This window comes from Cavia porcellus, unplaced genomic scaffold (genome assembly GCF_034190915.1).
Source record: "Cavia porcellus strain 051 isolate PalLab524CR breed Dunkin Hartley unplaced genomic scaffold, mCavPor4.1 scaffold_8, whole genome shotgun sequence".
NCBI lineage: Eukaryota > Metazoa > Chordata > Mammalia > Rodentia > Caviidae > Cavia > Cavia porcellus.
Window position 1 is genome coordinate 47,553,247 of NW_026947491.1, and position 144,179 is coordinate 47,697,425.

At 34.1% G+C, this 144,179-nt stretch overlaps 6 protein-coding genes and 2 pseudogenes across 6 annotated transcripts; 4 read left to right on the plus strand and 4 right to left on the minus strand.

Annotated features, from left to right (window-relative positions):
* Positions 1–6,458: 6,458 nt before the first annotated feature.
* Positions 6,459–7,397, plus strand: LOC134477164 (olfactory receptor 6C65). The gene has a single exon (XM_063254212.1). The coding sequence runs from the start codon at positions 6,459–6,461 to the stop codon at positions 7,395–7,397; it is 939 nt and encodes a 312-aa protein (XP_063110282.1).
* A 15,387-nt stretch (positions 7,398–22,784) lies between these two features.
* LOC134477466 (olfactory receptor 6C2-like) lies at positions 22,785–23,306 on the plus strand (annotated as a pseudogene).
* A 17,246-nt stretch (positions 23,307–40,552) lies between these two features.
* On the minus strand, positions 40,553–41,509 carry LOC100732967 (olfactory receptor 6C2). The gene has a single exon (XM_013159093.3). The coding sequence runs from the start codon at positions 41,507–41,509 to the stop codon at positions 40,553–40,555; it is 957 nt and encodes a 318-aa protein (XP_013014547.3).
* A 12,164-nt stretch (positions 41,510–53,673) lies between these two features.
* Positions 53,674–54,612, minus strand: LOC100721919 (olfactory receptor 6C65). The gene has a single exon (XM_003476225.2). The coding sequence runs from the start codon at positions 54,610–54,612 to the stop codon at positions 53,674–53,676; it is 939 nt and encodes a 312-aa protein (XP_003476273.2).
* A 10,945-nt stretch (positions 54,613–65,557) lies between these two features.
* On the minus strand, positions 65,558–116,007 carry LOC134477467 (olfactory receptor 6C75-like). Its single transcript, XM_063255579.1, is given in 6 exon segments — positions 65,558–66,216; positions 67,708–67,793; positions 115,177–115,612; positions 115,615–115,696; positions 115,698–115,746; positions 115,748–116,007. Coding segments are annotated over 6 exon segments (1,572 nt in total).
* Positions 97,357–98,292, plus strand: LOC100721638 (olfactory receptor 6C2-like). The gene has a single exon (XM_003476224.3). It carries the CDS (start codon positions 97,357–97,359, stop codon positions 98,290–98,292), a length of 936 nt encoding a protein of 311 aa, XP_003476272.1.
* Positions 102,767–103,354, plus strand: LOC134477195 (olfactory receptor 6C2-like; annotated as a pseudogene).
* Positions 116,008–140,727: 24,720 nt separating the features above from the next.
* On the minus strand, positions 140,728–141,675 carry LOC101788631 (olfactory receptor 6C3-like). The gene has a single exon (XM_013159091.3). It carries the CDS (start codon positions 141,664–141,666, stop codon positions 140,728–140,730), a length of 939 nt encoding a protein of 312 aa, XP_013014545.3. The 5' UTR covers positions 141,667–141,675.
* Between the last annotated feature and the right edge of the window lie 2,504 nt (positions 141,676–144,179).

Below are 144,179 nucleotides of genomic sequence, written 5' to 3' on the forward strand. Positions count from 1 at the left end.
TAGTCACAACGGTTATCAAAAAAAAAAAAAAAAAAAAAAAAAAAAAGATAACAAAATATAATTGCCTGAAAAGATGAGGAAAAATGAGAACTTTTTGCATCCTTTTTTGGTAGGAATGCACATTAGAACAGCCAATGTGGAAAATGGTATGGACTGCCACTTTTAAATAATGAACATACAACTAACTTACTTTCCAGCAAGCCCAGTGCTGCATGTATTGCTCAGGGAGAGAACAACTCTATTCCAGAAAGACAGCTTTCATTACAGAATTCTTCATGGAAGCTGAAACACGGACTCAACAGAGATATTTTACAGGGAATGGTCGGTAAAGAAATCAAACAGTCATATTCAGCCATCAAAAATGAAATTCTATCATTTGCAACATCATGATCAAAATGAAAAACATTACATTAAATGAAACAAGGTAGGCACAAGAAATCAAAAACATGTTCTCATTCATTTATGAATACCAATAAACCAATACTTTAGAAAGACATTAGGCATTAGCGGTCACTGGAACTTAAGGAAGTATGAAGGGAAGAGAAAAGAAGAAAAAAATTACAAGAGATTTTAGACACTGAGAAGGGTGCTGGGAGAGTGAGAGGGAAGCGAGCCTAGAAGAAAGAAGATGCACTTAATGTGTGATGCATGCATGATAGAAACATAAAAATACATGTCAATATTCAGCACTGCTACTGGCTATGGGATCATAGAATTGTCCTTAACTGTAAAATAGGCAATAATAAATAAAACCATTTTAGAAGTAACTAGTAGGCACTAGTCTAAGGGCTTTACATATGTGCTTGATTAATATTCACCACAGGTATGAGGAAGAGCATTTATTACAGTGAGAATTGAAACACAGGGAACTTCAGCAGCTTCAAAGATTACTTAGTATAGAACTTTGGATTTAAATCCTGGTAGATTGTGGGCAGAAGCTGGTGCTCTTAGGTGCTACACTATGTTGCCTTTTGTAGGTTCATAAGATAGCAGTGAAGTGGCACACAGAATTCCTAAAACAAAAAGGTCTATGGCTACTCAGTGTTTGCTGATTAAAGCTTGGTGATGGGATAGTTGACACTGTTCTAGGAATGCTTTTAAAAATATTTAATAATCAGTTAGTTTAAGGGTGTGTGTTAGCTTAGTTGTATGTGAAGTTGACTTCCACTTAATGTTATTGTGAAGGAGACTGAGTCAGGGATAGATGGAATGATAATCTTGAAGAAATTTGAAAGAAGGAAATTTTCTGAATGGTGAGAAAGGGAAGAGGGAAAAATTTGTTTGAGGTAATAACTGGAGTTAGCAAAGATCAGGAGCAGATGAAAGAAAGCTGACAGAGCTAGTATCCTGGGGATCAGAAAGAAAAAATAACCACAGAAGAAACAGGTCTGCTGCAGCACAGCAGGTGGATTTGGTAAAGTCTTCCCACAGAAAGATAATAAACAGGAAGGTGTGCTCATCGCAGTCAAAAACACAGTTAGAGGTCTTGAAGGCCATTTGGGGAGCTGGATATAGCTATCTTAGCTCAACAGTGTCAACATCTTATGTCACTATCACTCAGGAATAAGTAGATACTTTTTTTTAAGGAACACTTGTATGCGGTAGAGGATATTTTTCAGCCCTACAAATATTTGAATATGGACATTCCTTCACATATTTATTCAATGCTCTTATACATCCTGATAGAAAAGAAGTATAGCAGAGAATCTGCATATTTGGAGGGACAGAACTAAATTGAGTCAAAGCACTCTGGTTTGGGGCTGTGCATAAATATGGCTTAATTGCGTAAAATTGAAAATGTTCAAGAAGTGAGCCAATCTGAAGCACTTAAATGATTCCAGCATCTCAACTAGCCATGATCAGTGCTTAGTAGTTACTCTCTTTGTGTTGTCACCTTTTTCATTTACACCTATCAATCTTACATTATTTTCCTTTGCAACATCTTGCAACTGTTACATTGTTATTTCCTGATTCCTTGTTATTTTTTAACAGATCTTTCCTTTCTTGTTCACTAGCTACAATCTTGTCTTCTAGGTTTGAAAGTGTATCTTCACCTTCATTCAGACACTTTTGCCAGATTTCAATGGAATTTGAGATTGCCTGGATAATTTCTTGAATCTGTTTCATGCATTCTATTGTTTTCTTATGTTGTTTATGCATTGTTTCCAGCTTTTTGTAGTGTTCCTCAATTTTTTAAACTATGTCTTCTTTAGATGTGTTCAGCAATTCTTTTGTTATGTTTATCATTTCTTCTTTTACCTCGGAGATTATTTCTGTTCTGAGTTCCTTTATAGGTTCATGGAGTTGCTTCTTTACCTCAGTTGCTATCATTTCAGAAGTTTTAGCTGTATGGCTTACATTTTCTTCTATGTCCATGTCTCCTAGGCTAGTTTGGGATGAGCTACAGGTTTGAGATTACATTTTGGTCTTTTGTTTTGTGATTTTCCTGTATTCCCCAGTTCACTAGTGGTACTTAAAGGCTCCCTAGATAGAGGGTGCATACTGAGTGGACCTTGAGCACTTCCTATGTGGCTCACTGAAGCTCTTTAGCTGCTGGAGGTCACTGGGCAGGGCTCTACCAGGTTCTGAGTGGTGTAGTAAGGCTGAATGGCATGTAGAGTACATGCGACAGCTCCCAGCTACCTGGAAGTCACTGGGTGGAGCTTAGCCAGGACACCAGTGATGACCTAGAGGTCCCACAGTGTTCGGAGACCCTGCACAGGGGCCAATCAGTTACTAGGCAGAGTCCTGTGGCTGAACAGCTAGGTAAGGATCACTGTGGTAGTCTTTAGAACACACACAGCAGCTCCCTGCTACCTGGAAGTTGCTGGGCAGGGACCAGCCAGGACTCTAATGATGACCCAGAGATGACCCAGGGATGACCCACAGTGTTTGGAGATGCTGGGCAGCAGGACTATCAGGTTCCAGGCAGAGTCCCATGACTATAAATGTTTTCTGTAAGAGATTAATTGTAGCTCAAAACTTAACAGGAGCAAAACCTTGCTTAATATTCACTCAATTTTTTTTACTAGTTTCTTCCACGAGAACTGAATACATGAAATTACTTAATTTACTCTCAGAATGTTTTCTTTAATATTCATTCTACCATAACTTTCATGTACTGCTTTCAAAGCTCTGCCAGAGGCACAAATCTAAGATAATACTAGAATTTTCTAGTAAGTGTCTGGCCCTTAGTATATGCATTTCATTCTTACTTCCATGGTTTGTGAGGTGGCCTTTCTGAGTATTTTTACCCTAAGGAAATTGGTCCTCAGGCTCCTCTTTCAGTCTTTTGGGGATGTTCTCTGCTTACTCTGTTCTCTTTTCTTCAACACAGACATCTACAGGAGGCATATCTTTAAGTCATTTAATGGCCACCACTGCTCCTTATAAAGTCACTCCAAATCTTGACATCCATTATGCTAATAGCATACCTTAACTTAAACCACAACGTACCCAATTTCTGTTCACACTTTTCATACAGCCCCTCTAAATCTTTAGATGCCATGTATTTAAGAATTTGAAAAACTTTGCTAATTAACTCAACAAAAATACATGGTTTTCCCTAAGGAACTACAATTCTTCTTGGAGAAGTATTTTTCCATTCTTGTTTGTGCTAGAGAATCTCTACCTTCATTTTAGGCTGTGATTACTTCCAACTTTTTAATTTACATTAAAAAGTCTCATTGAAACTTATTAGAGTGTCAAGATGAGTCTCACTTCATTCAAAATAATAATTGGAAGGATAATTTGAAAAGCTTATTCAGCAAACTCTGTATATTGTCAGTCTTTCCCTTTGCTGCCTGCAAAGTCTCACTGTATAGGTGAAATCTCAACTTCCACCAGTACCTAAAGTTTCCCGAGAGAGTCTGATTAAAATGTTACTAAAATTAATTGTGTTGTAGATGCACTAGTTTGCCTGTCTCTTGGGATACATCCATTATATTTCATCCAAAATAAAATCCTTTAAGAGAATACTGCAAAACACATGCAATGTATCTGTTTATTTTGGAGAAAAGATTTATTTGAAAGCTTGTATCACTGAACAATATAAGAGAAATTATGCAACATAAAACATTTAACTTCTAAAAATAATATTTGTTGGAAGTGTGCTGATTAATTTTTCTCTTTTTGCATTGATAGGTAGATGGCTTACGAAGAAGAAAAACATGAACAAAATTTTAAATTTTAAAAATTAAATGACTTGACATAAATGAATGAGTCTGATAGAAGTTGTACTAAAATATGTGTTTCTTTTCTTACATTCAGAAAGTAAAACTATGATCAGGTCAACATAAAAGTAAGTATATTTATTCTAGCTCTACATTGCTTCTAAATTCTAGAACTATAAACAGACTCTTTGAGATGTATAGTGAAAACATTTTGTCAATTCTTCTACTATTTTTCCTGCTTAGCTCTTCAGAGGTTAGCTTTTACAGCTAAAGCAAAACCATTAAATTTTGAAGTCAGTGCTAATCAGTATTTTTCAAATATTATCTCATTTTCTGATCTATCAAGTAAAATTGATATTTAGTCAGTGATAAACATTAGAAATGATACAAGATAATCCAAATACAGATGCTATAATAACTGCATATGCTAATCATGAAACTGTAATAAGATACCTAACCCTTTTTTATTTCAACTTTCGTACCTGAAAAATGAGGCTTCTATTAGAACTTACTGGGCCTTTTGATGAGCATATAGAAAATATTATATAGATCTTAATCAGGAGGAGAAGGACATAGATTAATAATTAAAATTCATTATATTCTATGCTATATTATATTATTGTTACTGCCTTCACTCTATTTGTTTCCTTATCACATATTCCAAAATCAATAGCATCATCAGATTGTTCTTCTTCCAAAGTAGAACTTAATAAATTTCAACAACTTATAAATAATATATTTACTCTTAATTGAATTAATGGGATTTATTTTCTTATTCATATGATTGACTTTTTGAGAATTTGATTACAACTTTCTACTGTGACCATCATTAATAAGAGTTGAAGTATATGTGTGAATTTCATTAGATAAGAACTAGCAAGATCACTTTTGCATAATGCAAGTGGCAATAGATTTCATTAAATTTCTTATGTTCAACATTATCTTTTGATTTTTTTCTATAAACATAAATCAAGAATTACTTATATAAAAGGTTAAACTAGGACTCAGAAATTAGCTTTCTAAAGACAAAATTATAATTTTATTTATTGTAATAAAATTTCAAATTATTGTGTATTCTCATAATATGGTTAATTTTTTTCAAGCATTAGGAAGCTAACTATATATCAATATTTGTAATTATTTAAACTGTTGAAAAATTCTTTGTTTTAACTGAGTAATGAAAAATACATGACAGAGAATAAGTAAAATTGAGATTAGAATAAATGCTTAGAAGTAAACAGATTAATACTTTTCCTAACAAATGCAGATGAATATTTTTGTTGTAAGTCAGAGGTTGTACAGAGAACAATTAGAATCAGGAAACAGAATTTATAATATTGTTTTATGATGGTCACCCAGAAATTAGCACAAGAAAATGCAGGAAATCTATCCACAGCACTAAAGACTTGAAATATTCAGCCAAGAGAGTGGATCCCACAGAAATGACCTACATGAGTCTGAATGAAAAACTAGAGCCCATGACAATGTCTCCCACAAGTCCAGCTGGAGGTCTAAAGCCTACAAGAAGGACTCACAGCAGTCCATTTTACAGATCTGTGCTGGGAAGGCTTGAATGTCAGCAGTGGAAGTTAGAAAGTCTACGCCAGCAGGATGAAGGAGCTGTGAAGCTTGAGGGTTTTACACGGAGCTGAGAAGTTACACTCAGAATATGGACCAGGGTTGCCCTGTAAAACACCACAGTCATCCTCAGCGGCACGGAGGCCCCAAGCTCCTCTGATGATAAGTCGAGTACATGCTAGAAAGCCAGCATGACAAGTTTGTTCTAAAGATTAAGTGGCATACATCTTCCCCTCCAGATTCAGGAAGTGATGTTCGATGTAAGGACTAGGGCTGCCCCAAAGTGAACCACAGCCACTCTCAGCAACAAGTCTGAAACACCTCTGAGGACAATGTCAAACTCACACTGTGGAAGCTAGTTGTGACAAGGTCCTCCAGGAGAACCAAATGCTAAACAACACATAGGAGAACCCACAATGCCTAACTCATCTTCTCCAGGTCTCTGTTATGTTGACAACTTTCCTCAGGTAGAATATCTATGCTTAGCACTATGCTGGATTTAATTTAGCTGGTGTTAGTGGACCACCACTTTTTAATCCATAACAACTTTTAATTATGATAGATACTTAGTTTGTCACTTTTTGTTAAATTCATCTAGTAAAATTTTTGTGCAGAATAAGATCTCGAAGATTACATTTGAAATCATATGAAAAGGTTGTATTATCTCTTCTTCTTTACCCACAGACTATCAGAACTCAGCATTTAGCTATGCCAAATAAGACAACAGTTACTGAATTCATTCTGCTGGGACTTACAGATGACCCAGAGTTACAAGTTGTGATATTCGTCTTTATGTTGATCACATATTTACTGAGTGTAAGTGGAAACATGACCATCATTATGCTAACACTGTCAAATCCTTATTTGAAAACTCCCATGTACTTCTTTCTCAGAAATTTCTCTTTCTTAGAGATTTCATTTACAACAGTCTGCATTCCTAGATTTCTGATTAGCATTGTAACAGGGGACTCAAGCATTTCCTATAATGCTTGCATGGCACAAGTATTTTTTTTAATTCTCTTGGGATCAACTGAGTTTTTTCTTTTGTCTGTCATGTCCTATGATCGTTATGTAGCCATCTGTAAGCCTCTACATTATACAACTATCATGAATAATAAAGTCTGCAACCGTCTTGTAATCAGCTCCTGGTTTTCTGGTTTCCTAATAATTTTCCCTCCAGTGATTATGGGCCTCCAACTGGATTTCTGTGACTCCAACATTATTGACCACTTCACCTGTGACTCTTCTCCTATGCTGCTGATTGCTTGCACGAACACAGAGTTGCTAGAGCTTATGGCATTTTTCTTGGCACTATTCACCCTCATGGTGACTTTGGTCTTGGTGATTCTTTCCTATACACTCATTCTTAGAACCATTCTGAAGATCCCCTCAACCCAGCAGAGGAAAAAGGCCTTTTCCACCTGTTCCTCCCATATGATTGTGGTTTCTATTTCTTATGGAAGCTGCATTTTTATGTATGTGAAAACATCTGCGAAAGATGGTGTAGCTCTAAGCAAAGGTGTAGCGGTCCTTAATACTTGTGTTGCTCCCATGCTGAATCCTTTTATTTACACTCTAAGGAACCAGCAAGTGAAACAGGCCCTGAAGGATTTCACCAAAGCACTGTTATCATCAAACAAGCATTAATCATAATAACATCTGTAGCTGAAACCACAAGTAAATGCAAAGCATCATTCTAGGTAATAGATATATACAAATGAATAAATTACGCATTCTTAATATTGAAGCACTTATTTTTATTTAATTGATACAAATTAACCAGCCAACAGAAGAGAAATATAAACTTCTTAGTTAAAAAGTGGAAATAAGTATGGTAAAGGGATGTTTATGTAGAAATCAAATTAGATCAGATGGTCAAAGAGTTTAGTCACTTTAAAGATCCATTTAAAATTTCTTTCTACATTTAAACATTTCTTGTATTCTCAACATTGTTATTTTTTATGTATTTTTTCACCTTGTTTTCTTCCATAACACACATGTCAAGCATTTTGAAACTGTGAGGTATGTCGATAAAGTAAATATTGATATTTTCTTTTGGAAGATGCATAGTAAGCTTTACGTGGTCTATTTTATACCTACCTGAGAATAAGTGATCCAAAGGAAAATTCATAGCAGACTGGATCAAATGAGCAAAATGAGATCAAAGTTCAGTTTAGAAGAAAGTGCTCTCTGGTAACTTTGAAGAAAGTGTTGTTCCTCTGCCTTTCTTTTTTTCTCTTATTCTATGGAATGGGACATTCAGAATCTGTATAGGCAAAACTCAGTAAAAACTATGAATTTCTGTTAAAGTAGATTCCTTTATGCTGTCCAAGTTATTGCTTGAACAATTGTGCTCCATCAGAAATATTTGTCTATAACTCCATTGATTACATTCTTTGGCATTAGAAAAAAGACATTTTGGAACTGCTTGGGTGATTAGGGCAGATGATCTCCAGTGAAGTGCTTCAAGCAGAGTAACTAGAAATGCCTGCTGTATAGTAAATGTAGTGATGTCATATTTTGACAAATTATGTTATCTTAAAAATCTACTCTGAAAACATTGAGATAGAAGATCACAAGATAAATTCAATGAAATTCTACTCCAAAATAAGATTTATACACACTTTTTTAATATGTACATAATGATCTAGTAATACAGTCACTGGTGCCCAAATAAGTAAGAGAAGTACTAATACACATCGTACATTTTGCAGTTTTCAAAGACTCATTATTAGAAGTGCACACCATTTAATTAGCAGGTATAGAAATAAATATGAATTTCAGAACCTAAAAATTAAAAACATTAATTTGTGGATGTAAAAAATGATATATAAAAACTAATTTGATATAGAATAGAAAAGAGGATAAGCTAATTGCAAGATTGCAATTTTTAAATTAGAAATTGCTCAATTCTAGCAAAAAAATGACACGAGGGCATAAAGCTTATACACCTGATACTCCTGAAACATAACAAAATTATTTAATTATGCAATATTAAATTAATGATGGTATTGTGTAATTATATAATTTTTTCAGTGTTTGAGGAAAATGTGTGAATCTATAAATATTCATTAATCAGTAGATTAAATAATATGATACCAGTTACTAAAAATACCAAGTTCTAGCATCTATGACTTAAAAAATAATCCCTAATTTGTGTAACAGTTTTTTTAAATTCAGCTGCATAAAAATTCATTTAAAGTACATAGTTTTTAAGTGTTTGGACAGTGCTTGAAAATGAATGGTTAATTGTGTAATATATCAAGTGATCCATAAGTTATATTCATACATACTACAAAAATCCTTCTATAATTAGTTAATACTATCTTTAAATACTACAACATGATGAGGAACACAAAGATACATGGTTATTAGAAAACTCTGAGGTGTAATCTATCATATTTTTATATAGGGCTCAAAATACATTAATGTGACTAAATCATCAAAAACTCCTACTTAATTCACATATCAAAGTGACCATATCAAATCTATAAAAGCAAATACATATTAAATGAGAAATTAAAACTTTACGCACTATTACTATTATTATTAATAAAATAACCGACTACTAGAGGTGGGGAGATGGTTGGCCAATTCTCCTTTTGGCTGCTGAGGTCCACAGTGTGAGCAAGGGGTGGCAAATGCTCCTGCCACCTGCTCTAGATTTCCTATGGTAGTAAGTTTTATCTGTAATATCAAAACTATGTGTATTTCTATTGAGGATATGTGTGTCAAGGAAATGTGTGTTCCTCAGAGACGACTTTCAGGTGTTAGTGGTTCTTGGTTTTTGTGTCTATTCCAAGAAACTATTTCTCAATTTATTAAGGATGAGGATTTTCTATTTATTTGTCTCTGCATCTCTTCCTTGCATACTAATGATGGTGATGGTTATGACTCCAGACAATCATAGTGTTGTGATATGAGGGAGAAAAATTTGTTACAACATGAATGACATTCTGGCTAACAGTGCAGTTACAAATAACATTAGCATCAAGCACAGCCTTGTGACTCACAAATTGTGGTAACTATTAATTTGATATGTTTAACCATAGAAGCAAGCTCTGCAGTTATACATAACAAAATCCAATACATAACAGGATCTTGTATGCAAGTTCTATCTTGGTTTTGCCCCGTTTGGGTGGTATTTAAGAGGATTAGCGGACATAATAGAGAGATGAATGAGGAGAAATATAGTAGAAGAAAGGCTTAAGTTTCTTGAAATTGTACGCTTATTTTCTTCCTCATATTTGATATATTTTCATCAGTTATTTTTTCCAATAGCTTCCCTGATTCTTCATTTCTCTTTTCTGAACAACTCACAGGCATATATTGGTTCACTTCATGGTATCTAATGAGTATTAAATTGTATTTGCTTTCCTTCATTTTTTTTCTGTTTGGTTCTTGACTCAATTTAAAATGATCTATTTATGAGTTTACTTATTGTATCTTTTGCTTGAGCATCTGCTCTTGGACATCTATAGAAATTTTTCAGTTCAGTTACAGTATTCTTCAGACCTAGAATTTTTGTTTGGTTTTTTTTTATTCACTTTTTAAATAACTCTATCTCGTTTCATTCAGGCATCCTTTTCCTAGTTTTCTGTAGTTATTTATTTTTTTTTAGCTTAGTTATCTTCAAAGCGATTGTTCAGAATTCATTTCCATGTAATCATGTATTTTTATTCTTAAAGCATGACTTTCTGGAAAATTTCTTTACAAATTTTGTTCTATATTTCTTTTTTTCTTTTTATTCCTTCTGATATATTATTAAAGCTTGGACATTTGAATAGAATACCAGTTAGCTTTCTCAGTTTATCTGGGTTGTTTTGTCCAGGGGAAGATCTTCATTAATACCTTAGAATCTTCTGGGGGAATTTCAAACTTTTTTGGAAATATCTTCTCTGGTTTTGTGGATGTAATTTCTCATTAAAAGAGATTTGCCTGAGTACAGGAGCCTATGATATTTTTCTCTCTCTTTGACCATAAGTGGTATTGCAATCCCTCTATTGTTGTACCTGTGTCTGTTTTAGGAGTCCCACATCTTGCATCCAAAGCTTAAAAGAGTGCTTATCAACATTCCAAGTCAGGTAATAAATAGAATGAAGCCTCAGACCATCCCCTCAGAAGCCAAAGACATCGGGCACACTTTCCAATTCTATCTTCACCCCAAATAGAGAAGGTGGGATATGGGAACTTTCCTATGCCCTGCTGAGGTTCAGTCCAATGCCCCAATAATTAATTACTCCTTTTCTAATACTTCAAACATCCTTCAATGTCTATTTCTAATGCTTGTTATAGCTTCTCTGTGTTTTTTATCTTTAGTATGTGCATTTTTGTTTGTTAACTGGACATGATCTCCTGGGTAAAAGGATCTGCTGTTTATTGGCCTTCAGCAATACAATGGCAGGAAATTAGGGGAGGTGAAACACTCTAGCATCCTGTGATTGGTTGTTAGTCTTTTAGTGAGACCATGTTTCTGCACTGACCTCAAATGTCTCTCCATTTCTATCTAGGTTGGATAGGCTGGTTACAGTAACTAATTTTTAACTTTTAGTTTTACTGAAATTAAGTCTCTAAAGTTTACTAACCACATATCAGGGTTTCCTCCATAGTACTGATTCTTGTAAATATGTCTTTTCCTGAGTTTCATTTGGTATGCTGTGATTGTCTTTGATGTCTTGTGTTCTCACTAATTTCAGGAACTGGTTTCCCATGTAATTTTGTTTCTTTTAAATATCTAAAAACTGTTGTTGACCTTTAAGTTTCTTTCTGTTTTTATTTTGGAGGATGTGATGGTGACTTCAAGGCATTTTACCTGTAAAACTGAAAATTGAATCTAGCGTGATACATCTAATTTTATTTCAAGTATTCTTCACACTACTGTTCTTTTTTATTATTTCCTCCACATTTAATCAATTATGTTATTGGTTTTAAAGAAACAACTTTTGGTTTTAGTGGTTTTTAATAAACAAAATTGTCTCTATGTATTTTAATTCCTGCCTTAGTGTTTATTGTACACTCTCAGCCAGATATTTTATTTGTAGTTTCATATTATTTACAAGAATGCTCCTATCAATGATTTTTTTATTTCAACTTTTAAGATATAAACAGTTTAAACTATATCTTCTGAACAATTTTTCCACATAGATTTGGCATACAGTTTTGATATTATCATTAAATACAAAATACTTTCTAACATCCATTGAAAGTTTCTTTTTGACCCATATGCTAATCTAATTCACACTATGTAAGTTTTGAACATACTGTATTACTTTTTCCAGCATATTTTTCATAATGTCTCCTTATAAGTTCAGTTTTATAAACAAAAATTGACATTAAATTGTTTATTTTTAAATTGCTGTTTGCATCTTGTATACTGTTGATTAGGCATAGTTTGTGAAATTAGTTTTCCAAACCTTCTATATTGCTATTAAATTTTGACTATTTTTCCTATGCAATTTTGAAAACATATTAAAAATATCCTATATCATTTGGATTTTTCTGTCTCCTTTGCTTAGGTTTAGTTTTCCTGTTTTGAGGTTATATAATAAAGTCCACAAATTTACCAATTTTTAACCTTTTATTTAACAAAAAATTTATAATATATTTTTGTTAGCATCACTGATGCTGTTTGCAAATTCATTAGAAATATCAAGTTTGGAAAAAAAGTCTGTCTTCATATGAAGAGAATTTTTCTTCTTTTAAAATAATATATTTGAAGTATATTTGCTTCTATTGTAAAATTTGCAATGATGTGTCTCTATGTGCTTAAATCTTGTTGCATAAGCACCATTTTTGGATTAGGTACATAAATTGCTTTCCTGTGGTTATAAATTAAAGAATATTCTACTACTAGTGTTAACAATTTTTCTTAATTAAAATGATTATATTTCTTTTTTCCCTAGGTGACTTTATGACATTCTTCTGTGCCAAAATTATCAGTCTGCCTTTTTCTAAGCATGATCAGTTATATGAAAATATATAGTACCCTTTAAAAATAAACAATACTTTTTTCTGTGCACTTTCAATGGAATGATGAATCTTAGAGAAACAGAGTAAAATAATTAAAGCTAAGCATTTTATTCTTTGAAATACTTTTTTCACACTTTGTGTATTGTTAATATAGTCTTCTGTTAAATTCTGCAATAATTTGCACAGCATAATTGTTATATTCCTTTGCATTGAGAGAATCAGATAAATTTACAAAGATAATTCCAGTCAAAAATTTTATCCTCAGATTTTGAAAATTTTGCATGGAACAAGTATAATTTATTTTTCTCATTCATTTACAGTCAATACTTTATTTTAAAAGCCTCAAATAAGTGATTTTATCTAAATATCATGGAAATCTTATGTATTCTAATCTGAGTATTTTTGATCGACAAAATTTCTTACTGATGCTATACAGCTTATTATTCAGTTTCTTGCTGTTTATACAGTAAATAAATTATTTTGGAACTACTAATAAAAGAAATAGTAGTCAAGTACAATATATGGAAATATGGTGTTATTATTTATTTCAGGTCTGGATTATAAAAATCAAAAAGAGTTAATATTAATCGAAGAAGGAAAAATTAAATATCAAATTTAAATACTATAAAAATTTGCCTGGTTTTAAGACACTGTATATAATTTTGAATTTTGTTTTAATTAAAAATTTGTAATATGTATTTTAAATGTCAACAGAAAACAGTTTTTAGACATTGGAGGCTTAATATAAATATTGTAATACACTACTTAATAAAACAAATTTTCCAGTAGAATTTTTAAGAGTTTTTTTTTTTTTTTTGCATGTGCTGAGGATTGGACCCAGGTTTTTGTGTTTTCTTTTCTTTATAACTATATTCTTTATATTTTCTATTTTAAGACAGGTCTATCTAAGTTGATAAATTGCTAAGATGCCCATGGTGGGCTCAAACTTAATCCTCATTCAAGCTTTCCAGAGTGCTGTGATTCAAAATGATTTAAACAGAATAAGTTTCAAATATGTTTTGTGTTGGTGGAAACCTTCAACATAAGGATTCTTTCTCCAAAAATGAATTTATTATAGTAAGCAAGTTCAGACCAGTTATATTTAGATTTTTTTAGCTGAGCAGGATTTCAAGGCAAGATCCAAACTCCAGGCAAAATGTCTTACATTTGTGGTATATGAAAGAGTGTAGTCAAATGATGGGAGGATCATGCAGATAGATATACTAATATTGTGACCAAATGAATTGTGGGGCTTGGTTCTGAATTTATGCATACAGCACTGTCTAAAATTTTCATGGAAGCTGAGATGAGATTCAAGACTTGGAACGGGCCCTGGGACCATAGTGCACTGAAATTGGAAATTAATGGTAAAATAAATTTGCAAAACCTGCATAAATACATGGAAATTAAATAATAACCTTTTGAACAACTAGTGGGCTACAGAGGAAATGCAAGAAGACATAAAGCAACATTTACAATTCAGTGAAAGTGCAGAAACAACATCTTGTAGTCTGTGGAATGCAATGAAATCAGTCTTAAGAGGGAAACATATAGCAATAAATTGTCATTTCAAGAAAACAGAATGAGCACAAATAATCCAGTGCTTAATCTCAAGCTTCTAGAAAAAGAACAGCAAGTTAAACCCAAAGCTCATGGAAGAGAGGAAATTGTAAAGATTAGAGCTGAAAGCAATGTAATTGAAACTAAAAACAATACAAAGAATTAATGAATGAAAAAGCTGCTTTTTTGGAAGAATAAACAAAATTGACAAGCCTTTAGCCAACCTTATCAATAAAAAGAAAGAAAAAACTCAAATTCATGCAATAAAGACTGAAAAGGGGGAAATTACTACAGATCCCATGGAAATTCAAAAGATCATGAACACCAATTTGAAAATCTCTACTCACAGAGAGTGGAAAACACAGAGGAAATTCACAGGTTTCTAGAAACATATGAACTACCAAAGCTCTACCAAAAAGACGTAGCAAATTTGAATAACTCAATATCAGCTATTGAAATTGAAAACATAATTAAAAACTTACTATCAAAGAAAAGCCCAGGTCCTAATGAATTCATGGCTGAATTCTACAAGAAATTTAGAGGAGATTTGATGTCAATACTCCTACACTCTTCAATGAAGTTGAAAAGGAAGCAATCCTCCCTAATCATTTCTGGAGGCAAGCTTTACTCTGATACCAAAACCATAAACCCAATCTAAAAAGTGAACTATAGGCCAATCTCACTAATGAACATTGATGCAAAGATTCTCAATAAAATACTGCCAAATAGAAAGCAACAAATCATCAAAAAGATTATACATCATGACAAAGTGGGACTCATTACAGAAATGTAGGGATGGTTTAACATAAACAAATCAATAAATGTAATATGCCACATCAATAGAGCCAAAAACAAAAACCACATGTTATTCTCAATAGATACAGAAAAAGCTTTCAATAAAGTCCAACATATATTCCTGATAAAAACTCTTCAGAAACTCAGAATACATGATGTCTATCTCAATATAATAAAGGCCATCTATGACAAAACAACAGCCAATATTATACTAAATACACAAAAACCGAAAGCTTTCACACTAAAATCAGGAACAAGACAAGGATGTGCAATATCACCACTCCTATTCAATACAGTTCTGGAAACACTAGCCAGAGCAATCAAACAAGAGAGAAAAATAAAAGGAATCAAGATAGGAGAGGAAGAAGTTAAATTATCACTATTTGCAGATGACATGATACTCTATATAGAAGACCCAAAAAATTCCATTAAAAGACTACTAGCAGTAGTTAAACAAGTTCAGCAGTGTGACTGGATGCAAAGTCAACGCTCAAAAATCAATAGCACTCCTGTACACAAACAAAAACTCACCAAGAGAGAAATCATGGAAATATCGCCCTTCACAATAGCATTTAAAAAAATGAAATACTTAGGAATCAACCTAGCTAAGAATGTAAAAGACCTATGTGCACCTATGTTCATAGCAACACAAGATCTTGGAAACAAACAAAGTGCCTATCAGCCACAGAGTGGATAAAAAAGATGTGGTATTTTTACACAATGGAACATTACTACTCAACTATTAAAAAGGATGGCCTTGAGTCCTTCATAGGTGAATGGAGACAACTTGAGACTATCCTCATTAGTGAAATAAATAATAATCATATTTATGTATATCACACTGTGTCTCTAGTGTAAAAAATAATTGGAAATTTAAGAGCAACAAAACCCAAAATGTGTAATTGCTATTGTAAAAAAAGAGGAAAAGAAAGTTCTCTAAAGGATATAACTGCATGTATGTTTAAGTGTGTATGATTGCTAACCATACTACTGAATTTTTGTTGGATCATTGAACAGAAGTATTTGCACTCTCGATGTTTGTATGTCCACTTTTTATGCTTTACTTTTGTAACTTGAACATCTATTTCTAAGAGAATAATATAATTTATCAACTAGTGATTTCTTACTGTATGTATATATTTTAATTTGCGTATTATTTCTATCCTTTTTTCTGTATTGGTTTTTTCTCTTCGAATAAAATTTATAAAAAAAAGACTTGGAAGAGTGGGTTAAATATGGTCTTCTTTTTGATAGCAAAGCAGGTGAGTTTCCTATGTGTTACAAAGCACTGATGTGGTTTTAGGTTTCATTGTCAGTGTAAAATCTAGGTGAACAGAACAGATGGTATTCCCAAAATTCTCATTTTTTTCAAAATCTGTTTTGAAGAACATCTAGAGACAAGGAGAATGCAAAAAAGGTCAACCGAATTCACTAGCTTACCAGCAAGCTTAAGAATGGCTCTTTAAAAATGTCTGGGTTGATATGGAGACATAGAACCCTACTTCTTCTAATTTCTCTCTCTAGGATACATATTTGTTTTTTAAAGTACATCCTATAGCAAAAATGATTAAGGTTTTTCTGTAAAATGCCAGGTAGTAAACATTTTTGTTTTTTTGGTCCATGAGGTCCCTGCTTAACTACTGAATACTGTCATTAAAAAAGAGGCAGAGGCACTATGCAGTGAATGAATATGGGAATGTCCAATAAAACTGTATTTGCATGAACATCAGTTAAATGATTTTTGCCTCACAATCTACTAACTCTTGCTGTAGGATGTTGCCCTTATTGTTAAGATATTCTTACGTGTTTGTAGCACTCAATTAGGTGCCTGTAGTTTCAAGGTCTCTTAATTCTACATGGACCAAAATGCCAAGGTCACAGATTATTTGAAGCCTGCAATCTTCATCAGCACTCAGAATTATGTCTGGTTATTCTGGAATACTCTTGCACTATATGTGTGCTCTTATTTCCCTAATCAAGCACACTTCGGATTGTCACACAGAGAACTCTTTTATCCAGATCCGTCTTCTATCGAGCCATGACATGCAGATGTAAACAATTTTAGCTGCCTTAATCTTAGTCAGGTCAGCTCAGAGGTACTATCATGCTGAGTTTAGTTTTCAGTCATAGTGTGGATCAAGGTAGTATGAATAGTGACCTCATTAAGGCTTGTAATCAAAAGTTTCCTCATAAAACTGAAACAGTTTTATTGTCATTTTTGAAAGAGAACATGAAGACATATCTTTAAATTTGACAGATCTGATGGAAACCTTCATATTTTTTTTATTTTTTATTTTTTGCTTTTATATGCACATATACAAGTATATACATGCTATTGTTAAATAGTTATATTAGTGCTTTCTCCAGTTTGTTGAAGTACATCTGAATGTTTTGGCTTGCTTATATTTTTTGTATGTTATATTTGTTTCTATATTGTTGGCATTCATTTTTTCCTCTTAAGACAGGTTTTAATTTTACTTGATTTTCCTATTTTGACCTTATATATTGAATGTTGTCTTGTTGATATATTCATGCAAAATGAAATTTATATTTTAAGTGTTTCATCATATTTTCATGTGTATATAACTATTACTGAGTGTAATTATTGTTTGTGATGTTGGGTATCAGATCCAGGACTTTATGCATGATTGGTAAGTCCTCTACCTTTGAGCTGTGATTCCAGTTTACATGTGTTTAAACTGACAGGGTTTTGTAAAAACATTTCCTCTAATGTTTTCCCAATAGTTGTAAGTACCATTTTGTCAAGTTATCCAATTTCTTTTTGAATAATGTTACAACAGTCAAATTCAAAGTGAAGGAAGATTCTTTTCATGGAAATTAGTTTTCTTGCTTCTTTAATGATAAAAACAACTGCAACTGCAATGGAAGAGAAATAATTTTACTAAAATACACTCACAAATCAAGTTTTAAAGGACCATGAGAAAGTTAACCTTGCTGAACCAGGTTGGACTTCTAGAAAGATTTTTCTATCATCACAGCTGAAATGAACAATGGCATTTGGAATCACAGAATTCAAGCTGCAGGCCCAGGCTAGGAAGTGGGACTATAATCATTAAGCCAAATACCCAACAAGAGAAAGCTAATAATGTGCACACTCTGTTCATGATGGTCATATAGTGGAGAGGTTTACCGATGGCCATATAGCGATCATAGGACATGGCTGCCAAGAGAAAAAATTCAGTTGCTCTGAAGAGAATAACAAAGAATATTTGACATGTGCAGGCATTGTATGTGATGGTTTTATCGCCAGTTGATAAACTGTACAGGAATCTGAGAATACAGACAGAAGTAAATAAAATTTCTAATATCGAAAATTTTCTGAGGAAAAAATACATAGGAATTTTAAGTTGAGGATCTATAATAGTGAGAATGATAATGGATTTCCAGTTACACTCAACACATAGGTGAGAAACAGAAAAATAAAAAGCAGAACTTATAGTTGTGGGTCATTAGACAGTCCCAGCAAGATGAATGTTGTTAACGCTGTGTGATTTCTCATAATTACTTTTGATGTTTTAGGTGACCTGTATTTAAAACATTAAGGTATTAAGCAGAAGAAATGAAACAAAAAATAAAAAATGTAACATATAAACTTTAACCTCAAGGAACTATAATCAAAGAGTGAATAAACCTTAAACATGAAAGAACCAGAAATTAATAAAATTAAGAATGGAAAAATGGAAATGGGGAAAAATTAATAAAATAAGAAACTTTAAATAAAGAATCAATAACACTATTATACCTTTAGATAGGCTGACAAAAAAAGTAAAATGAAACATATCACCAAGAGAAACAAAACATATATAATAGCAAGATCAGGAATGAAAAGAAATTATCACAAATCTCCCATCAGAGAAACGGAATTGGGAACTGCAGCTCGATATTATAAATAAAACAAACAAATATGTTAATGAGGAGGTCAGGGGTTTAGCTCAGCAGTTATAAGTGCCTGCTCCACAAATGCGAGGTCAGCAGTTCAATCCCCAGTACTCTCCTCCAAAAACAGTTAATGAGGAGGTGGGGATAAATGAATTTTTCTCTTTACCTTGCCTTCCTTTTCTTTATTATTATATATTTTCATTATATTAAAGAAATGCTTGTTTTGGGCAATTTTTTTGCATATTTTTGATGCATTTATACCCCTTTCTATATTCTCGGTGAGAATGCAAATTAGCACAGCCATCCTGGAATGTTTTCATTTTCCACTGCTATGTATTTCACTAGGAATGCATTACAATTTTTCATTTTCCTTTTCTGTGTTCTTTACTTCTGATCAGTTAGGTCTCAGACTCAGAAGGAAAATATTTGAACTGTAACTGGATTTCATTTTTCTGTTTTGAATCATTTCAGTCCTTCTGTTTTGAATCATTTCTTCACTGCATCCAGATTAATTTTAAAGATCTTAATTCCTTTAAGATTGGCTAGTTACACCTTATTGCATTTTAGAGCCATGATTTTGCAATCACACATTACAAACATATCTTTAAGTTTTGATAGTATATCTTTAGTTTCTTTCAAGCAATTTTGCCAGCTTTCAATGGAGTTTTAAATTTCCCAGTAATTTCTTTGAATCTTTCATGAATTCTAGAATTTTTTTTATGTTCATCAAAGATTTCTCTCCTGTTTCTGTGTTCCTCCATTCTTCCATCTCTGCCTTCTTTTGAAAGTTGCTTAACATTTCTTTTAATTAATTTCTTATATCTTCCTTTACTTGTATTAGTATTTCTGTTTCGAGTTCTTCTATAGTATCATGAAGATATTTCTTTATGTGAGCTGATGCCTTTTCTGATATTGCATGCTTGCTGCCCTTGATCTCTTCTGTATTTACCTCTTCTGGACCCATATTCACTGGGTTGGTGGCTGGAGACTTTTTCTTGTTTCTTTCTCTTGTAATATTTCTGGTTTCTTCCAGACAGGGTGTTATAGTAGAGGTCCCAGGCCCTTTCTTATTGGTTATGGTTACTCTGGAGCCTGCTGGCTAGGGATTGCTGCCCTCTCCATTTTTCTGTTGATCATTGAGGTACAAGCAGGGGCAGTGCAGGCTGGCCTCTCCCCTCCAAGCCAGTTAATTACTGGGGCTGTTCACCATGTTACTGTGTGCCATGCCAACGGAATCAATTTGAGACACTTTCACGGCAACTTCATCCCTGGCTATTGGGTCCTTCCTAGGGGCATGACCCAGCCCAAACAGTTCCCACCAATCTTCCCTGTGCCAGGAGAGGCCAACTGAAGCCACTATGGTCTGGATTCAGGCCTGCCCTGCCCAATTCCAATATGTCATCCACCAGTCACCCCCTCCCATCCAGCCAGGACCAAATTCTGAGCACTCACTGATAGGATTATTTCCAGAAGATGAGAAGTATAAAACAAAAGAGGCCTTTATTCTGAGAACACGGAGAGAGAGAACCAACACCCCTGACCGCTGGAGTCTGGCTCTCTCTCCGGTGGACAGGTGGCGTGGTGGGGGGGGGAGTATGTAAGTAGCCTCGGTTTGGGGTGGGACCTAAGGGAGCATCAGGGATGCCGGGTAGCCCATTGGTCCTAGGTTTGGCACCATAGTTCCCAAGGGCGGGGAAGATGACATCACAGATAAATTCCTGGGGGTGGGGGAGATAGGAGCTTCCTGGTTTCGGCTGAGGCTTTTCTGGCTACAGAGTCCTGTCTGGGCCAAAACCCTTTCACTCACCACTGGCTAGTGCTGCCACGCTGACTCCATGCTCTGTTGAGATGTGTTTTCCAGATGAGGGCCCTGGAATTGCCAACCCCTGACTTCAGCAGAACCACGAATCATCTGACTCCAGGGCACCTACCACAGCATGCGACAGGCTCCAGTGAGAGCACGTCTGGCTCCAGTCCTCCATCCATGATTTTCTTTTCTCATTTTTCCTGTAGCTTCTTGTTGGGTCATGAGAATCCCTTTCCTTTCATCTGGTCTTCTCCACGGTGTTAAATTCTAGCATCTGAGCCGTTTCTCTCAGAGAGAATCTTTACGTTGCTACTTATCGATCTGACATCTTCTCAGGAAAACGTGAGGCTTCTTTTTAAAGAAAATTTTTATAATAATGTTGCAGTTTGAAAATTTTTATAATAATTTTATAATATAAAATTTTTATAATAAAGAAAATTTTCATAATAATGTTGCAGTTTCATATGTGCAGTTGCACATATGAAAATAAGAGTTTTGAACCAAATGACCAGACTATCCATTAGTATAATTCAGTTTACATAGAGAGCTTTGTTTGCTTCTTCTCTAAATGTACTAAGCAACACTATATGTCAGATATAAGGAAATTTAAAAGTGTATTTTGACAGTTAATTTTACTTATCAACTTGACAGAATTAAGATATTGCTGAAGAGGTTATGGGGAATGACAATGTTACTTTTATTAGTTGGTTAATCTACCAATGTTCAGTTGAATGTGCTGTGATTCCTCTTCACAACTGCCAAGTCTTTTTCTATTACTCTTTTTTATTTTTGCTTTGGAGCCAGCTGACAATCAAATGAATCCTTTGAAACCTCTCTCCCTTCAAGTTGTGGGTGTCAAATAATTTTCCTCCCAAGGATAACAAAACATATATATATATATATATATATATATATATATATACTCTATTTTGGAGAAGTTTATGAAAACATACAGAAGAAATATAATTACATTGCACAGCACAATACAATTGATATATTTCAGGATATGATAAGCAACAGATATTTGGTAAAATCACAAAAACATAATTTCACATTTTCAGGGTAGATAAATGAAGATTTCTTTAAAGAATTGACAGATAAGCTGGGTGTGGTGGCTCAAGCCTGTAATCCCAGCACTGGGGAGGCTGAGGCATGAGGATCGTTGAGTTTGAGACCAGCCTGAGCTACAAAGTGAGCCCAAGACTAGCCTGAACTGCACAGCAAGACACTATCTCAAAAAGACAAAAAAAAAAAAAAAAAATTGACAGGTAAAGAGAACCCTGAAGAACGAACAGACATGATTCAATCTAATGCTTAGCTTTTGAAGAGGCAAAAGCCACATGTTGAACTATAATGTAATAAATTTGTAAATCCTGGAGGGCAGCAAATTGCTCAAGGAAAAGTTGGAATCTTTTACAGTTATGTGAAGCTTAAAGAACTCTCCATTGCTTGTGCATGTTAAAGTCAGAATGACAATTAGAACAGTGGCAATAATGACTAAGATGTAAAGAGATAAAATAAATGCAAGCTAGTGTGCTCAATTTTGATTTGCAAAGCTTTCTTTTCTATGATTTTGCTATTTACTTCTTCACAGAAATCTTGTTTTACAGGAATATTCAATAATAATGATCAGTGATAAGAAATCACACAGCAATAAAACTTTCATATTGCTGGGACTGACAGATGAATCACAATTGACAGATGAATCACAACTGACAGATTAACCATAAATTCTGCTTCTTACCTTCTATTTCGCACCTATATGTTCAGTGTAACTGGGAATCTATTATCACATTCACGCTGATGGATCCCCATCTTAAAACTCCTATGTACTTTTTTCTCAGGAAGTTTTCTATATTAGAAGTTTCATTTGCCACTGTTTATATTCCTAGATACCTATACATTTTATCAACTAGAGACAATATCATCACCTATGATGCTTGTATATATCAAGTATTCTTTGTTATACTCTTAGGAGCAACAAATTTTTTCTCTTAGCATCAATGTCCTATGGTCACTATATGGCTATGTATAAACCTCTTCACTGTATGACTATCATGAACAACAGAGTGTGTACATAATTAGTCCTCTCTGCTTGGGAATGTGCTTGATGAGCATTTTCCTACTTCTTAGCTTGGGCCTTTAGCATGAATTCAGTGACTCCAATGCCACTGACCATTTTAGCTGTGAAGTTAGTCCCCTCCTAATTATCTCATGCTCAGACAATGGTTACTGGAACAGAGGATCATAGTTGTGGCCATGTCCATACTCATTATTACCATAATATGTGTGATTCTTTCCTATGCATGCATCATCAGGACAGTTCTGAGATTCTCTTCTGCACAACAAAGAAAAAAGGCCTTTTCCACTTATTCATCCTATATGATGTGGTTTCTACAGCCTAGGGAAGCTGCATCTTTATCTACATCAAACCATCTGCAAAGGAAAAGGTGACCATAAATAAAGGAGTTTCATTTTTCAATACTTCTGTTGCACCCTTGTTAAATTCCCTCATTCACATTTGAGGACCAAGCAAATGAAACCACGTTTGAATGACTTTACAAAAAGGGTTGAGTTTGTCTCAAAGAAACAGAAATTTTGATGAATAAAAGAAAAATGTTTCACTTTAATTTTGCTATAGCTTCTAATTTGCATCATTTCCTTTGTACAATTCTGTCAAGTTAATTGTATTCTACAACTTCATTGAGATTAATCTTACTGAAATTTAGTGTTTTATAGTGTTCTCAATGTAATCAAACCTCTTTTTTTTTTTTTTTTTTTTGTCTTTTTATCGGTACTGGGGAATGAACTCACGACTGCCTGCTTGCAAGGCAGGCGCTTATGCTCGTGAGCTAAATCCCCAGCCCTAATCAAACCTCTTTTATCAAACCAAATACATATTGTCTTTTATTAAAAAAAGTATAATTCCAGGAAATTAATATTTCTTAAAATTTCTGAATCAATTGTTTTCATTGTTGCTCTAAGTAAAAAGAAACTAATACTATTTTACAGTGTGTAAAATTATATATGACTTAAATTATGTGATACTGACTCCAATTACTTCCTCTAAAACAAATTATCACAATTAATATCATGAACCCAAGAATCAGAATAAAAAATAGAAAGCTACCAAGCAGAGATATATTAAAAATATCTTAAACCAAACAAGGCATTCCAAGCCAATTAAATAATTGGAAATGGAAATATCAATAGGATTATATAGTATGAATCATAATTGAACAAATAAGGAAAATGGAGGTGTCTTCATGACAACTAAAATGTATTGTCTTTTTTAAATCATAAGAAAAGAACATCACTAAATTGATATATGTAATTTTTAAAAATTAAAGATAATATTACTTCCTAAAAGCAACAAGATTAGAACAGATGCAGAAGAGCAAACTGAAACTCCATATTATAAGTACTGATTAAGTAGGACAACTAGTTAAATCAATAGGAAGATATTTGAAAGATTTTAAAGATTCAAGGATATCTAATGACTGTAAATAGGAAAAAAGAACCTCAAACTCCATTGAAAGATGGCAAAACTCTGAAAGAAACTAGACATAGAATACCAAAACTTGATGACAGGTTTGCAATGTGTGATTGTGAAAGGAAAGATCTCTTAAAAATAACAAGGAACCAGAAATTAACAGCACAAAGGCTAGAAGATGACAAGAGGATCTATATCTTAAGAATAAAAAATGTGAATGAAAAAGCAGGGGTAAAAACCAATAAATTAAAAGGGCTATTCGCAAAAATAATTAAGGAAAACTCCCTAAGCATAGGAAAAGAAAGTGATATTCAGATGTATGAGATATACAGAACTGCAGCCAGCTGCAACTGAAACAGATCTACACCCAGACACATAATAGTCAAGATCCCAGAAATTCATTACAAGAATAGAATATTAAAAGCTGTCAGAGAAAAGAAACAGATCACCTATAAAGAAAAACCCATCAAAATCACCTCATCCTTCTTTACACAAACCATCAAATCAAGAAGAGCTTGGAGTGAAGTATTTCAAGCCCTGAAAGAAAATAACTTCCTACCCAGATTGATGTACCTTGAAAAACTATCTCTCAAAATTAAGGGAGAAACAAGAGACTTCTCATAACCACCAATCCAACCCTACAAAAATACTGAAGGAGATTCTAGAGAGAGAGAGAAAAACACTAGGGTTTCAGGAACAGTGGCAGAGAGGCACTGTTCCTGAATGGGGCACACTGTGCAATGAAAGAGTAAAGTAGACAATCAATGGCAGAAAAATAGTATAGCAGAAATGAGGCAGAAAAGGTTGGCTATAAACTCTAACATAGATGGCCTTGACACACTAACACAAAGAAACACAGGAAGAGTAGATCAGGAGATAGGGTCCATCGAGATGCTCCATATAGGAAATATAATTAATTTGAAATAGGGTTTATGGACTGAAAGCCAAGATGACAAAATAATGTTCTATGCAACAGACAACCAGAGAGACATAGGGGCAGTTCATCCAGCACCTACAGATAGCTTGGAAAGACATGACACTTTTGTGCAGTGGAGAAATACTCAACTATAAAGAAGGAAAGCCTTGAGACTTTTGTGGGTAAAGGAATATGACTTGAGATCAAGCTCAGGTGTAAAAAGGTTCAGAACCACTTAGATAAAGAGCGGGTTGCCCACAATCTAAAAACCAAAGGAGTTAGTGGACCCAAAATGTACAATACACCTTGTGAAAGTGAAATGGGAGGAATTTTCCAGAAAAGGAAGACAGTTAATGTGTATCAAGATTTTAAACCCACATTATTCTCATTGCTCTGTTTAATTTGAATATATTCTGTTCCAGTCTGTCTACTTGTACTAGATTTGAGGGCAAAGACAGCTATTCCAAAAATAGCAGGACACACTATGGTAATCATCTTTAATTTCCTCTTAACTTAATCTAAGCCCTGTATTACTTACACTGTCTTATTATGACTGATTTTATTTGAACCTGGTTTATTAGATCATTGTCTTCCCTTGACTTGACTGAATTTATTCGAATTTGTTATGTTTGATAGTATTAAGTCTGAGAGTATAGGCAACTACTCTGAAGATGACAAGATTCACTATGGTATCTATTCTGGTTTGACTACTAACCTGTTTTGAAGTCCTATAATGTCTCTAATGTTTTGTTTTTATTAATATTGTTATGTACTGTGCCTGATGATATAGACAATTCTATTGAAGGTATATAGAGCATTATAAGTAACCATTGTAGATCACCTTGTATTGTGGTTTTAATCTTGTGCAATGTCCATCCATTTGTTTGAACGACCCCATTCTCTTTTCTTTCTCATTTGGTTTTATTCTTTTCAAAATAAAAGAAAGAAACCTCAATATTACAATTCTAAATTTCATAAATCCTCAATTTCAACATTTTTAATTAGCCTGAACCACTTCTCACTTTATACTTAATTATACATTAGCTGTTATTCTTTCTGGTTTCTGATAAATTTTTGTCGACTTTTTCCTGGTTATGTGTTTAATATTCTTTCCTCTTTTTGAGCATTTTCTTCTTATATACTACTTTCTTGAGACTAAAATCATTTCACATTCTGCTCTCCTTTCTTTTTCTAGGATGATGCTACTTAAATCTTTAGATGCATATCTAAAGATTTATTCTCCTAAAAGACTTTGGCTTTCTTAACTTTATTAAAATCAGTAATGATTCATACAGGTAATATAGCTGGGTTCATTCAAGAAAATCCTAATGGTCTAAAGAGTATTAGTTCTTTAGAGTCACTAGAAAATAAAAGTATGAAAACAGGATTTTTTCTTTCTTTTTTTTTATTTCTAAGAATTATACAGCACATGTTCAACAAAATTTAAAGGAACTATTTAATATACATTTTATGTAATTTTAATTTATCTCCCATTTCAATGTTTTAAAAGTGAGAGAAAATGTTAGACAATACTTAGAGCTGAAAAGCTCACTCTAACTGGAGGCTTGAACGTGATGCTAAATTTTATCACTAAAACCAACACTGATATTTCCTAGTTTTAAAATATAGTTTGGTTTTCCAATTGTTTCCTAAAGTCTGCTTTTATCATACCAACATTACCAGGACATTTGCTAACAAAGCCTGAAATTAACAAGTGAAACAGCCTTTTCATATTCACAATATTAATTCTCCTCCTCTCCATTGACCATATTATAAGAGTCATTTAGCTGTCCAGTTCTCTGTGCTACTCACAATCAACTGTAGTGAATAATGTTTCTAGAAGAACATAAATTTACAAAGATAAAGTTTAAAAAATATACAGACAAAAGTACCTTTTAGAATACATATACTATTCTGTAGCCTGAAATAGTAACAGAACCTGATCAACAGTGTTATTCAATTTCTCATTATCTAATTATGTCTCCTCCTTTTTATCTCATCTTCTTGTTCATCAATCCACTAAAATATTTCATTCTAAAATTTTTATGATCCAACATATTTATGCAACAAACTCAATTCTGTAGTAGCAGTGAATGTTTCCCCGTTTTCAAGAATGAGAATGAAATACAGGGTGAAAACGAATAGTTTGGTAGAAAAAATTCATTTAATTTTTTTTAAAAATTACTTTTTTCTAGTGTTTTTGTCCTCTTCTGGGAAGTGTAACTATCAAAAACTACTTCTTCCCATTAACCTTTTAACAAGTAATGTTGTAAAAATGATTCTGATCTTTTTATTAAGGGTTAAATTTAAGAAATCATCATGAAGTAATAATTTTACAGTTGAACAATGTACAACAAAACCTATAGACTATATGTCTGACAATAGGTTAATCAATAGCCAAAACATTAACTAACCTAATTTTATAAAGATAAAAGTACTTGACTAGACATTTCTCTCTCTAAGATATAAAATACCGTATCTATACCAAGGTGGTAATGTAACTAGTCTCCAGGAAAAAGTCAGACAAGGACTATGATGAGATATCACCTCATAACTGTTAGAATGACTAATAATGCCAACAAACAATATGAGTTTTGGTGGAAAGAAATATAAACTGGCACATCTACTTTAGAAGACAGTATAAAATTTCTCTTCAAAATTAATAGCACAGCAATATGTGGATCTAACAATCTACTCCTGGTTATATATAAACAAGAATAGAATTATGTATGTTAAAAAAAAAAAAAAAAAAAAAAAAAAAAAAACTGCAGTCCCAGTTGGGTGTGGTGTCACATACCCATTAGCACAGTGCTGGGAAGGCTGAGACAGGAAGATTGCTTTGAATCTGAGGCAGCATAAGCGACATAGTGAATTCAAGGCCATATTGAATTATGCAGTGAGTCCCTGTTTCAAAAACAAAAACAAAACTACATTTGCAAGTTTTAGCAGTATAATTCACAATAACCAAGACACAGAAACAACCTAAACATGCATCAACAGATTAATGGATCAAATGAAATGGTGACATATACATATAATGACATATTATTTAGTTTTAAAGCTAAAGCAAAGTTTACTATTCAGCTTTAAAAATAAAGCAAAAATTTATTTTTAAAGCAAACTTTGCTTTATTTTTAAAACTGAATAATATGGCATGTATTTATTTCTATTTTTCTTCTCTTTAAAATAAACTAAAGAATCAATCTCGCAATACACAACATGGATGAACAAGGAACTTTATGCAAACTGACACTATAGAAATACAAGGACTGCAATATTTTACTTACATGAAGTCTTCAAAGTGCTCATAGAGAAGGGAGTTAAGACAGTGACTGACAGAAGCTGAAGGAATGAAAAAATGAGGATGTTTCAATAATCATGAAATTTTAGTAGAAATCTATAGAGATCAGCTATATAACATATGGCTTATAGTTAATGATGTTGTTTTACGTGCTGAAATACTTTATGATATGTTGTGTTTTCTCTAAAATAAGCAAAAGAAAAAACAACTTAAAAATAAAGAATATAAAAGGATAAAAGATGTAGAAAGAGATTTTGTGTTGTTATAGATGTCACGATTGTCATGATGTTTACATTGGTGTGTGCACATGTCCAAGATTTTAAAACTGAATAAAGGAAAATGTGCATACTGTTAAAACTACAAGTACTTTCATAAATTTTCAAATAAGAATGAATATATCTTTTCCTTTTTCAGTAAACAAGAATTGAATTTTCCTAATTTATCAGAGAACTGATGAATTATCATCCCCTGAGACCTATTTGTAAAAATTCAAGAGATTTAAATTTGTGACTATGACAGTATTGGCTTTGTAATCTTTATTATCTGTAACCATCTTTCTAAATTCTCAAGTTCTTTTTCTCTGATTCACTGAGGTCAACTGACTTTGAGGTCAATTTATTGCACAGAGTGCTCAAGAAATTAAGCTGCCAAATCCTTCAACTTCTCCCTCCTATTAGAGGACATTCAGTTAATTGTTTGCCAGAAATTATTTACAAGTGGCTGTTAAAAATTAAGAAGAATGCTATTTGAGATAAAAGTATTTAATGTCTGCTATTTTCCAGGCACCAGAAAGGCTTCCTAACATGCAACTCAGTTTATTCCAGAACTCCCAGTTAAATCTAATGCTTTAAGTTAATCTTTTTGAAGTACTTGCATTTGATTGAGTTATTTATTGTGTGTAGTGTTCCAGGTTAGAATATCAAAGATAATTTCATAAATTAGATTCATGGTATCATCAGTTAATTCATTTTCACCAGGAAGCCAGGGACTGTGGTCAGATGCTAGTGAAAAAACTGGAAAGTAAAATCAGAGAAAAATCAGTGTGGATCAGAGTTTCACATGCATATTAGTATTTGAGAATCACCACTGTAGTTAAGCAAGTTTATTGCTCAACATTAACATCATCTTCTACGTACATCAGGGTGATTTCTTATGCCACAAGCAATCACTGAATTCTACATTATGCATTACACATAATTTAGACAAAGATTAAATATGGCTAAAATACCAATAGATTTCCTTTACTGGCCTTATAGATCTTACTTGACTGCTGTCATCCCTGAGCATTGTGTGTGTCCTTTACCATATTTCTGCTTATAGAGCAATAACTGTCACTAGTCCTTATTTATAATTATAGCAATGAACATAAGGGTCTTCTGAAAACACAGTCTCTAGAAATCTTGCTCTTTCCATTATTGAATGAAATGATGTTCCCCCACCTCATGAGACCACAATTAGCTTGTCACAGAAATAATTATTTACTTAGTTTGCTTTGTTAAAATTCCAATAAATAATATGAGTCTTCTGGGCCTGGAAAAATAAATTGTTCTTTCCAATGCATGTTGGTCTCATAAAATTCTATGAGACGAACATGATAAAGTTCAGCTTGCTCTCAAGGGACCATCACTTGGGCAGCAAACTAAAGGGAATGGTGCAGACCTAGCTTAAGAAGGATGAAGTCATTCACAAAGCTAATGGTCAAAGTTGTTGAGGGACAATCTGCTACATGCATTTACTTCCTAGTGAGACTCTCAAAGTTTTCCAGGAAATCTACACAACAGAAAATATGAACTCCTTTTTCTCCATGTGAGGAAAGACTACTCTTTTCCCAAGCCTGCCAGGCTGATCAACAGTTTATTCAGGGAAAGAAAAAGAGCCATTTGTTTTCAAATTTTCCCAAGTTTCCAAAATAGCCTTAGTGCTCTTTCTTTTATGTACATCTTATAGTTTACTTTGTTAATTAAAACCAATGCATTCATAATTCTTTTTAATATCGATAAAATAGTTTGCTAATTATTGCTTTTTACCTTGCTTATTTTGGTTTACACTGAATAAGTTCTTGCTCAAATGTTTCAGGCCATATAAAGTACAAGGAATTGAACAAACTACAAAGTAGCTAAGAATCAACATCTTTTCTTTCATTTCACTCTTTCCTATTTCCATCTCTAAATAAATACCAGTCAGAAGCTTTCTTGGTGAAAGTTTTCTCAGTTTTGTGCAGCTTATTGTGAAAACAATAAAGAATCCTCTGAGTGGCCAGTAATTTATCTCACTTAGACAACAAGGGAAAAGTTTCCCTGAAATTGATAGAAGAGATTGAGTTATTTCTACTTAATCTTTCACCATAAATTAATGACCATGCCTTATAAAATATTGACATTATAAACAATTGTATTGCTTTTTGGGTATGTATTATAAGTGTTTGAAGAGTATATTTGTACATGACATTTAACTTATACTGTATGAATAACTATAAATTACTGTACATATTTATGCATAAATGTGTACCACATATGGTGTAAATCCAGTCAAAAAGCTGCTGAATATTTTAAAAATATGTTCACTATAAATTTTGTATTAAAATCTTATAAAATCTTAACATTGGAGAACACACGAACAAATATTTCTTTTCCTTATTTCTTAAAACAGGAAGTAATTGTCATATCTTCTTTACAGCGGTTATTCTTTGGTAATTGTTCCTGGTTTTCCTTGGCAACTCCTTATTAGGTTGAACTGTGTTGTGTTAAGGATTTTGTGACTTTTAACAGTCTAATACTATCAGCTAACATAATCTGCAAACATAGTTAGAATTATAGTTTCCCGAGATAATATAAGAATTTAGAAACTCTTATTTTAAGCTTTGGAAACATTTTGTTTGATCTCTATCATAATGACAAGAGAATCTGATGTAAGAGACAAAGCAAAACAATTTTCTGTGGGTTAAGAAGAGCAGATGTTCTGATCTTTCTGAGCAGTAGATTTATATTTCTTTTCCAAAAATAATGTTACTTATGTTTCTTGCCTTATCTCCTGAAGGTGCCTTGGGATTACCTAAATGAGTAAAGTATCTTTAGTGATAAGGTATATATATCACTATATGTAATTAGCTTTAGCAAAGCAACTAAAATAGGAAACAGGAGAGATTGCTTTCTTTGAGACAGGGATTGAACAAAAAATTAGACTAGAGTCCAATTGTACAAACTAATGGGAAAAAATGCCAGTCTTAGTTCCCTCCTATAATTTTGATGAACATAAGTGTATCTGCTTTTTCTTAAAGTATTTCATTTAACTGAATGCCCCAATTATGTAAGATTTGGTAAAATATCTATTATATTTGAAAATTCACACTAACAAGTATTCACCCTGAGTATACTGGGATATTACAAAATCATTTCATAATTATTTACAGGAGAATTTATAAGTAACTGAAAAACAGACAAACATTATTTATTATGTCTGCAGGCAAATGCATAACTAATATGCAGCTATATTAAAAAATAATTCACATGATTAAAAAGCATTTGGATTCTTTTTGCCATGAAATCATTTCCTCTGAGATTCAAAAACTGACTGAGCATTTAGAAATACATAAAATCAGGGTTTGGAAGGTGGTTAGAAACACTGTTTTAGGGTAGTAAAAGGGAAATGAATCACATGTCTCATGTAAATTGTGTCAGTGGTAGTTCATTGTTTTTCAGTTGGATGCAATGCTTATTTTATTAGATCTTTACTGTAAAGTATTGGAATAGTTTTATTCTTCTTTCAAGTACATATAACTCATATGATTGCATGATATTTAAAAACTAATTATATATATCATATTTTGATATTTGTACTTAAAAGTTATTTGGAAACCTTGAAACAGTGAGGTAACTTGAAACATATATATATATATATATATATATATATAGAGAGAGAGAGAGAGAGAGAGAGAGAGGCAGAGAGTGATCATATCATGATAGTTGAGATTTCCATTTCCTTAAACATTTTCTTGTTTAACATGCATATATTTGTATATTTATCTGACATACTGAATTTCAACCCATGCATATGCTATGTATGTTGTTTAAACCATGATGTTTAATGTTTTATTTATTTATCATTACATTGTGTTTGGACCCTTCATGCTGCTCTTTTCTAATTATTCATAAAATATATGTTATTATGAGATATATTCCCCCACTTATCTTTAGAACACTAGAAATAATGTCCATCTAACTGATTGGTACCAATTGTCTAACCACTCACTATACCTGCTTTTGTAGCTTCTAGTAATCACTATTACACAGTTTGACCAATGTAATTTTTTAGCATCCAAAAGATATACAGCATATGGTAAATCACCTTTCTGTATCTTATTTATTTTGCTTAACATAATATCCTTTTGTTCTAACCTCTTTGTCTCACATGGAATCTCTCTTTGTGACTGAATATTGTTCAATTTTGTATATATATCACATTCATTTATCCATCCATTCCTTGATAGTATATGTCTCTAGGATGATTCATATCTTAGCTATTTTGAATAATGTTTCAATAAACATGGAAGTACAGGTATCTCTTTGGTATTCTGACTTACTTTTCTTTAGATATCTACCCAGAAATGGGAAAGTTGGATTATATGGTGAATCTATTTTCAGTTTCCCAGGCAATCTCTATATTGTTCTCCATACAAGAATTACTCATTTACATTTTCAAGTATAGTATATAACAGTTTCCTTATATACTATGAGAGTTTCCACATCCTCATCAACATTTTTCATTTTTGTCTTTTTGATGATTGCCATTTATAAATGGACGATTGCTCTGCCTTACATTCCTCCTCCTGCTTTCTTGTATTCCATTACTCTTGTCTAATAGAAAGTCTTTCTTCTCCTGTTACATCATCTTTCTTAGAATTACACATTAAAGAAAGCATGTTCTTTATGTCTAAATAATACCTCATTGTGTATTTGTACCATGTTTTATTTATCCAATCATAAGTATATGGGATCCTAGGCAGGTTTTATATCATAACTATTGTGAATTGTGCCACAATTAACATGAGTTTGCTTGTATCCCTTTGGATACTGACTTTAATTACTTTTGGGTCTATACCAACGAATTGTATAGCTGGGTCATATGCTTACTCTATTTTTAGTTTCAGAGGATGCCCATAATGATTTCTATAGTATATATATAGTAATTTATATTATTATCTAAGTGCAAAAGAATTTTGACTTCAAGTCCATAACCATACCTATTTCAATATTTATACTTATTTTTGTCAATACATTTATTTAGCATTACAAATACAGTCTTTGATTTACTGTGGATTGATTAATAATGTTTTAAATTTAATGGTATAAAAGAAATAAGCTCTCAAGAGAAATTATACTTCACATCTTGAATTTTGATCTTTCCCTAGGCTAGTGTTCTGTGGTAGGATACTCTTGCAGTACTGGAAAACAGCAGTATGTAGTTTTCATACATTATAGTACCATGGGGTAAACTATTTGTACACAGTACTCCTCATCTTACTATACTGCTAAACTGTGATGTTCAGTAAGGTAAAGTTAATTAATACATTTCTGACATGCAATATTTTCAAGGACATCTATAATTTTTAAATAATAGTGCTTCTGCTTGTAATCATTATGTTGTAAATGTGGCCTTAACGAGTGTCCTGAGCCATTCTGAAATTTCTTCATTGTATTTCTTTGTGTGTGTGTGTGTGTGTGTGTGTGTGTGTGCATGCTGATGACATAGAAAGGCTTCACAGGATGTTTAAATGAAGAGACTATGGTAAAGTTCATTAATAATTCATTGCAGAGATTTCTGGGAAGATGGCAGAGTGGTGAGCACAAACAAGTCAAACTTTCTGAGGTTTGGAGTCCAGATGGGGGAAGATAACAACTTGGGGAAGAGAGGAAGGTGGAACGTAGATCTCTAGGACTCAGCAATGACCTAAAAGAAAAATTGGAGCTTGCACAGAAAAGATGGTGGCAGACCACAGCACAGAAAGAGGACCAAACTGTACCTATCCCCCTACAACAGCTCTTACCTTTAGCTATGAGACAGGAATATCAAATCTACAGAGACAGTGTGAGTGAGGATGAGCCCAGAAGCCTCCAGTAGAAGCATGCCAGTGGAGAGAGGAGCGGCAGATAATGTGCACTGCAGCAATTGATAAATGACTTGCATCTGGACAACTACTGTGTTCCCTGGAGAGATTTCTTTTGAAGGATGCCAGTTGAACCCAGAACTCATAGTGGCTGTACAATGATTTTGGGTCAAGTCTCCCAAGGTTGGGTCCCATGGTGGCTGGGTAGGGGATAGCCATGGGAAAGTTCAGGGTCACAGAGATATAGGTGACTGTCAAGGAACATATTACATGTTGCTGACTGAGGAGTTGGGCTCTACCCTCACAGAAGGAGGCTGAGGTCAACCCAAACTTCTGTGGAGTTGAGAGTGCTAGAGTCAGTGCCCTGCTTCAACCCATTACCAGAATTATTGGGGTTACCCAACCGTGGGTCTGGCCTCTGACTTGGACACTACTGCAAAACTATAGATATGGAGGATAACCACAGACTTGAGATACAAATAGTGAAATTATTTTTTCTTTCTTTTTGTTTTTTATTTTTCTGCTTTTATCTATGAACCTTAAAAAATTTTTTGTTGTATTTTGCTTTGCTCTCATTTTTGTTTTTTCCTTCTTTTTTTCTCATGTCTTCATCAGCCTCCCAAAACTTGAAAAGTCTTCCTTTCCTTTCAGGTTTGCTTTTAAAATTTTCTCTTCTTCTATTTCTCTACATTTTCTTCATATCCTTTTGAAATTCTCTCCTCTGAAAGTAAAATTGCTGTATTAAATGGATTTTGACTATATATAATTTTATTATTTGTTTTAGATTCTCTTAAACAACTATAAAGTTTGTACCTATGGTTATAGGTGGTAAATTAAATGTTACGCAGTCTGCCATTTTGTAGATTGAACTTGATGCTATTGTTTTGCCTGTCATGCTACTTTAGGCAAGGTGACATGGTTGTGATTAGTAGTTATTCCTTCTATCCCAATACAGAGATTTTCTGGGGGTCATAAAAAATACCATACTCCAGTACCAAAAAAAATGGGTGGTAGGCCAAACAAACACCAACATTTAATCCCTAATAAGTTGAAGAGGCCAGACGTTGGAACAGAATCACAAGCCAAAAGCAGCTATATGTAGAAGATATCTCTGAAAAGTAACCATTTTCTGAAGAGATTTTGGTAATGACAAATCCACCCAACCACCACAGGCAATTTATAAACATCAATACAGAAAATAAATAAACATGAGAAAATACAGAATCAAGAAAGCAAGAAACAACCTCAGACTTCTGGCTTACCCAAGGCAAATACAGAGGGGACAGAGGTGGAGGAAATCAAAAGCCACTTTCTGAAATGATAGAAACAAATGTAGCAAAATATATAAATGAAGCTCTAGGAAAAAAAATCAGAAATAATTGCTCAATTTACTAAAGAGATGATGACCATAATGAAGGGCATGGTTAGTTTATCTAAAGTAGACACAGATAAAAAGAAATTGAGGAAGCTAAGAGAAAAGATAGAAATCATGAATGTTCAGCATAGGAAACAACTGGACTCCATAAAATAGATTCAAATAAATATCCAGGAGATTGAAATTTCTTTCAAAATTATATGCAGCCAAACAGCTGATAGATGACATAAAGAATAAAAATAAAAGATTAAACAGGATCAATGAAAAATCAGAAGAAAACACAAATGATGTTAAAAGGAATTTTTTCAGAAATAACAGCAGAAAACTTTTGAAGCATGGAAAAAAATTAACCCCAGTTAGCCATGACTGGAAAGATAAAAACCTACAGCAAAGTATATAAGGCAAAATCCCAGAAATTAACACAAGAAAGAAATAGTGAAAACTCTTTGAGAAAATAAATGAATCATCTATAAGAGAAAGCAAAACCAGAGTCACAGAAGGCTTTTCAACACTTAACCTGAAGTGAAAGAGATTTCAAACCTTAAAAGAAAATAACTTCCCACACAGATTGATGTATCTTGCACAAATATCTTTGAAAATTCATGATGAAGAAATGAGATACTCCAAGATAAAGAACACCTGAAGATACTATGACCATTGAACCAGTACTCCAAAAAGTTCTGAAGAGCATTGTATAAAGAGACAATGAAGACACTAATTCCAAGAATTTCACTAGAATTAATTCACTATGCAAAGAAAGAAATTAAACAAAAAGGAAAGAAGGGAACGAATAATTGGAAATCAACATGACAAGAACGAGTCAATAAATATTCATAACAATGATCAATGTAAATTGTCTCAATTCACTAATCAAATGAAACAGATGGCAGAATGAATCAAGAAGCATATTACAACCATCTGCTACATACAAGAAACACATTTAACTCAAAAAAGAAATTTTTGGACTGAAAGTCAAAGGATGAAAAATGATGATCCATCTAATAACAACCTAGAAAAAAGCAGGGGTAGCTCTCTATTTGCAAACAGCATGAAGATCAAGCCAAGACTGATTAGAAGAGAAAAAAAATTAATGTACATGAAAAACCATATAAGCATCAATACTGTTGTAATGGGAAACTTTAATATGCCACTGTCACAAATAGACTGGTCAACCAGACAAACTATCAACAAAGAAATATCAGAAGTGAACCAAATCTTTGAGCAAATAGACTCAGTACATAGTGTTCCACTCCATAACAAGAGCAGAAGCATTCTCCTCAGAAGCACATGGGATTTTCTCCAAAAGAGACCACGTATTATCTCATACAATATGCTTTAATAAATGCAAAGACATTGAAGTTATCCCATGTATATTATCATAACATAGTGCAAAAAATTGGAAATCAATGACAAAAGAAACCACAAGAACTTCATAAGCACAGAAACTAACACCTCTTTGTATCACTGGGTGACAGATTAAAGCAGAACTTAGACATTTTCTACAACTAAATGCTAATGCCATACTGGAAATTATGGCAAGCAATGAAGGCAACATTATGAGGAAAATTCATAGCAGTGATTTTCCACATCAGAAATACAGCTAGCTCAAATAAGTATCCTAATGTTAAACTTCAAGTTTCTAGAAAAAGAAGAGCAAGTCAAGTTCAAAGTCCATATGAGGAAGGAAATAATGAAGTCAGAGCTGAAATTATGCAACTGAAACTAAGGAAACAATATAAAGTAATCAGTGAATCAAAGGTTTGATTGTTTAAAACAAAATTGAGAAACTCTTAGCCAACCTGATTAAATAAATAAATAAATAAATAAATAAATAAATAAAAGACTCAAATACCTGCAATTAGGAATGAAAAGAGAGATACCCCAAGGAATCCTGCAGGAATACAGAAAACTATCAATACATATTTTGAGAAACATCATATTAAATGGTCAAAAACCAAAAGCTTTCAATCTAAAATCAGGAAGAAGACAAGGATGCTCACTGTCACCACTCCTGTTTAACATAACTCTGAAAATCTTAGCCAGAGCAATTACACAAGAGAAAGAAATAAAAGGCATAAATAGGGAAGGAGGAAGTTTTATCATTACTTTCAGAAGACATGATACTTTACATGAATGACTCCAAATTCTCCACTAAAAGATTCCTCCAAATGCAGCAGCATAGAAAGATCAAAAGTCGCCTGGGCATGATGGCATATGCCTATTATCCTATAGTACCGAGTAGGCTGAGGCAGGAGGATTGTTGCAAGTTTGAGACCAGCCTGGGATACAAAGTGAATTCAAGGTCAACCTGAGTTGCGTAGTCTTAAATAGACCCTGTCTTAAATAGACAAGAGCTGGGGATATAGCTCAGTAGTACAATGCTTGCCAGGCAAGCATGAGGTCATTAATTCAATCCCTGGTAAAGAAAAAAAGTCAACAATCAAAACTCAATACATTCCTGTACACAAATAAAATCTCACTGAAAGAGAAATTATGGAAACCACACCTTTCCCAATAGTATAAAAAAATGAAATTTGAACCAGTGTAAAAAGTCAGTGAAAGACCTACAAAAAATCATTTTATTTTCAAAGTCTACTAGTAGTCTAGCAATGATCAAAATATAGCAAAAGACACTTCAGAAATCCTGTAAAGTGGTGACATTGTTTCATTGTGTACTCAGAATTCACATTACTCTTGGATTATGTGAATATTATAACTGAAGCAAAGTTAGTAAGTTGCAAAATATGATATTTGTAACTTTTCTGCATTTTGAGTCATAGCAGTGGATTATCTACAAATCTGTTCTTTTTCTAGTTAGCCATGAGGGAAAAATGCAATGTTTTAACTCAAACATCTATCACAATGAACATAGTGCCTCATTACAAAATATAAATTACTAGTCACATGGATCTGAAAGCTTCTTTTATATCCTGTGAGCCACAGTCTTGCTTGACCTTTCACAAATGTCATCAGTACAGAAACATTTATTAAGAAACCTGGATAAAATTCTGTGTGTCTCTAAGTCTCAGGTAATTATGCTAATACGTGTTTATTTTAACACATTGAAAAACCATGTTTCTAATATGAAAACATATGTAGGTTTGCAATAAATTTATAAGTATATCCAGAGGCCTGATTATAACTTATATTCTTGTAACAGGGTAGAGATGTCTGTTTTCAAGCCATCAGTTTTAAATTCACAGTTAGGGTTAGGGTTAGCAAAAGGGAATCTCAAATTCAATACCTCTGGCCCAGAGTTCTGCTGTCTTCATGCAAACATTTGCCTTTCTCTGTACATAATATCCTACTATCTTCTTAGACATTTTATGGCAAGCAGAGAACTGCAGTGGTGATCTTGTTACACTAAAGCTCGGAGCAGACTTGATCTATGAGTGATGATTCTCTATTTGTGGAGACTTGCTAAGATCATCTCACCAGGAGCACCCATATATTAAGAAGATCAAGCAGGGATTTGAAGCAAAGTCATGGTCACATATTTCTGAGATTATATTGAAAATGCATTAGAATAGCAAAGGTTAATAGGATGACGATAAACAGAATATCTACCCAATTTTAAGACTAGTATACAAATTTTAGGAGCATAATGCAAGAGTACACAGTCAGAACAAAGGCATGGGAACTATTTCCACATGGCTTTGTTACAAGATGATCTACAGGGTGAGAGGAATTTGTTCTCTCAAGTAGCTGCTCGGCTAGGTGCTTTTGTTTTATTTCAAACTATTGTACTCGTAGGTTTACACCTCCAGGTTAAAAAATATTATTTTTCATTCAGAAAGAAAACTTTAAATTTAATTTCCAATAATCACTGATTTTTTTCTTTATTTGTGAATAGATTACTTAAAATTCACATGAAAAAATTGGAGTAGTACAATCTTAATTCTTTTGCTATTACTATATCTGCTTCAGTCTTATTTTGAGGTGCCAAATTTTTATGTTTTTAGCTTTTCATTGAAATTAAATATTTAGCTGAAAAATATTTCATTCTTTAAAAAATATATTTTGTATAGTAAGTGCACTTACTGAATAGTCTTTGTGCAGATTTTCCATTACAGATTTTTTTCAGTACATGAGAGGTCAATGGTGAAAGGTATTAAGATCGTTTTGAAAATAACTATCTTTCAAAATTTGTAAAGATATAAAAACTTTCTATAAAAAAGTGTGGGAGGGCTAGTTTAATGCTTATGATGTATAGCTACTTTTGTTGCTTTATATTTTTGTTATTTTGATTCTTGAGTCTATAAAATTAGTTTTGATAACTTTTAGAAAAATATATTAGTACTATTTCCAAATAATTGCAAATATCTATAATTTATCATTTTTTTAGTATTGATGGTTTTCTTTTTTCTCAAGAGCAATAAGGAAAATATTGGCTCAGAAATAAAGAACTTCTTATAAATACTTTTAGGCGGGGAAATACGGAGTTTGGTTTGGTAGAACAAGAAGTTTACAAAAGCGAGATCATTAAGAAATATTGTCATTGAGAAGTTTAATGTTATAGTTGTGTAACAGAAAAAGTCATAAATTAGAAGCTTTAGTTAATTAGATGTATAAATTTTCTTTGATCAAAACTTCCTCCTCTTTGAAAGAAATGTAACCTTTTTGATAGAGTCACTGAAAGCCTGTTTCACTTGCTTGTTCCTCAATGTGTAAATGAAGGGATTTAACAAGGGTGCAACAGAAGTGGTGAGAAATGAAACTCCTTTATTTATGGCCACCTGTTCCTTTGCTGATGGCTTGATGTAAATGAAAATGCAGCTGCCGTAGGTCATGGAAACCACAATCATGTGGGAGGAGCAGGTAGAAAAGGCCTTTTTCCTTTGATGTGCAGAAGGAAATTTCACTATTGTACTGATGATGTATGTGTAGGACAGAATCACACAGAATAATGTAATGATTAGTGGAAATACTGCTACAAGAATAATCATCTGTTCAATTATCCATGTGTCTGAACATGAGATCTTTAAGAGAGGACTTGCATCACAGCCGAAATGATCAATGGCATTGGAATCACAGAATTCAAGCTGAAGGCCCAGGCTAAGAGGTGGGACTATAATCATCAAGCCAAATACCCAACAAGAGAAAACTAATAATGTGCACACTCTGTTGTTCATGATGGTCATATAGTGGAGAGGTTTATAGATGGCCACATAGCGATCATAGGACATGGCTGCCAAGAGAAAAAATTCGGTTGCTCCAAAGAGAATAACAAAAAATACTTGACATGCACAAGCATTGTATGTGATGGTTTTATCTCCAGTTGATAAACTGTACAGGAACCTAGGAATACAGACAGAAGTAAATAAAACTTCTAATATGGAAAAATTTCTGAGGAAAAAGTACATAGGAATTTTAAGTTGAGGATCTATCATTGTGAGAATGATAATAGTCAGATTTCCAGTTACACTCGACACATAGGTGAGAAACAGAAAAATAAAAAGCAGAACTTGTAGTTGTGGGTCATTGGTCAGTCCCAGCAAGATGAATGTTGTTATTGCCGTGTGATTTCTCATTGCTGACATTTGATGTTTAAAAATATCCTCTTGTAAAATTCAAGATTCTTATGAAGAGTTAGATATTCAAATTCTATAGAAAAAAAAAGTTGCCAAAGAAAAGTCAAAGTTTACATTTTTTTGCCTTTTTCATCAGGATCAATATATCCATTATTTCAGTGACCTTCTTAAATTTTATGAGAAGTGGAGAATTCCCCAATACTTCACATTACAATAAAACAATCTAATATTTGGGATAGGTATTTAGTTCAGTGGCACAAGTGACTGCCTGTCAAGCACAAGTTTGTAAGTTTGATCCTCATTACAAACAAAACGAAACAAAACAAAACCCAAGTGTTTTTAAAAAATAATATTTTAGTCTCTGAATTTACAAATGTAGTTTGTTGTTATGCACTTTCTGAATTAACAAGCATTTTAGAGAAAGATCGTGCTATTTTATAGGTAGTTACATGTTCTTTGTACAAGACAAACTTTATTTAACACAAAGGCAGATAATTAAGAACATGAGTTGTCTCCATTATTTTATCTGATTATTGCAGTTAAAGTTAGATACATTTCTGTTGGAAAACAAAGAACAACAATAATGCTCCTTGTTTGAAAAAACCATCGCATTTATGTGTGGTTTAATGCACAAATATTTTTACTGTAGCTTGAGAAAATGTAATGTTTAAGATATTTGCAAAAGGAAGGTTTTCATACACTGTCATTTATGTTCATTTATTTTATTTTAATAAATTTTTCTCAAAGCCTCAGAAGGTAAGCTATGTTTAATATTCCTAAATGATAACTTTCTAGGTTATATTTCTACATGAGATTCTATTTGTCATATTTGTACATACGGAGTACTTTGATCATTTTCACGACCGCATAACATTTTCCTTTTCCTATCTCCTTCTGCTTTACCCCATCTTCACACCCTAATTATTGTCCTTCTACATTTTTACTGTCTCTGAATTTTTTTAGATTCTACAAGATTTTCATCCTAGTATTGAGTTATATTATTTAATATCTGGCGTTTGTGGTTTCCATTAATATGTTAAAAAAAGAGTGTTCTCCAATTTTTAAACTTCACACTTGTTGTTTTCTCTTTGTTATTCTCTGTAGTCCTGTTTTAGTTACTTTTCTTATGGCTGAAGCAAAATATCTGACACCCAAAGTTAAGCAGGGAAAGTTTATTTGGCTAACAGTTCATAGAAGTTTTAGTCCATAACTGGCTGGCTCTAAGGCAAGGTGGCACATGGCAGAGAGGCAAAAGTTCATGATGTGTGGCAGGCAGGTAGCAAAAGCAACTAGAGAAAAAGCCAAGACTGTCTCTTAACCTTATATTGTATGCAGGATACTCATCCTAGGGGTAGTATAGCACTCACACACTTACTCTTAGCCAGAACTGTGCCAGACCATTCAGTGGATGGATTTACTAATCCTACATCCTTAATCCCAGCATCACACACTCTAGATTCAGCCATCTCTGAAAAGGTTGTTCTGCATGACTGCATGAATCTTTTGAGGAAGGTCTAGACACAACTCATAATAAATTCATATTCTCTGTGGGTGATTATACTTAGGTCAATTATTTTTAACTTATAAAACGTGCCTCGAAGGCTAGCTCCTTATAACCTTATAACCATAGAGGTCTCTTCTTGGTATCTGCAGAGTTTGTTTGAGGGCCTTGGGTAGAAGCTAAAATCCAGAATAGTCCGAGGATTAAAAGTTGTGTCCCATGAATACCTCATTAACAACTTTCTCTATGTGAAGATTTCTCTGCCTGCAATATTTATCTGTTCTTGTGTTGTTTCTAGATATAGATTATCTCTTTTGAGTGACCTAAAACACGCTTTACAGAAAGTACCTCATTCAGTTTTTCCATTTTAGCCAAGCCCTTTACTTCCCTTTCTCCTTGAGAGCCTGGAGGTCCACTGGCATTAACCACTCACAATTCATATTTCTACCTTCTTTTTACACTTCACAAGCTAATATTTTGACTAATGCCTATTAAGCCTTCAAGATTCCACTTACCTGTCAATTGTTCAACAAAATCTTCCTTTATCCACCAGAAAATGTGAAATAAACTTGTTATCGTCTTCAAAATATCTGCTACTTACCTCAACTTAGAATATATCACATTGTATTAAGCTATGCAATGCAATTCTATTTCTTTTCCGTGTTTTTATAAACTTTCCTATGTAGAGACATCATTTTATGTATGTGTTAGTACTCTTGTCACTGGTAATAGTACATGACACCCACAGTACTGAGCAGAGAGACTTACCTGTCTTATGGTTTTGAAGTGGTTATTCTATGATTATCTGGCTGCTAAGCAAAAATACCCTGGAGGAAGCACTTAGCAGAGAAATGTTGCTCATCTCATAGCATTCAGAGCTGATTTTGCCAGAAAGCACACCCACGAGAGCTACACATTGATTTGTAATGAGCCACCTTCTAAGAGCACATTCAGCTTTGAATATCAGTGGATCCATCCAGTGATGAGTTTTGTGATCCAGTCTTCTCTCCAAAAATGTCTTAGTAAAGTTGAAAACTAAGATTAATTTTCACAACATACCATTTAATTCACATAGTCATAAACATGTATGCATCTAGATATGGCTTATCTAAGTTGCCAGTAAATTTAGACAAAAAGCAAAACAGAGTTGTCTATATATCCACAGGACATTATACTATTTAATGTTTACTCTGGTCGTTTAGTTCAAAGTTTTTTAATAAATGTATCTTTTCTGGTGATTTCATTCTCTCGGAAGTGAAATCATAGTTACAAACCCTTTTATAGTGAAAATTTTAAATGTTTAGAATTAGAAATTTTTTTTGACTATTCAAGTTTTTAATAAGTAAGGGTATAATGTGGGGTAGTTATATAAAATAAAGAAATTAACACTAAGAATTTTCAGAGTAGCTCCAATTCACAGAATAGGAGAAAATATTTGCAGAACATATATCTGAAAAAGTATGGATATTAAAAATACTTAAGGAAATCCTATAATTAATGAAGCAAAACAAAACCACCAAATAATGCAATTTAAAAGACCAAAGCACTTGAATAGACATTTTCCCCAAGAAACGGTAAAAATGTCCAACAGGACATACAAAGGTGCTTAACATCATTAATCATTAGGAAAATGCAAGTGAAAACCACAGTGAGATATCAATCTAAACCAATTAGGACTGTTGTTGGGAATGTAAACTGGTGCAGTAAGTATAATATATCTGATGGTCTACTTCTGGATATACTGTATATTCAAAAATGCAGAAATAAGTACATCAAGAAATATCATTCCAATATAATTCACAATAAGCATGATACAGAAATGACCAAAATGTCCATCAGCAGATAAATGTATTAAATGAAAATGTGACATACCTATACACTGGAATATGTGATAATCTTGTACTATACAACAACTTAGATGAAACTGGAATCAAGTAAGCCAAGTGAGGCATTACAGATGCATAAAGACTGCATGGCTCTACTTATCTCATATAAAATATAAAATAGTCATATTCAGAGCTGCGGAGTTAGAGCAGTGATTGCCAAGGCTGAAGTGATGACAAAACTCAGATTTCTTTAATGGCTGTGAATTTTCAGTATGGGGGACGAGTTGGTCTAGAGATCTGCCACACAACCTGGTGCTTACAGTTAAAAATACTGCACTGTGAATTGAAGAAATTGAAGAAGGAGTATCATGATAAATATTTTCTATAAAATAAGCAAACCAAGTGAAAAGAAAATCAGAAAAAAACAACACTAAAAAGAAGTATTAATAAAATTTTAGAAGTGATCTATATGCTTTCTTGGTTGTCATTATGGTTGCATGGATGTTTTCATAAGTCCAAGCTCATCTCATTAAATGTTAACATATGTTCAGTTATTGCATATCAGCTATCAAAACTTTCTTAATTTTTTGAATATGCATATATATATACATATATATAGATAGATAGATAGATAGATAGATAGATATTTCTCAAAAGACAAGAATCTTCTCATTCTCTTAAATTATCTAGATTTTTTCTTCCCAGTAATGCTTCAGAAAATGCAGGCTCGATAAAATTGTGACAATGTGAAATTGACTTTATAATCTTCGTTCTCCATAATCATTTTTTTAAGTTCCAAATTTGCTTTTTTCTGACTTTATGAGGTCAATTGGTGGCACACATACACTGCACAATGTCATCTCCTCTGAAATTGTCTAAGACTTGCTCTTCTCAGTAAATGAAACACTCTGGATTCTTCAGTCTCCCCTCTCTCTTACTAGACACCATTCAATTAATTGTATATTAGGAATTGTTTCCACATTACTGCTGAGAATATGAAACAAACTATTTGGGATAAAACTATTCCACCAGTGCCTACTCTTTGCCAGACCCAAGATAGGTTTTGTACTGTACAACTCACTCACTTTCAACTAAAGTCCTCACTGTAATTTTTTGTAATGCTCTAACTTAATTTTCCAGAAACACTTTAATTGACTGGGTTTTTAATGTGTGTGAGTTTCTGAGACAGAAATATTGAAGGTGCTTTTTACAAATGAATTCCTGGGAATCAGATAGGCAATACATTTTCACCTGGAAATGGTGGACTTATAAGGTCGTAGTCTAGTGGAAAAATTAGAAATTAAAATTTTTGTCCTATGTTATTCTAGAGTTTTATATGCACATTAATATTTGAAAATCACCAAGGCAATTAAAGAATTTTGTCATGCAACAGTGAAATGATCTTCTATAAATAGGAAACCTTTTGGTGCTGTTCTTTATGCCAAACCTATCACCCAATTTCTGTAACTGCATTGTAATTTAGACACTGAAGGACGACTAAGGTATTGATTTACTTCTTTTACTGGTACTCTTATATGTGCTGCCAGAGCACACTGGAGCACTTCTGCATCCCCAAGCCCCGCAGGAGGCCAAGAAAGACAGACAGAAGGACCACAGCACACGAACCCAGCACTTCTAGGTTCCTGCTCTCTGACCTTGATCCCCACCCCAGGACTTCCACTGACACAGGCTTTGGTGATATGAGGAGAGGCACCCTCTCTGAGTAGGCCAATAATTTTAATTAAGTTGTACTGCAGAGATAACTACAAATTACTGCCTATGTGTATTACACGTGGAAGCATACAGAAGCTCTAGGTATGAGTCTGTTATTGTCAAAGAGCTACTGAATAGTTCATACATTTATCTCTAATCATTTATTTATTTTTCTATAGGTCAACTACAGTTTTCCATACTAAAATATTGAAAGAAGCTTGAAAATGTGAATAAATTCCCAAGCAAACATTTCTCAAAAGACAAAGTAATTTTCATATATTTTTTGCAGTACTTACAATTTTCTTAATTCTTCATGATTTTGTCTGGAAGCTCCTTAGTGGGTTAGACTGTATTGTGTTAAAGACAATCTTAATTCTTCTGGTCTAGCATGATCAGCTAAGCTTACTCTGCAGATAAGTTCTGAGTTCTCCTAGTTTCCCATATTTGTATCTTGTGTTTGCATCTGTAGGGATTCTGTCTTATTTCAAACTTTGGAAATACTTTCTTTTATCCCCATCATCTTGATAAGAAAATAACATGTTAGGAAGGAGAGCAAAATGAATTTTATCTCTGAGTTCAGAAAAACATATGATTTAATCTTCCTGAGCAGTGGATTAACATAGGCACATCAAAGCCCTGACATTTATGTTTCCTGCTCTAATTCCTGGAAACACAGTGGGATTCCCTGAATAGTAAAGCATCTTCAGTGACCAGGTTCAAGCATCACTAATGAGGCCTCTGTATCATTAATTTTGACAAAGCAACTGAAATAGGTGTCAGGAGACACAGTTTTGAGAGTATGAGTCCTGCACCCAAGCTAATGGTAGAAAACGTTTTGCACAAGTCTAATTCTATTCCCTAGTGTGCTATTTAAGGATATGTCAGTTTTTATACAAATATTTTGTTTAACCTAATCATGCATTATATAATGTTTGATAAAAATATCTATTGTACTTGAAAATTAACAAAAATTGCTATGCATAGTAGATTATAAAATAAATTCAGATTTTGTTCATCAGAATTTATATGTACGTGAAAAACAAAAGATGCAGAAGCAAAACAAATGATTCTGTTTACACCCAATGCCTACGCATTACTACACAGATTTCAAAATCCTTTGTGTGGTTAAAAACCACTATTTTAATAGATTTTTGCATTGAAATGCTTGGCTTTGAGATTTTTTAAACAGGTCTATGTGAACGAATCATTTAAAAATGGGGACTAAATATTTTAACCACACATAAAGTTAGGGTTTGACAGGTTAGTAAGAAGTTGTGCTTTATTATCTTGAGTTTATATATGATATTTTGTTAAACACATTGTAATTTATTTACATACTTTGATTATTTTAGCTACATACACATAAAACATGAACATGATATTTACATATAAATTATTTATAGCATATATTTATATTAGAAAATAAAATTTTAAATTATATTAAGTGACAGCTATGATGTATGGTATGTAATTAGATATCTGTGTATAGTGTTAGTTATGATCAAATCAGCTTTTCCAGTACTAGATGCATATAAATTTATACCTGCTATTTCCTTTGTTAAATTGACATTTTCACCATTACAAAATGACCTTTTTGTCTCTTTTTAACTGCTTTGATTTTGTTTTTTGTTTATTATGGTAGTTCTGAGTATCAGACTGATGGTCTCATGCATGCAATGCAAACTCTACCACTAAAGTCTACTCACATCCACATTGTTTTTGATTTACAGACTGTATTTGTGTTACTAGTATGGTCACTCCTGCTTTCTTGTGTCACTTACATGAATGTTTTGTTTAGGACTTCAATAAGTAATGAATATAACATTAAATTAGTAATTGAATTGCACTGGAGCTAAAAACTAGCAAAAATCATTATATATTTTACTGGTTTGCTGTCATGATCACAAAAGTCATTCCATTTAAATATTTTGCATAGAGTATAAAGAAGTGGTGATTTAAATTTCATGTCCAGTAAGGAGATTAATATACTTCTTTTCTATCTTGTTTATCTTATTTTATTTTATTTTACTTTATTGGTACTGAGAATCAAACTCACAACCTTGTGCTTGTGAGGGAAGCACTATCCCATTGAGCTATATCTCTAGCCCTTTTTATCTTTTTTAACTTTTATTTTCTATTTGTTCATAAATTGATTATTCCTATATGTCATAGGTCTGAGTTTTCCCTAAACATCATTTAAAAAGTACAAGAATCACCATTAAAAGCAGAGTACACTTCATCTCAAACAGCACTAAAAACAAAATCCCAAACAAACAGGGTTTACATATTCACACACAAACACACACATATAAGAATATGCATACATGTATATTTCTTTGAATATACACATCAATGGCTAAACAAATTCAATCTCTTATTATGCTAAAAATATAAAGGGCGATTAATATTATTACCATATATAACCTTGAAATACATAACATATATAAAATGCATTGTAACAGATGAAAATGAATTAAATTATTCTATAATTTTGTGGATGAATTCACAAAAGATTTATTAGACATTAAATAAATATGAAATAGCATAACAATGATATTTTCTGAGAAAAGACAAAAATAAGAGACAAAGGAGAACTAAAGGAGTTTGATTTTTGTTTTCTAGTTAAATTGTGTGCATGTTTCAGTTATAAATTGCATTCAGAATTATTATTGTCTTTTAAATTTTTTATTTTATTGGTGCATCTTTGTGATTCATAATGATTACACTTTCATGGGAAGTTGGTATACACCTTAGCTATTTCTTCATTCCCTTTCCCTTCTTCTCACTCTTCCCTCACTCTTACCTCCTTCCATCTGTAGTGGTCATATTTACCTTTAAAAGAATATTGTCGGTTAAAGTTAAATTATGTGCACAAATAATATGGTCAACTCAAGTAAAATTATGCAGTGGGTCAATATTACTTAGGGAAAGTGCTTCCTGAAAAGCTGCAAATTCCATCACAAAACCCCTGGCATTTCTGTTCTGAATAGCGAAATATTTATTTCATGATTTTCCCTTACATTGTCCAACTTCTGGAGTGCTGATATTGATATATTCCACTCACTGTGCTAGCACTATATTTTCAAATGAAAATTTTGCTGTCGTAAACAAAAATTTTTCTATAATTACTTTGCTAGGTCATTTTGATATATCTCAGAGGGCCAATTATATTACTTTTCTTTAGGAAGAAAGTAAACATAGTATCTTTAATGTGTTTTGTTATGAGTAACTTCAGAAATATTCTTCAAGGCACATAAATTCTTAATAACGTTTGAGATGAGTAGTATATGGTAGCAATGAATGTGTATGAAAGACCAGTTTTAGCAATCATACTTATGCTTGTTGATTTCAAAACCTCTGTGCCAGGAGAAGACTGAAAAAATTTTTCATCAAGACATTAGTTGAATGATGTTCTATATTAGAGGAGTGGCCAAGTTGTACAAAAATAAACCAATATTCTCTTACATCCATTTTCAGATGATACATGTTCCATCCATAAAACAAACTGTCTTAAAATATGAAAGGTAAAACTGTACAAAAGTCTTTTAGGTGAAAAGTACTTGATGAAGCAACTCTTGAAACTACTGAAGACTATTGTTATACGCCATTTCAGCTAAAACATACACAGGAAAAGTTATTCTTCTCATTTAGCTAATATTCATGTAAAATTGGAAGTAACTCGAAGTTCACCTTTACATTTCTTATTATTTCCAAACAGATCAACATAAGAATTATGTGATTTGCATGTAGAATTAAGATAGAATGGTGCAGAAATGATGTTTGAAAAGATAGTGGCTGAAAAGTTGCCAATTTTGATGTATGACATAAACTACAACCCAAGAAACTAAACAAACTCGGTTTAGGGTAAACTCATAGAGAACCACATAAAAAACATAATTGACTCTTGAAATCCAAAAACAGATTATCTTGAGAGAAGATGACACATCAAGGAATCCTCAATAAGTCTACCTCATAATTACTCATTAGAAATGACAGAGAGTAGCTTTTCCTTTTTCCACACATTCACTAACACTATCATTTTTCATGATAGTGGATAGTTCAGGGTGACTTTCAATGGCATGCTCTTAAGATCAAAAATATTGAGAAACTTTTTATATGCCAATTGAGAACTTGTACATCTTACTTAGAAAATGTAAGCTCAAGTACTTTGTCCATTTAAAAAATTTCCCCTTTTCTATTGAGTTATAGGAGTTTTTATGTATTTTGAATATTAATTATTTATCATTGCCTTTTTATTCTGTTAAATATATTACTGTGCAGATTATTTTTAGGTTAGCCACTCACATCTACTTACTTGTTTACACACTTATGCTTTACTTGTCAGATTAAAGAGTTCTTTAACAAAACCAATGTCATAGAGATTTTTCCCTGCTTACTTTTTCTAGGAGATTTGGGATTTCAAATTGCATAAATTTTTAGTTGATTTCAGGGTAAGTTTTGTAATGGTATGAAATGAGTATACAACTATTATTTTGAATTATGGATATGGATAGCCATTTCCTCAACATCATTTATTAAAGAGTCTGTCCCTTCAACATTGCATATTGTTGATAGTTTTATTAAAAAGTTTAGTTAGCATATCTGTGTTTGTTTCAAGGCTTTCTATTGTGTTCTATGCTTCTGTGTGTCTTTCTACTTCCAACATCTACTGTTTTAATTAGTAGGGTTCAGTGATATAGTTTCAAATTGAGGAATAAGTTGCTCTCAGTTTTTCTTCTGTTTCACAAATGGTTTCACTATTGAAGGCTTTTTGTAGTCTTATATTTTAGGGTAAAATAGGTGTTTTTCTGGTTTTTCTTAATACCACTACATTTTTGATAGGACTGTACTGAATTCATAGTTCTAATGTTATGTATAAACATTTAAGTAGTGTGAATTCTCCAAATCCATGAGTACAACTTCTTTCCATTTATAAGCAACTTCAAATTTTTTCATGAATGCTCTGTTCACTTCACTGAGTTTTTGAAATTATCTGAATGCATTCACAGGAAGCATCTGAAAAAAAATCAGTATTTTTCTTCTCATTTTGAATATTTTGAAATTTTGCTAATTTTTTTTACACGGTTTAGCATTGGCTAAATGTATTTGGTGAAAAAGTCTCTGAAATAAATAATACCACCACGCTGGTAATACTATTTGGTTGCCATTTATATTAAGGACAGTAGTTGCAAGATTGAGTAAAATTTTAATTTCTCATTCAATGTATATTTGCTTTATGGTTTTGACATGGTCACTTTCATACATATACTAAGTACAAGCTTTTGATGATTCAGTCACATTAATGTATTTTGAATCTTGTATAAAAATAACATGAGACATTACATATCAAAGTTTTCAAATAACTAGGTATCTTTGTGTGTCTCATCTCATTCTAGTATTTTAAAAATAGCATTAACTAACTATAGAAGGACTTTTATTGCATATATGCAGATATCTTGAGATTTTAATAATGATATTATTAACTATTTATTTTCAGCAGGCTCCAAGTATTTAAAAATAAAAACTTTAAATGATTTTTATGTACCTAAATTTTTAAAAAATGGAGTACAAACTTGTGAATATTTTGAAGGCATAGTTCATAGAACTTGATATTATTAGCAGCTTATATTTAGTTATCTGCTGCTTGACAAGTATTTACTGATTAATATTTTTCACTCAAACACTCAAAATTACATAGTTACACTTATTGCTATTATTACCTTAAAACCACATAATTGCATAATTCGTTGTGTTTTAGAAATACTAGGAATAGGATAGCCTATAAATTTTATATTCTAGTGTCATTTTTATGATAGTAGAATTGAGTAATTTCTAGTTTAAAAACTATGAGATTATCATTAGCAGTTTACCAATCAAATTTCTATTTTCTCTATTTAAAATTAGTTTTGCTATATCCTTTTAAAATATACACTAATTTAATGTTTTTAGTTTCTAGGTTCTTAATTTCACATTTACTTTTATACCTGCTACTTACATAGTATGATTAATTATGACTCTTTGAAAACTGTCCAAGTGTATAATTTATATTTGAACTGCTCTGATTTATTTGGGCACCAGTGGTTGTATTATTAGATTATTATATGCATGTTAAATAAATACATATAAATCTTAACTTGGAGTAATTTCATGTAATTTATTTTTGTGATCTTCCATGTCACTAATTTTATAGTAATATTTTAACATAATCTGTCAAAATAGTCACTGTATTTACTATAAAAACAATCATTTCTTATAATTCTCCTTGAAGCACTTCACTGGAGACCTTCTGTCCTAAATAATGTAACAGTTTCAAAAATAATTTCATTTTGTTAAATTTTGCTATTTTGTAAGCAGTAGATATGTAATCACTGGAGTTGTAGATACACATTTCTGATGCAGAATAGTTGTTGGAGCAGCAACCTGGACAGTGTGGAGGGATCCACTTTAAAAGAAGTTCATTGTTTTCACAGAGTTTTCCCTATGCAGATTCCTACTGTCCCATTCAATACAATGAGAGAATGAAAAACAGAAGAATAACACTTTCTTCAAAGTTATCAGAAAGCACTGTTTTCTGAAATTTTAAGTTAGATCTCATTCTGCTCATTTAAGGCAGGCTGCTGTGAATTTTCTTTTGGATCACTTATTCTCAGGTAAAATCTGTATAGACTGTCTGAAGCTTACTATGCATCTTCTAAAAGCAAATTATAATATTCATTTTACAGATATATCTGACAATTACAAAATGCTTGACATGCGATATGGAAGAAAATAAGGCAAGAAAATTACATGAAAAATAAAAATGTTAAGAATGTAGGAAAACAGGTTAGAATGTAGAAAGAAATTTTAAAATGGAGCTTTAAAGTGACTATAAACTCCTTGACCAACTGATTTAATTTGAATTCTACATAAAACATCTCTTTAATATACTTATTGCCATTTTAAAAATAGAGTTTATCACTTATTAAGTACTAAGTAGCTTACATTTCTGTATTGCTGGCTGTTTAATTTGTATTAATTCAATAAAAACAAGTGTTTCAATATTGAGGATGTGTACTTTATTCCTTTGTATACATCTACTATATAGAATGATACTTTGTAGTTATTTGTGGTTTAAGCTACAGATTTTATTATGATTAGTGCTTGTTTGATGATAACAGTGCTTTGGTGAAATCCTTCAGGGCCTGTTTCACTTGCTGGTTCCTTAGGGTGTAAACAAAAGGATTCAGCATGGGAGCAACAGAGGTATTAAGGACTGCTACACCTTTGCTTAGAGCTACACCATCTTTCGCAGATGTTTTCACATACATAAAAATGCAGCTTCCATAAGAAATAGAAACCACAATCATATGGGAGGAACAGGTGGAAAAGGCCTTTTTCCTCTGCTGGGTTGAAGGGATCTTCAGAATGGTTCTAAGAATGAGTGTATAGGAAAGAATCACCAAGACCAAAGTCACCATGAGGGTGAATAGTGCCAAGAAAAATGCCATAAGCTCTAGCAACCCTGTGTTCGTGCAAGCAATCAGCAGCATAGGAGAAGAGTCACAGGTGAAGTGGTCAATAATGTTGGAGTCACAGAAATCCAGTTGGAGGCCCATAATCACTGGGGGGAAAATTATTAGGAAACCAGAAAACCAGGAACTGATTACAAGACAGTTGCAGATCTTTTTATTCATGATAGTTGTGTAATGTAGAGGCTTACAAATGGCCACATAACGATCATAGGACATGACAGACAAAAGAAAAAATTCAGTTGATCCCAAGAGAATTAAAAAAAATACTTGTGCCATGCAAGCATTATAGGAAATGCTTGAGTCCCCTGTTACAATGCTAATCAGAAATCTAGGAATGCAGACTGTTGTAAATGAAATCTCTAAGAAAGAGAAATTTCTGAGAAAGAAGTACATGGGAGTTTTCAAATAAGGATTTGACAGTGTTAGCATAATGATGGTCATGTTTCCACTTACACTCAGTAAATATGTGATCAACATAAAGACGAATATCACAATTTGTAACTCTGGGTCATCTGTAAGTCCCAGCAGAACGAGTTTTGTAACTGTTGTCCTGTTTGGCATAGCTAAGTGTTGAATTTTGACATTCTGTGGGTGAAGAAGAGAGGAAGAAGAAGAAGAAGTAAGAATTAATATGATTTCAAATACACTCTTAGAGGTCTTAATCTGAATAAAATTTTTTACTAGATAACAAAATGTGACAAACTAAGTATCCATCAGAATTAAAAGCATTCACCTAAATTTGTTAAAAGATTAGTCTGTTTGATTACTTCCAAAAATTATTTTAATCCCAATTCTGTTTACTTATTTTTATTACTCAGTTAAAATAAAGAATTTTTTAACAGAATGATTAATAATAACGATATATGATTAGGTTCCTTACACTTGAAAAAGATTAAACATATTACCAGAATAGATAACAATTTGAAAACATTATTACAATAAATAAAAATTATAATTTTTGTTTAGAAATCTGATTTCTGAGTCCTAGGTTAGATTTTTTATAAGTAATTCTTGATTTATTTTCATAGAAAAATAAAAACAATACTGTACATGAGAAATTCAGTGAGATACATTCTTTCTTGCCTTATGCAAAACTGATCCTACTAGCTCTTCTTTAAAGAAATTCACACATATACTTTAGCCCTTATTAATGACTGCCACAGAAAATTTGTAGTAAAATTCTCAAATAGTCAGTCATAAAATAAGAAAATAAATCCCCTTAAATCAATTAAGAGTCAATATATTATTTCAGAAAGTTGTTGAAATTTATCAGGTTCTACTTTGGAAGAAGAACAATCTGATGATTTTATTGATTTTGGAATATGTGATAAGGAAACAAATACATTGGAATGAAGACAGTAACAATAACATAACATAGAATATAATGAACTTTATTTCCTAATTTTTGTTCTCCTCCTGATTAAGATCCATATAATATTTTCCTAATGTTCATCAAAAGACCAAGTCAATTAAAGTAGGAATTTCATTTTGCAGGTAAGGAAATTGAAATAATGAGATGTTAGGTCACTTTCTTACAGTTACATTAGGACTATATGAAGTCATTATAGCACCCACGTTTGGGCTCTACTATACCATTTCTGATTAAAATTCAACTTTACTTGGCAAACTAGAGAATGAGATAACATTTGAAAAATATTGATTAGTACTGACATTAAAATTCAAGGGTTTGTTTCAGTTGCATGACCTAAGCTCGGCCTTCATGCATCAATTATTTTGCGTTTCCCATCCTAAATCATAAGATACAAGCAGCAGTGCATAGCAGCAAAATAGCAATTTTAGGTAATGAGAATCTTATATTCTCAATGAAACAGACACTAAACATCTTGCAAATACTCTCCTGAGTTGCTGAGCATGATCTACAGCTACCATAATAGAAAACAGAAACCAGAATGGTGACTTTTGAGTGAGCCACAGCGTAGTCTGATATTTCAAAAAAGAACAGACACACGGTGTGTTTTTGAAAATTCCTTTAGATGGGTTTGTTTTGAAAGGAAATATCCCTATAATATCCCTGAGGTAGTTTAAATGCAAGGCTTGAGGAAAGGTGCAGAAGACACTGAAATGGGGAAACATAATCCTGTTTCTGTTTTTCCTTCATGAAGTCACACCACTGAAGTTTAGTTAAGAAAATGCTGCCTATCTCCTTCCTGAAACAGGTGCCACCAGTTTTTGAACTTGGCAGTGATGAATTTTGGAAGAGCTTGGCAGAAATAATAATGGAAGAACTGACAAAATGTTTTCACCACACATTTCAAAGTGTCTGTTTACAGTTCAAAGATTTAGAAACAATGTAGATGTAGAATAAACACACTTACCTTTATATTGATCTGGTCATAGTTTAATTTTCTAATTGTAAGAAAAGAAACACATGTCTTAGATATATCTTTTATCAATTCATTCATTTGTGTCCAGTCATTATTTTTAAAGTATAAAATTTTGTCAGATATTTCCTATTCATAAGTAATCTATTTGTCAATGTGAAAAAAAGATGAAAAAAGCTTATCATTATACTTCTAAGAAAGATTATTTTTGGAAGTTAAATGCTTTGTGTTCCATGATTCCTTTTACATTGTTTAGTCACGCCAATATTCAGATAAATCTTTTCTTCAAAAGAAAGAGTCACATTATATGTGCTTTGGAATATTCTTTTAAAGGAGTTTATTTTGAAGGGAAATATAATTGATGTATCCTGAGAAATGGGAAAATAAGTGCTTCTACAATTAATTTTGGTAACATTTTAATCAGGTGCTCCTTGGAAATCTTATGTGTTGGAGGAAGGTAAGATTTTAACTTACAATGAGACTTTGCAGGCATCAAAGGGGAAGACTGATGAAATAAAGAGTTTCCTGAACATGTTGTTCAAATTATCTTTCTAGTTACTATTTTAAATAAAGAGAGCTCAGTTTGACACTTTAAATTTTCAATGAGACATGAATCACAAAGTTGGAAGTAATCATAAAAGAAACTCTAGTCAGAGATTATGTAGCACAAAGATAGAAAAATACTTCTCCAAGAAAGATTGTAGTTCTCTAGGAGAAACCATGTATTTTTGTTGGGTTAATCAGTAAAGTTTTGCAAATTCTTAAAATAAATACAAGGCATTTAAGGATTCAGAGAGGTTATATGAAAGGTGTGAACAGAGATTGGGTATGTTGTGATTTAATTTAAGATGTTATCAGCATAATGGATGTAAGGAGTTGGAATGACTTTATGGGGAGCACTGGTGACTTCTGAATGGCCTAAAGATATACCTGCTGTAGATGGCTGAGTTGAAGAACAGTGCACTGAATAAGCAGAGAACATTCCCAAAAGGGAATTTCATGGGTTAAAACAACAAAGTGAGATGGGTCCAAAATGTGAATGCACAAGTGGGATAGAACTATGATCAACCAGTAAAATTAATTACCCAGATAAATTTGATTAAGTAAGTGCTAAATGGGGAAGGAAGTCACATAGCAAGAGGCGATGCTTAAAGAGAAGTGACTCTTCCTGCACGGGCTGGGATGGTAGCTCCTGTTTTCTTCAGGGTGATTGAGAACTATTGGGACTATAAGTACTTTGGACATGGTTGCATTTGCTTGATCTTTTGTTTGAGGTCGGGCCCACAGCTGGAGGTGTCTCTCTTCCCCCCAGGTGCAAAGTATCTGGTGTTCTGCACTGGCTCCTTCAAGGACCTAACCCTGTTTGACTGCTTATGCCAATTTTATCTAACTCAGTTGTCTGTAACTATATTGTTCTAGATGTGTGCTTCTGGCTAATTTTTGAAAGCAGGAGACGAAACTCATGGTTGCATGAATATTAAAGAAAAGTTTTCTGAGAGTAAATTAAATAATTTCAAGTGCTCAATTCTTGTAGATGAAACTAGTAGAGAAAAACTGAGTGAATACTAAAGTTGTGCTCCTGTTAGTTTGAGCCGTAATTAACAATCTCTTACAGAACACACATATATCAAAGTGCAGTTTTTTTTTTTTATTTAAAGAGAAAAATACAAAGCAGTAAAAGGGTACAAGTAGTACAGAATTTCAAGAAAAAAATACAGTAAGAAATCACTAGTTAATAGATTACATATTGTCATCTTAGAAACAGTTGTCCAAATTACAAAATTAAAGCATACATTCATATAGAGAGATTGCAGACAGTTCTGTTCAATGATCCAACAAAAACTCAGTAATAAAGTTTTCTATCCTGCACACTTAAATATACATGCAGATATATCCTTTTGGCCACTTTCTTTTCCTCTCTTTTTTACAATAACAATTACACTTATTGGGTTTTATTACTCTCATTGTTCTTATTACTATTTTTGAAGAGAATAAAACCAAATGTGACAAAACAAAACAGTCAGAACAGAAGGATGGACATAGTATATGGTGCAAAAATAGAATATGAGGTGATCAAAAATGATTACCCTTTGCTATCTTGAAAAGAGCTGCCCATATCATCAGGTATAGTATAATTGAACAAAACAGTACAGAACAAGACCAATAAAACCTACACTGGAGACCTTACAAGACTTCAAAAGAAGATAATAGTCAAACCATAATGGGCAACATAGTAAATCTTATTGCTTTCAAAGTGGTTGCCTATACCCTCAAACTTGATACTATCAAACAACAGAGAATATAGTAAAATCAGACAGAACAAGATGGGGAGGGCAATACTGGGGTTCAAATCAGGTTAATAGGAAAACAAGAAAGTTACTGTAATACATCCCACTATTTTTTAATTTAGTTTTCCCTTAATTAAAAAATAAGAAAAAGATAAATTAATTTAAAAGAGTGGGAGATTGAAATAAAAGAGGACATAGTAAAAGAACAACACAGGTCAGAACCGAACAATTTAAGCATCATTGTGTTTCACCACCAGATAACCTGACATAATAATAGTCACCATAGTGTCCCTCTCTTTTAATTATTTGAGTATAACTTCATATACTATAGCATCAAACAGATTAAGACAGTGTGAAGCCATTCAACAGAATGTAAGAATTACAGGGCATTTAGAACCAGCTAACAGAAAATGAACAATAGTTTCTGTATTATCTCTTTGCCTAGAAAAACGTTTGTTTATACTATCACATATAGTAAAATATAATAAGATACAACATGTTAAAACCCATGGAAACTGATGAACAACAGCTTGATGGAACTTCAAGACAAGATGATATTAAATCAGCACTAGCTATTATGATGTGTTGTTTTCTTCAAAATTGCTATTTGTACTATCACAGATAATAAAATCAAACAACCCAGATTAAAACCATTCCAATTAATGAGTGAAAACATTATATGGCTTCAAACCAATATGATTGGGGATCATGATTACCACATACTTTTATGTATTCTTATCATTTCTTACACTAGGGAAACTATTCAGTATTTATACATGTGAGTTTGATTTATCTCACTTATGAGTATGGTCTCAAGCTGTGTCCATTTATTTATAAATATCTCAAAGTGATCATTCTTTATAGCTGAGTATTACTCCATTGTATAAAAATACCACAACTTTTTTATGCATTCCTCAGTTGATGGACACTTAGGTTGTTTCCAAGATCTGGCTATTACAAATTGCGCTGCTATAAACATGAGTGCTCATATATCACTGTAGTATGATGCTTTCAGTTCTTCTGGGAATATGCTTAGGAGTGGAATAGCTGGGTCAAATGGGGCTTCCAATCCCAGCTTTCTTAGTAATCTCCAGACTGATCTCCACAATGGTTGTAGGAGTCTACACTCCCACCAGCAGTGCAGGAGAGTTCCTTTTTCTCCACAGACTATCCAGCATTTGTTGTTGGTGGATTTCTTGATCTTGGCCATTCTTTCAGGAGTGAGATGATATCTCAGTGTGGTTTTAATTTGCATTTCTAGTGACTAATGATGATGAACATTTTTTCATGTGTTTATTTGCCATTTGTATTTTTTCATCTGAGAATTGTGTATTCATCTCAGATGCCCATTTTTGGATTGGGTCTTTGAATTTTGTAGGTCTGATTTTTTAAAATTCTTTATATGTTTTAGAAAGAAGTCCTTTGTCTGAGGGGCAGTTCACTAAGATTTTTTTCCCCAGTTTGTGGGTTTTCTTTTCACCATGTTGGAGATTTCTTTTTATGTGCAGAAACTTTTTAATAAGAGGTGATCCCAATTATTGACTCTGGGAAGTATTTCCCGTGCAGTTTGAGTCTTGTTCATGAATTCTCTACCTATTGTTATGTCTTCAAAGTTTTACCCAATCTGTTTTCCTATAGATTTAGTGCTTCTGTTTTAATATTTAGATCTTTGATCCATTTAGATTTTATTTTAGTACATGGTGATAGGCATGGCTCTAGTTTTAGTTTACAGCATGTGGAGAGCCAGTTTTTCCAACACCATTTAGTAAAGAGACTGTCATTATTCCAGTGAATGCATTTAGCCCCTTTATCAAAGAAAGGTGATTGAGTGTGTTTCTTGTTGTGGGTGTATCTTCTAATCTATTCCACTGATCTTTGGCTCTGTTTTGGTTCCAGTACCATGTTGATTTTACTATAGTTTCTTTGTAGTATAACTTCAAGTCAGGGATTATGATGTCTCCTGCATTGCCTTTGCTGCTTAGAACTTTCCTTGCTATTCTAGGTCTCTTCTCGCTCCAGATGAATTTTAGGAGTGACTTCTCTAGATCTGTGAGGTATGTTGATGATATTTTTTATCAGGATTGCATTGAATCTGTATAACAGTTTTGGGAGCATGGCCATTTTCACAATGCTTTCTATCCATGAGCAAGGGATGTCTTTCCATTTTCTGAGATCATCTTCAATTTCATTTTTCAGTGTACTATAATTTTCCCTGTATAGGTCTTTCACTTCTTTCATGAGAGTAATTCCTAAATATTTCATTTTTTTGTTGTTGCTAGTGTGAAGGGTGGGGATTCTCTTATTTCTCTCTCTGAGATTTTCTTGTTAGTGTGTAGGAATGCTATTGATTTTTGAGTATTGATTTTGTATCCAGCCACATTGCTGAATTTATTTATTATATGCAGGAGTTTTTCAATGGAGTTTTGGGGGTCTTCTATGTAGAGTATCATGTCATCTGCAAATAATAATAATGTAACTTCTTCTTTTCCTATCTTTACACCTTTTTTTTCTCTCTCTTACCTAATTGCTCTGGCTAGTATTTCCAATACTGTAATAAATAGGAGTGGTGGTAAGGGACATCATTGTCTTGTGCCTGCTTTTAAATTAAAGGCCTTCAATTTTTGGCCATTTAGTATGATACTGGCTCTTGGTTTGCCATAGATGGCCTTTATTATATTGAGGTAAAGACCATCTATTCCAATTTTCTGCAAAGTTCTTATCATAAATGAATGTTGAGCCTTATCAAAAGCTTTTTCTGCATCTATAGAAATGATCATGTGATTCTTACTTTTGGCTTTATTGATATGGTGGATTACATTTATTGATTTACGTATGTTGAACCATCTCTGCATGCCTGGGATGAATCCCACTTGGTCATGGTGTATGATCTCCTTGATGATTTGCTGCATCCTATTTGCCAATATTTTATTGAGGATTTTTGTAGCTGTGTTCATTGGGGAGATTGGTCTGTGGTTCTCTTTTTCAGTTGGGTCCTTCTCAAGTTTTTGTACTAGAGTAATATTTGCTTCAAGGAACAATTAAGGAAGGATTGCTTCCCTTTCATTTTATTGAAGAGTTTGAGGATTGTTCACATTAAGTCTTCTTTGTATTTCTTGTAGAACTCTGCAGTGAATCCGTCTGGGCCTGCGTTTTTCTTTGTAGGCAAGAACTTATTTATGTTTTCAATTTCGTTAATAGAAATTGGGTTATTCAGCAGATTTACATCTTCTTGACCTAGCTTTGGTACTGCATATGCTTCTAGAAATCTGTCTATTTCCTCTGTGTTATCAAACCTTTGAGAGTAGAGATTTTCGAAATAGGTGCTGATGATCTTCTGTATTTCTACAGGGTCTGTAGTGATTTCACCTTTTTCATTCCTTATTGCATGAATTTGAGCTTTTTCTACCCTTTTTAAAAATAAGATCGGCTAGGGGCTTATCTATTTTATTTATTCTTTCAAAGAACCAACTCTTTGATTCATTGATTTTTTGGATTTTTTTAGTCTCTATTGCATTGATTTCTGCTCTGATTTTTATAATTTCCTCTCTTCTTTTGGCTTTGGGCTTGACTTGCTCTTCTTTATCTAGATGTTTGAGGTGTAACATCAGGTTATTTATTTGTATTCGTTCTGTTTTCCTGATGTGGGAACTCTGCAATAAATTTTCCTCTGAGGACAGCTTTCATTGCATCCCACAGACTCTGGTAAGCTGTATTTGTGCTTTCCTTTGTTTGTAGGTATTGTTTAATTTCCTCTGTGACCCACTAATTACTCAAGAGTGTGTTATTCAATTTCCAAGTGTTTGTGGGATTTTTGCAGTATCTTTTTCATTAATTTCTAATTACACAGTGCTATCTTCTGATAGCATGCAAGGGATAATTTCTATCCTTTTGCATTTATTTAAATACGTTCTGTGAGTTAGTATATGATCTATTTAGAGAATGACCCATGTACTGCTGAGAAGAATGTTTATTCTGTTGTTGGGTGGAATACTCTGTATATGTCTATCAAGCCCATTTGTGAACACAGGTGTGATTCAGTTCTTTTATTTCTTTGCTAATTGTCTGTGTGATCTGTCCACTGGTGTCAATGGTGTGTTAAAATCTCCTGTTAGAATTGTGTTGCCGTTAATTTGGTTTTTCATTTCTGTTAATACTTGTTTTACATAGCTGGGTGCTCTGGAATTTGGTGCATATATATTTAAGATAGTTATCTCTTCCTCTTGAAGTTTTCCCCTAACCAGTATGTAGTGACCTTCTTTAATCCTTCTGGTCATTATTGGTTTGAAGTTTGCATTGTCTGCAAACAGAATAGCTATTGCCACTTTTGAGGGGGTTCATGTTGCATGAAGTATCCTTTTCCATCCTTTTGACTTTTAGTCTGTGAGTATCATTTTAGGTTAGATGGGTTTTTGTAGACAGCATATGGTTGAATTTTGTTTCTTGATCCATTCTGCCAGTCTGTTTATTTTAATTGGTGCATTGAGATGATTTAGATTAACAGTTATAACTGTTATATATATATATTGGTTTAGTGTTGACATGTTATCTTTCTGCTGTTTCATCTTTATCTCTCTGTTCTGTTTAATTGTCTGCTTTGTTTGTGTTTGTTCGTTTAGTGGTTTTTTCCAAAATGTATCTAGGCTATATTTCATATTCTTTGCTGGGTTGGCTTGATGATCATGAAGTTCTTCAGCTGTTCTTTGTCATGGAAGTATCTTATTTCCCCACTGATTTTGAAGGACAGTTTTCAGAGTACATAAATCTAGGTTGGAAATCATTTTCTTTTAGGACCTAAAGTATTTCACTCCATGCTCTTCTTGATTTTATTGTTTGTGCTGAGAAGACTGCTTTCATTCTGTTAGGTTTTCCTTTATAGGTGATGTGTCTTTTTTCTCTGACAGCTTTTAATATTATATTCTTTTGTTCAATTTCTGGAATGGCAATTATTATATGTCTGGGTGTAGTTTTATTTTGGTTATTGCTATTTGGGGTTCTATATGCTTCATTGATCTTGATATCAGTTTCCAATCTCATGTTTGGGAAATTTTCAGCTATTAGTTCTCTAAATATCCTCTTGACATCCTTTATGTTGTCCCTTTCTTTTTCATTTATCACTAACAACCTTATGTTTTTCTCTTTGCATCATCTTGCAGGTGTTGAATTGTTATTTCCTGATTTCTTGTTATTTTTAAAAGAACTTTCCTTCCCTGTTCACTGGCTGCAATCTTGTCTTTGAGGTCTGAAATTCTATCTTCACATTCATTGAGGCAGTTTTTATAACTTTCAATGGAATTTTTGATTTCCTGTATATCTCTTTGCATCTGCTTTATATATTCTGTTTGTTTCTTATATTGTTCATCCAGGGATTCTATCTTTTTGTTTAGTTCCTCCAATTTTTTAACTGTGTCTTCTTTAGATATGTCCAGCATCTCCTTCATTTCTTTTATCATTTCTTCTTTTACCTGAGAGATTATTTCTAGTTTTAATTCTTTTAAGGCTTCTCAGTTGCTTCTTTATTTCAGTTACTATTATTTCAGGTATTTAAGGTATGTGGCCTGTATTTTCTTCTATATACATGGCTCCTAGGCTTTCTTGGGATGAGCTGGATGTTTCAGATTGCATTTTGATCTTTTGTTTTGTCATTTTCCTATATTTTTAAGCTCCATGTGTTCCATTGTATCACCCTCATTTTGTGACATTAAATTACTCATGCTTAGAAAATCTTCAGATCATGTACATGGAAAAACGTTATTGTAACAAATGAGATCATAATGAGAAAAATAGAAAACAGAACAAAACACTTGTCAAAAGAATATAGAATTGATAGGATTATTTCCAGAAGATGAAAAATATTCCCAAAAGATGAGGAGTATAAATCAAAAGAGGCCTTTTTTCTGGGAACATGGAGAGAGAAGACTGGAACGATGGCTGCTGAAATCTGGCGATATCTCTCACGCAGACACGTGGGGTGGGGGAATATAAGTAGCCTAAGCTTAGGGCAGTGCCCTAAGGCCATTAGAGATGCACAGGTATTTCATTGGCACATATTTGGCACCAGGGGCAGATTCCAAAAGCTGGGGGGATATAGGGTTATGGGTAAGTCTCTAGGGGCGGGGGAGACAGGAGCTCGATAATTCCAGCTGAGGCTTTTTCTGGCTACAATGTCTGGTCTGGGTCATCAACACTTTCACATCTCATCTTATGATTATTATGAAAAGATTTCTCTCTTCATGTTCAACCTTTTGTAATTTTGCACGAATATCAGGAGCAGACTGTGAAATAAAATAAGAGTTAACAACAATCATCCCTTCATGAGAGTCTGTGTTTACATTGGTATATTTAATTAAGGTTTCCGAAGCCAATTTAGAAACACAACTGAGTTTTCATTAGCCTCCTGGATGTGTTCTAAAAACTTGTTATAATTAGTGTGTTTGTGAGTGATCTTCTTAAGGCCGACAATCAGACACTCAATCATCTTATGTAATTTTGTTGAACCTTGTCCATTTTGATAGTTTGAGTTAAGATCTTGATCTGGCACAGCTACAGGCCCCAGGTCATTGTCAGTGGTATTTGCCCTATGCCTGCAGTCAGCTTCTTCTCGAGCTGCTTGCCACAGCTCTCTTTGCGAGCTGAGGATGGAATTTAAAATCACATAAATATCTTTAAAATGTAAATCATAACAATTGGTGATAAATTCAAATTGCCTGATATAATTCTGTGGGTCAACAGAGAAGCTGCCTAATTTATGGGTAATCTGAGACAGATCAGAAAGAGAAAATGGCACACATATATTAACAAGTCCTTTGGGGCCAGCTTGCTCCTGAAGTGACAGCAGAGCCTGAGGAGAAGAATGTGGAGGAGAGTGCCATTGGGCAGCTATCCACCCGGTAGATGCATGTGAGTAATTATCTGAAGAGCAGCTATAGAACTAGAGTGGCTGCCGCTCATCCTGGGACGAGGAAACACAGGTAGATGGCATTGCACTGCATGCCTTGAAATGAGAGGATTGTTGTGGGCTGTCACCATGCGGACCACCACAAGGCGGCTGTTGCTGATCACAAGAGGAGCCACAAGGGGGGGCCCATTGACCACAAGACCAGAACAAACATGGCGGCACCCTGTCACCATGGTAACCAACCAAACATGGCGGTTCAGCACATGACCCTTCTGAGTATGGCGACGCCCCAACGCCATAGTAACTACCTGAACATGGCAGCACCTCGTTGCCATGGCAACTACCCAAACATGGCAGTGCTCCATCACCGCGGCAGCTGCCCGAACATGGCGAGCATGGCATTTACAGGGCAAGCTGGAAAAATCACGCTGCTCGCCGGAAGGGCACAATGAATGTGACCTAGTGTGGGGTGGAAGGGCACAATGAATGTGACCTAGTGTGGGGTAGGTGGGCGGCGAGAAGGTATCAGAGGGCAGAGCAGAGCTGCTGGGAGAGGCCTGTATCGTAGAAGGCAGAGGGAGAGAGGATCGCGCAGTGAGAGGTAATTTTGGTGCAGAGGGACCAGGAGCAGGGGGCAGACCTAGGTGGCAAGCGAGATAGGGATGAAGAATTAATTTGGGGGTATGGTGGAGCCCGAGGGTAAATTGGTGGAACATTATCAAGCATATCTTGGGGACAGGATGAAACAGGTTGGGTCACAGGAGAGCTAGCTAGTAGTATTTGAGTGGGACTACAGGACTTAATGAAAGACAGATGTGTTCTCAGAACCAAAAAACGCCTCTATGTATGGTAGCTCTTTCACTCTGTTACTGGCTCAACGGAAATCATGCAGCGTTTGTAGAAATGAAACATCAAATGTTCCTTCCCTGGGCCAACTCTCTCTGAGGAGTAGGTACGTAGGCCAAACTTTCTGGCAGTAAAAATTTAATAATTTAGTTTTTATGGTAGTTTTAATTTTTTAAAGTACGTAAACTGGAAATTAAGCATCAGAACGGCGTTTTTTGGGAGAGAGGAAGTAAATTTCCCATTGTTGATTTAGGCAAGTAAAACCCTGTGGCCCAAAGAATAAGCCATCACTGATTCTGTGGCGCCACATAGTGGGGCTAACGTTCCAAAACTCTTAAATTCTAGTCATCACTGAGAAATGTATGAGTGGAGTTTGCACAAGGTCAGTAGCAGCTTTGCCGGTGAAAGCGCAAGGCTTTTAAGGAAAGCAAGGTATTTTTCAGTGTGGGCGGTCCAAAAATCTCTGCTTTGGGCTATCAGAACCCAAAGAACATGAGAGATTTTAGTGTGGGCACAGGCTAGCCCAGAAAAAAAACCCTGCTCAGGGCAGTCCTAGGGATGTGAAAATGCTAGAGACTCACGCAAGTGGGGGAGACCAGTCCACTGGGGCCTGGGCCAGTGCCACGAGTCTTCTGGAGCATGCTCACCTTAAAACAATCTTGTTGGTGGTGCGTGGAAGTGGCCAGCAAGAGGTGAAATGTATCTCTGCAGAAGGAAAACACAGAATCAAGCCAGGATTGTGAATCAGCTGGGGACCCAACTGGGGGTGTGTGTCCCAAGAGTCAATTGCCTGCCGATCGAGTCACAGCACCAAGTGATAAGATTATTTCCAGAGGATGAAAAATATTCCTAAAAGATAAGGAGTATAAATCAAAAGAGGCCTTTTTTCTGGGAACACAGAGAGAGAGGACTGGAAATCTGGTGATCTCTCTCACGCAGACACGTGGGGTGGGGGAATATAAGTAGTCTAAGCTTAGGGCAGTGCCTTAAGGCCATTAGAGATGCACAGGTATTTCATTGGCACATATTTGGCTCCAGGGGCAGATTCCAAAGGGTGGGGGGGGATATAGGGTTACAGGTAAGTCTCTAAGGGCAGGAGAGATAGGAGCTCCCTAATTCCGGTGGAGGCTTTTTCTGGCTACAGTGTCCATTCTGGGTCAACAACCCTTTCAAGAATAAGATAGTAGACTGAGAAACAGAACAATGCTGATATTGCATTACATATAAGATTCCATTCAAAGTGCAAATATTGAATTTCTTTATCACTAAAATTTATTTGACAAGCATTTCTTGGACAAATTCTTAGAGGACTGTTTTACCTGCTGATTTTTCAGGGAATATATAAAAGGCCTTAGTATTGGGGCAACAGAGATACTGAGCACTGACATCCCTTGGTCAAAGTCATTGCTTCTTTTGCTGGAGTTCTTACATACATGAAAGTTCAGCTTCCACAAGAAACAGAGACAACAACCATGCAAGCAACAAGTAGAAAAGGCCTTTTACCTTAGCTCAGCAAAGGGGATTCTCAGAACTGCCTTAATTATGTATATATAGGGAAGTAACACTCATGTTAAGGTTCCCATGACAGTAAATACTGCCAGGAAAAATCTTAGGTACTCTAGGAAGGATATGACTATACAGGAGATCAACAGCATAGGAGAAGAGTCACAGGTGAGCTGATCAATGACCTTGGCCTCAGAAATCCAGCTCATAGAAGGCTGTGAAGCTAACTCTAAGTCTCTGAAGAAAGTTTCTCCACTCAAAAAAATAAATAAATAAATAAATAATCCCACACTACTTCTTTTTTTTTTTTTTTTTTATTTAAGAGGAAAAAGAGAAAAACACAAAACAAACCAAAGCGGCGTAAGGGTACACGCAATACAGAACTACAAAACAAAACAAAACAAAACAAAACAAAACAAAAAAACATAACAGTAAGAAATTACCTGCTAGTAGATTACACACTATCTTCTTGAAAATAGTTCCTCAAATCACAGTATCAAAGAACACAAAGTGGACATTCAAACAGGGAGACTGCAAACAGCTGTGTTCAATGTTCCAAAAACATTGATAAAGTCAGCTATTTAACACCCCCAAACACACTTGCTGTTATATCCGTTAGAGCTCTTTTTCTTTTTTTTTTTCCCTCTCTTTTTTACAACAAAATTTACACATCTTGGATTTTATTACTCCTTAGTGCTTATTACTTTCTTTGGGGGGGGGGAGAATACAGTCAAATATGGCAAAACAAAGCTGTCAGTCAATACCAAGGATAGACATAGCACATGGTGTAGAACAGAGTACAAGTTTATCAACAATGGTTATCAACGTTGTCCCTTGTTTCCTTAAAAAGAATTGTCTATTTTATTAGATATTATAAAGTTGGACAAAACAGTAGAGAACAAGACCAATAAAACTTAGGCATTGTAAACATTACAGGACTTCCAAAGAAGACAATAGTCAAACCAGAATGGGTATCTTAGTGAATCTTATTGTCTTCAAAGTAGTTGCCTATGTCTTCAAACTTTTCCACACTACTTCTTGATTTGGTACAGATTTGGAAATAGCTTTTCTAGAGATCTACTTATATTGAAATCTTTAGCCTTGGATAAACTTATTTACTCTTCTATTAAATACATTGTTTTTAGCTGTGTGGGCAAATTTGTTTTTAGGGGACCATATTTTTCATAAAATAAATATCACTTAGAAGACTTTTTTTTTCCTTTATCTAATCAACTATCAAAATGGTAGAAAAGCATTCAATTATCCAATGTACAGTGAGGATTATACAGTACTCTTTTGATTCTTACTTGAATGAAAACCAAAACCAAAATCAAAACTTTTACACACATGAAACTCTCAGAAGAATAATTTTAGGAGCAACATATCTCCTTCTCAACATTATTAAACCATATTGGTTGATTTTGCTCCATACCTTGTTTATCTGGAAGCCAGGTTAATATAATTAGAGTACCACCAATGATTGTCAAGAGAAAATATGGCAGAGAATAATGTAGATACTGGTAATCCTTTCATTGATATTATGTTATCTCACTGTAGTTCATGGCTCCAAAAGTTATTTAGAAATACTGTTACAGGCAGCTGAGCCAGTTAGAAATATGCTAGGCAGTCAGAGAGGGCTGGGTCCTCAAAGGAGCCAGTATAGAATAACAGATAACTTGCAACCTTGGAGGAGAAAAACATATCCCACTGTGGGCAGATTTCAAGAAAAAAGGCAAAGCAAATGCACCCATGTCCTAAGGACTGATAGTCTAAATACTCTTTTTCAACATGAGGAAGCCAGGAGTCATCATCTCAGCCCTATACCAAAAGTGTCACTGTTCTTTAAGCATATCCATTTGCTATGTGACTGGCTTCCCTATTTGTTCCTGATTTAATCAATTTTATCTGAGCAGTTAATCTTATGGTTGACCACAGCTCTGTACCGCCTTGTGCCCACCTTGCGAATTCCCATTTTTCCCATTTTGGACTCATCTTACGTGGTGGTTTTACTTTATAGAAGTCCCTAGAAAAGACAATGTCTTTGGCAACCCACTCAGCAGCAATTCTGTCTCCCTCTCAGACATAAGCTTTCTTTCTCTCAATAAATATATTGTGCTCTTAATCTTCAATGTTCCTAAAATTCATTCTTCTATTTTAGAGAACATGAACTCATACTGGGACATCTATTAGGCAGGGAGTTTCATTCCCCTTATCAATACCTATAATCATGAATATAAAGAAATAAAATAACATTAATTATAACAAATTTTAATGTTTATATTTTAGTACCTAGCCCAACATTTACTTAGATTTGTGATCTTGCTGATCAGACTCTGCATGCTGCATTGCCTAATCTTTACATTCATTTTCCTAATAGACCCTGATAGTAAGAATGTTAGGTCTGAGAAGAGGGAGAGGAAGAGGGGAAGGAAGGGAAAGAGGAGGGAAAGAGGTCCGTGGAAGGAGTGGAATGGATGGCAGTGAAAGGAGTGGGCAGCGGTGGCTGCAAAGATAAGAAATATAAAATATAAGCAACCTTTATTTTGGGAATGCGAGGAGAGACGCCCCCCCTCCGGCCCCGGGGTACAGCATCTCCACCCCGGGGCCGGTGGTCTCTCTCTAGAACACACTCTCTTCTCCTTATTCTTCTTCCTCTTCTTCTTCTTCTTCTTCTTCTTCTTCTTCGTCTTCGTCTTCGTCTTCGTCTTCATCTTCATCTTCGTCTTCTCTTCTTCAACACGTGGAGTGAGGCCCATAAGTAGCCTCTGTCTGGGGTGGACCCCAAGGGGCATTAAGGATGCACAGGTATTTCATTGGCACACGTTTGGCGCCAGGGACAGGTACTTAGGGATGGGGGTATAGGGTTACAGGTAAATCTATAGGGGCGGGGGAGGCAGGAGCCCCCTAACTTGGCTGAGGCTTTTCCTGGTTAAAGTGTCCAGTCTGGGCCAGCAACCCTTTCAAGAAGCAGTAAAGAAAAGTTAGAAAGTTGGAGAAAACAATGTTGCAGGTGGCTGAGCTAGTTAGAAATATTATAGGCAGTGAGATAGAGCTAGGTCCTCAATGAAGCCAGTGCAGACACCTGGAAGCTGCCAGGGAAGCTGATGCCTCCTGCTGAGGGCCAGGCCTCAGGACAAAAGACCATTCAGATGCATCCATATTCTGAGAATTGATACCCTAAATAGTTCTGATTTTCCTAGGAAAGAGTCACTGCTCCTTAAGAATGCCTGCTTTCTATGTGACTTGCTTCCTTATTTGTCCCTAATGTAACCAATTTTACCTGAACTATTGATCTTATTGGCTAACTACAGTTATGTCCCATCTTATGCCTGTCTGCCTTTTGAGCTCCCAATTCTTCCTCACCTTGAACCCATGGTCTTATTCTACTTGGGACCACTTTTGTCTCTCTTCAGACCAAAGCTTTCTCTCAATAAATATATTTACTCTTCACCTCCATTGTTGCTAAAATTCATTCTTCAATTTTAGAGAACATGAGTTAGTGGACATAGTAGGTTGGGAGTTTCACTTCCTTATATCAATAAGGGGGTTTGCAGATTCCATTTTTTGTTTGTTTGTTTGTTTGTTTGTTTCTGTTGGATCATCTGTTTTACAGCCCTAGAAAGTGTGATAGCTCAGACCCCAGAATAAAACCCAAGGAAGCAAGAAATTAAAATTTGGGGAGTAAAGGCTTTATTTTAGTCCAGGCCTGGTGTCACAGTCTCCAGGAGCCAGTTTGGAGACTGTGCGCCTTACACCTAGAAAGGTTGGGTTTTAAAGCCAAAAACCACAGGAGTGTTGTAATCACTGACAGTTAGGTAGCATCTGGGCTTTATAGAACTTCCTGTAATTTCCTTGAAGTTAATCATTTCTTAAAGAACAGCACATTTTATTACAGATAGCCAGATGAGGAGTAGGGGAGGGGGTTACAGGAAACTGATACCTAAGGCTTTTACAGCTTTCTCAGGAAATTGAAACTCAACCTAGAAAGATAGGAAGGGAAGGAGGGTGGGCTGAGCGGTGCTTACAGAACAGAAATGAGGCACAAGGGGGTTAAAACTAGGCTATAACAGAAGCAGCACGTGATTCATAGAGGCAATTGGCCTCTCAGTTTATTTCTTCACCACTCCCACAGCTAGCTCTCTCCTGGTCCTTACATGTGTAAACTGCAGCAGGAAGTGAAACCCAAAAGAGTACTAACTGTGTGGGATCCCCTCACAGTTTCCAGGAGTTGAAAGTCTCCACAGTAATCCCTGAAAGTAAGAGCAGAATTGTCATCTAGCAACTACTCTGATATCCTGTGTTCTGAGAATCTGTTTACTGAATAGAGCACCCAAGGGACCAAAGGAAACCTTTATTGGTCTACCCTCAGAAGTAATGGTTTGAGCTCTCTTTCTCCCAAACTGTGTTCTTGAGGGGATAATCATTATCTCAGTGTTTCTTTCTTTCTTCTCCTTTTCCAACCTGAATAAAAAAATGTGACATGTGAAGTTTTCCCAGGAGCATTTCCCATTTCCTAACTGAGGAATGAAAGCAATAAATATTGATGAATGTAGGAAATGTCTGTCATATATGGTATTTTATGTAACATTTCTCCATTAGTTTCCTAGCTCTCTTTTAGTCTTTACTCAGACTTAAGCAAAATCATGTTATTAGCTGCAAAAGTACAGAATCTTATATTCAAGATTTTGAACTATTTTTGCCTATTTTCCATTTTGGTGAACTTCATTGAAGAGATTGTATGGTTTTCACTTGTTCTATGATCTCCTTGAGTCTTTGGATTATGTATTTTAATAATTTAGAAAATTCTTTAAATCATTTGATTGAGATTGTATTAAAACAATATAACAATTGTGTGAGCATGGCTATTTTCTGTAGGTTGATTATTTCATGCCAGTCATGTAGATTTGTTTGTCTTATTGAACCTTATCAAGTATTTCATTATTTTCTCATCTTTCATATTTGAAATTCATGAGAACACATTAATACATTAGAAGTGAATTTTTATTAGTTTAGTATGATATCTTAGATATTTTCTAAAATATTAATATTTCACAAATAATATAGCATATAATAATTGAAAGAGTTTTGGCCCAGACTGGACACTGTAGCTTGAAAAGCCTCAGCTGTAACCAAGGAGGCCCTATTTCCCCCACCCCTAAGGATTTACCTATGGCTCTATATTCCCCACCACTAGGAATTTAACTATGGCACCAAAAGAATACCAATGGGCTGCCTGTGCATCCCTAATGCCTCTAAGGCACCACCCCTAATCTAAGCTACATGTATGCTTCCAGTCCACATGTTCCACGGAGAGATTGCCAACCTCAGGGGAGATGCTGTGCCCAGGGGATCGGGGGTGTCTCTCCCCGCATTCTCAAAATAAAGGCCATTTATATTTCATACTTCTTATCTTTTCAGCCGCTGCTGGTCCCCCACAGTTCTATCATATGTTTCTCTGACCAGGAACGGCAGATGAGAGACTCCTGGGGCTTTTTCCCAGTTTGAGTGCCCTGCCATTCAGAACCAGGACCAGACTGCATCCTGCATTAATTTCTCACTTCTACACTCAGGAGTTGTAAACTTGTGGCTGCTGGTTCGCAAACACCACCAACCCAATTTACCACAGGTGAGCAACCCCCCAGAGATCGCCACTAGGCCAGGCCCCCGGCAGGTTTTCCCCCCTTTCCTTGGGTTCAGGTAAAGCTCTCACGTCCTTAGATAGCCCAAGGCAAGGTCTTTCTGGGCGACCCATGTCCACACTCGGAGAGTCTCACATCTTTTGGGTTTGGATAGCCCAAAGCAGAGTTTTCCTGGGCCAGGCTATGTCCACACTGAGAGACTCTCACATCCTTCAGAACATTTTAAGTTCTCATGGGCAGTGTTGTTACTGAACCCATGTGAAATACATTCATATATATTGGTGATGGCCAATTATTATGAAGCTTTGGAACCATGTAATAACTGATCGGTCTAGAGTAAAAAGTAACAACTTTAAACTTGACAGACCATGGTCCGTTGCCTCATCTGGCTATAACTCCATGGGCTTAGACCCCACACCAGATTTTATCTTGGGGGCCACTTCCGGTCCTCCCCAAAAGCCATGCCTATCTATGGCTTATCACACTGACAACAAGTTTACAAAACTATCTTTAAGCCTTTGTTTAGGTAATGTGTCCTTTCCTGCCAGCATCCCCATCCTTTTTATTTCCTCACCACCTCCCCCCTTCACTGTGTGCACCAACCCATTCCCCGCAGAGATGGGAAATGAGCCCAAACAGTGTTGAGAGATACACACGGGGCTGCTTTAAGCTGCTTAAGGCTTTCATGCTGTGTCCCAACTCCATGCACAGTATCTCAGCCTTCATGAGGTGGACCCACATGGGGTTTGGCTTTAACGCCATGGCCCAATCCATGTGTCCCGTAAGCAGTTCCACCTCCACATGGCGGCACAGCTCTGCATCAGTCCGGCTGCCTGCCCCTCAGGCACCACCCCTAACCTAAGTTACATGTATGCTTCCATTCCACGTGTTCCACGGAGAGATTGCCAACCCGGGGGGAGATGCCATGCCCCAGGGGATCAGGGGGTGTCTCTCCCCACATTCTCAAAATAAAGGTCATTTATATTTCATACTTCTTATCTTTTCAGCCACCGCCGGTCCCCCACAGTTCTATCAATAATATAGTTGATTAGTATATACACATATTATCCTAATCAACTATAAATAACAATCTGTGCAAAATATTCCTTGGCTTTTTTCTAACCATTTCTAGCAGACTTTTCAACAATTTTTGGCTTTCATGTAATTTTCTTAGAAAAGAGTAGATGTAAAATAGTTAAAGCTTAATTTTCCTGTAATTTTGCATTACATTTAATACAAGAATAAATAACCTCTATGATTTGCAGGACATGAATACAAAATTCTAGATTTGTTTCCTTAATAGAGATTTTATTTAATCACATGTGGAGTGCAAGATACACTCTAAATTGCCACTTATGTGGCAGATTTTCTGCTGTGAGCTTCTAATAAGTATGTTTTGCTTCCTCTAAAGCACATATGATCAATTTTTCAATAATTAGCCATAATCTGTAAGAGCAAATTTTATCTTTAAAAGCAGAAAACATAATTTCTGGGCTTTATTATAGCCACCAGGGTTACATTAAATGCCAAAGTCTACATTATTTCTGAATGTGTTTAGATTGTAGAGGCTCTGTTTTTAAGTAAATTTATGTAAGTGGAATTAATATAGTGCCTCATTTACAAGGACATGCCAAGAATATTATTATTATTCCCTGATGGTGAATTTAATGATAAATGATTTTGGTAGATGCTCTTTCTGAAGGATGAATGTATAAATTTTAGATATGCACATACCATCATTAAAATGAAGGACAAAAGTAAGTTTTTTTTTTCCATTTAAACACTAATATTATACAACTGTGAATGTCTTCAATTTCCAGAAGCATTTCTATTTAAAAGTAATTATTTGTTGTGTAGTAAGTTAACACATTGGAGTATTAGTCACAAATAAGGATACATTTGAATCATTTGTAGGAAAATTATTCTTTATGACCATAATGTTAAGTGAGGCGTATGACCATAATGTTAAGTGAAACATAAATCAGAAAAATGTTTAAAATATGAGAAACCTAAAGTATAAGTAATTTAAAAAGTGAAATAAGAGATAAATAATAGAAAAAAGGTAGACCTTTTGGACATGGTAAAGGCATTTTGGGTTAACAAAGAGAAGGGCAAGAAAAAGTAGTAAAATGGGATAAGTATATGGACCAAATCTCCAGAACGAATGAATTCATTATATAGTACATTGAAAACACATACTATTAAAAACCAAAGAAAAGAAAAATTAATTAGTATCTTGCTAGCAAATGATTAAAAGAAATTCTATGCTTAGATATACAAATAGTATAAAGTAGCAATATATATGTATATATATATATATATATGTGTGTGTGTGTGTGTGTGTGTGTGTGTGTGTGTGTGTGTGTGCATATGTGTGTGTGTATAAGAAGAATCCTAAGAAATTCTGTTGTGGATTTTAATTTAATTCTATTGAAAAAAATAAATCAGTACTGAGTTCAGAGTCACTGCATATAACCTCCATTAAAATAGCATTTGTTCACAGAAAATGAATTAACTTTTCATTACTATAAAATTGAATGATATAATTATTAATTCAATAAATGTATAGGAATTTATTTGATCAGTAAGTATTTTTAGTCATTTTAGAATTTTGAAATTTTATGTGGAATATGAAGACAAAAAGTACTGTATAAGTTTAAAAGAAAGTGTAACATACTATGTCCTTATTATTTTTTTCTTGTAAGTCAAATACCTGATTAAATATTTGAACACATTACAGCATTATGAATGTTGTAGTTATTTTACATGCTATTTTTCATTAGACACTATAACATGCAACTTTTTAAAGTGAAATTTTATGTGTATACCACAAGATGATAGTTTGAAAACTAAAAAATAAAGGGTAATTATATATATATATATATATATATGTATATAATGCATATATATGAAGCAATTAATAGCATATAATACAATTTTGTGTAACTTGCTATAATTAAGAGATTATACAACTGTATTATCTTTCATTTCTGGTACTTCCTTGGGAATTATTTTGATTTAAAAAGTAAGTCACATATATATAGTTCACTGAATAATTTTAGATAATCTGAGAAATTTTATTTGTCATAGAATTCTAGATTTAAAAATCTGGAGACAAAGGAAACATTAAAGAATGCATACTGGCACCTAGTAGCTGCGGTGATCCTGTGTCAGGTTGGGCTCTAGGCTGCACTGGCTGCCATCCTGGGGCTGCAGACACTTGGAGTTCAGTGACTGCTACCTGGGTCACCCTCAGCCCACAGAGTGAATCCATGCCCTCGATGTGGAGCTACGGAGGACCAGCAGTTTCATCAGAGCCCATCAAGCTTGAAGGAACCCCATCATTGCTATCCAAAGCTTTTCTTTGTTCAACCCAGCCAGTGAGATACAGCAACTCAAGTTGAAAACAATATCATCCCTAATGACTTCAGAGGACTCGAGAACTCCAGCCAGAGGCACACATGGGGCCTGGTTAGACCTGTGTCCCTCCTGTATCTCCAATCATCTCTGTAGATGGCCTAATGGGACCCAGGAACTCCTGCCAGAGGCATACATGGGGCAGGGCTAGACCAGTGTTCTGCAGTCTTGGCCACCCACCTCAGGAAGTAGGAACTCCAACCAGTGATATGTGTCCCCACAGTCCCACAACTGCCATCAGGGACACCCCCAGTACTGGACCTAGCATTGCTCTTCATCTTCCGCTCCCACACCTCATCCAGAACCTTGCACTGCAGTGGTTTAACCATGCAGTATAAAGGGGACATTCAATAAGAATAACTCAGCTGGTTTCCATCAGTGAGGTGAGTTTGCCCCTAAAATAGGAATACAGTTTGACACCTTCAGTGGGTAAACAGGAGCACTGGAGAAGCCCCCTCCAGAAGTATGCCATAGGCTAGCTTGGCAAGTGGGTTCATGAATCCTTCCTCCAAAGAGAGAATATCAGGTAGGTTGAAGAGGATGCCAACAAGGCCTCCCCCAACCTGGAGAAAATTAAGATGGCCTATGAGACACCCAGAGACACAGCAGGGTCCAGGCAAGACAAACACTATAAGCAGGGAGATCTGGTGACTCTGAACAACCTGAAGATATAATAACAGCAGGAACTAGGGGTTGATTTCCATCAGTACTCCTAGGCTTAAAAGCCTAGGAAAAACATAGAACTCACTCACTCAACAGGCCCTACAGGAGAAATTCAGGTGACTGGCCCACCTCTTCAATGTGGGGCCCATCAATTAGACAAACATCAGACGTACAGTAGGAACTCAAGATACACACTACCAATAGTTGACATGAGTGGGATTGAAGGACCAAATATTAACCTGAAAGGGGAAAATGGCAAAATTAAAAAGCAAAATGCAATCTCAAACATCTAGTCCACCAGGAGCAATTGAGGAGACATGGAAATAGAAGACTTTAAAAGTAACATACTGGAAAGCTCTGAAAACATAGCAAGTGAAATAAAAATTCCATGCGGCTATAGACGAAATCAAATTACAAGTAATCAGTCATGTAAAACAGAAATAACAACCTTAGTAAAGGAGTTGCTCAGCACAGCTAGAGAAGAAATAGGTTTTAAAAAAAAAGGTACAGGTGTATGAGAAACTGAAACCTTGAATGAACCACATAGAAAACAAGCAGAATTTATGAAACAAACTCAGAGATATCCAAGAAACAAACAACAAAAAAAATTCTATTGAAAGCTGGCAAAACCATTTAAATGAAGCCGAGGATAGAATTCTGGACCTTGAGGATAGGATCGCAAGTCATGATCAAGAAAGGATAGAACTTAAAAAAAAAAAAAAAAAAAAAAAAAAAAAAGCAGCATGATCAGACAATCCAGTAGTTTTAGGATTATGCCAAGAGAAAAAAAATTTAAGACAAATAAGTATCAGTGAAGATGCAGGAATCAGTGCAAAGGACATAACTAAACTATTGATAGAAGTAATAGCAGAAAATTTCCCAAACATGGGGAAAAATCTGATATGCAGATATGTGAGGCATGTAGAACACCAAACAATCACAACAAACACCCAGATATATAATAATTGAGATCTCAGACATGCAGCATAAAAACAGAATACTAAAAACTGTTAGAGAAAAGGCACAACTTATCTATCAAGGAAAGTCCATTAGAATCGCAGCAGACTTTTCAGCACAAACCCTCAAGTCAACATGAACTTGGAGTGACCTATTTCAAGTCCTAAAAGAAAACAAATTTCAACCCAGATTGATGTACCCAGAAAAACTTTCATTCAAATTTAATGGAGAAACAAGATACTTTCATGGCAAAGAACAACTAAATAAATTTGTGTTCACCATACCAACCCTAGAAAGAATATTGAAGACAGATTAGATAGAGATAAAAATGACCTCAGTCCCCAAAACAACCACAGAAAAAAACCACCAGGAAGGAAAAGCAATTGAACAGGTGGGAAAAGCAGAAAGCAACAATTGGAACATAACATGGCAAAGTCGAACCAGTACATATCAGTTATGTCCATAAATGTAAATGGCCTCAATTCACCTGTCAAAAGAAATAAGTAGAAGAATGGATCAAGAAACAGGATCTCACACTATGCTGTATAGGAGAAACTCATCTGACCCAAAAGGAAATTCAGAGATGAAATGTCAAAGGAGGGGAAAAAAGCATTCCATACAACAGGAACCCAGAAAAAAAGCAGGGGTGACTATTTGTAATAGCTATATCTTGGAAACATCCAAGATGCACATCAATCGCAGAATGAGTGAAAAAATTGTGATATTTTTATGCAATGGGACATTACTCAGCTATAGATGATCTTGAGGCATTTCATGGGTAAATGGAGGCAACTTGAGACTATATTCATAAATAAAATAAATGAGACTCACATTTGTAAGTATCATATCGTGTACCTAATGTGAAAAATAACAATAATAAAAATTAATAAACTGGAAGAGTAATAAGATCCAAAATGTATGATAGATATGGTAATAATATAATGCAAAGTGCTCAAAAGGACAGAACTACTGGGATAGGGGAAAGGAAAAAAAGGAAGAAAGGAAAGTTTATATGTATATTGGTAAACACATATAAATGTATGTATACATATATATATATATATATATATATATATATGTATGATAGACAGCTATATTATTACTCTCACTTAGTTGGTCAAAAAGAACATATTTTTCTGTCATTGTTTGATTGATCAGTTTTGTATCTAGATTTTGTGTCCTAACAACTAGTTCTAAGATAACAATGTGCAATATATCAGCTACTGTTAATTCCCTACATTCTATTCCTTTTTTGCAATTCTGTATCATTTCTAACCTTTTTCTCTTTTGCTTTTTAAAATAAATAAATAAAATTTAAAAATAAATGAACAAATATAATTTATTTTTGTGAAGTAACAAAAGAATAAAAACAATAAAAATCTCTAAACAATAATAAGATATTACTACTGGTTAATGTAAATTGACATAAAGACAGTTTAAAATTCTATGCAGATTATAAGATATCTGCATTTTACCTTAAATCCATAATTTTAGAATTATTTTGTTGACCAAAAAATAAAATCCTTTCATGAGATTAGAACTTAAGGAGTTCAGACCTATCAGAATGAAGAGATTCTTCTAGGTATTCTGATACTTCACCTTAAATCCATGCAATACACACAGTAGGAGAAGCATTAGTATAAATTGAGATATAAAATAATACCACTTACTATAAAAAATGCATTCACACAACAATAACCCAAACAAAGTATTTTCTAAGATCTACACTCAACATTCTGAAACATTGATGAGAGAAGATCAAGTCACCAGAGAGATTTCTCATATATAAGATTGGAAGATTTGATATAATTATACCAGTTACCAAGTTGAACTACTAATTCAATAAATTCCTAGACAATATATCACAACATGAAAAACATATTCAAAAAATTGTATTGAAATTCAGATGTTTGGGCTGGGGATTTAGCTTAGTGGCCTAAGTGTCTGCCTGGCAAATGAAAGGTTGTGAGTTTGATCCCTGATGCCAAAAAAAAAAAAAAAAAAATCAGATGAACTGAAAAAACTATAAAATATTAAAGAGAAATCAGTAAATCATTACAATTAATTACACAGTCAGATCTCTGATTTAAAACTGGAACAAATGCATATAGCATGGTATAGAAATAGACAAATAGGTTAATCAAACTGCAGATAGTCACATTTATGCTTTCATAATTACTTGATTTCAATTATTAAAAAAAAACCTTCAAGGCATATAAACTGAAAATTGGATTTTATAATGCTGCATGGAGGAGGCAGCATGCCATCTAAAACAAAAGAAGATCCACTGGGCCTGCAGTTTCACTATATGGTGTTTAGTCAAAATTATTTTATTTTATGTAGGTCAGCTCAGACTTACTGCAGAAGCTCAGTCCAAGACACTGTTTTTCTATAAATTATCTTTAAAACCATAAAAGTGCAGTTTTCTACATAAAATGTCAATAATGAATGCCACAACACATATTTTTATCTAAAGTGAACTTTGATTCATTTAATTTGTGTATATATATATATATATATATATGTAATTTAATGATCTTCAAGTTATAGAAAAATATCTCATAAGGAAAAACTATTAATTGCAAAATAATCCAATATCATATTTACTCCTTAAAATTAACATATACTAAATAATATCACTTAAAATGTTGATAATTAAACATCAGCAACATATATAGTCAGTGAATAGGAAAAAAAAACCTGTGCAATTCAATAAGAACTGGATAAGAAAAATAAAGGGCACCAAATTTTAAAAAGGCACAAAGCACTTGGATAAGCATTTCCCCAAATGGACACCTAGGAGGCTCACAAGCATAGTCAAAAGTTCAACACATCAAGAACAGTGAATCTAAACTATAATAATAAAAAAATACTCGACAGAATAACAACTGCTTGTTTTTAGTGAACAACCTATATTTCAGAAAAAATGAAGCAACTCCATCTCTGCTAAACTGCTGATCAAAGGATGACTTGGTTTAACTGTTTTTTTTTTTTAAATTTTGGAAAGATCTGCACACATCATATACATTCTTATCCCATGACTCCAAATTTGTGCTACTCTCCTTTACTTCAACCCTCTCCCAAAATATTCAGAAAACCTCATGTACAAGAATTGCATAAACACTGTTTAGCAGTCAAACCAAAATTAAAACAATGAAAATACTTTCATCATTAGAATAGATGACAGTAAACTTTTAGGCAATTCAAAATTATACAGGATTTAAAAGAACAAAGTAGGAAACATTTAAAACACAACACTGTAGGTAAATCTTAAGATATGATGGTGAATTAAACATTTCAGTTTGTCTGAAGGCATGTATATAATAAAATTCTACTGATGTTAAATCAAAGAAAGGCCAAACTACCCACTCTAATAGAAGTAAAACTGATGGCTATTTCTGCAGAGCATGGCCCTTAGAAAAGGAGAAGAGTAAGAATACTGAAACTTTGAAACAGTTTTATATTTTGATTATAGCACATTAGCAAATAAGCATCACAGAATAATAAGTAGGATTTGCACAGTCAGTCTGGACTTTACCTTAATGTAAAATGAAACATGAAAGAAAGAAAAATGGATTTTGCATTAATAAGAAGAAATAAGGACTATTTTGAACAAAAATATTTATAAATATAATGGATAAAATTATGTAACATTATGATTAATTCACTAATACAAAAACACATTATAATTAAAGTCTAACTTGACCCAAAGAATATGCCTTTTCTTCTGACAAACATGCTAACATGCAAAACTTTTTCTTACTATAATGCCATTCTTTGAATGACTTATTATCCAAAGTAGAAATAAATCTAACTTTGTTTCAGATATTATAAACACTAGTGTCACATTCCAGAAGTTTTAACATGGGTGGAAAATTTAACAGTAAACACATACTCAGTCAGTTGATTTTAAATCTAGTAGCATGTGAAGATACTGAAAATAAAGTCATAACATCTCACCATTAAGACAGCTGGCTAGAAGTACCTAACACTCATATCTTCCATAAAGAACAACCAAAGCAATAAATAACTACAGCTCAAGAACATCATCAGAGGGAAAGCACTGGATTTCAGCAGAGGTGACAGGAGTCTTGTGTGGCAAAGAATTGAAACAGGACTACATATAGTGGTGAATAAACCTCCTGGAAACTGTAATCTTGGCTCCCAGGGAGGACTGACTTTCAGTCAAGAGATTCCCAGCCACCCTATTTACTTGCATCAACACCTGCAGTCAAAGGGAGGACTCACCTAGAGTTTATGCTGCTTCATTACTGCAGAAAAGGGGAATTCAATTCTCCCATCCTCTCCCTAGGATTCACGTCATACAGCATCATCTTGAAAATAAAGGTACTGCTAAACTGCATCTTGCCCTTGAGATCAGTAGTCAATAAATCCTTGTTACCCTCCAGTGTGCTCATGCAAAAGACTGCAACTCTGTGACCCCAGGAAGATCCTGTGATACAATAGTGAGCAAAGCACCTATTCTCACATATAGAGCTTCGTATCAAGGAATTACTGGCCTAACCTAGCACTAAGGCCACCTTTGTGACTGGAGAAACTGACATCCACCAAGCCCTAAGGTGCAACATGTCCAAAAGCCTCCAGTCTTAGAATTACTACCCCAACCTTTCTGTCAGAACTGTCATCTTCCATCAATTCTCCATAGTGAAAAACACAAAGGAAACAGGAGGAGAACGCAATATATGTTCTTTAGGCCTTTTAGAAAACATGGGATTTTTCCTTTGGCTACATATATGCAAATCTACAAAAAGAGTCATAATGTAGACATCAAGAGAATGGGTACTCTGCAAAAAGGAAATCCATACACATTTTGCTATGACAAAATAAGAGTGTATAATGTTACCCAGCATAGACTTGGCATTGTTGAAAACAAGCAAGTTAATGTGCATATTAAGCGTATTAACACTCAAAATTTCACAATTGTTTTTTGAAATGTGTCAAGGAAAATGATCAGAAAAAGAAGCAAGCCAAAGAGAATGGTACCTGGGTTCAACTAAAGTGCCAGCCTGCCCTGCCCAGAGAAGCACACTTTGTGAGGACCAATGGGAAGAAGCTTGAGTTTTTGGAACATATTCCCTATAAATTCATGGCATAAGCTATGGATGAAGCTTTGCCATTAGCTACCTAATTGGTGGCTAAGTGTTCTAGGCCTTACTTAAAAACAAAACATCATCCTGTTGCTGTATGATTTTCTTAATTTACCAGATGTGTTGCCTTACCTCAGAAACAAATATTTGGAGCAGATTTTCATTCTACCTAGTTAATTGTGCCTTTTACTCTCAGTACTTTTCTTGCTCAAATATATTGCTATAGTTTTGTGTAACTATGCACCTAAATGTCCAAATATTTATTAAAAATTTAAATTGGCTTGAAAAATCCTTTAAATCACCATTGGAAAAATATATCAAAATAAAATGAACGTCATTTTGGTTAAATTAACAGAAGTCTGTTTCAGTTAAATAAGTTGTTAAAAGCAAAAAAAAAAAAAAAAATGCTACTTCTCTTTCAATGCCAATGACTCTCCTAAGGCTGAGCACATTTGCTAAGAACTCTCAAGACTTGCCTAATAATCAGTTCCCAAACCTAGTGGGGCCAATTCTGCCAGTTAGTGGTCTATACTAACTCAGCGGGACCTTGAATCAACACATTCTACAGCATTGCCCTCCAGAGAAGCTGTGCTACGGCTTCCACAAACACTTGAATGATGTGCTCACAGGCACCACTGATGTTAAATATGAAAAAAGAATATATGTATAGACTATATCACCACATCCATCCAGGAACAGTCAAAGCATACAACCCAACTAACACACTAACACCCAACAATAAGAAAAATAATCTCTACAAAACATTTCCTAAAATTTGAGGCAGTAATTCCACCAGATACACAGGTATCAATGCCGGTATGCAGAAACATGAAGAAGTGAGAAAGCATGACACTTCCAAATGAGCAAAATAATTCTCTATAATAGACTCAGAAAAGGGGAAGCTACCGATTGCCTCAAAAAATTCAAAATCATGTTTTAAATGTAAATTTAATATATAAGAAAATAAAGATGAATAATTTGATCAAATCATGGAAAGAAAATAAGATTTGAATGAATGATAAATTCAAAAGATAGATATAAAAAGAATCAAATTAATATTTTGGAGCTTCAGAATTTAATGAAAAACATTTAAGACAAATTAATTGAAAGATTCAAAAGACTAACTCAAGTGAAAGATTCTGGAGCTTTAAAACTAACTTTTTGAAATACCACAGACCAAAATAAGATAAAGGAAATTTAGAACAATGAAGAAAGCTTATGAAATTTGTGAACCATCATTAAATAAAGGTTAACATTATAAACATCTTAGTTAGTTTTCTCATTGCTGAGGCAAAATATCTGACACCCAAATTAAAATAGGAAAAAATTCTTTAGCTTACAGTTCACAGAGGTCTTGGTCCATAGCCAGCTGGCTCCTAGGCAGGTTGAATGACCACCCACAGAGTCAGGTATAGAAGGGTCCAAAAAATCAGTCTGCGCACTGGGATCAGAAGGATCCAGTTAAAGGCCTGCAGCTCTGTGCAGTGTTCTATGGGAGCTGGCATCAGGAGGCTGCAGGGTCTGTGGCATAAAGCTGAAGAGTCTGCCACAGGAAGGCTGAAGGATTGATGCCTGAGGCTGGAGAGTCCATGCTAAAGCCAGAAGATTACCTGTAAGGTGAAACTAATGACTGGAGAGTCTCCTTCCTTCTTCATTTCCCTTTACAGCATTCTTTATAGCATTCTGACAATAATTCTCCCTGGGGCAGATTTTCCAAGCCAAGAATTAAGTGATAGGATTATTACCAAAAGATGAAAAATATTTCCAAAAAGATGAGAAGTATAAAGCAAAAAGCAGCCTTTATTCTGAGAACATGGAGAGAGATGGCCGGCATCCCCCACTGCTGATGTCTGGCGATCTCTCTGGCAGACACATGGCATGGGGGTATGTAAGTAGCCTCAGTTTGGGGTGAAACCTAAGGAGGGCATTAGGGATGCACAGGTAGCCCATTGGTCCTAGATTTGGTGCCATAGGTAAATTTCCAGGGGTGGGAAGATGACATCACAGGTAAATTCCTAGGGGTGGGAGAGATAGGGGCTTCCTGCTTCCAGTTGAGGCTTTCCTGGCTACAGTGCCTATCTGGGCCAAAACCCTTTCATATTCCATCTTATGATTATTATTATGAAAAGGGGCAAAGACTTCTCTCTTTACTTCCTGCTGGCAGGGGGCACTGTACTGGAGCCTAGGGGAGTTGACGGGATGAAGGTTGATGCCCAGGTAGAAGCTGGCACCAGGTGTTTTAGCCAGGACAACTGCACTGGTGAATGCACGTATGTTAGACTGGAAAAATAAAGAGACAAGATGTTATGAGGAGACATGGCACTGTCACATTTAAGGACCCAGGTGAGGTAGAGGGAAAGGTGCCTTTGATTTAGACATGTTCCTTGGTAAGGCAGAATTCTGAAAATTAAATGTGGGGTTAAGAGGAGTGAATTTATGAGAGGTGATTACTCCCCCATCTGAAAGCATAAAAGTTAAAAAGGGTAGGTGTGTAAGGCTTGTCTCTGGTATGCATGACCTTTGGAGTCTGTAGGCAATACTGTTAAAGAGTCCTGCTGTAAAAATGATCATTAATAGGATGTAAGGAATTAGGAATCAAAGTGGATAACAAAACATGACTTAGCCTGTTAACTGTGGCTGCAAGGCCTTTGTGAGACGGTGACACGTGGGTGACAGAAGATGAGATGACCACTCAGAATGATCAGATTTAGGGCTGGGAGGGCACCTCTTAGCCTGAGTGATGTGAAACCAGGATGGCAGTCTAGCAACTTTGATTTAGGCATGGGTCGCTGGTTGTATCAGCAGTTTACCTGGTTGTGGGAAAGGCTTTTATGTATCCTGAAAAAGTATAAACAAAGTGAGAAGACAAAAATGTATCTGTCAGTCTTGACTAGGGTTACCTGAGAAATTGGTGAATAAGAAAGGAAGGAGATGGTCTTATAAATGGCATAGGTTGACCACCAATACCCCATCATAGAGATTCAGAATTTAATATAGCAGCCTGAAAACTCAGGAAGAACTCTGTATATATGACCTCTATGTCTACAAATATAGACAATTGTCTTACCTGAGACTTTAGTGCGACTTGGACTCTGAGATGGACACCTTAAAGGGGGCTGTTATTGCCCTGAACCCCCTCAGTCTTCAGCAGCAATTTTTGTCAGTGATGAATGTGGCAGTGTCAACATTTCCTGTGAGGGCTAGAAGTTAGGATGGCTTACCCACACTCTGGTGGCTAGGACAGTCCAGCAGCCCTGGAGTAAGGTCTAAAAGAATGCCAGGATGGGGCATTTTCTTGCCCAATGTCTTCTGCTGCATTTGAGCATGGTCCATGGGGGGCAAGGTAGCTCCACCTTGTGTAGGTTTACCTCAGAACTCTAAGTGTCACAAGTGTTAAAAATATGAAAAACCATATTAAAATCTCTATAAGGTTTGAAGGTCAAGTTTTGCCTTTTTGTTTGGGATTTGGACTACAGTAAAAGGCATCTGTGGAATTAAGTAAGTATACAGGAGTTTAATATTGGCATTTCAGATCAGAGAGCAGGCTTTATCTGGATGGCATATCACTTTTTTATAGGGTGACATGTGGAATTAACAAAAAAGGCTTTAATCTGTCTAAAAAGGCTTTAGTGGATACATTTTGCAGTAAAGGTTTAGCAATCTTATGAATAAATCTATCAAAACTGATCCAATACTGTCAAATTTTGAACACATTTACTTTTTAAAGTTGTTATTTGCAGTAGTATGAACCAAACAAATAAAACTTTGAAGAAAACCCTTGTCTTGGAATAGAGCTAGTGGTTCCCAGCAAAAAGGAATTTATAACCTTAGTTGTTAAACAGGAGGTTGGTGAAGGCTTTGACTGATAAACAAGGCTGGTAAAATTATCAGGTGGCCAATAACCTTGATTAAATGGTTTGAGAATTGTAATAAAAAAATAGCATCTTTTGAGCAGAGCTGAATTGTGGAAAAAAAGCATGCCTGAGCAGAGCTGCTGAGCTGCTGTTTTGCAGCATGCCGTCAGAGCATGCCTAGGGTGGGGGTGGGGTGAGCATTGGGATGTAGTGTGCAGGGGTGGGCTGGGACTGTCCCCAGAAACATGTAAGGTGTGGTGATGATGGCACATGGGGGAGGGAGCGGCTGGGAGGGTACATGGGGGAGGGGCTGGGAGGCGGCCCAACGCAGTTCGCAAAGCTGGAACTGCTCGAAGGCCTCAAGGATTAGAAAGGATTAAAAAGATTAGGAACACAGCTGGGTTTTCATTAGCCTCCTGGACCTGTTTTAAAAGTTTGTTATAGTTAGTATGTTTGTTTTGCTCTGGCACAGCTATAGGCCCAGAGTCATTATCAGTGGTGTTTACCTTATGTCTGTGATCAGCTTCTTCTCGAGCTGCTTGCCACAGATGACTTCACTCTTGTGAACTGAGAGTAGTATTTAGAATCACATAAACATCCTTAAAATGTAAATCAGAGCAATTAGTAATAAATTCAAATTGCTTGATATGATTCTGTGGGTCAACAGTGAAGCTACCTAATTTATGGGTAATCTGAGATAGATCAGAAAGGGAAAAAGGCACATGGATGTTAACAAGTCCCTCAGGGCCAGCTTGCTCCCGAAGTGGTAGCAGAGCCTGAGGAGAAGATTCTGGAGCAGAGGGCCATTGGGCAGCCATCCATCTGGTAGTTGCGTGTGAGGAATTATCTGAAGAGCAGCTACAGAGCAGCTGCCACTCACCCTGGGATGAGGAAACACAGGCAGATGGCGTTTCACTGTGTGTCTTGCAGCGAGAGGATTGCTGTTGGCAACCATCATGTGAACCACAACAGGGCGGCTGTTGCTGCTCATAAGAGGAGCCACAAGGGGGTGCCCATTGACAGTGAGGCCCATGAGAACATGGCGGCACCCAGCCATGTGGCAGAGAGTTGTAACATGTTTACTATTCCCAGCGCAAGCTGGAACAATCACATGGCCTGCTGGAATGACATACCAACCAAGACCTAGTATGGTTAGCGGGCGGTGAGAATGCTGTTGGGGATAGAGAATTCTCAGGAGAGTAAGAAGTCGGAGACTTCAAGGAAGTGCTAACAGAGGGATTACAGCTTCTGGGAGAGTTATGGGTCCCAGGAGACAGAGGGGAAGATGATCGCACAGCGGGACATAAGGGTGACACAGAGAGATTAGAACTGCTGGGAGAATTAGGGGTCCTGGGAGATGGAGGGGAAGATGATCACACAGTGGGAGATAATGGTAAGGAACCATTTTGGGGGTAGGGAGGCGGCAGCAGGGAAAACACCGGAGGGCAGGAAGGAAAAGTTTCCTTCCTTGGGCCAATGCTTGCCGATAAGCGGGTAGGTTGGCCAGTCCTCCTGGCAGTAAAAAGTTAATTGTTTAGTTTTTATGGTACCTTTAATTTTTAGAGTACATAAATTGGAAATTAGGCATTGTAAAGGCATCTTTTGGGAGTTAGAAAATAAGTTTCCTATGGTTGATTTAGGCAAGAAATAAGCCGTGGTCCAGAACAAGCTGTCACTTGTTTGTGGCACCACACGGTGGCTAGGTTCCAAAAACTCATATATTCCAGTCATCACTTAGAGATTTACGAGTGGAGCCCTCGTGGGGTCAGTAACAGTTTTGCTCATGAAAGTGCGAGGCATTAAGGGAAATGAGGGTCTTTTACTGTGAGCAGTCCAAAAATCTCTGCTTTGGGCTATCTGAACCCAAAGAATGTGAGAGATTTTAGAGTGTGGACACAGGTTTGCCCAGAAAGAACCCCACCCTGGGCTGTCCTAAGGACGTGAAAATGCACAGACCCATACGAATGGTGAGAACAGTCGACTGGGGCTGCCCAGTGCCAAGAGTTCCCCGGAGAGTACTCACCTGAAATCAATCTGGCCAATGGTGAGTGCAGGCAGCTGGCAATAAGGACGTCTTGGGAGAGGAAAAAGCAAGGAATTGATCCAGGATGTTATCTGGTTTGTGAATCGGCTGGGGACTCAACTGGGTGTGTCCCAGGAGTCAATCACCTGCCGATCTGAGTCATGGCACCAAATGATAGGATTATTTCCAAAAGCTGAAAAGTATTTCCAAATGATGAGAAGTGTAAAGCAAAAAGCAGCCTTTATTCTGAGAACACAGAGAGAGATGGTCGGCACACCCCCCCCCCACCGCTGGCATCCAGCAATCTCTCTGGCAGACATGTGGCATGGGGGTGTGCAAGCAGCCTCGATTTGGGGTGGAACCTAAGGAGGGCATTAGGGATGCACAGGTAGCCCATTGGTCCTAAGTTTGGTGCTGTAGGTAAATTTCCAGGGGCAGGAAGATGGTGTCACAGGTAAATTCCTAGGGGTGGGGGAGATAGGGGCTTCCTGCTTCTGGCTGAGGCTTTCCTGGCTATAGTGTCCTGTCTGGGCCAAAACCCTTTCACTAAGGTTAGCCAATTTAGATGCTCATTTCTTTCTCAAATGGACACAATCAATCAATCATCACAAAAAGATTAACAGAAAGAAAAGAAAGGGTTTGGAAAAACTCTTTTTTGTTGTTTTATTTTTATTTTTATTTTTTATTTTTTCAATTTTATTTAAGGAGAAAAAAAAACAGAAAAAGAGTACAAGTTATACAGAATTTCATAAAAAATAAACAGTAGGAAATCACTAGTTAATAACATATTGTCATCTTAGAAATAGTTGTTGAAGTTACAAAATTAAAGCATATAGAAGGGACTTTCAAACAGTGAGACTGCAAACAGTTTTGTTCAATTATCCAACAAAACTCAGTAATATGATTATCTATCTTATACACTTAAGTATATATGCAATTATATCTTTTAGAGAACTTTCTTTTCCTTTCTTTTGTACAATGACAATTACACATTTTGGGTTTTATACTCTCACAGTTCTTATTACATTTTTTGAAGAAAATAAAACCAAATGTGACATACCAGGACAGAGTCAGTCAAATCAAAAGGATGGACATAATACATAATGTAAAAACAAAATACAAGGTGGTCATCAATGGTTACCATAATGCCTCTTGTTATCTTAAAAAGAATTGCCTATATCATCAGTTATAATAAAATTGAATAAAACACTAAAGAATAAGACCAATAAAACCAAAACATTGGAGACATTAGCGGACTTCAAAAGAAGATAATAGTCAACCAGAATGTGCGTCACAATGCATCTTATTGTCTTCATAGTTGTTGCCTATACTTTCAAACTTGGTACTATCTAGCATAACAGAATAGAGGAAAATCAGTCAAAACAAGATGGTGAGAGCAATACAGAGTTTCAAATCAAGTTAATAGGAAATCAAAGTGGGTTACTATAATATATCCTGCTATTTTTTATTTATTTTTCCCTTAATTAAAAGGATAAAAATGAAAAAGTAGATAATAAAAAGGAGATTGAGATAAAAAAGATGGCATAACAACAAAACAGTGCAGGTCAAAACATAGCCATTTAAGCAAAATAGTGTTTAGGAAATAATTCCTAGTTTTTTGTGGAATCTCCACACTGATTTCTGTTGTACCAGTCTACACTCCCACTAACAGTGGAGAAAGATTCTTTTGTCCCTACAGCACCTCCAGCATTTGTTATTGCTTGATTTCTTGATGATGGCCATTGTTTCTAGAGCATGATGAACTATCAGAATTGTTTTAATTTGCATCTCTCTAGTAAACAGTAACATTAAATATTTTTTCATGTTATTTTTCATTTATATTCATGTGAGAAGCATGTATTCATCTCAGATCTCCAGTTTTGGACTGAGTATTTAAATTTGAGGGCATCTTATTTCTTTTCAGTTCTTTGTGTATTCTAGATATAAGTCCTTTGACTGAAGGACAGCTTGCTAATAGATTTTTACCACTCTCTGGACTTTTCATTTCATCTTGTTGGTGATTTCTTTTGTTGTTAATAGTTATTGATTCTTGGTATTATTTCCTGTGCCAAGAGGGTTTTTTTTTTCCATAAGGTCTTTGCCTACACCTAGGTCTTTAAGGGTTCTGCCTATTTTATCTCCATCAGATTTAGTGTTTCTGGTATAATATTTAAGTCTTGGATCTATTTCAATTTCAGTTTAGTGAATGATGATACACACAGGTCTAGATTTATTCTTTGATATATAGAAAGCCAGCTTTCTAGCATCCTTTATTAAACAGGCTATCTTTCTTCCATTGACTATGTTTGGTTCTTTTGTCTAAGATAAGTTGGCTGAGTGTGACTGGAGTTGTTTCTTCCTCTTCTAACCTGTTTTGTTGATCCTCAAGAGGTTTTTTTGTTTGTTTGTTTCTTTGTTTTGTTTTGTTTTGCTCTGCTTTCTCTTCTCTTCATTTGTTTTGTTATTGCCAGTACCATACTCTTTTTATGGAAGTATTTTTGTAGCATAATTTCAATGTGATACTCCCTGTCTTTCCTTTATTGCCAAGAATTATTTATGCTGTTCCACATTTCTTCAGTTTCCAAATGCATTTTAAGGATGTTTTCTCTAGTACTGTGAGATATGTTAATGGTATTGCCTTAAATTTGTACAACAGTTTTGGAGGTGGGACCAATTTTACTATGTTAGTTTTTCCTACACAATACCAAGGGCTATCTTTCCATTTTATGCTATCTTCTTTAATCTCCTTTTTAGGATTACTATAATTTTTAATACATAGATCTTTTAATTCCTTTGTTGGAATGATTCCTAAGTATTTCAGTTTTTTTGGATACTATTGTGGAAGATGTGGTCTCTCTAATTTCTCTCAGTGAATTTGCTGTTTTCATACAGGAATGCTATTGTTTTTTGAAAGTTGACTTTGTATCCAGTACACTACTGACTTTGATTATTAAATCCATCAACTTTTGGTGGAGTTTTTGGGTCTTCTAGAAAGGGTATCATACCATGAGCAAATAATGATGTTAACATCTTTCTTTACTACACTTATTCCTTTTATTTTTTATCTTGTCTAACTCCTCTAGAATAAGAGGTCCAATTTGACCCAGGTATTTCTTCAGTATATCTTTCCAGAAGAATTAAAAACATCATTCCACAGCAATATATGTGCTCCCATGTTTGTAACAGCACAGATTTTAATAGTTAAATGATGGAAGCAACACAAATGCATATCAACTGAGGAATGGTTAAAGAAGATGTATTTTTTATATAATGGAGTACTACTGAGCCACAATGAAAGATAAATTTAAGGATCGGTAACAGGGTACAAATTGAAATTGTACTCTTAAGCGAAATAAATCAGACTCACACATGTAAACATCACATTGTCTCCCTGCTGTGAGAAACTGGAGAATATTTTAAATGTTTCTTCTAGTGATTTTGTATATAAAACAGCTTAGTATTAATTGTAGTACCTTCCTATACTGGAGAACAGTAAAACTTATTCCTTCTTGTTAGATACAGATATAGATACAGTTATAATTATAAATATATTTCTTTTCGTGGTACTGGAATTAAAGACCAGGGCTTTCTCTTTGGGATATATCCCTAGACTTTCAAATTGTTTTTCATTTTGAGAGAGGGTGTCACTAAATCTGCATTGTTGAGACTTTTTTGAGGCCTATCATAAGGTGTATCTTTGAGAATGTTCACTGTGCTGACAAATATGTGTTCCAGTTATTGGATGAATTTGTTTTACAAATGCCTTTTAGGTCTGTGGATCTGTACTATTACTTAACACCTGTGTTTATTTTTCAGTTTGGATCATTGTTGAAATAAGGTGTCAAAGTCCCCAATCCTGACTGATTTAGAATCTATCTCTTCTTTTATACATACTAATAGATGCTTCAAATGTTACTTTGTTATTGTACGTGTTTACAGTTGTTATATCCTCTTGCTGAATTAACTCCTTCATCATTGTATAATGCAATACTTTGTGTATACACATGGACTAAGGAATGCAAAACTATATTCTATGCAAATCAAAATCAAACATATGCAGAAGTAGCTACACTGCTACTATATGAAATAAAATTTAATTCCAAAAGTCAAAAATACACAATGCAGATTTAGTGACACCCTCTCTCAAAATGAAAAACAATTTGAAAGTCTAGGGATATATCCCAAAGAGAAAGCCCTGGTCTTTAATTCCAGTACCATGAAAAGAAATATATTTATAATTATAACTGTATCTATATCTGTATCTAACAAGAAGAAATAAGTTTTACTGTTCTCCAGTATAGGAAGGTACTACAATTAATACTAAGCTGTTTTATATACAAAATCACTAGAAGAAACATTTAAAATATTCTCCACAAAAAGAAATTGTGTGCTAATGACATGGGCAGATATATGTAATGATTTGATCTTTACACAATATATACATGCATGGAAATAGCATACAGTACACTTTAAAGATGTGAATTATGTGAACAGAAGTATATTTTCATAAAAATTAATTACAATAAGTGAGCCATGTAATTATGAGAATATTTCATTATATTTAAAAGTTCATTTTACATCATATATTCAAATATGTCAGTCATTATATTTACTTTTATACAGTGAATAAAATTATTTTGATCTAAATGTAGAACAAAATTTAGAATTGTATATGCCGGTCTCATTAAAATTTCCTAAAACAAAATTAGTATGTCATTATATATTAATTCATGTAACAGATTATGTAAGAAATATGATTTCCATATGATCCTCCTATATGTTTAATCTCATTATATAATATAAGAAGAAGTTAAACTAGCGTTTTATTTTAAAATTAGACTCTTCTGTTGTCCTATGACATTATCCACTATTGCAACTTCTTGACTCCAAGGACATTATATCCAAAAAATCAGTTAACATGCATTTTTAACCTCAAATATGTTACTCGGAAGATTAATTACTGAATGCCTAAAGTTCACTAGGGACTCTGTTTACTCATTTGGTTGCTTTTTATAGAATAAAGCACATGTTATGGTAGGTATAATAAGTGCTCCTTGCTGTTAGAAGTCAGAGTAGCAATTCTCCAAAAGTGGAGGAGCTTTTATACTATACTCTTTTATTTTCTTTTTTTTCCACTTTCTTTTAGGAAGTAAGAATAGTGCATCAAGGAAGTCCAAGTAATTTCTGTGATGTCTGTGCCTCCTAGAGTTTTCATAAATTTGACAGAGGATTCAGGAGTTAAAATGACCAGAAGTTCACAGAAAATCTTCACCTCAACTGGCATTTCCAAATTAGGAATCTTAAGATTTCAGGTGTTTTCACAACTAATAGAAACTATGATTGACAGTAATAGTAAGTACAATAGAAAGTACAATAAAGTTTATCAGTTTAATTATACTTACTTTTGTTTGATAGAAATTGCATTATGCTTTGAAAAAATATTTTAACTACTTCATAAATAAAACAAATATTAGTGATAATTTCTGAGTTTGGGAAGGATTCACTTTTTGTTTACCAAATATGTTTTTAAGGAATACAGATGTCAATTTTGGAGACATTGATGCACAAGACTATAACGTTATTTGAATATTAAAATTCTATAGTTACCCAGAAATATATTACCTATATTGTCAACTTCACATCCTAAAGGTAATATATATTTAAGTCACATATTCACATACATTAAACACTATGTTTACATAAATATATGCAAAATATCATATAAAATATACATCATAAATATTTATTTCTGCAAACTTTACCTTATGTACCTAAAGCACAAAAAATTGGTGTAAGTTTTAATACTTTCTTAGAGAACTCTATCTTCATTTAAATCACACATCTTTAAAGTGAAATAAGCCAAAAACAATCACTATTACAGCATTTACTAATAACCAGTGGTGATAGGGCTGATTCAGTTTACTCACTGATGTGATTTCTGTGTTTTGTGAGACATTAGGAGAAAGGTTGAAGTAAAGAATTACTCAGTAGAATTCCACAAAGGAAGTCCGATTTTTTGTTATTGTATGTGAAGTTAATAAAAGCAGAAAATTAGATCTATTTAAAAGCAAACATAAAAAATAAATTTAGCAATAGGCTTAAATTTAAAGAGTTAATATAAAAACATTTTGAATTAAGAGTCCAAAGAGAAAGAAAAATAACTATATAGATATTCAACTGGAAAATATGCAGTAGATAAATCCATTTAGAGAACAATCAAAAATGTCTCTGAGGTTGTATTAATTATTTGAACTATCTGCCTGAAGATACACATAGCATGTGTGTCTAAACAAGTGAGCATTCTCTGTTAAGTGTCAATATTGTATATAGTATCCTGCATTTTTTTTTTGGTCTTTTTCCTTTTTATCGGTACCGGGTATTGAACTCACAACTGCTTGCTTGCAAAGCAGGAACTTATTCCACTGAGCTAAATCCCCAGCCCTCCTATATTGTTTTCTAACAAAGTGTAATGATGGAGATTACAGCAAGCCCCATCATTGTGCTTGCAAGAAACTTCCTGAAAAGGCTTAAAATTTGTATCAAAACCCAGTGAATCCAATGGAAAATTAAAAGTTGCTCACATCTGTTAAGCACAAAAAGCTCTTGTTCTTGTGAGAAGCATTTACTAAAATGTTAATCACATGGAACATGCTCAACAAATGTAATGCACTCTGCTTATTAAAAGGAATCAATTACTGTGACAGTGTACTTGAAACTCATGTGAAATATTCAAATAGATATGTTAGTATGTATTTGGGAGTCAAGAATGTTTCAAAATAATGTACATATTTATTGATCATCCGAAAAATATTTCTAAACATACAAAAATACGGGTATGTGAAAAATGGAGACAATACTAAAATATGAGTGTGTGGAAAGGCAAGAGAGATCAAAATATTTTGATAACTATTTTTCAATGGTATAAAACAAAAAAAATTCAAACTGAAGCTCTAATTAACTGGTAACTAGAAAGTGAACCATTGTTTCAAAAGCATTCTCAACAGTTTTCCCAATGTTATTAATGATGTTTGCTTGTGCAAATGGCCTCAACGATATCATAATTTTTCTTTTGTTTTAAATCAAAATAGTCACATTCTATGTTTTGCTTGTAGTTTAAGATTGGTGTGTATATTCCAAAAATAAGGTTATTGGGGGCTGGGGAGAAAAGAATAAGAAACAGATAACAGAAACCAAGTACCTTTGAAGTTTATTTATCACAGCATTTCATAAAGACACAAATGTATACTATGCATGAGTATATTGTACCTCAAAATATTCAGTATTATCCATCATCATGAACTATAAGTAATGACATAAGCACAGAGAAAACTAAGAAGCAGAAAGTGCATAGGGAGAGTTAATAAATATTTATGTGTTGAGGGGTAGGTGTTTGAGTTTAAAGATGATCAGGAGAGCACTTATAGATGTGCAATAACCAAATACATGAAGTCATAAGATCAGAGCAGAGAACTCGAGTGACTATGATGTACATGGTGAGTCCAAGTTGTCTAAACTACATCTGCACTTTAAGAAATAACAAGCTGAACAAATACATCAGTGAATTTTGAGCATCAGAGTATCCTTGCTTCCCCTGAAATGCTAGGCCATGGGAATCTAAAGCAATCCTTACAGAGGTGCAAGGTAAAATCATTAAAAAAAAATAAAAAAAAACTAATGAAGAAAAATTTGATAGATTTAAGATTTTAAGATAATTCATAACAAAATGTCTCTGTATCAATATGCAGGTCTCACAGAAGTCAGAAATCTGCAATGAGGAACAATACAGTGACAATTTTCATTTTACTAGGACTGACAGATGATCAACAACTTCAAGCTCTGATTTTTGTATTTCTCTTTCTTACCTACATGCTGAGTACAACTGGGAATCTGACTATTATCACCCTCATCTTATTGGATTCTCACCTTAAAACAGCCATGTACTATTTTCTAAAGCATTTTGCTTTCTTGGAGATATCATACACCACTGCATGTATTCCCAGATATTTGTATAACATAGCAACAGATGACAAGATGATTACTTATAATGCCTGTTTCAGTCAACTGTTCTTTACTGACCTCTTTGGTGTAACTGAATTTTTTCTTCTGGCCACCATGTCCTATGATCGTTACATAGCCATCTGCAAGCCCTTGCATTATGCCACCATCATGAGTAGCACAGTCTGCAGAAGACTTGTCTTTTGTTGTTGGGTAGCTGGTTTGTGTATCATAATTCCCCCTCTCCTTTTAGGCCAAAATCTGGAATTTTGCGATTCTAATATGATTGACCACTTTGCCTGTGATGCATCTCCCCTCCTGAAAATCTCTTGTTCTAATACTTGGTTCATGGAACAGATGGTTATCACCTGTGCTGTATTGACATTCATTGTGACACTCATATGTGTATTTCTGTCTTACATTTACATCATTAAGACAATTTTAGGATTCCCTTCTGTCCAGCAAAAGAAAAAAGCCTTTTCCACCTGTTCATCCCACCTGATAGTGGTTTCTATCTCCTATGGAAGCTGTATCTTCATCTACATCAAACCGTCCACAAAGGAAAAGGTGGCCATCAACAAGGGTGTGACAGTCCTCACTACTTCCATCGCTCCTGTGCTGAACCCTTTCATTTACACACTGAGGAACAAGCAAGTAAAACAAGCCTTCAAAGACTCAGTCAAAAGAATCATAATATTTTTCAAGAAATAAGAAAATGTACATAAACAAGGAACATCTCAAATATCTTAATCAGGTAATTTTTTTTTAAAAATACTCTCTCTTATCTTTGACTAGTTACATGTTTTCTACAAATCTTTGTAAGGTCATATCTTTCCCTAGGAATCCCAACATCCTTCAAAATTTAAATCATGATTTTAGTTTTGAATGAAGACCATCATAAAATAATACAATACAATACAATAAGATGCAAGTAAGTGTCCAATAAATTTTTACATTTATGTGCATAAGTAAAAGAAGATATGGTCACCATTGTTTTTAAATGAAAATCTTTCAAATGATTTATTCATTGAGTCAATTAATAAATGTGCATTGGGTGATTTCTTTAGGCCAAATACTGTTTTTGGCACAAAAACAGCACTAGTAACTTTTACTAGCAGAAATAAAAGGGAAAATTGCAAACTTGCTGTGTGCTCCTCAATTTACAAATGGGTATAGAAAATGTTATATATATACAGCATGGAATATTATTCAGTTATAAAATGAGACACAATTCTATCATTTGCAAGAATATAGTTAGTACTAAAAATCATTAATTTAAGGGAAATAATCTGGACTCAGAAAGTCAAGTACATCTCTTGAGTGTTGAACATAAGTGTTGATCTCAGAGATATTAAGGTACAGAGCAAAAAAGACTTGGAAAAGGTATATTGGTGGATACTAAGTTCCAGTTTGATAGAAGTAAGAATTTTTCATGTACTTTTGCACAGTATAATAACAATGGAAAATAATGATGTACTTTATCCTTCAAAAGTTAGAAAAAGGATTTTAAATTTTTGGATGATAAATGATTAATATTTGAAGATATAATTTTTTTAAAATTTTAACACTGTAAAACATAGTATGCCATAACATCACATAGTAAGCCATAAATAAAATTCTTATATTTTGTTAAAAACGGAATAGTTATAAAGAGGTTGACATGCTCTGAAATAACCATTTTTGTTATGAAATAAAATTGGCCATTCTATATGATATACATATGTCAAAACCCCATATTATATGTCACAATTATAAAGTTATTGCTTGTCAATTAAAATATGATTTGCATTAAAATATAACTATAACTATATATATATGTAACTACTATATATATCTATACCTATATATAACTATAACTATATAGCTATAAGCATAACTAGATAGCTATAACTATAACTCAGTAAATATATATAACTTTAAATGCTGTTGTTCCTTGCTGGTTTTTTTTGAAGCAATGAATCCTAATATTTCTATATCAGGAGGATGTGAAAGCCAAATTTGTGAGAGAACAAATGTGAGGTTCAGTGGAACTTGCAGTGGATTTAAAGTTATAGAAGTTTTGGGCTATTACATTTAAATGCAGTTTTAAATATCAGATAAGTTAGCACATAACAAAAGAAAGTCACATTTCTGCTTCCTATTAGAATGATTATAAATTAAACTGGTCATTTTTGTTGAATTTACTACTCGTTTGACTCAAGAAGTTTTATGTTTTGCTTTCTGTAAAAGAAAAAATAAGGTATTTTAAAATTTAAAATACAATTTACTAACACTATAACAAATTGTTAGGGCACAGAAGGAGAGTTGGATCTCTTAGCTGCCTTGGATAAGGTCTGTTTCTAATTGGAATTTTAATAACTTCCTATTGGTCTGCTTTAAAGAACCTGAAATATTTTCCTGTCTCTAAAAGCCATGTTGCCTCTGCTATTATGGTAGATTTGATTTTTATTTCCTCGAGTTCATTACAAAGAAGATTCACTAATGATATTTGAAAATGGGTCACCAATGATTCATTTATTTATTAACTCTGTCACAAATCTGGTAAATAAATACAAATCTTAAAATTGGAAAAATCTCTGTGAGCTACAGTTTATCATCTCTTCAAAAGCCATCTGGAGATCCTGAGAACCCATTTTTCATTCCAGTGACAGTTTCCAGAAAAGCTTATTTCCTAAGTTTATGAGAGCACTGCATCTATTGGGAGAAAGTTTGTGCAACTGATTACAGATAGAAACTTCAAAGAAAGTATGCATTCCTATGCTACCATTCCTGTGGAAATGATCAGATTCCATCAGTGATGACCAGAAATAGCCATGTTTGTTTTCAACATTAAGTGCATTCTTAATGTATTTATCATAGTAACTATAGTTAAGCAAGGGATGTGATTGATGGCCAGAGTGTGAGTTCAATAAATTTTGACATTTCAGCTACACTTTTGTTTTTGATACTGTATCATGTATGCCTCTAATTAAAGAATCTTTGTTAATTGTATGAAAATTTAAAAATAAAATTTTAATAAATAAAGTATTATTGTTAAAGTTTAATCTTGAATAATGTTGATGGGTGAAACTATTTAGCAACAATGAATGTGACCTAACAGTGCTCTGAGAAGTAATAATATCACTTGTACACAAATGTCTGCAAGCTAAAAGCTAAATTAATTGTAATTCTATTTAATGAACTTGGAATAAAAATTAAATCTACCATAATATCAGAGCCAATATGGTCTAGAGACAAGAAAATATGTCACCTTCTTAAAATCTAAATTAATTGCTTTATATAAATATATTGTCAATGGAACTGGAAAGTGGAGACATGAATAGAATGAAGAAACAGCATTAGGAAAAGGCTATTCTTGGTAAGTAATGTATATATGGTATTCATTTCAGTATTTTGTGTAAAGGTTTAATAGCTAACATACTATTTGATTATAAAGAAAATGAGAAGAAGTAAGAAGGTGTGGAGAAGCAAGAGTTTCATTTCAGACTTATGTTGTGAATATATTTGATTGCAGGACTGACACTGGGAAGAGATTAAAGAGTTCAAAAAAAACACTCAAAAAGAGTGTACAAAAGTGTACAGTAAGAAGTAATGAAGCACTAAGAAGTATTCAAAAAAGAGATACCAGCAAAAATAAATAAATTCTAGAAATTACAAAAAAAATGATGACAGGCAAAGTATATATGTGATAAGGTAAATCATGGGAGTATGTTATATTGCTAGTTTAAAATGTATCTTCTACTAGAAGTTTCCTAAATTTAAACAGAAAAGGATAGGCATCTGATAAAATATGGTAAAAATTGTTTAGTTAAAACCATCAGACAAAATATGATTTCAACATATTGACAATGTAATATATAGTGGAATGTCAAAAGGAAGGTCATTGTGGACTGGAACACTGAAATTAATTAATGTATTTACTACACATTACTGATCAGGTGCTTTTACAAATATTTCATCTATTAACTTATTTAATTCTTCAACAGAGTATATAGAAGTCAATGTTAATTCCATTTTAAGTGGCATGACTGAAACACAGTAGAGTCAAGACATATGTGAAGAAATGTTTAATAGTTAAAGTCTAACATTTTTGAATTACTGTGATTAATTGTAGTGTTTTGGAGTGTGTTCCAAAAACATACTAAAAACAATTGTAGTGATTTTTGTTAGACACAAATTTTATAGCTACCATACATTATCATTGGTTGCAATAATTTTAATTTTTCCAACTAAATGCTCCCTTTCTCTTCATTGCAAAAAAGAAAATATTATAATTGTAAGTGAAAAGTAGGAGACATAAAAGGAAGCTATATGAAATAATTTGTAATGGAAACACAAATATTAACAATTACATTGCTGGAGTTCAGTATCCTGACAGGAGGTGTGAAACCTGTATAAGGAAAATCAAATTATTTTATTAATATTTAAACTTCAAAGAAACAAATGAACATAATAAAGTTTAATATTCAGCTTTAGAGTATACCTTGTAAGAAGAACCCTCAGTCTCATAAAAATATAGCAGTAAAACCTACTATTCATGAAAATCAAATGTGAAGTACCAATGCAATACAATAGGTTTGGAATAAAATACAGTGTGAAGTCAGGAGCCAAAATACCTTGAAATGTGATTTGGAAAATGCAACTTGAGTTTTTAAATATTTACCTAAGAATGACTAAAATAACACAATTGCAGACTTTAAGTTTCTTCTTAATAATTTTGTAAACAAAATACTTAACAGCATGTGAGCTTGTTTTTATACTTTTTATCACTATCAGTTGGCATTTTACACAAATGCTTCTGAATGATAAGTACAGAGTGAAAAGAGTAAGAATCCAATTATGAGGATTCTTAACACACACCCAGTTACAGCATTTATCCTCCTGGGACTCACCGATGACCCAAACATAAGGTCATGTTATTCTCTTCCTGTTTCTCACCTACATGTGGAGTATAACTGGGAACTTCACAATCATCTCACTCATCTACACAGGCTCACACCTTAAAACTGCCATGTACTTATTCCTACAAAATTTATCCTTCTTACAAATCTCATTTACATCTGCCTGTGTTCCCAGATACTTGTACAAACATCAACAGGTGACAAGACAATCACATATGAAAACTGTATCATTCAAATATTTTTTACTGATCTTTTAGGTGTAACATTTCTATCTGGTTGCCACCATGTCCTATGACCAATATGTGGTCACTTGCAAACCCCCGCATTATGTGACCATCATGAACAGCAGGGTCTGCAGAAGACTCGTTCTTTGTTGTTGGATTGCTGGCTTGGTATCATCCTCCCTCCACTTAGCCTGGGCATAAATCTGAAATTCTGTGACTCTAATGTTATTGACCATTTTTATCTGTGTTGCAGCCCCCCTCCTAAAGATCTCATGCTTAGCAACAAGGCTCATTGAGCAGATGATCATCATCAGTGCTGTGCTAATCTTTATCATGACACTTGAGGGTGTAGTTCAATCCTACATATATATCATCAAGAGCATTCTAGGATTTCCTTCAGCCCAGCAAAGGAGAAAGGCATTTTCTACATGCTCTTCCCACATGACTGTGATTTCCATCCCCTATGACAGCTGTGTTTTCCTGTTAAAACTTCAGCAAGACTCAGTGGCTATTAACAAGGGTGTGACAGTCCTCATTACTTCCATTGCTCCTATGATAAACACATTCATTTACATGCTGAGGAACAAGCAAGTAAAACAGGGCTTTCAGGACTCAATCAAAAGAATTTTATTGTTCTTAAAGATATAAGAGAATTTGCTAATGTAAAAGAATTTTTAGTTTTCATAAAATTCATTGATTTCTAAGTTTGTTATCTCTGAGCTTTTACATCATGACTTTTCTTGTAAGGAAACTGCTTCAAGACAGCTTTTTTTTCAGTAAGAAAACATATTTCTAGAAAACAAAGGAATGACTTAACATATTAGTATGTCGTAAATACAAGTAAAACAAAAGCAGATATTATAGAATCAATGATTGTATCCCAGATTTTACATTGATCAATTTTGTTTATTGCATTTTCCAATTCCACTATTTCAAAGCCTTTTCAGGCACAGAATACAGGACAGGAAAGCCACAAACTACTGCCTTTTCATACTTTATATTACAGAAGTACATGAAACAAATGAATTACATAAGCATATTATTACATCAAAAGTGAACCATAAACACAGCACATAACAAAAAAGTTAACATTTTAAAACAAAATGTTTCACGTGTTTATATGTGAACATAGACTGAGTTATTTAGTATATGAAACATTTCTATTTTGGATATTCTAAAATTACTGCACTAATAAATTAATTTGAATGGAAATTGTATGAAATAAAATGCTAAAATACTAGTAAAATTGTAAAGAAAAGGGTCATGTGTTTACATTTGCATTTCTTTCTGTCTTTACCTATAAATATAGCCATTGGCTGTTGTGAAATTAAAATGGGAGGAAAATCATAAAATACAGAAAATTTTAAATATGGAATATATGCAAGTTTGCCACACAAATCACTGTAGCTAAAAGCCTAAAGAAGGTTTATCCACATCATTTTAAACTTTGACAAAAGAATCTATGGCTGATGTTGATGGTGTCAAATACTGACTGTATCATCTCTTCTGTTCTGAATCCCTTCACTTACACTCTGAGACTCAAGGAAGTAAAACAAACCTTCCATGACATTTCAAGGGGCAGAAGCATACATATCTCAACAGTTTTATATTGGTTACAGGCTGAAATGATTATATCTATGGTTAAATAAAACATACAATGACATTTTTATTTTATCATACGGGCCCTATAAAATTTTAAGTTTCATATTGTGGATAGTCATTTATTACCCTTAGAAGGAGTTATTTATGCAGATCTGGTCATGATCTTTGGTTAGCTTATCTTTAATTTTGTGTTTTACCATCTTCATTTTCTACCTGTTGTTCCCTATTTCTTATCTTTTTTAAGAATTTGATTCCTGGGGCCTGGGGATTTAGCTCAGCGGCATAAGCGCCTTCCTTGCAAGAGTGCATTCGTGAGTTCGATCCCTGGTACCAATAAAAATGAAAAAAAAACAAAAAACAAAAACAAAAACAAAAGAATTTGATTCCTGATAAATTAATTATGTATTGCTTTTTCTTGAAAAGTTTTTTTAATGAATATATAAAAAAAATATATATATATATATTTAAATCAAAAATTTCTGAATGTAAAAATTTAATAATCCTTAAAGTATCACCAAGTTGTGTACATTTATAAACATATTCTGTGGATGGTCATTGAAAGGAGTGCTTCTTTTTTCAATAAAAAAAAGATTAAGATAAAACAGGACATAACAACACAGGTCAAAGCAGAACAATTTAAGCAACATAGTGTTTCAAAAAAAGAAAATTCGACATGACAGTAGTTACCATAGTGTCCATTTCCTTGAAATATTTGAGTATACCTTTATATTACTATAACATCAAACATAACAGGACAGTGTAAAACTATTCTAGAGAATGAAAGTATTACAGCATATTCGGAAACAACAGAAACAAACAATGGTTACTGTGTTATCTCCTTATCTATAAAAAATGGTGTTTAAACTATGACATATAATAAAATTCAATAAGGTACAACTTGATAAAACCAATGGAGACCGAAAAACAAAAGCTTGGTGGGACTTCAAAACAAGATGTTACTAAATCATCACTAGCTAATATAGTGTTTTGTTTTCTTCAAAATAGTTGATTATACCGTCACAGACAATAAAATCAAATAACCCAGAAGCAAACCATTCCAACTAATGAGTGGAAAGACTATAAGGCTTCAAATCAGTATAAAGGGGAATCATGATTACCACATATTTTTATGTATTCTTCCCATTTCTTACACTTGAGAAACTATTCAGTATTTACATATGTGAGTTTGATTTATTTTGCTTATGAGTATGGTCTCAAGCTGCATCCATTTATTTATAAATATCTCAATGTGATCATTCTTTATAGCTGGATAGTACTCCACTGTATAAAAACACCACAACTTTTTATCCATTCCTCAGTTGATGGACACTTAGGTTGTTTCCAAGTTCTGGCTGTTACAAATTGTGCTGCTATAAACATGAGTGCTCAAATATTACTGTGGTATGAAGTATTCAGTTCTTCTCAGAATATGCCTAGAAGTAGAATAGCTGGAACAAATGGGACCTTCAACCCCAGCTTTCTGAGAAATCTCCAGACTGATCTCCATAATGGTTGCACCAGTCTATACTCCCACCAACAGTGCAGAAGAGTTCCTTTTACCCTACATCTTCTCCAGCATTTGTTGTTGGAGGTTTTCTTGATCCTGGCCATTCTTTCTGGAGTGAGCTGGAATCTCAGTGTGGTTTTATCTTGCATTTCTCTAATGAGTAATGATGATGAACATGTTTTCATGTATTTATTTGCCATTTGTATTTCTTCATCTGAGAACTGTGTATTCATCTCATATGCCCATTTTTGGCTTGGATCTTTGAATTTTGGGGGACTGATTTTTTAAAAAAAATCTTTATATGTTTTAGACAGAAGTCCTTTGTCTGAGGGACAGTTCTCTAAGATGTTTTTTTCTCAGTTTGTGATTTGTCCTTTAACTATGCTGAAGATTTCTTTTGACATGCAGAAACTTTTCAATAAAAGGTGATCCCAATTGATTTTGGGAAGAATTTCCCATGCGGTTTGATTCCTGTTAATGAATTCGCTGCCTACACTATGTCTTCAAAGTTTTTACCCAGTTTGTCTTCCAATACATTTAGTGTTTCTGTTTTAATATTCAGTTTCTGTTTTAATATTGGTCCATTTAGATTTTAATTTAGTACATGGTGATAGGCATGGGTCTAGTTTTAGTTTTCGGCATATGGAGAACCAATTTTTGTAACACCATTTAATAAAGAGACCGTCATTCTTCCAGTGAACCTGCTTGGCTCCTTTATCAAAGATAAGGTGGTTGAGTGTGTTTGTTGTTGTAGTTGTATCTTCTATTCTATTCCACTGATCTGCAGATCTGTTTTTATTCCAGTACCATGTTGGTTTTACTATAGTAGCTTTGTAGTATAACTTCAAGTCAGGGATTGTGATGCCTCCTGCCTTGCCTTTGCTGCTTAGTACTGTCTTTGCAATTCTAGGTCTCCTCTGTTACAGATCAATTTTAGGAGTGATTTCTCTAGATCTATGAGGAATGTTGATAGTATTTTTATTGAGATTGCATTGAGTCTATGCAACAGTTTTGGGAGAATGGCCATTTTCACAATGTTTGTTCTTCCTATCCATGAGCAAGGGATGTCTTTCCATTTTCTGAGGTCATCTTCAATTTCTTTTTTCAGTGTATTATAATTTTCCCTATATACATCTTTCACATCTTTCATGAGAATTATTCCTAAATATTTCAATTTTTTGGTTGCTAGTGTGAAGAGTGTGGCTTCTCTTATTTCTCTCTCAGTGATTTTGTTGTTAGTGTATAGGAATGCTATTGATTTTTGAGTATTGATTTTTGTATCCAGCTACATTGCTGAATTTATGTATTATATCTAGGAGTCTTTCAATGGAGATTTGAGCATTTCTATGTAGAGCATCATGTCATCCCCAAACAATGATAATTTAACTTGTTTTCCTATCACTACCCCTTTAATTTCTTTCTCTTGTCTAGTTGCTCTGGGTAGTATTTCCAGTACTATATTAAATAGGAGCAGTGGTAAGGGACATCCTTGGCTTGTGCCTGATTTTAAGGTAAAGGCCTTCAGTTTTTGGCCATTTAGTATGATACCGGCTATTGTTTTGACATAGATGGCCCTAATTACACTGAGGTAAAGACCATCTATTCCAATTTTCTCTGTAAGGTTCTTATCATGAATGAATGTTGGACCTCATCAAAAACTTTTTCTGCATCTATAGAAATGATCATGTGATTATTACTTTTGGTCCTATTGATATGGTGGATGACATTTATTGATTTGCGTATGTTGAACCATCCCTGCATGCCTGGGATGCATCCTACTTGCTGTATAATCTTCTGGATGATTTGCTGCATCCTATTCGCCAATATTATATTGAAGAGTTTTGCATCTGTTTTCATTATGGAGATTGGCCTCTAGTTCTCTTTTTTAGTTGGTTCTTTCTCAGGGTTAGTACTAGAGTAATATTTGCCTCCAGGAAGGACTTAGGAAGGATTGCTTACCTTACCATTTCATTGAAGAGTTTGAGGACTGAGAGCATTAAATCTTCTTTGTATTTCTTGTAGAGTTCTTCAGTGAATCCATCTGGGTCTGGAGTCTTCTTTGTAGGTAAAGACTTAATAACATTTTCAATTTCATTAATAGAAGTTGGGTTATTCAGCAGTTTTACATGTTCTTGACCTAGCTTTGGTACTTCATATGTTTCTAGGAATCTGTCTATCTCTTCTGAATTATCAAATCTATGAGAGTAGAGGTTTTCAAAATAGATGTCGATGAACTGTATTTTTACAGAGTTTGTAGTGGTTTTGAGTTTTTCATTCCTTATTGCATGAATTTGAGCTTTTTCTTCCATTTTTAAAATAAAGTTTGTTACGGGCTTATCATTTTTTTCTATTCTTTCAAAGAACCAATTCTTTGATTCAATGATTCTTTGGATTGTTTTCTTAGTCTCTATTGCATTAATTTGTGCTCTGATTTTTATAATTCCCTCCCTTCTTTTGGCTTTGGGCTTCACTTGCTCATCTTTTTCTAGATGTTTGATTTGAAGCATTAGGTTGTTTGTTTGTATTTGTTCTGTTTTCCTGATGTGGGAACTCAGTACAGTAAATTTTCCCCTGAGGACAGATTTCATTGCATCCAACAGATCCCAGTAAGTTGCATTTGTATTTCTGTTTGCTTGTAGGTATTGTTTAATTTCTTCTTTAATTTCCCCTGTGACCCACTGATTACTCAAGAGTGTGTTATTCAGTTTCCATGTACTTGTGGGAATTTTGCAGTATCTTTTATCATTCATTTCTAGTTTCATGGCACTACGATCCAATGACAAGCATGGGATAATTTCAACTCTTTTTCATTTATTTAAATATGTTCTGTTGTCTAGTATATGGCCTATTTTAGAGAATGCCCCATGTACTGCTGAGAACAATGTGTATTGTGATGTTGTTGGTTGGAACACTGTATATGTCTATCATGTCCCGTGTTCACAGATGTGTTTCAGTTCTGTTATTTCTTTGCTGATTTTCTGTCTGTTTGATCTGTCACTTGGTGTCAATTTTGTGTTAAGGTCTCCTGTTATAATTGTGTTATTGCTAATTTGGTTTTTCATATCTATTAATACTTGCTTTATATAACAGGGTGCTCTGGAATTTGGTACCTATATATTTAAGACTGTTATCTCTTCCTCTTGAAGTTTCCCCCAACCAATATGTAATGACTTCTTTATCTCCTTCTGATCATTGCTGTTTTGAAGTTCACATTGTCTGTGCACATACCAGCTACTCCCACTTTTTTTGGGTTCCTGTTGCATGATATATTGTTTTCCATCCTTTGACTTTCATTCTGTGAGTATCCTTTTGGGTTAGATGGGTTTCTTTTAAACAGCATATGGTTGGATGTTGTTTCTTGATCCATTCGGCCAGTCTGTTTCTTTTAATTGGTGAATTGAGACCATTAACATTAATGGTTATAACTGTTTTATACTGGTTTATTGTTGACATGTTATCTTTCTGCTGTTGCATCTTTATCTTTCCATTCTGTTTAATTGTCTGCTTTGCTTAGTGATTTTTTCCTAAGTGTGTCTAAACTGTCTTTCAGTATTCTTTGCAGGTTTGGAATGGTAATCATGAAGTTCTTCAGCTGTTCTTTGTCATGGCAGTATCTTATTTCTCCATCAATTTTGAAAGACAGGTTTGTGTGGTACATCAGTCTAGGTTGCAAATCATTTTAATTTTGGATCTGAAATACTTCACTCCATGCTCTTCTTGACTTCATTGTTTGTGTTGAGAAGTCTGCTGTAATTCTGATAGGTTTTCCTTTATAGATGATCTGTCTTTTTTCTCTAACAGCTCTTAATATTCTATTCTTTTGTTGGATTTCTGGGATGGTGATTATTATATATTTGAGTGTAGTTTTATCTTGGCTATGGCTATTTGGATTTGTATATGCTTCACTAATCCGTACGTTAGTTTCAATTCTCATGTTTGGGAAGTTTTCAACTATTACTTCTGCAAATAGCTTCTTGGTATCATTTGTGTTGTCCCCTTCTTTTTCATTTATGCCTATAAATTTTATGTTTTTCTTTGCATCATCTTGCAGCTTTTGAATTGCTATTTCCTGATTCCTTGTTACTTCTATAAGTTCACTAGCTGCAATCCTGTTCACTAGCTGCAATCTTGTCTCTGAAGTCTGAAAATTTATCTTCACTTTCATTGAGATAGTTTTGACAAATTTCTATGGAATTTTTGATTTCCTGTATATCTCTTTGAATCTGCTTCATGTATTCTGTTTGTTTCTTATATTGTTCATCCAGACATTCTATCTTTTTTTTTGTTCCTCTAATTTTTTAACTGTGTCTTCTTTAGATGTGTTCAGCATCTCTTTCATTGTTTTTATCATTTCTTCTTTTACCTGGGAGATTTTTTCTAATTTGAATTCCTTTAAAGCTTCCCAGAGTTCCTTCTTTATTTCACTTGCTACTATTCCAGGTATTTCAGGTGTATGGCATATATTTTCTTCTATTTACATGGCTCCTAAGCTTTCTTGGGATGGACTGGAGGTTTTATTGCATTTTGGTCTGTCCTTTTGTCATTTTGCTATATTTTCATGTCTCAAGTGATGTTCCAAAGCTTTCCCTGGGCATGTGGGAAATCTTCTATGCTCTTGGCTCATGGGACTGAGTGGAAATTGCTCAGCATGCTCGAGTCAGGCTCACAGGACCTTCCCTGCCACCTCCAGTGTTCCAGGAAGCTGGGCACGCCCCTAACCACTGTGGATGAAGTCGCAATGCTCTCCATGGGCAAGCGCCGATTTGTTAGTACTCGCAACTCCCCTGATTGAAGAAGGTTGCTAGGCATGGTCTAGTTGGGCCCCAAAACCTCCCAAGCCTAGACTAGTGTGCCTGGAAGCTGGCCAGGTCCTTGACCACTGGAAGCAATGATCTTAAACTCTCCCTGAAACCCTATGGGTGTGCAGGAACTCACATCTGGCAGCCCAGTTGCCCAGATAGAAAGAAGGTAACTGGGCATGGCCCATGCAGTGCTGAAACCTGCAGAGCCCATTATAAGTGACTGGAAGCTGGGCAGGCCCTTGAATGATGCTCTTAAACTATCTGGGGTCCAAGTTGGTGTGCAGGAACTCACCTTCGGCAGCCCCAGGTTCCCAGATTGAAATAAGGTCACTGGGCATGACCCAGACAAGCCAAGAAAACTGCAGAGCCCACTAGAGTGTGTCTGAAAATTAGGTTGGTCCTTAACCAGTGGAAATGATAATCTTAAACTCTCCCAGGGCCTGGGCTGTTGTGCCATGCTACTGTTCTCTTTCAAAAGGAAGAGCACATGTGCTGAATACTAATAGATATATATTAGCATTCAGTGTTTAGAATTATTGGGTTTACCCAAAAAGTAAACATTTTTTAAACTTTCTTGACATTTCTAACCTTACAATGGTATTGTGGGTTTTTTTTAGCAATAAGTGGCAAAAATGCCCTTCTGAAAAAGAAATTGTGTTTCAAAATGGAGCACAAGCTGAAATTTTATTGTCCTCTCCAATGTGATACACAGTTTTCTAGAATTCTATATGTGCTTGTCATTCTCAATCCATATGGACTCTAAATGGATATTCAAACACAGAGAAGTGTGTAAGTGTTTGGTCAGAAAACCTTCTTACTTCATTCAAGCATGAAATACTATTTTTAAGACTTACTTCAGAATTTAAAGCAATGCAGTTTTGGGACCATCCATTTTATACTGTGATGACTGAAAATTAAAAAAAAAAATTTTTTTTGTTGGTACCAGGGATCAAACTCACGACTTCATGCTTGCCAGGCAGGTGCTTACACCATTGAGCTAGCTCCCTAGCTCCTAACATGTTCTATTTTTATTTGAATCTAAAGGAAACATTTTAGTTGGTTACATTGGATAAGCTTAATTATTGCCTCTCAGTCAATTTCTCATAAACTTTGTCTTGTATATAATTTCTCATAAACATTAAGGAAACACAAAGAGTATACAGGAAGTTGTTTATGTTTAAAGATATGTTTACATGCATTTAAGAAATAGGTCATCCATACTCAAGCTTATGTTTTGCAGAAAATATGCAAGGAGTAAAATGACAGCATTGCCAATATTTTCCCCCAATGTTACAATCTGAAATTTCTGAACATTTTCATTATTATTTCCAAAAAGTTTACTTAAATTATTATTATTATTATTATTATTATTATTATTAAAATTCAGTTATATTAGTAAAATCAGGTTAAATGTGTCTCTTGTATAAAGGATATTTATGGATCCTGTCTCTTGATTCACTCTGCCTGTGTTTCTTTTTATTGGTGAATCAAAGCCATCTATATTAGTGGTTATGGCCAACATGCTCTGCCTTGTCTCTGCCATGCTATTTTCCTGCTTTGGGTTGCCAACTTTTCCCTCCCATTCCATTGTCTGCCCTGCTCAATGACTCCCTCTGCTGCTGTTACTGCAAATGTGGTCTTTTTTGAAATCTCTCTCTAGAATGTACTTCAGTAGTTTTTGTAGAGTTAGTTTGTTTATCCTGAAGTTCTTCAGTTGTTTTTTTTTCATGGAAGCATGTTTTTTCTCCATTAATTTTGAAATATAGTTTTGCAGAGTGCATCAATCTGGGCTGGAAGTTGTTTTCCTTCAGGACTTGAAACACTTTGTTCCAAGTTCTTGATTTGATGGTTTGTGTCAAGAAGCCTGTCATGATTCTGATGAATTTCCCTTTATAGGTGATCTGTTTCTTTTCTCTAACCACTTTTAATATTCTGTTCTTGTGTTGAATATCTGAGGTCCTGATTATTACATGTCTGGATGTGTAGATTTATTTTGGTTATGGCTAGCTAGAGTTCTATATGCCTCACTAATCTAAATATCACTTCCTTTACTTTGAGAAGTTTTCTAAAATTATTTCTGTATGCAACTTTTAATGTAATTTGTGTTGACCACTGCTTTTTCACTTACACCTATTATTCTTAAGTTTCTTTTGACTGTCTTGCAGCCTTTGAATTGTCAATTTCAGGTTATTTGTTATTATTAAGAGATATTTCCTTCCATGATTACAAGCTGCAATCCTGTCTTCATGTTTGAAAGAATCTTTAGTTTCTTTCAAACAGTTTTGCCAGCTTTGAATGGAATTTTTAATTTCCAGGACATCTCTTTGAATGCTTCATGTATTCTAAATCTTTTCTATATTGTTCATTCAAGGTTTCCCTCATTTTCCTATGCTCCTCTATTCTTCCATCTATGTCTTATTTAGAGCTACTTAGTAATTCTTTCATTTCTTATTTTATCTGAGATAATATTTCTGTTTTAATTTCTTTTATAGCCTCATGAAGTTGTTTATTTACTTCAGTTGCCATCAATTCATAAACTTCAAGTGTGCTACTTGTGCTGTCTTCCATATTTACATCTCCTGGACCAGCTCTCCTGGGTAGGAGGCCAGAGAATGCCTTTTGCTACTCCATATTTCCGGATTCTTCTGGACAAGTTGGTAGTGGGTCCCAGGCACTTCCAACATTGGTTACAATTTCTCTCAAACAAGACTGGTTCTTCTCGCCAGGACTGTTTACTGGTATCTGATGGTGGCCATTGGATATGCTGGTACAACGATGGCTGCTGCTTTTCCAAGCCTGCATTGGCTCACTGAAGGCTAGTGTAGTGCACACTGGGTGGCCAGCCACTGCCTCCTACTTGGTTACCAGTGGAGATATTTGATGATGGCTGGGAGAGTGTGCAAGAGGGTGGGCCTGGCAGGAGCCTCCAGGCTTAGCTGGTTTATTAGCAGAGAACCTTGGTGATAGCTGCTGTAATGTTCATGGGAAGGGGACTCAGTGCAAGAAGTTTCCACTGGCCTGTTCTCAGCTAGAGTTGCTAGGGGGAGCAGGCCACAGTTCTGGTTCTAGGCTTATCTGGGCTGACTCCAAAATGGCTCCTGGACAATTGCTCTTTCCCATGGGAGGACTGAGCCCTCTACACTCATCGTCAGCCAGTGTAGTCCTCTGAAATTACTGCTTTCCTCCACCACTGCATCTGTTTGCTGAGGCCTGCAGGCTTGCCAGCCACTAGTCACTGTGAAAGCATGTCCCCAGGTTCCAAGAGCTCCCATCGCCCAGTAGGTCCAGTTCCAGGAAAAGGCACCACCAGCTACTGCCTCCTTGTCCATTTAAATTTTTTCTATTTTACTCACTCTATTTTACTCCATGGACTTCAATTCTCACTTTAGATTTTTTTCCTGCATCCAGGAGACCTGCTTTCTTTCTTCTTGTCTTCTCCACAATGCTATATTCCAGCTTCTGGACTTTCAGAGAGGCTGTTTACTCTGCTGTTTATTGTTCTACCATCTTCCTGGAGATTCTATGAATATTTACATGTGTATCATTAGTTATATGCAAATATTTACAAATGTATATAAATTTATGGATATGTGTATGTGTTTATAACTAGACTATGCCTACATCTGGGAATCTCTGAAAACTCGATTTTTTATTTTCTTCATTTATTGTGTAGTGAAATATTGATATATTTTGAATTTTGACTAAGGAAATAACTGTTTCTGGTTTTATATATTGAAGACTGAAGAAGTGAAGAGAACATTGCAGCTCTGAAAGTTGTTAACACTCTTGAGGCTCTGTATGTTCTGGAAGATGAAAACTAACAGAGCAAATTTCCCTGTAAAACATTCTGTGGGTAATTGAAAATCGTGGTGCAAATATGGCCTCTTTTTGTTATTTTTCAGCCCAACCAGCTATCTGAGCCTTCACCCACCTATTCATTCATTATTCCACAGCACCATAGTCCACTGGATTACAGGGTTAATGATATAAAATTTTGATAAGCGCCTGTGGTGAGGGCCAGGGGGAGAAACAGAATTCCTGAGATCTGGCCATGGTGGGACTTAGGCAGCTTATTCACCTACCCTCTTGGTAAGTGCCTGAGGCATGAGCCTGGAGAAGAACCATTACCTGTGAGCCCACTGCCTTGCAGGCTGAAAATCAAGTACACCCCCCCCCCCATAGCTACTGGGGATAGATGTCTCAGCATCTCTTGGGAGGAAGACCATATGCAGTATAGCAAATATGGGGGATTTGTTTCTATCTTCTGTTTGAAGGCAAAGGTTGTTTTCACTATTTTGTTTTGTTATGTTTCTTTTGCTCTATTTAGTATTCTCAATTGGTTTTATAATGTTCTTTTTTTGGCTTGATTTTGCTATACCTAATTGACTGGACAACTATTGTGAAGTTGAAGAGATATACCATAGTATCTATTACTACTATCCCAATATGCTGTTAAATCCTGTACCAATTTGACTGCATTGTCTCGATTGGTTTTGTTCTGTCTTGTGCTATTGAATTTCAAAATAAAATTAAAAAAATAAAAAAGAGGTGCTACCAAGGTGTTGAGCACAGCTACTCCCTTGTTTAAAGTTACCCTTTCTCTAGCAGAAGGCTTAATATACATGAAGCTGCAGCTGCCATAGGAAAGGGAGACAACTATCATATGGGAAGAACAAGTAGAAAAGACATTTTTCCTTTGATTTGCAGGAGGAATCTTCAAAATTATCCAGATGATATTTGTGTAGGAGAGAGTAACTAAAGCCAAGGTGACCATGAGTGTTACTACAGCTAAAGTAAATGACATGAGTTCTAGAAAGTGAGTGTTTGTGCAAGAAAGCTGCAAAATTGGGGAAGAGTCACAGATAAAATGATCAACTATATTAGAGGCACAGAAATTCAACTGCAGCAGAAGGATTATTGGTGGAAAGATTATCAGGAGCCCTGCAAGCCATGAGCTAAAGACAAGAAGGATACAGATTCTGCTGCTTATTAGGTCATATAATGAAGAGGTTTGAAGATGGCCATATAGCAATCATAGAACATGGCAGCCAGAAAGTAAAATTCTATTACTCCCCCAAAATGAAAAAAAAAAAAATAGCTGAGCTACACATCCATTATAGGAAATGGTTGTTTCCTGTCACAATAGTGACAAGGAATCTGGGGATACAGACAGATGTGAATGATATTTCAAGGACAGAGAAGTTCTGAAGGAAGAAATACATGGGAATCTGAGGATTGTAATCCGCAAGAGTGAGAGTGATAATAATCAGGTGTCTAGACACACTTAGCAGGTATGTGACAAAAAAAAATATGAAAAGTACAACCTGCCACTGGAGATCACCTGTCAGTCCAAGAACAATAAATTCTGTTACTGCTGTGGTATTTTTCATACTCTTTGCATTTTATGAAGAAGTGTTCTATTTTACCTGTATAACAAGAAATCAATTAAGCTATTAAAGAAATGCAGTTAAAACATTTTTCTGTATCTGGCTTATTGAATTCAGTATGATGTCACATAGGTTCATCTATAATGTCACAAATAACATTATGGCTGTATCTTTTTGCTTGGTAAAGCTGTACAATTTTCTATTATGTACATATATAAATATACCACTTATATCTTAAGTTCATTATATTCTGTAAATATTCCAATTTTTCAATTAATATAGAGTTCCAGTTACACATGATATAAATAAATCTTGAGCTCTACTGTGTCACATAAACACTACAGTTAATGATATATTGCATTTGGAAAATATGTTTTGATAGATTTTACATGTTCTTACCATATCCCAAAATAGAATACAAAGCTAACTAGTTATTTGAAAGAATAACTTGGTTGACTGTAGTATTCCTTCCATAATACATATATATATATATGTAATTATATACTTTAAATTTATAAAATAAGAAACCAGTAAAAGAGACATTTTCAAAATCAATTATGTTGATACATCAAAATAAAATACTTTTTAAAAACTATTATTTTGCATTTAATAAATTAATTAGATATGTCCTTTTCTTCATTGTATTTTTATATAAAATACCTGTATTTGAAATGTTTAATTATATTCTCTGAAAATAAGAAAAATGGTAGAAACTTCTGCAAATAAAATGCTTGAGAATTCATTTTAATTGTAGTCCATTATTTTATACAGAACTTTGGATATTGTTTACATTTTATTTTCAAAAATGCTTTATTTGAGAGCATTGATTTCTCTTTATTCAAACTTTTATAATTTATAAAACAGAGTACTCAGTATCAACAGAAATGTTATGATGGTTTTTTAAAAATGATAAATATATTCTTTTGAATTTTTTATCTATTACTTAGATATCTTTGAGTCTACACTGAAATATAAAGCAATACTTAGATTAACAAATCTTACTTTTAATTTTATAAATTGCAATTGCTATTACATATAGAAGATCTTTTCAAAATGATGAAGCACTTGTTCACAAAATGTTTCTTTTTTGTGGATTATGAGGAGAAACAGTTTAAAATTCAAAGTAAGAGTTTTAAAGTTATCTCTCAGAAAAGTATGCTGACTACTCACATCCATCAAAAATGTTTCATCTTTATGTACATTTTTCATGAGTGCCTGTGTTATTTGACAGAATATATTCTCTGTATTAAGCATACATTTTTCATGAGTGCCTGTGTTATTTGACAGAATATATTCTCTGTATTAAGCATCTAGTGTAGAAAATAAATGGATGAATCTGAACATTTTCACTATAAAATATATAAACAACCTATAACCCCACTTTGTATTATCTGCTCTTTTTGTGTTCGTATGATATGCAACTTTCTGACCTTTGCCTCTACATGATGGACACAAATATATCCTATAAATAACACTCTCACTGCAGAAAACTAAAATATCTTAACCATTTAAACTGTATCATATAAATTGCTTGAAATCTTGTTCAAATTTCATCCCTTAGCTTCTTGTTATTGGCCATAGCACAAATGATTGAAACTTGATATCTAAATGGGGACAAAAAGTTACATACTGCTCCATTGACAAAATATTTATAGTATATGGACAAACGTGTTGCATGAAGATATTGAGATATTATATTTAAAAATATTTTATTTTGCTTGTATAGTTAATGGAAATGTGTGATTTAATTTTTTATGCATACTGTGTACAACTGAAGCTACTTGGATAAAATATACATATGTTATCAAAACTTTTCTTTCAAAGAAACATATACTTACTTTCATGATTAATATAATTGGTCAAGTAGATGTCATTTTTAATGACAATTAGTTTATGTAAATGTAAGTGCTTTGAGATTTTTCAAGAGATTTGCAATCAGTTTCTGTTTTGTCCTCTTATACGTGAAACCAAATATATAAAATACTGATAATACAATACAATTCCAAGAGTTCTTCTACAATATTTATAAGGCCATATAAACCTATCTGGAAATGTCACCCAAAATATATATTGGAATCTAACGTCCCAGACTGTCATGCTTATAAAAGTGTGCTTTTAAAAGTAAGATTATTTTACTACAATATGAAATAAACTATAATTGAAACAAAGGCTGATAAAATGTTTATCAAGCTCACTAGTCAATAGAAATAATGTTTTGTAAAGAAGTAAGGTTATTAAGGTAGCCCTAATTTTATCTGTTCCATTTACAATGGACTCAATGGGATTAGTTAAACATAATAATAACATAATAATAAACATAATAAGAGATACCATAGAGGTTAGTGTTCCCAAGATACTAAGTTCTATAATGTAGTACAAGTTAGTGTACATTGTGTTTTATTAATTTAATTTTCACAAGGAGATTACATTTATTGGACAATATCAATAAATTTCAAAGATGACAACATTGTGTTTAGGCCTATGTTAATGAAGAGAAGTGTTTAGGCCTATGCTAATGAAGAAGAAGAATGAAAAAGATAGTGAAGGAAGAAAGGCATTACAAACTCTATTATTATTGAAAAATATGCTTTGACAGAATAGGACCAGATTAATCTCAAAGACAAATACCACACAAAATCCTTGTACTTTAGAATAAAATATCTAGAATATCACCTTATTTTAGATGTCATTGGCCTAAAATCAAGCAGAAGCTATAGAAAATTTACATTTGTATAATAATTTATAAGTGTGCAAGGAAAAAAACTAAATAAGCAAGTAAAAGAGTTAGTAGTCTCTAAACGGAAAAAGACTAAGCAGTCATCAAGTGAGTTTTTCAATTTTAGAGAAAAACAAAAAAATTCATGGCAGAATGAGGATGAACTCTCCATTATTTCACATCACAAAAATACCAGAATTATGTTTAGCATTTTGTATCATTCCAGTGATAACTTACAAAATGTCAGCATGATTATATATTAGTATTATATATCAATATTATTTCACTTAATAATTATTTTTGGGTACTCATTATGTGTTATACTCTTAGGTTCTAAGAGATATCTCCTTGTGTGTGGCTTATCTTTATAGAGAAGACTGAAAATTTTACATTATTTTGAATTTCAGAGTCATTTTCCAAATTCTAATGCAGTGATATTCTCCTACACTTATCACTTTACTACTACTGATTTTTATCCATATAGACAACTGTAACAGCCCAGTATTATTATTTAGAGCCTTTTGTTTAGCTGACATTTAATTCCAAGGATCTATATGCCAAATAAATATTTTAAACTAAGTGGAAGTTGAGATGGCTCAGAAATATTAGACAGTGACAAAAATTTCAAGATTAGTTTTCCTGATTCTTTGAAACACATAAAATTACTCAGGGCATAAGATTTTTACAATAAAAAGAGTTTAAAAATACTGACTGCATGATGAATAAATAACATCAAGTACGTTGTGTTAAACTTCATATATGTTCTATTAACGATCAAAGTCAATAACTTCAGTAATATGACAAGAGCACACACATGTTCAATTATAAGCACCGTTGCAAGAGCATTTATATGTTACTCATACTCAAAATTATTTAAAACAATATCTTATAGATAACCTGTTTTTAACTGCAGAGTAGAGGAAAACTGCTTTAATATATATAACCAGCATTACTGACTTGATCATATTCGCAAAGTCCCTATTTACAGTGACATTAATTTCCAATTTCCAGATAACATTAATCTTTGAAGAGCATCTTCAAACCTGTAGAGTACCCCAAGTAAATACATCTAATGACAATTTAAAATAATAGTGTTTCTTTCAGATAGTGAAATTTATATGCTTTCCCAAATTCAGCAGAATCTTCTTTTAAAATAAAAATTTAAAGAATAAATTGTTTGAGCATGCCTATACCATAATTAAATTCATGGCAGTACCTTGGCTCAAGAGTTTAATCATTCCACTGTGATTCCAATACTGCAGAAAAAATTCTGTTACCAGAATCATGGGAAGGACTAAATTTGTAATTGAGGTACCAGTGTGTTAAATTGAGATGAAATGCATAATTTTAAATTAATACTTTAATATAACTTTAAAAAATAGTCTTAAGAAAAATGGAAGATAGACTTAAATCTATTATGCAAGACTTTATTGATGTCAAAACCTTACCTTGGGATTATATTTATTCTCAAGTGACTGGGTGGAGCTATTTATCAGTTGCCAATATATCCAGTAAAAGGCATAAAATGTATGAATATTTAGAATTGGGTTTGTTTTATAAAATTCAGTATAAAATAAAATGAGTATATATAACTATAAAGAACAAAAGAAAATGGAAAAATATATATACACATTTTAATTATATGTGCTTTGCATAAATCTATTTAACTTACTACACTAAACAAACAATGCTTTTAACACTGATTTTCTGACTTTATGCATGTAATGTCTCATAAAATACTTTCCCTTAAATGAAGGTGGGCATGGTGGTGACCACCTGTAATCCTACCATTCAGGAAGATGAGGTAGGAGGATTTTTATGAGTTCAAGGCCCTCCTGAACTGCATAGTAAGACCCTGCCTCAAAATTTTTTTAAAAAAGCTATTTTTTGCTTTTGCTCTTTAAAATTAAAAATTATCTTAAGATAGTTGTATTTCTCTCATACTTCTGCTTTGAAGGATGCCAATAAAATAAGCTAATAATGTTGATGGAAGCAGAATTTTTTCAAGACATGTGACTGGCTCCTTTTTCAATGATAAGGTAGCTTAGTGTGCTTGAAGTTATTTTTGCCACTTTCAATCTGTTCCATTGAGGCTGTGCTTTTTGAGGTGTTTGTTGTCAGTACCATGCTGTTTTTAAACACAATAGCTCTGTTGTATTTTGGGAACAATTGAAGCTGAAAATTCAACACATTCAGGGCTGTGGCATGACCAGGGTGTGGCTAACCTGATGACAAAGAGATACCTCAAAAGGCAACATAAGGCCACAGCTGAGGACACCTGGCTCCAACCCCAGCTAACAAATAGAGATTATAGCTGCAAGCATTTCACTCCTATAATGAAAGTCAACCTGGAGATACTTCTGCTAAATTAATACAAGATAGTTTTCCTAAATTAACACAGTCTGTTACTTGAAAAGTCTGCAAACCACTCTCAAGGTGCTGTTCAGTGTCCTGAATTTTCCACTGCAACCCTTCCCTTGTTTGAAAACTAAATAAATATGGGCTGTGCAGAGACATTTCTTGTTTTATCCCCAAGAGCGTTGACACTGCTAAGCAGTTTTCATCCTCCTGGAGTCCTAAAATCATACCAGTTGTCTATAGTACTATAGTTTTCAATGTATAGATCTTTTACTTTCTTCTGGAAAAAATAAAGGCTCTTTTATCAATGGTGCTAAAAAAAACTGGCTTTACACATGTCAAAAATTAAAACTAGACTGATGCATATCACCATGCACTAACCTAAAACAAAAAGATAGAAAAGAGATAACTATTAAAACAGAAACACTAAATCTGCTTGAAAAGAAAATTGGTAAAATGAAGACATAGGTTTAAGCAAAGACTTGATGAGCAAATCTTAATTGCACAAAAATACTACAAAAAATCAACAAATGAGATTTCATCTCATTAAAAAAACTTGCATAACAAAAGAAATCACCAGAGGTAAAAAGACAAGCCACATAGTAGGAAAAAATCATATCCAGTTGTTCTTCAGATAATGGTCTGCTTAATATTTAAAACATACAAAGAACTGAAAATATCACACCCCCAAATTTAAAGGCTCAATCCAAAAATGAACATCTTAAATGAACAGAAACTTCTCAGAAGTACAAATGGCAAAGAAATACATGAAAAAATGTACATCACTTATCCATCTCAGTAAAGAAGCAACGACTATTACTAACAAATCAAGCAGTAATAAATGCTGTCAGGACTGTGGGGGGTAAAGGAACAATTCGTCTTTCTTGTTCAGAGTGTGGACTGCTATAACCACTGAAGAAATCAATGTTGTAACTTCTCAAAAAACTAGAATATCATTCCATTTGAATAGCTATTCCCCTTCTTGGTATCTTTCCAAAAGAATTAAAAATATCATACCACAGAGATTTGTGCACACTGATGTATACAGCAGCACAGTGTGTAGTAGCTAGATCTTGGAAACAGTCCAAATGTCCATCAACCAATAAAATGAAAGAGAAAATGTAACATTTTAATATAACTTAAGTGTAATAAATCAGACATACATTTGGAAATATCACATTGTCCCTTGGATGTGAGAGAATGAAAGTATAAATAAAACCCAAAATAAATAATAAATATTTTGAAAGAAGAAGAAAATGTTTAAATGGAAAGAGGGATGAGGTAGAGAAGAGAGGGGAAAGACAGAAGGAAAAGGAAAAGAATAAAATGAAAACCAACCTACATAGCCTTTTTTCTTGTTTAGCATGTAGTGGATTTTTTTTTTTAATTTTCAAGACTTCTGATAAGCCGTTCACTTCAAACTTAACATTTTTTCACACTTTTTCAACCTTTGAAACACATAAAACAGCAAATGCTAGCCATGCTAATGTTTCCTAAACTCCAGATAATCTGACCATAATTTGTCTTCATTTGCAGACTCAAAACTGTGCCATTGTCATTGTCATTCAGATCTCGGGACCCGGGACCTCCAGCCAGTAGGATGTGCAGGGCCAGGCCAAAGCAGGGACCTCCAGCACCCCCACAGTCCCACTGTTGCCCTTAGGGTCCACAAACCTCCTGGACCTAGTATTGCTGTTGATCTTCAGTTCCAACTTCTCCCCCCAGAAACTTGGACTTCAGTGGATTAACTATGCTATATGAAGGGGTCTCAGCAACTCCTTATCCAAACAGAAAAACACAGAAGGCTTCCATCAATGAGGATTTTGCCTTTAAAACAAGAATAGAGTTTGCCACCTTCAGTAGGTTAACAGGAGCAATAGCCACACCTCGTCCAGAAGTAGGCCATTGGCCAGCTTGGCAAGAGAGTGAGGGAGTCCATCCTCCACACAGAGAACATCAGATAAGTGGAGGAGAGTGCCAATAAGGCCTCCCACACCTGGAGAAAATTAAAAGGGCCTATAGATACCCAAGTGTCACAGTGGAGTCCCAGCCAAGACAAACACTATAAACAGGGAGATCTGGTGACTCTGAACAATCTGAAGAAATAATAACAGCAGGAAATAAGTGTTGATTGCCAGCAATACTTCTTGGCTTGTCAGCCTAGAAAGAATATGGGACTTACCCATAAGGCCATGCAGGGGGAATTCAGGCGACTGGTCCACCTCTGCATTGTGGGACCCAACAATTGGAAAAACATCAGCCTTACAGTAAAACCCTAATATATATACTACCAGTGATTGAAACTAGTGGGATTGAAATCTTTGAAAAGATAGCAAGTGAAATAAAAGAAAAGCTCCATGAGGCTGTAGAAGAAAACAAATTAGAAGTATTCTTTCATTAAAAACAGAAATAACAACTGTAGCAAAGGAGTTGCTCGGTGCAACCAGAGACAAAACAGATTTTTAAAAGTACAGGAGCATGGGAAACTGATTGGAGCCTTGAATGAACAATAGTAGAAGAGAAGCAGAATCCAGGAAACAAACTGAAAGAGACATCCAAGAAACAAAAAGTTCTATTGAAAGATGGAAAACCATTTAAATGAAGCTGAGGATACAATTTTGCACCTTTAGGACAGGATCACAATTAACAATTGTGAAAGGATAGAACTTTTAAAAATAACAAACCAGCATGAAATGACAATCCAGCAGCTTCAAGATGATGCCAAGAGAAACAATATAAGGATAATAGGAATCAGTGAAGATGCAGGAGTCAGCACAAACGAGATTGGAAAACTATTCAAGGAAGTAAAAACAGAAAGAATATTTCCCAAACATGGGGAAAATCTGATATGCAGATAAGTGAGGCATGTAGAATGCCAAGGAGTCATAACCAACATAAATTTACACCAGGACATATAATAATTAAGATCCCAGACATGCAGCATAAAAACAGAATACTAAAGCTAGAGAAAAGATGCAACTTACCTGTCAAGGAAAGCCCATTAGAATCATGGCAGACTTTTCAGCACAAACATCTGTCATGATGAGCTTAGAGTGAAGTAGTTCATGTCCTGAAAGAAAGCAACTTTCCACCCAGATTGATGTACCCAGAAAAATTTCTTTCAAATTTAATAGAGAAACAAGATACTTCCATGACCAAGAATAACTGAAGAAATTCATGTCCAGCAAATCAATCCTACAAAGAGTAATGAAAACCATACTATTGAGATAAAAATGACCACAATCCCCAGAACAACAACAGAAAGAAAACACCTGGAAGGACAAGCAATTAAACAATAGGGAAAGGCAGAAAACATACAATAGGAACATAACATGCAAAGTAAAGCCAATATGTATCAGTTATATCCACAAATTTAAATGGCTTCAATTCACCTATCAAAAGAAATAGGTCAGGAGAGAAAAAAATGGCAGCTTTCTAGGAGGCTGGATGGAGAGTCTCTGTGGAGAACTCAGATCAGATGCTAGAATATGACAACATGGAGAGGGTCAGATGAATGGATAATGATTCTTATTAACCAAGGCAGTAACCAAAGGGCAAAATAAAACTAGGAAGAGAAAGGAAAAGTGCAGGTGGAGAGCTGAAGCCTGACACGCTCACTGAGACCCATTCCACACTGGACTAGGCATGCCCTGAGGATCCAAGCTGCACTGAGACCATGGCTGCAGATAACAAGAGTTGGCAAATCCCTTAATGGGAGTATGTGCCACAGTGAGCAGTGGATCCAACGGAAAGAGCTATATTGGCTCTCAGTGAGTGCTGGAAATTGGGAGCTAGGGCCCTGCAAATCAGCCAGAGCCACCCGGCAGCACTGCAGGAAATTGCAAGAGGACCATACACCTGGGCTCTGAAGCCAGGCACTGCACAGTTTTCTGACCAATCCATGCTGTGCTGGGAGTGCAGTGAAGATATGTGGTACAATGTGCAGTGGACCCAAGAAGAACTGCATTGATTCCCAGTGAGTGAGAGGGATTGGGTCCTGCAGCTGCTGTCACAGGCTGGAGGACATCTTGGAATTGGGCAGAGCCTGCGCCAGTGACACAGAGAGGACTGGTGGAGGACAGCCAGAAGTTGGGCAGAGCCCAGCATCATGGTGACATCAGTCAGCCACCCCTGGCTTAGAGAGAACTGGTGGGATCTGCTGGGACTGAGCTATGCCTCTGGTTGGAATCCAATAAGCAGGTACAAAATTGTTGCGACTCTGTGATGTCCACAACGTGCAGCCTAACTTGCTGATTGACTGGCTGAGAGGCTCAAGGATAGCCTGCACCATACCTGTAACCCTAAGTGTTCCTCAGATAACAGTAAATTGGGGAGGGCAGCAAAAGGCTCTGAGCAATACTGAGAGGGCCTGAGACCCTCAGGACATAGTATGAAAGAATCCAGAAACATGACAAGAGATAGAAATTTTTAAAAATTTCCATCTGCCAAACCTGGGAAAATAAGCCAAGGAAAAGTAAATACAGAAGAGAACCAGTGCAGTAAACACCCAATACTACACACAGCATCAGCAGACATAAATAAATACCTTCATGACCTCATAGATGAATTTAAAACTATACTTCTGATCCAAGTGAGGCAAGATATAAAAAGATTAATTAAAGAAATGATAAGCCCCTCCCATAAGAACACAGATGGAAGAACAGAGGAAATCAGAAAAGAAAGAGAAACCTCTGATGAAGAATTTAAACATAACCTACAATACATGAAACAAATCCAAAGTGATTACCACAAAACAAAAACTCCATAGAAAACTGACAAAATACCTTGACAGAAATTAAGTTAGCCTTTTGAAACTTGAAGAGAGATTCATGATGTATGATCACGAAAGAAAAGTCCTCTTAAAAATAACGAGGAACCAGAAAGAAACAATTCAAAGACTAGAAGACAACAAAAGGACACATAATTTAAGAATAAAACATGTGAGTGAGGAAGCAGGAGTAACCAAAAATGAAGTACAAAGAATGTTCACAGATATATTAAAGGAAAATTTCCCAAGCATAGGAAAAAGAAATAATATCCAGATAAATGAGGTGGACAAAACTCCAGCCACCTACAACCGAAACAGATCTACACCCAGACATATAATAGTCAAGATTCCAGAAATCCACCAAAAGATCAGAATACTAAAAGCTGCCAGGGAAAAGAAGCAGATTACCTACAAAGGAAAAATTACCAAATTAACAACAAACATATCAATACAAACTCTCAAATTGAGATGGGCCAGGGGGAAATAGTCCAAGCCCTGAAAGAAAATAATTTTCAACCAAGACTGATGCACTCAGAAAAACTTTCTCTCAAAATTAATGGAGAAATAAGATGTTTCCAAGACAAGGAGGAACTGTGGGAGTTCATGGCCACCAACCCAACCCTACAAAGAATGCTGAAGGACAGTCTAGAGAAAGAGAGCGGAAGGGATACCAGGATTCCAGCAACAATGGCAGAGAGGCCTCAGTGAACAGGGCAGACAGTGGAATGAGGGAGTAAGATGGACAAATTATAGTAGTATAGTGGAGGAGCAGACGTGAGGCAGAGATGGTAAGCTATAATCTTTAATATAGATAGCCTTGATACACTAAAATTAAAAAAAAAAAACAGGCAGAGTAGATTAGGAGGAGGCAGGCTCTATTGAGATGCTCTGAATGGGAAATACACCCAACCCAAAGGAGGGTTAATAAACTGTATGTCAAAGATGAGAAACCAGACAAAAACAGGGACAACTCATCCAGTAGCTGCAGATAGATTGGAAAGCTATACACTTTTGGGCAGTGTAGAACTACACAGCTGAAAGGAAGGAAAACCTGATGACTTTAGTGAGTAAAGGAATACAGCTCAAGATCAAGTTCATGGGTAGAAAGGTTCAGCAACACCAAGAAAGACAATGAGCTGGCCCCCTAATCTAAAAACTAAAGGGGCTAGTGAGACCCAAAACATACAAAGCATCCTGAGAAGGGGAAAGGTGAAAAATAGACTAAAAAAGGAAGGCTGAGGTCACTGTTAATAGTGTATCAGGATTTAAAAGTCACAGTAGTCTTATCGCTCTGTTTAGTTTGATTTTATTTTGTTCTGGTCTGTCCACTCATATCAGATTTGAGAGCACAGACATCTAACCCCAAAATAGTAGGTTTTACCATGGTAACTATCCTTAATTTCCTATTAACTTAAACTGAAATCCTGTATTACTTATATTGTCTTCCTATGACTGATCTTATTTGAATCTGGTTTGTTATACCATGGTTTTGCCTTGGCTGATTTTATATGAATTTGGTATGCTTGATAAAGTAGAAGCAACTACTCTGAAGATGACAAGATGTAAAAGATATCCATACCGTTTTGGTTATTAACCACTCTCAAGTCCTATGATGTTTTCAAAGTTGTATTTTTATAAGAATAGCTATGTAATACTATGCTTAACTATCTTAAGCCTTATGATGGAGACAAATCTATTGAAAAAAAAACAAGGGAAAGCATAGTAACTATGGTAGATCACCTAATATTATAGTCTTATGTGTCTTTTTCATTGCATGTTTTTCTAGGAATTTTTTTTGTTGTCTTATTATCATCTGTTTTTCCCTGTACTACAGAGAGGATAGATATACATGTAGGAATACAAAACTGGGAAGAATTTTTTAAACTATTTACAGGAACAGATTATATAATGCAAGATGTAATAAACAGATAATCTGAAGAAGAAGAGACACTAAGAAACCCAATGCTAAATCTGTAACATTATGATATGAAATCTAGCAATACTATTATTCACCATTAGAATGATATTAGTCTAGTCTCTTAAGTTCATTTCAACATACATAAAGATAAAGACAGCTACTATGAAGAGAATGAGAGACACTATGGTAGTCATTATTGACTTCCCCAATGTCAGATCTTGAAGTCCTAAAAAGCCTTAATCACCCTGTAATGATTTGATTAGTTCTAAATATGCAGTATGTATTCAATGTGTGCAAAGATGAGGATAACTATTGGAAGAAAACTAGAGACAATAAGATAGACAGCAAAGATCTCCAGTGGACTTGCTTTGAAATCTGTATTTCTTTAAATTGTTTCATGAACTGTATTGTTCTGTTTTGATATGTTTAATCTTACACCCTCTTTAAGATAAAAAAAAAAGTGTGTAGGATTGATAACTATATTACTAAGCTTTTGTTGGATCATGAGCAGAACTGTTGGTAGTGTCACTATTTGAATGTCACTTTGTATGCTTTAATTTTATAACCTAAACAACTATTTCTAAGATGAAAATGTGTAACTTATCAACTAGTGATTTTTTGCTATTTATTTTTCTGGAATTCTGTATTATTTCTACCCTTTTTCTCTATGTTTTTTGTTTTTTTGTCTTTCTCTTTAAATAAAAAAAGAAATAGGTTGACAGAATGGATCAAGAGAGAGGGCCCCACAGTACCACAACATGCTTTATACAAGAAATACTTCTGACTCAAAAGAGAACTCATAGGTTGAAAGTCAAAGGATGGAAAGAGTATTCCATGCAACAAGAACTCAGAAAAAAGTAGGTTTGTAGACAATGTGAGCTTCAAAATTAAAATGATTAAAAGAGATAAAGAAGGTCACTACACACTTGTTAGTGGAAAAATTCAAGAGGAAGTACTAATAATTATAAGTATATATGCACCAAATACTGAGGCACCAAACTGTAAGACAAATACTAATGGACATGAAGAACCAAATACATGAGAATATAATTTTAATGGGGACCTTAATGTCCCATTGTCACAAAGAGATAAATGAACTAGACAAAAAGACAGTAAAGAAATTATAGAGCTGAATCATACCTGTGAGTAAATGGACTTAGTAGATGTTTACAGAGTGTTCCACTCAACCACATTACAATATACATTATTCTCAGTTATGCATGGCACATTCTCCAATATATACCATATATTAGGCAATAGAATATTCTTAAGTACATGCAATCGATTGAAATTATCACATGCATATTATCTAACTGTAGTGCACTGAAACTGGAAATTAATAGCAAAAGAAATTGCAAAGCCAGCATTAATACATGGAAATTAAATAACAACCTTCTGAACAAACAGTGGGCTACAGATGTAATTAAAGAAGAAATAAAGCAATACCTACAATTCAATGAAAATGCAGAAACAATATACTGTAATCTGTGGGATACAATGAAGGTGGTCTTAAGAGGGAAATATATACCAATAAATTGTCATATCAAGAGAACACAAATAAACAACCTACTGCTTCAATTCAATCTTCTACAAAAAGAAGAGCAAGTAAAATGCAAAGCTCATAGGAGGGAGGCAATTATAAAGATCAGAGCAGAAATTAATGCAATTGAAATTTTAAAAATATAAGGAATTAATGAATCAAAAACTGATTTTTAGAGACAATAAACAAAACTGATAAATCTCTGTGTAGCTCAAGAAAAAGAAAGAAAATACATAAATTCCATAGAGTAGAAAAAAGAGGAAATGAGCAGATATCTTTATACACATGAACTACCAAAACTTAATCAAGAAGATATAACAGTTATGAATAAACCCATACCAGCTAATGAAATTGAAAACATGATTAAAAATTTACCAACAAAGAAAATCCCAGGTTCTGGTGAGTTTATGGCTGAATTCTACAAGAAATTTAGAGATTTGACACCCATAATGCTTAACCTCTTCAATGAAATTGAAAGGAATCAATGTTCCCTATCTTATTCCTGGAGACAAGTATTAATCTGATATGAAAACCAGATAAAGATCCAACCATAAAGGTAACTGTAGGCTAGTCTTACTAATCAACATTGATGCAAAGATTCTCAATGTAATAGTGGCTGTGATAGTTTATGTCAGTGCCCCCCAGGCCTCATGCATTTGTGATTTGTTCATTGTCTAGTTCTTGGATTGATGGTGTCAGTGCTACACTCACCTAGGGGTGGAGCCAGCATAAAATGCAATAGCAGGAAGAAAGTGTGTGTGTGTGTGTGTGTGTGTGTGTGTGTGTGTGTGTGTGTGTCTTTCTCTTGCTGGTTTCTGCCTTGCTGTTTGCAGCTGCTATGCACTGCAGCCCCACCATGCCACCCTGCCTTGGAGCCAACTGAGTGTGTACTGAAACCTCCAAAGAACTATAAGAAATAAGACTTTCCTTTCCCAAATTTGAGAATCAGGTATTTTGTTTCAGTGATGAATAAAAAGAAACTATGATAGAATTTGGTACTGAGGAGTGTGGTCATTTGCTGTGACTATCCTGACCACATTGTTTGAAAAGCTTGAGAAATGGCTTGTGGCCAGAGTTTGGAAATATTTGGACATGTTTCTGAATTCATAGAGCTGGATCAGCTTATGCTGTTCTGTAGAAGATATTCTGGTCAGAACTGAGGAGACCAGAAGGCTGATAGAAAACCTCATGGTAAGGACCAGGCTTGGGAGGTTTCTTCTGGGAAGAGGGACTGCATTGGTTGTTGGACTACCCATGATGTGTGTTATGGCTTGGCAGAAAGTGTGTCCGCATGTTGCTCATGCCCAGAGAATTTGCCTGAGATTGAGACTGAAACTAATTAGTCCTGAGGCAATGGACTGATTAATCTAGCAAAGGAAATTCAAGGCAGTCAAAAGATGAGGCTGAGGAATGGCTATTGTTGGAGACTTTTAGCCAGTTTTATATTGCAAATCAAGAGCAAGGAACCCAGCAGGATAATTTACAAAGCTGTGAGCTTGGACAGAAAAAAAAAAAAAAAAAAAAAAAAAAAAAAAAAAAAAAAAAACCTCTAGTAAAGGTATGGATTGTAAAGGTAGAGTTCAAACTTTGTTTGCTGAGAAGAAACAGAGAGATAAGAAAGATGGCCACAGGGTATGCAGGGAGCAGCAGACCCTCTGCAGTCTCAAAACTGCAAAAGAGAAAGAATTTGCTCAGAGGGAAAAGTTGCAGAGCACCATGCTCCAGAAAGGCGACAGTGACCACATGAGTCTCTAAAATGGTGGCAGCCAAATGAGGTTCCAGAATAGTGGCAACATAGAGAAGCTTTTCTTCACAATCAGGTTCACAGAATCCAGCAACCCAGGAAATCAATCCCTACAGCCATGAGAGAGAAATGCCTGGCTACTGTTCTAGCTGGTAGCAAACATTGGTGGCATTCACATGGTGACAATATTATGTGCAAGGAAAATACACAAATTCTGAGGATAAGACGACTTACACTTTGATTGTAAAAGGCTTGGGAAGCCAAGCAGTGTGTCCCTGAGAGGACAATTTGTAAAGATGTAAGGGTGAAGCCAAAGGTGCAGTGGAGACCCCAGAAATTTGGAAAAGCCAGCAATGTGGATCAACCAAGGAAAGCTGCAAAAAGTGAGCAGAGAGGGTTTACAAGAAAAACTGAGGGAGCTAAAATCCGTGGATGTGCCATGGAGGTGGAATCACCCAAGCCTTTTGGAGATGGTAACTGTTGTACTCTAAGAAAGTAGCTTCATCATTTTGTGTATTATAGCAAACCTGTACCGCGGCTTACTAAATGTTTTCTTTTCTTAACTGATATGTTAAGTGACCCAATTGATATGTTGAGCAATACTCTCCCCTGTAAAGAATTGCAAGAATTTCACTTAATTGAAATGTTAATCACGGAGCGGCCCTCTACAAACAAGAAGAGTGGTGCTAAAACAAGCTAACAAGGGCTGTTAATCACGGGTAGGCGCCTCTAGTCTTCGCTAAAGAACTAAAGAAGACAAGAAGGCCCACTAATTTACACATTGTTTGAAGTAGTGTGTTTATATGCAGGGAGATTTGCCCATGAGTTTAACCTTTTTACCTAACCTTAGTTACTCTTCCCACAAGATAGATACTCGCCGTTTTCCTGTTCTGTAGCGCGCCTTATTGCCTCCCCCCACCCACCTATCTGGGCCATAAAGAATTTGGGTTTCTGGTGACCTCTCCCCGACCTGGTGATGATCTGTCATAAAATGAGCCTGCCCCAATTTTAAGAACTATTTAGCTTCAAAGAAATTACCGGGAAATACTGTGGCCCAAACCCCGATCGGTGCTTTCCTTTTGTTCTGTATGTACCAATGGGTTAGATATCAGATCTTTGTAAAACTTAAGTTCCAGCATCTCATAACTCGTGACCCCTTCGCACTCACTGGCGAAGACAAGCTGTCCTGAGATAATTAACTCTCCACTTTCTTCCCCAAATATTGCTGCAGATGTGCCACTCTGAGATAATGTCAGTCTGCAGGATGGGAGTAATTTGAGCAACACCAGGAACTCCCGGGACTGTCAGAGCTAAGTGGACAGCAATACAGTTTCCAGATGCGGGTCAACAGGTTTAATGGCCTTACAGGTTTCCTCCCCACTTTCCCTTACTTTTAAAAACCCCTTTCCCCAGTCTTGGGCGCGCAGTCTTTGGTTTGATCTAGGAGAGACTGTGCCGCCAGGACTGGCTCAATAAAGCCTTTGCCACTTAAGTTTTGGACTCTTGTTTCCGTGGACTTTATACCGGGGCCCACGTTATAACAGTAACCAGATTGCTTCAAATGCTGAGCATCAAAATTTAGGATATAATGATCACCCTACTGGAATTTGGACTTGCTTTGCTTCTAATGTTTTACATTCCCCTGTTTGTAACTTTTGGAATGGTAGTGTTTATCTTGCAATTTTGCATTTCAGAAATGTTTAGCCTTGTTTCATTTCATTTGTACAGGGGGTTACAGGCTAAGAATTTGCCATAGATCTTGGAAGAGATCTTGGGCTTCTCAGCAAGGCTAAACTGTTAGGACTTTGGTAACTCTTAGAGATGAACTAAATATTTTTGGTATAAAGGATGTGCATGAGTCCTGGGGGCCAGGAGTGGAATGTCATGGCTTATGTCAGTTGCACCCAGGCCTCATGCATTTGCATTATGCATTTGTGATTGGTTCATTTTCTAGTGCTTGGACTGATGGTGCCAGTGCTACACTCACCTAACGGTGGAGCCAGCATACAGTGTAATGACAGGAAGAAAGTGTGTGTCTCTCTCTCTTGCTGGTTATTGCCCTGCTGTTTGCAGCTGTCGTGAATTGTGGCCCCAGCATGCCACCCTGCCTTGGAGCCAACTGAGTATGTACTGAAACCTCCAAAAACTGTAAGAAATAAACATTTCCTTTCCCAACTTTGAACATTAGGTAATTTGTCTCAGTGACAAGTAAAAACTAACTAAGACAGTGGCCAACAGAATGCAGTAAATCATCAAAAATATTGTACATCATGACCAAGTGGGATTTGTCCCAGGAATGCAGAGATGTTTTAACATATGCAAATTAATAAATGTACTACATCACATCAACAGAGCCAAAAATAAAAAACACATGGTCATCTCAATACATGCAGAAAAAGATTTTTCTAAAGTCCAACACTTTTTCTTGATGAAAGCACCACAGAAACTCAGAATAGATGGTATCTAACTCAATCTCATAAAGGCCATCTATGACAAAGCAGCTGCCAACATTATACTAAATGGACAAATACTGAAAGCTTTCTCTCTAAAATCAGAAACAAGACAATATCACCATTTCTCTTCAATAAAGTTTTGGAAATATTAGCCAGAGCAATAGACAAGAGAGAGAAATAAAAGGAATAAAAATAGGAAAGGAAACAGTTAAATTATTACTATTTTGAGATGACATAATACTCTGTGTAGAAGACCCAAAAAGCCCGATTGAAAGACTAATAGAGGTAATAAACAAATTCAGCATTTTAGCTGGATATAAAGTCAACACTCAAAAATCAATAGCATTTCTGTACACAAACAAAATCTCACTGAGAAATTATAAAACTATCACCTTTCACAATAGCATCTAAAAATGAAATATTAGGAATCAACCTACCAAGAATGTAAAAGATATATATGTGAAAACTATACTATTCTAAAAAAGGAGATGTAAGAGAATATACAGAAAACAGAAGGATATTCTTTGCTCTTGTTTAGGAAGAACCAACATTGTGAAAATGACCATACTTCCAAAACTGCTATATGGACTCAATGCAATCCCAATCAAAACAACATTGACATATTTTAGAAATCTAGAGAAAACACTCCTAAAATTCATTTGGAAACAGAAGAAACCTAGAATAGCAAAGGCAATTCTGGGCAACAAAGGTAAAGCAGGACGCATGTCAACTCCTGACTTGAAGCTATACTACAAAGTTACTGTGACAAAATCAGCATGGTACTGGCAAAGAAACAGACCTCAGGATCAGTGGAACAGATTAGAAGATGCAAACACAACCAGAAAGACACTCAGCCACCTAATACTTGACAAAGGGGCTAAATGTGTTCACTCAAAGAAGGATAGCCTCTTTAATAAACGGTGTTGGAAAAACTGGCTTTCCACATGCTGATGACTGAAATTAGACCCATGCCTATCACCATGCACTAAACTAAAGTCAAAATGGATCAAAGATCTACATATTAAAACAGACACACTAAATGTATTGGAAAACAAAAATTCTTGGGCATAAGGATAGGTAGTGAATTCATGAACAAAAATTCAAAAGAAATCACCAACAAAGTGAAAATAAAATTAACATAATGGTAAAAATTTTAACCGCAACCTCTCAGACAAAAAATGTATATCCAAAACATGTAAAGCATTAAATCCCAGCTCCCAAATTCAAAGACCCTCTCCAAAAATGGGCATCTGAGATGGACACACATTTCTCAGATGAAGGAATACAAATTGCAAATATATACATGAAGAACTGTGCACCACCACTGGTTATTCAAGAAATGCAAATTAAAATATAATTGAGATTTCACCTCCAGCAACGGTGGCTGTCATCAAGAAATCAACTGATGTCAAATGTTGATGAGGCGTCAGGAAAAAAGGAATATTTCTCCAGTGTTGGAGGGAGTGTAGACTGGTGCAACAACTATGGAATTCACTATGGATTTCTCAGAACACTAGGATTGAAAGTTCCATTCAACCCAGCTATTCCCTCCTAGATATTTTCACAGAAAAACTGAGAAGATCATGTCACAGTGATATATGTGCACCCATGTTCATAGCAGTACAATTTGTAGTAGCTAAGTCTTGGAAACAACCAAAATGCCCAGCAACTACAAAGTGGATAAAAAAAGATGTATTTTTATGCAATGGAATATTACCCAGTTATAAAAAGGGTGATCTTGAGGCCTTTATTGGTAAATGGAGGCAACTGGAGACTAGCCTAATAAGTGAAATAAAAAAGAATCATATTTGTAAACATCACATTGTATCTCCAGTGTAAAAATAATAAAAACTGTAAGAGTATAAGCCCCAAAATGTGTAATCACTATTGTAAAAAAGAAAGGGAAATTGCTCTAAAGGATATAACTGCATGTATGTTTAAGTATTTTAGATAGATAACCATATTAATAAATTTTTGTTGGATCTTATAACAGAACTGTTTGCAGTCTCACTGTTTGAATGCCCACTTTGTATGATTTACTTTTGTGACTTGAACAACTGTCTCCAAGATGACAATATGTAATTTATCAACTGATGATTTCTTAATGTTTATTTTTTTGAAATTCTGTATTATTTCTACCTTCTTTCTCTTTAAACAACATTTTTAAAAATTCAGTTTTTGTCTCATGAATCCAAAATTTAGCTCTTTTGTATTTTATCTGCAGCTTCATAATGCAATAAAGATGTTACCTTAGCTCTTTAGGGAGAAGTCTCACATTTTTTATTCCATTATCTGAATGAATGGTGGCATTAATTCATTGACTTTAAACTCATAGCCAACAGCTTAAATCTCAAGAATGGACTAAGTTTATATAAAACATGTATTTCCTATACAATTCACATTACCACCTATTGTTGTTAGTAATTTTGGTACTTGCTTCATTTGTAGGATATTTTAGTTAGCAAAGTCACACAGAAAAAAATGTATATGATGTGATACTAAATTGATCATGAGACCTTTTCTTCATAGGATGAGAATGAAAGAAGAATATTGTCTTTTTCCCTTTGAACGTTGGAAAGAATGATGAGTCACTTTTTTTTTCTGCTCTGTGCATAACCTTCAATGACTCTGAAAATGTCCCAAATATTGACTTAGTCTTTTGACAAATTTACAAATATAAAATTCTTGATAATTAGTATTGATGATATATGAAATAAACATAAATTCATAATACATGTGTCTTTAAGTCTAGAGTTTGATTTCATTTACTTATTCACAATTTCTTTCCTTGGTTGGTAGAAATCTTGATCTAGTTATAAAAATAAAAATACCTATTAATTCAAATCCATTATAAGTAGAGTAATTTAGAATAGTTCAAGCATATGACTATAAGAAACAATTTTTCTACCCAGATTATAGTGCTCCTGATTTTTCTCCTTCAGTCTTCATCTCATCTCCAGAATGTCATACTGCCTCTCCGTAAAGACAACTCTTATTTCCTCTTAATCCTTGAAACTATTCATGGGTTTTCAATCTCTATTGTTTTACTTTTTCAAGAATGTCTTATAAATGGAAAACTAAAACACAGTCCATGGGTCTGTATTCATCTACTTAGTGAAATTAAAATATGCTTGACTTAGGTTGATTGTTAAAGAGGAAGGATAATCTTTCTTTTGAGAAGGGAGGTCTGTGTTCTTTCAAATTCAAGTACATGAAGTTTTCACAATCCATAGAGATGCCTTTTGTTTAATTATCTATCCCATTCTGTCCTATTCAACAATTCACTATTCACATAGTAGAGGTGGTTTAAATTGTCAGCAATATTTAAGAAATATGTAATATAATGAACTAATAATGTTGGCAGTGTATCTTCACACTTAAGAAGAGTTAAAATTATTATACTGCATTTCCTTTTTTGACTCAGTATATATTTGTAAGCAACCAATCCAACAAAAAAACTTTGATTGCAGTATCAAGTTTATTCAACCTTGCCTTCAATGGTTATTTAAACCTCAACGTACTCTGTCCCTTGGTAATTTGACTATGTTCATACTCTGATGTGAATGTAAAACATGAGTGTTGCCTGCCAAGTAGAATCATTGGCAATTTGACACTAATTTAATTAATTGGTTGTTGTTTTTGTTTCCTGGATATACTTTTTATATGCACTAACAATGCAGAGAGTAAAATTCACACCACATAGTTAAATATAAAATTATATAACGTACAATAATTAATGATTTAAGGAAATATCAAAAGATTTAAAGACAAAAATAAATATAAAGTTTAGGATGACCTGCCTTAAATGACCTCAAATCCACTTTATTAGACTGAGCTCCATGAAGGATGCTCCAGGCAAAGTCCTGAGTTCAATTCTCACAGGCAAAAGAAAAAGAAAAAACACAGATGCTCTAGGATTTTGTTTACCTACTAGCCACAGAGATATCTAATTTGAGTTAGAATTCATGTCATCTAGGTACATATTTTAAATTTAGTGTTTCTAATCTCTACATTTAGACAAGTATATTAGAAGTATTTTGGGTGATAAAAATAAAGACATATATAAAATGCTTTAAATTTTATTCTTCAAAAGATAAATCTAATTTATATCAATTAACTTAATTTTCTATAATCCTATTTAGAAATTTTAAAAAACTGAGATGCTTCAGTTGTAATTACGGGACTATGGTATAAAGCACTTATGCCAAGACATTTCTCTCATTAACTATATTAAGCTGCATACGGTGGAATTATTTTTGAACAAATTTTACATGAATTTTTATGAAAATGTCATTAAATTAGAACTAGCCTTTTCTAAAATAATGAGTATGCATTTGAAAAGTAGTGTATTTGCAAGCAACTTTCTATTTTCATTCAAAAAATTCATTTAACCTCGGGCAAAATTACTTCTTCTAATTTTTATGTGAGAAAACTGAATCATTGAGAGTTTAACAACTTTGCAAAGATCATACAAAGTGTGCTTTTTAAATACATAGAGTGACTAGCTAGTACAAAAACTAGTACTCAGACTGAAAACCCTCCCATGAGGAAGCCAATAATGCATGAGTGAGTCAAAGCTTCACTTAACTCAAGTTAATCATAACACTGAGAACCACTATGAGATTTCATTATCATTTATTTGAAAACATTTCAACTTAAAAAAAATCAAAAGTTAATATCCATGGAAATCTGACCATAGAGAAGCAACTGGTAGCTTAATGAGTATAAAGGATAGAAATTTACTCTACATATAGCCATTGTGAAAATTCTGAGAAATAGATAGAAAAAGAAGAGAGAAGTTCAAATTTCTGAATAAATATTTTACATGATTGGCATAGTTTCAAATATAATATTTACAAAAAGACAACATTGGTTTTATAGCATTATTTTGCTTCACCTAGTAAATTGAATCAGTAAATTAGCTGTTTCATAGAAAGCATAAAATGTTATTGTATATGTTTTTACTACATATTTAATTTCTTATTTTTTCAATTATTCTTTTTGTAATCATGCTTCTCTTTTTCAAATATATCAATTTAATTATATTTACTGGAATTCCTTCCTGGATACTGCAGATGTTCTGACCAATCCCACCTTTTACATTGATAGTAATATTAGATATACATTTTTATAAAATTTAAAATCAAACTTTTTAAGTGTTTCCTTTATATTATTGAGTGGGGATGGTATTATGCTACAATCTCAAGTTCCTAGTACATGCACTTAAAACTCAATTGCCTTAAATGTATCGTTAGTATATTGTCAGCATGAACACCCATAAACATATAAGTTAGGTAGTACTTATATTTGGAAGATTATTATTTTGCTTATAGGAGCTGTTAATATCCACCTATAGATACCAGGTAAAGAAAAATAGTGTGTGCATAGTATTATTTATAAGAGGTTACTTTAGATTGTTATATAGTGTTCATTATATATTGTAATGTATTTCATGTTTGGACTTGTACTGGAAGATAAACCTATGTGTTTCCTGGATTTAAACTGGGAAATGTTCCTACAATTGCTTGATCTCTCCTTGAATTCTATCAGGGCACTTATAACCTTTTTCATGGCGTAGGTGTTGATGTAATATTTTTCAAATAGGCCTGGAAAAATAATAGATATGAAGTAGCTTGCAAGTCAAACGGATTAAATCAATTCATGATTCATGATACAGAATGGATCCAGAGCTACTCAGTGAAGATTTTTGTCACTATTTGGTGATAAAATAATCTTGTTTCCAGTAATTCTTTTTAATCAGCAAATAATGTGACTCTTTAGAGCATGTGAGGAAATTAAAATAATAAGAGTGACAACTAAATTGATAGCCAAAGTAGACAAGATTTATCACGTACTTATGATTTTAGGGCTAATATGAATCTACATTTAACAACTGATATGAGATTGATTTTAATTCTGTTAAACACAAGGCAGGACAACTGATGTTCTGTCATTGCCTATGATAACTTTATCTGTCCTATTTATCTCCATAATGATTTTAGACATTCAAGACAATAATTATACTTCTTCATCACTAAACCCCCAAATGCTGTCATAAAATAATTAAATATAACCTGAGTAAGTAAATCATATATTAGAAAGTCATTTAACAGTTCCAATATTTAATACAAACTTCTAGTAATGAATTATTACAAATCAAAACCAGTGTATGGTAACTTTTATGAGTCTGAGTTTCAATGTGTAAAAGAAATAGACTTTGAAGTCCACCTCATTTCTACATTTATAATCCCTAAAGTATTGTACTTTCCATCTTGATTCTTTCTGCTCTTTCATCTGTAAGATATAAGCAATGTAGAGGGCTTTATAGAAATAAATTTGTACATTATATGCATATGTACAGTATGTAAAATATCATCATGATACATATAATTTCTCTCCCTTACTAGAAAATCTCTGATCAGTCATGAAACCTCAGATTAAAAGTCAGTTATCCAGAAATAAACTCATGATTTTATCAAAAATTCATGAATTTTCTTGCTATGTTATAGGTTTTGTATTCTCTGCTTTTATATGCATAATTTTGGAGATACTCAATCTACCTTAAAAAACTCTGACAACTGGAGATTATTACACGTTGAAGTATCTCAACGTTTGGAGATACTTCAAAACGTTGAATGAATTGAGGGAGCTAGCATAGATACTTCAAAATTTGAATTAATTGAGTGAGCTAACATAGAAAAAATAATGAAAATAGATCTGAAATATAATAATCACTTAAAACTTTATTTTACATTTGATGTCTTCTTATTACTACTCAATGTTATAATTATTGTTTGTATATGTCTACAAAGAATGAGAATGCATTAGAAATTATATTGTTTTCAAATATTTAAGAGGATATTTATGTATGTTTCCCAATTCCAAATTTTAACATTCACTCTATTACTTAGTAAGTAAAACTTTCCAAAATCAATATTTGCTTTGATTTTCTTTTTATAAAGCTAAATGTCCTGTGCCTCATCCTAACTAAAATACTCTTTTTAAAAGTCTTTATATTTATAGTACATTTTCTTCTTCATCCAAATACTTTAAATAAAATATTGAAATAGAAATTATTAAGCAGTATTCAGCTTTCCAAAATTTATTAAGGATAATGAAGAAATGGAATGGGGGAGTGAATAACTGTATGAAGAAAATGTTGAGAATGTATTCATCATAAACAACATTTACAAGGACTTTATTTAGTTAATGCTAGTTAGACATTTTCATTTACCAGAGAAAAGTGCAACCTTTTGAATGGTATCCTTAAGAGCTTGTTTTACTTGTTGGTTCCTCAGGGTGTATATAAATGGATTCATCATTGGAGCAACTGAAGTATTAAGGATAGCTACACCTTTGGTCAAAGATGCTTTTTCTTTTGCAGAGGGATTAGCATACATGAATATACAGCTTCCATATGAAATAGAAATGACAATCATGTGAGAGGAGCATGTAGAAAATGCCTTTTTTCTTTGACTGGCAGAAGGGAGTTTCAAAATTGATCTAACAATGAACATGTAGGATAGAATTATTAATGCCAAAGTGAAAAGCAGAATCACTATAGCAGAGTAAAAGCCAATCACTTCCAGAAGCCATGTGTCTGAACAGGATAATTGCAATAAGGGAAAATAGTCACAGGCAAAGTGATCAATGACATTGGAGCCACAGTAATCTAAGTGGAGAAAAAGAATAACTGGTGGAAAGATGTTTAGGAATCCTGCCAGCCAAGCACAAAAAACAAGCAATATGCAAGCTTTCTTGTTCATGATTGTTGTATAATGCAGAGGTTTGCATATGGCTACATAGCGATCATAGGACATAGCAGTCAGAAGGTAAAATTCAGTGATGCCCATGAAAATGAAGAAAAACAACTGTGCTGTGCAACTATTGTAGGAAATAGTTTTGTCTCTGGTAACAATTGCGCTTAGAAATCTAGGAATACTCACAGTTGTAAATGTTATTTCTAATACAGAGAAGTTCCTGAGGAAGAAATACATAGGTGTTTGCAGATGGGAGTCCACTAAAGTGAGAGTGATGATGGTCACATTTCCAGCAATGCTTAATATGTATGTGATAATTAAAAAGAGAAAAATCATGATCTGAAGTTCTGGGTCATCTGACAGCCCTAGTAGAATGAATTCTAAGGGTGCTGTATGGTTTTTCATTGCCGATCCTTTTTCTCTGGTTTAAGATATAAAATGTCTCTTCACTCTATAACATAAAAAATGAGAATGAAGTTAAGGATAGGATATAATATACTTAAGATATTTTAAAAAGTCAATTACCTATAAAATTAAATTAAAACACATGCTCTTCATCTAACCTTCTTAGATTTCCATTTTTTGCAACAAATACTACCAGAATTTAAACACTGTTCTCTCTTCATTGGCATCATGGTATTATAAGCTAGAGACACAACATTCTGGTGCTGACATATAAACACAGCCCATTTCTTCCAGTGTCTTTTTAAAATCAAGTATCTAATTATTTGTAAAAAATTCAGAATCTAATTAAAATGTGAAAATATCATGATTGTGTTTTATTCCTTTATTCAATATTATAAATGGTAATAAGAATATAGCACAGCCTAAATACCAAATTGGAAAGCTTACAGAGTTTATTCCATCTTAGTATTTTATATTGTCAAAAACTCAGTGCCAGTTATTTTAGGAAACTGTCATATTTTAAATATTTAAATAACTATCTAATAAAGTAACTAACTAACAAATATTTAAATAACTGTCATATTTTAAATAATTATTATTTTAAATAATAATTAGCTATCACAATAGTCATCTCAATTTAGGAGCTTCATGCTTATTCATGGAAATATTGCACTTTCATTCTCTCTTAAATTTCCTACATGAGTGTTTGGTTAATGCTCTAATCCTCCTAACTTCATAAATTTTCTCCACTTTTCTACTAAAAAGCACAGAAAAAAAGAAATAAAACATTTTTGGTTAAAATCAGTGGCTACCTACAAATATTTAAATTCATGAAATACAAATTCATTTCTTTGAAACAGTGCTACAGTACATAATCCAGAAGAAGGTAAAGATAACGTGTACTTGGAAGCAGATATTCCTTCTTATAAATAATTTGTTATAATAGTCTTAACTTCTATCAAAGTATAACATTTAAATTTAATAAGAAACGGAAAAATTTTAAGACTTATTACTGTATTGTGGCCTTGGATTTTACTAATACTTTTAGTAATAAAACGTTAACTATTTTTCAATAATCAGAGTGGAAAATCCATAGCATATATACAAATAATATTGTAAAGGGCTTAAATAAATGAAATAGGCATTATATTAAAGAATAATAAACTACTTACTTTTTAGTGATCAACTCTGGAATCCTGCCATCTGGCTTTCTTAAATATTTAAATAATTTCACTGCTGGAAATTTGATTTTGTTTCACCAGTTTGCTTTTGTTTTGTACTCTGAAAACAAATGTGGCAATTGAGTATTTTTGCAGATATCTGGAAGTATGCTTCTTTCCTTAAAGACTAATAACATTTGACTCATAATATTCTTAATTGTTGTTACTGTAAAACAATTGGAAAATTTTATAATATATTTCTTGTTTGCTTTTCCTTTCTCACAGAAAGGAATATTTTGCATTTCTCTGTTTATGCAAACATAAAATCTAAGTAACTTTTTCCTTGTCATAATAACATGTTGCATTTTACTGCAAATGTTGATTTGAACCATAGAAATAAGAAAAATTTAATCTTCATGAATATTATATCAATGAACCTGGACTTACTTTATCTATGTCTTATTAACTCAAGGGAATTGATTAAATAAACAATGAGTACCAAAGAGAGCCATCATTAAGAGATACAGATAAATCATTGACATTGATATTTACAGGACAGTATATCCATTATTTTTGTAAATTAGGCAAATATATATGCGAATGATATGGATACATAATGTTTCACTTAGAATTTATTTCTTCCATGGTTAAATGAGTCCAGGTTTTTCTCCCAGAAATTTAGGATCAAAAATTTCTTCAGTAACTTTAACTTACTTATATATCCTGAATTTTGGTTATCCATGAAAATATATAACAATATACCAGATTATTTAATATACCACAATGAGGTGGTAAAAATGTATTTTTGGTTTTCCAATAAAATTTATACTGTCTTCTGAAATGGATAGCATTTGTTAAAATGAAGAATTTTATACCTTATTAATCCTTTACATTTCAGAAAGTTTTTTCTGTGCCCTATGTTAAATGTCATAATAGTATTTGCATTTATTGCCATTGACTGCTTTCATGTATCACATACTTTTAGAAATTTACTGCTAATAGCTGTTCATATGACATTGGAAGTATAGTTATAAACTAAACAAATGTTTGAAAATCTGGTCTTATGTAACTTCAGTACTTATAAATTTTATTACCAGAAAAAATTATTTTTTGGTACTGGGTATCAAAAATGACCACACACTTGCAAGACAAGCGCTTATCTTGCTGAGCTAAATCCCCAGCCCCAGAAAAAATAGTTTTCTTCTCAAAGTTTTATTATTTTTTATGAATATATGTCTGCCATATAAAATGATCACATTCTTCTTAAATAATTTGTACTTCTACATTATATGTCTTAATTTTTTTCTCATACACTTCTCTTCCCTTCCACAGTTCCCTCCTTATTTACACAAC

What these genes read in the sequence shown, in the direction of transcription:
- LOC100732967 (XM_013159093.3), bottom strand. Translation starts at nt 41,509, where the DNA reads ATGTCAGCAATGAGAAATCACACGGCAATAACAACATTCATCTTGCTG.
- LOC101788631 (XM_013159091.3), bottom strand. Translation starts at nt 141,666, where the DNA reads ATGAAAAACCATACAGCACCCTTAGAATTCATTCTACTAGGGCTGTCA.
- LOC134477164 (XM_063254212.1), top strand. Translation starts at nt 6,459, where the DNA reads ATGCCAAATAAGACAACAGTTACTGAATTCATTCTGCTGGGACTTACA.
- LOC100721919 (XM_003476225.2), bottom strand. Translation starts at nt 54,612, where the DNA reads ATGCCAAACAGGACAACAGTTACAAAACTCGTTCTGCTGGGACTTACA.
- LOC100721638 (XM_003476224.3), top strand. Translation starts at nt 97,357, where the DNA reads ATGAGGAACAATACAGTGACAATTTTCATTTTACTAGGACTGACAGAT.